General features: G+C 57.0%; 1 protein-coding gene across 13 annotated transcripts; it reads right to left on the reverse strand.

The window, feature by feature from the left end:
- Positions 1–1,747: 1,747 nt before the first annotated feature.
- NRXN2 (neurexin 2) lies at positions 1,748–105,584 on the reverse strand. 13 transcript variants are annotated; one of them, XM_059882985.1, is made up of 23 exons: positions 105,466–105,582; positions 101,878–102,845; positions 89,413–89,430; positions 84,465–84,494; positions 82,244–82,312; positions 77,654–77,955; positions 69,650–69,673; positions 62,051–62,212; positions 60,932–61,370; positions 55,811–56,197; positions 55,448–55,651; positions 49,548–49,574; positions 47,781–47,900; positions 47,064–47,445; positions 46,253–46,443; positions 44,203–44,376; positions 43,766–43,885; positions 30,928–31,109; positions 26,246–26,417; positions 22,112–22,201; positions 18,410–18,735; positions 15,966–16,044; positions 2,301–3,092 (listed from the first exon to the last, which is right to left on the reverse strand). In XM_059882985.1, exons 1-23 carry the CDS (start codon positions 105,573–105,575, stop codon positions 2,788–2,790), a joined length of 4,881 nt encoding a protein of 1,626 aa, XP_059738968.1. In that variant the 5' UTR covers positions 105,576–105,582; the 3' UTR covers positions 2,301–2,787. The 13 variants fall into 13 exon arrangements, with proteins under 13 accessions (NP_001179851.1, XP_059738968.1, XP_024843010.1 ...); XM_024987242.2 differs by having other exon boundaries at positions 82,244–82,315; XM_024987240.2 differs by having other exon boundaries at positions 2,301–3,674; positions 82,244–82,315; positions 105,466–105,580.
- Positions 105,585–114,514: the final 8,930 nt, after the last annotated feature.

Consider the following 114,514-nt stretch of genomic DNA (forward strand, 5'->3'; position numbering starts at 1 on the left):
CTCCTGTGTTTGTTTTCTTTGGCTAGTGGTGATGGGGGCAGGAGAACCCGAGATAAGTCTCTACTCCTTGGACAGGGAGAGCAGCAGCAGAAGACCCTGGGGTGAGGCCATCACCAGCACAGGGACAAGACATCCTGACAAGGCTGCCCCGCATCTGGCCTCGCACAGGCTCCCGCAGAGGGTGACAGCTGACCTCAGCGAGTCTGCCCTCCAAGACTGTGAGCAGTAGGAGACAAGCGAGGCCCAACCCTCCTTCCTGGTGACTGGTTCAGGAGAGAGGTCAAGTCCATGGAAATCCACCCCCTGGGGCGGCTGGGGGAGGACTCACTCTCCCACCCCTGTTAGGACTCGGGGTGGACGGAGGACTCTCAAGGGCCACTGGGACACACCCCATGAGGGGAAGGGTCCCATCACAAAAGCATCATCGCAGAATGGAGGGATGCGGGGGGAGATGAGGTGGATCTGGATGGGGTTCCGGTGGGCACTGAGCCCAAGGACGCTGGGAGGTGTCCAGGCCTAAACAAGGACCAGTCTTATGAAACTGTTGCAAGAATGCGCTGGCCGGGGGTGGAAGTTCAGGAAGCACAATAGGGCGATGAAGGAGGGCGATGAAGGAGGGCGATGAAGGCTGACGATGAGCCAAGAGCTCGAGAAAGCAGAGCCTGGAGCAGCGGGGTGGGGGGCAAGACCCACCAAGCAGAAGGCAGAGGAGACCTGAGTGATAGAATGTGGCTGAGTCCTGTCTCCAAAAGCCTGGTGCTCCAGCGTGGCCCCCTGGCAGATGCAGACTCACCCACACTCCCGAGGATGCAGGAGTACAACCGAGGATGCACGGGCCCTCATGTAACCTCCACCTTGAGAGTCTCGGCTTCTTTCGACCAAGTGGATGAACAAATACAGACCCATCTGCGCATGTCTGGGACCTTGGGGACCTTTCGTGTCCCCATGAAGAAGCAAACAGCTGGTCTGAGGTGTATGGACCCTTCTCCCACCTGCAGCCCCAGGGGCTACCCACCGTCAGCCAGTGGGGGCAAGGTCCAAACTCTAGAGATGTAAAAGGGGCAGAGACCCCACAGTTAGGTGGAACTGGGGGAAATTTGGACTCAGATACTGACCCACCTTGAGACCTTGGACTAGCAGCTGAAGCTCTTCCCACCCACGAATAACATTACCTCCCCCGAGGGCTGTGTCAAGGCTGTCCCCCCCCCTCCCCACGCACATGCAGCCCCCACCTTTCTAGCCACTAGAGGGCAAAAGGATGCTCCCACCTCGGGATTTGTCCACCCCCAGAGTCCGCCTGCCAACGTAGGAGACACAAGAGACTCGGGTTGGATCCCTGGCTAGGGAAGATACCCTGGAGTAGGAAATGGCAACCCACTCCAGTATTCTTGCCTGGAGAATCCGAAGGACAGAGGAGCCTGGTGGGCTACAGTCCATGGGGTCGTAGACTCAGACACGACTAAGCACACACACAGGCACTGAGAGAAACTAAGGTCCGTGGCCAGTGGGGCCAGAGACCAGTCATCGCTTTCAGGGCTGGGGGCTGTCCCCTGCCTCTGTCCCCAACCTGTTGGGACGTGAGGGTGAGACAAAGACAAGCCGCCTCAAGGAGCTCAAAGTCATGCTCAACTCAAACCTTTGGGCGCTACTTACCAGCTCTCATGGGCTCCAGTCTGGGCCCAGATCCCAGCCCAGAGCTGAGACCAGTGTCCCAACAGCACCCAACCCGAACAAACTGCACAGGACCGTTGGATTTGGAAAGTTTTGTTTTCTTTTCCCACACATTTCCGGGGTTGGGGTGTTTTCCAAGACTCAGACACATTTGTTAACAAAGAGAGAAAAAAAACTGGGGGAGCAGGGAGCCTGTGGGCAGAGAAGTGACCCCAGCAGTCCGCGGGCTATGCCTGGCTCCCCCTCTTCCCTGCTGCCCGCGCCCAACGGGTGCTGCTGCTCGCGATATCTAGATTATTTGTCTTCAATATATATCTGCATTTGCCTTTCCCCTCCCACCCGCCCCCCACCCTGCTCCTCCAGCAGCTTCCCCATCAATGCACGTCGCCCGGCGGCACACAACAGAGCAAGCCTTCCCAGGCCCGAGCCCCTTCCCGGGGCGGGGCACCAGGCAGGCCCCTCCTCCTGGTGGGCGGAGCCAGGGAATCTAGAGGCCACCCAGGCCCCGGCCCCGCCCCGCCCCTCTATGGGCCGCTCCGCCCACCCTCCCGCCCTTCTCCCACCGACTCTGGAAACCCAAAGGGAGGAAAGGAAGGGAGAAACCTGACACACACAAAGGAGAAGTGGGGAAGGAGGGTGGGGACTGAGAGACACAGCAAGCCTGGGGTGGGGACTGAAGGGCTCGGGGAGAGAAGGAAGGCAGGAGGAACAGAGGGAGCAAGAAGAAAAATGGAGGGAAATGAACAGGACGAGTAGCGGACACTGTACAAAACCCCCAGCCTTCCTTCCCGCCCAACCCCACCAAAATAAAACTACCCCCCTTAAAAAAATAAATCAACCCAGGGCTGTGAGCACGTGCCCTGCCCGGCGGGCGCAGAGCTGAGAGGGACAGACAGCCCCAGGACGGACGATAACTCCGCGCCGGACAGCCGGCAGGAGGAAGGGGACGAGCACGGGGTTTTCCTTTCCTTTTTCTTTTTTTGCGTTTCCTCTTCGTGAGAGAAGTCTGAGGCAGCCAGGGAGTGGGTCCCCAGGGCCCCGGCAGGGAGAGGGCCGCACCCTCCTCCCGGGCTCTCCCGGGAGGGGCAGCTGGCAGTGGGGCGCGGTGCCGGGGGCTCAGACGTAATACTCCTTGTCTTTGTTCTTCTTGGCCTTGCTGGGCGTCTTGGGGGCGGCCGGGGCCTTCTCTTTCACCACCGCCCCGTTGCTCTGGGCCGAGTTACTGATGTAGTTCCGGCTCTGGTCCACCTGGTAGGAGCCCTCGTCGCGGTTGCGGTACTTGTACATGGCATAGAGGAGGATGAGGATGCAGAGCGCCGCGGCCGCCACGATGCCCACCACCATGCCCGTGGTGCTGCTGGACTCCCGGATCACCTCCACCGCGCCCGGTGGGCCCCGCTCCCCAGGCCCGGTGGGGTTGGCTGTGGGCAGATGGGGGAAGCCGGGAGCGGAGGTCACGCCGGGGCGCAGGGGAGGGGGCCTCCGCGGCTCGAAGGACGTGGGGGCCCCGGGCCCCAGGGGTGGGTTTTCCAGCAGGGGCTGCAGCGGGTCTCGGTGGTTCATTTTGCCCGCTGGCAGGTTGGGAGCCGGGGCGGAGGGGGCGAGCAGCACCCCAGGAGCGCCCGTCGCCCCATCTGTCCTGAGGTTGGGCCGGGGAGCGGGCTTGCGCGGGGACAGGAGGGTAGTGCGGTCCGTGACCAGGGGAAAGGTGGTGTAAAAGTCCTCGTCGTCCGTGGGGGGGAGGCTGGAGTCAAAGACCTCCCCGGAGGCAAAGCCCGAGGCCTCGATAGGTTCCTCGCAGTCGCTGTCGTCCTGCTCGGCCTGGCAGGGGCCCCCGGCGGGCGGGCGGCGGGCCGCGGGCGGGGGCAGGGTGTCTTGGGTGGCACCCACGCCGGTGAGGAAGGGGTAGAAGGTGGGGGGTGGGGGCACGAAGGGGGATCGAGTGGCCACGGGAGGGGGGTCTAAGGAGTCCTCCGTGATTATGGGCAATATTAACTCTCCTCCTAGAACAAGAGAGAGAAGAGAAAAGACAGGGCGTCAGCGAGGGCCGGGGCGCAGGCGGCCGGCACAGAGAGAGAAATAACAGCCTCACACACCCAAATCGGTTCCAATTGGCTTTGGCGGAGACTAGAGCGGGCTGGGCCCGACCGCCAGCCGGCCGGAGCCCTGCGCTTTAAGCGGGCAGCGGCTCGGATGCTCTGGGCACCCCACGCACGGGCTCTGTGGCTCTCTGGGTTTTGGTTTTTTGTTTGTCTTAAGAAACCAAAAGGAACAGAAAGGAAAGGAAATAGAAAAGAAATGGAAAAAAACAAAACAAAAAAACTCTACTGGTTTAAGGTTTTAAAAACAGATACAAGAGCAGCATTTAAACAAACCTAACAACAATATCTTTTAGGGCTTTTTCTAGATTTTTCTCTTTTTTTGCTTTTTTTTTTTTTGCTTTTGTTTTTAAAAAAGAAGATAGCATACCACGGAATTCAGGCAACTTACATCAACAAATAGGCCGTGTGATTTTAGCATGAAGAAAAAAATTACAAACAGAGCTGTGTAAGCGGGTTCTCCCGGAAAAAATAAGAAAAAACAACTTTTCCGTACAACGTTTCCTGTCTATCTGTTTGGTATCTCCCTCCCTCACTCTTCTTTCCCTGAACAACTAGCTTCCTCCAGAGTACTCTCCTCCCTCACTTGTGCCCTCTCCCCCTCATTAAACACAAAACTGAAATGTGCACAGTGAAGGCTGGCATTGAGGAATGTTACCATAACTCGGTGTCCACGGTGTCGGAGGGAGGGAGGGAGCAGAGGGAAGGGGGCTTGGGAGGAGGTACAAGACAGGCAGAGGTGTAGGAATAGCCTCAGAGGTTAGAGGACTTGGGAGGGGATGGTCGTGGGAAGGGGCTTTGAGAGCTAATTGCAAGTTGGCCACGGGGAGAGGAGAAATTGAACGTGGGACGGGATGAGGAGTGGCAGGGAGTCACAGACACACCGGAGGAGGTCCTATCCACAGGACTTGGGAGTGGTAGTGAGAAGCCATGTGGAGTTAGGGAGGTGAGGAGAGACGGGAGTGAGTGAAGGAACTGGGCAGGAACACATGATTCTCGAGCTAACCTAAATCCCCAACTTTCTCTTTCTTCACCCTCCACCTCTGACCCCCACTGACTTCCCCCCTCCCCCTCCCCAGAACCCCCATGGGCCGCCAGGACCTGGCCAGGGCTTGACTGCCTCTGGCCTTCTTATTATTGTTAAAACAATAATAAAACAACGGAAAGAAGAAGAAAGCAAAAAAAGAAAAGAAAATACATACACAGCCATCTGGGAAGGAGGTACTCACTAATATAGGGCCCAGGAGAACTACGGGGGAGGGCCTCGGGGTTGGGAGCCTAGGTCTGATAGCTGGGGTCCCCTGGGTAGAAACTGCAATTCCCATCAGCCCTGAAGAGTGAGAACTACAAATCTCATTAGCCCTTACAGGGGTGTGGACCACAATTCCCATCAGCCCCTGGGTCAACAACTACAACACCCATCAGCCCCCTGGACAACCCCTCTCAAACCAAAACACTGCAACCCACTGGTCTGGGGCCCAAGGGAGCTGAGCCCCGTCTAGGGGGCTGGTGGAAGCACTCCCTCCTCTTGGAGAGGCAGCTCTGGGTCTGGTGGGGGTGGTAGGTTTCTCTTCTAGTACTCCTTCCAGCTCAGCTCAAGCCATGCCCCCTATCTGAGTGCTTATCTCTGATCTCTCTGCAGCATTTGATCTATACAGATCACACCACAAGCCTCCCACCCCGACTAAGGGAAGCTTCTCAGGACTCCATTGGCAGATCCCTCTGTCCCATGCTGCCAGGCCAGCCATGTGCCACCACCATGTCTTGGCACCTCTTCTCCTCCTCCCCCTACCCAAAGTGCTCTGGTCTCTACCCTGCTGTTCAAACACCTCTGTTGATCCTCTGGATCACAAGCTCCAGCAATCTGGCAGAGCCATCCTTGGTCGCAGTAGCCAGCTCAGCCAAGATCTTGCTATTGAACTCACAGCCTCGCCAAGCTCCTCAGACTGCTCTCCCCACCAGGATCTAACCTCCCCCTGGGCAGGAGCTCACCTGCACCCCAGATTGTAAAGCCTCTGAGCACCTGGCCTTCCACAGGCTCAGCCACCCTGGAAAACTGAGCCAAGAACAGAGAAGCATGTTCTGTGGGGCTGGGACTGTCCAATACCAGCTTGTCATGGAAGAGAATGCTGAGGCCTGGAGTGGGCAGGACTTCCAAGCGTCAGTGTCAGGCTACTTGAATGGACTCTTCCGTCTCTTCTGTGGCTCTTGGAGGCCAGGGAAGGGTCATGTCTCACAAGGAGCCCCAGAAGGCCTGACTCGTCCTCCCCATGCCTGCAGGAATCTGCTAGGCTGCTTACCTCTTGGCTTCGATTTTAACCTGGGAGGCCAAGACCTGTTCTATCATGAATTCCTATGTGACTGTGGGTAAGTTTCTTTCATTTTCTGGGCTTTATAACACTAGGGTACTGGGCTCCAGGCCCAGAGTGAGGCCAAGGCCTGGCTCCCAGCCTAGGGATGAACACAGTTGGTCCTCCATCCCTACCTGAACCCTACACCCACCAAGGATAGCCCAGCAACCTGGTCCCTGGGTCAGGGGCAAACTCAGCTGTTAGGTCTGAGGAGGAGGCTGGTAGCCCATCAAATGGTGACATCTGGGCCCAATTATGACAAGGCTCCCTTCCCTGCATGAACCCTGAACACATCTAGGGTACTCACTGCGGGCCCACACCACTTGCCCTCATCCTGACCTTTTGCCTTCTGTTCAGAGCACCTTCCCTGATATCTCACTCATACTTGAATCCAACCAAGCACCTCCTCTTCCAGGCAGACCTCCAGATGCTCCTCTCTGCCCTGGATGCCTCTGACACCATGTCCCTATTCTGTCCTGGAGGCACACGTCTGGACTCCCTGCCAGGAAGGCCCAAGGCCCATCTGTCTCTCCCAAGTATCCAGCACTGGGCCTGGCAGAGAGCAGGGGCTCGCTGTGTTTCGACCAGGGAAGGGAGGAAATTTCATCAGACGTTTCCTCTGAGCCAGGCCAAGCTAGGTATCTGAGCCAAAGGGCTGGGAGCCCCTCTCATGGGCCCGAGCAGCTGGCTTCTGAATATCTTTCCTCCCCAGCGCCCCCAGGCAGCAGGCACTTCTGAGAGTTCAGCCTGGCAGGAGCTGCTCCATGGGCCCAGCTCTCACCCACAGTCTCCTCTACCTTCTGTCTGAGACTGGGCCACCAGTTGTTCTTGAAGACTTTAAGATCAAGGCTCGTCCTAGACAGGCTTCTCCTTGACAAGCTACCTATAGCTGGGGCTCCAGCAGATTGCCAGGCCCACAACATGGGACCAGGAGACCCATGCTGGGGACACATCACAGCCCAGAGGGGGCTGATCAGGCCAAATAGGGCACAGATCTAGCTGTCTACCCTCTTGCTCACCCCCACCCCACTAGATGAGGGTATTCAGGGGCCTCAGGCCTTGGATCACAGACAAGTCCTGCCCATCCTGAGTCCCCCACCCCACAACCATTTGCTGTAATTCACTGGTTCTTTAAGTCCTCGGGGCACACAGGCTCCCAGGATCCCCCTGTGAAGCACCCCACTTCCCTGATCCCTGCCTCCAACCCCTCCCAGGCCTGGTCACATTGACCTCTTGCCCCTGCCCTTCAACCCCAGCCACTTCTTGCCTCCATCTCCGGGGTGTGGTCCTGCATCCTCAGCTCCTCTGGGGCTTTCCCCTGGGTCCAAGGCCTTGAGGGCATCTCCTGAGGGTGCCCTGCCCTCACCCACAGCCCCCGCACTGCCACACTTGCCCCTTGACGCCCCCTTCTCATGGCCCTGAACACAAGCCTCCATCCCCCACACCATGACCCCCCTGGGTCCCACAACCCCTACCCTCTCCATAAGACAACACAATATTGCAACCCCACACTGCCTTCCTTCTCCAGCACCCACTTAAGCCAGCCTGGGTTCTGTGGCGGTCAAGTCACACTCAAAATATGGTACCGCGTTTTTCTGAGGTCATTCATCAGTCCAGAAAGGGTCAGGCAAGCTTGCCCCAGTGAGGAGTTAGTGGGGCCTGGAGGAGGGGAGAAACCTTCAGAGACTCCTCACTGCAGAAGTCCAGCTGGGGGCTCCCCAGGTCGCCCTTCCCACTGGGCATCTGGGGTGCGGACTCAGGAAGACTCATGGTGCCTGGAATCCTGGGGACAGTTCTACTCCAAGGGTGCACACTGGGATGGGGTGCCCCTGGGGGTCTGATAAGGGCCCTAGACAGCCTTTTCCCCGTCCTCCATTTCAGGCAAATGCAGCATTGGGGGAATATTTACAGGAGCATTTATCATAGATACCACTCACCCTCTGCTCCTCAACTGAATTTCAGTGCATGGCAGTCCCCTTACTAAAGGGAATTCCATTCTGGCCAAGGAGATCACAAGCCACTCCCAAGCACCCTCCCCGCCCAGCAAACCCTGGCTCTGGGGGCTGCTGGCCTGGCAAGCCGGACCCTTTCTGCTTTTAGGGCACAGAAGGCCCTTGACTGGAAATCTAGCCAGGAACTCCATTCCCACCCAAGCAAGATCTGCCTACCCCCAAAGAAGCATCTAGAACTGAGGCTGAGAGAGACGAAACAATCGGTTGCCTGAGGCCTCATCCGCCAACCCTGGGTGCCCTGTCCAGGCTGTGACTTTAAGAAGGCCACTAGTCCAGCATTTAATGGGGATTAGAAAAACAGCAGCCCTTCAGTGTGGCCACAGCCCTGCAGGCGCATGGTTTGGCAGATTGTATCTTTGTGCAAAATTGGAAAAAGCCATCCTGTCTTGCTGGTGGACACAGCCCCGCTCCAGGGTTCAGGACACACGGCTTGGCAAGCAGAGCACTGGCGAGATTTCAGCCCTTACTCACCTGTTCCAGCAGAGAACAATCTGTGCAACTGTGTGCAGTGGCCTGAAGGGTGCCAGCCCTCCCCATCCGAAATCCCCGCACAGCAAGGGCAAACAAGGGCCAAGGTGGAGTCAAGGTCTGAGACGGTGAGGCGCATTCTGTGTGCACACACGTGCACCCACCCCTTTGAGGGGTCTGTTTCTGTGCACCTGGGCACGTGTCTCTAAGCATGTGTGTGCATGTGCGTGCAAACATGAACCTTGATGGATCTGGGCACATGAGCCCACATGGCAGCGAGTCTTAGCGGACATTCGAGCATGTGAGTGAGTCTGTGCTCTGTACGTGGTTTGTACGCGGTTTGTACGTGGTGGTCTGAGCTCATGTGTGCCCGTGTGAATGCATGAATCTGTTCCTGAGGAGATGCGAGCCTACCACCAAGGGTCTGAGCACATGCGGTGTGCCTCTGTGACCACCTCCTTTCCTCGGGCACTGAGACTACATTTCCCAGCATCCCTTGCAAGTAGGTGTGGCCATAGGAGGGAACAGTGGGCAGTACTAGTACTGGCCCATAAACACTCCAGGATGCGAGTCTTTGCACTCTTTCTCCTTCCAGTGACCTTGCCAACCTCGTGTTGAAATGGAGGAGCCACAGGTTGGAGGACCCTGGGTTCCCCGAGCACTCCTGCTAGTCACCCTGGTAGGGCTTCCCCTGAGTGAGAAACTTCCCTTAAAGGACCCACTCAGATTCAGGGATTATATGTTACAGAAACACACATTACCTTCACTAGTACAGACACAGCCCCAAGTGGGTGTCACATTAACAAAAACCTGTGGCCCTCAGGTAACAATCCAAGGAGATGGATTTGGAGGCTGGAAAGATGCAGGACCACATAACGCAGCCGCAGGACAGCTGGCATCTTGGATTAGGACACGCCTGTGCCTGCTGAGCCTGAGGCACTAAGGAAAAGTGCTCAGAAAGTCAGGATGGCAGGGCCGGCTTTCACCTCCTGCATTCAGTAACATGTTACAAAAAAGAGACATCGTTAGACAAGAACTGGTGGGTTCGCGACAGAGATGAAGGGACCAGAGAGAGCCCAGAATATGAGGCCTGCAAATGTCAGAAGAGCCGCTGCCCCCCAACCCCAAATCTTAAGAGAGAAGACTGGAGACGGCTTTCAGGAACAGTGGCCCAGTGACACTTCCGCTTGAATAACAGGGTTCAGCCTGGCTTCTAGGATCAGACTAAGGATGCGGTTCCCCACCAATTGTTCCCAATGCCCTCAAGATAGTCACCGCTAAATTAAGAGAGAAGACAGAGAAACAAGGAGATAAACAGGCTTGAGAATGATGCCTAGGAGAGAAGTCTGAGTGTGGGTCCATTGACTGAGCCTCAAAACCACCTTTGGGCCCCCAAATATGCACAGGAAGTGGACTGTCAAGGCTGTGGGGCCTCCAAGGAGGATGCTTTCGCAACACCCACCCAGAGATGGCCATGAAGGATAAAGGACTGGGAGGGACCTGCCAGAGGGCAGCACCGGGGCTCCAGACAAAGGAGAGGAAAGTTCCTCCAGACAGCAGAACATGGTATCAGGGGTAACATCCCCACCCCTGAGGGCAGAGCCTCGAGCTGCCTGCTGGCTGGATCTCCCAATACTAGGAGCTACAAGCTGCTGTGTGCCCTCCATCCTTTCCTTTGGATGCAGGGTTTTATGGTGGTGGTTGTCTCTGGTGTTATGGGTGTGTGGTCAATGAGATCAATTATCCTTTTAGTTAATGGGTATCCAGACCACATATGGGTACCCAGGAGCTAAGTCTGAACCCTATGGAGAGGGTCCATCTTGCAGACATACTCCCCTCTGAGAAGACTGTTCTAATCAAGTTGCAGGGAGGGGGGCTTTGGGTGTCCCCCTTGGGGGTGGGTGGGTGTGTTCAGTGGGCGGGAGAAAGTGGAATGCATCATTTGTGACCCAAAGCCCAGACTGTGGCAGATAAATGGCTAGCTGGTCACCAAATCTGTTTTTGCTTCCTCCTGTGAGCACAGCAGGGCCATGCCTCCCAGCCTTCCTGGAAGCTAGGCTGTGCCACGGGGACGGTGCTCTGGTGGGCAGCATCAGCAGGACCCACGCGCCCCTCTCCTTCCCAAGCCTGGCCCATAAACCCTCCCCTTGTGCCTCTCCCCATTCATCCCCTTCCACCACAACTAGGGAAGTCACGGTGCAACTTCAAGGTGGACCGAGACTGACTCTGAATCAGCGCTTGGAAAACAGCTGCTCACCCATCAGGAACAGTGTTTACGCGAAGGAGAAGTCAATTTCTGTGTGTTTAAACCCTGGTGTTGAGAGCTTGTTTGTTGTAACAACTAGCGTTATCTTAAGACAGGCTAGAATCTGAACACATCTGTGCCTCTGATTCTGAGCTAGATGTGTGGGTCTGAGCAAATGGGTCAATGCCTGTGGAACTGAGCATGTGTACGCCTCTGAGGCCTCGTGTGCACATGCACGGGAGCAGAGCCTTGGAAGGGATGCACATATGTGGGCTACGTGCATGAGGCGGCTTCTCTGGGTCTGAACGTGGGGGTTTATGTGAAGCCGAGTACACATGTATATGCGGGTCCCTGTGGTCTGTGTGCTCACACGGTGAACAGGAAGCCAGGCATTGTACTGCGTCTGAAGATGTGTGACTGGCCAGAGGGTCCACGGATATGTAGGTGTCCTTCTGTGTGTAGCTGCGTGTGTATCTCTGAGTGTATGAGTGAGTGTATGAGCAGCTGTGAGCGCCCACGTGGGTCAGTGTTGACCTGACTCTGTGTGTGCACGTGTGTGTACACCACTGTGGGACTGAGTACGCATACGCATGCCTTGAGGGCTCTGAGCACGTGTGTGTCCGAGCTCAAGGGCCCGCAGGTGAGAATGAGCTGAGATGGGCCTTGAGGAGCTCCTCTCCCGGGTGGTGGGGGAGGGGTGCAGGTCTGTGGGGCTGGAGAAACGTGTGTCTGTGCGTGAACCCCTGGGTCTGTGCACACACAGCTTGCCTGAGGATGTGCACACACACACGTTCAGGGGTCTCAAATGAGCACACACGCGGTACACGAGGACATGCCTTTGAGGATGTGTGCATCTTAGTGATCGTGAACAGATGTGCAAGTGACAGGCTGAGCCTGAGTGTTTGCATGTGTGGAGCTGTGACACTCATGCACCTCTGTGAGCCTGGGGCAGACATGGACATCCCTGAATTCACATGCCTGTGTGTGCACACGTGCACCTGCACCTCAGAAAGTTTGCTCACGTGGTGTGTGTGCCTACTCAGAACACGCACACACACATCTGTGAACATCTGCAAGTCAGAGCTCACACAGAGGATTCTGTGACCTGAGCACATGAGTGAACATGTCTGTGACACAGGTGGATTTGTATACGTGGGTGTGCCTCTACGAGCTGAGTGTGGATGTGGAATTCTGAGAGTCTCAGATTCGTATACGCATGGGCCTTAAGGGTCTGAGCACATGGGCATATGTCTCATGAATACCTAAAATATGCAAGCTTCTGAGCACGTGCATGTGATTCTGAACATCTGGTCTACCCCTCAATAGATATGCACATGCACACTTCAGTGGGGCTGTGAGTGCATGGATGTGCAGCTCTGAGCACCCACGGCTGCCTTTGTGGGTTAAAGACATGCTGCATGGCACCCTCGTGCAGTTGGGCTCATGTGTGAGTGTGAAAGCTGTGGGTCTGAGCAGGCAGACACCTATGAACCCGCATCTAGGTGTGGAGCCCTAAGCACACACATGCAGGACTGGGGCTCTGAACACATGTGTGTGCTTCTGTGAAACTGTGTACATCTGTGGGGGGTTGTCTGTGTGTGCCAGACTTCTGGCGCTCTGAATACAAGCACGTCCGTTTAGATCTAAGCACATGCATGCCTCTTTTAGCCTGGGCACAAATGGCATGTGCCCTTTAGGCTTGAACATATGTGGACCTGTGGAAGTGGACATGAATGAGCTTGCAAGTAGGTCTATAAATGTGTGTGCCAGGATGTGGGCATGCCTCTGGTCAGACACATGTGTGCATGTAGCTGGGTCCCTCTGTGGGTCTGAGCCTGTGCATGCGCTTCTGTGCGTCTCAGGGGCGAGATCCCTACAGGCCAGGCCCATAACACAGGGTGTGGGTCAGGCCGGCTAAGACAGCGGGGCGTGTTGGGTCACAGTGCCTGCTATGCAGGACATGGTTTCCTAAAGGCACTCCCCCTAGAAAGAATCTGAACACTGCGTCCATCAACACAACGCCCTTCTTTGGCTGGGCGGCACCCTCACTAAAGTGACTGTCAGATGATGGGTTCTCCAAGCTGGGGTGCCTGGGGAGGGAGAATGGGGTCTGGGCTCTGTGGAGGGGCCCAAGTCGATAGAAGGTGAGGAACATATCAGAGATGACCTGAGGCTTCACACCTGGAGCCCAGGGAGGAGGATCCGGCAGGTGAGAGAGGTGCAAAGAGCCTGGGGCCAGCCCCTGAGTAGCTGCTGTCTCTAGCCAGGCTGCTTCCATCTCTGACACTGACCTTGGAGACCAAGGAGGCCTGGTGTCTGCTGAAGAACAAAAGGGGTTCTGGCCCGAGCCCCTCCCCCTCCAGGTGGGAGGTGTCATGGTCTAGACATGCTGCTGGCTGGATCTCCCAATACTAGGAGCTACAAGCTGCTGTGTGCCCTCCATCCTTTCCTTTGGATGCAGGGTTTTATGGTGGTGGTTGTCTCTGGTGTTATGGGTGTGTGGTCAATGAGATCAATTATCCTTTTAGTTAATGGGTATCCAGACCACATATGGGTACCCAGGAGCTAAGTCTGAACCCTATGGAGAGGGTCCATCTTGCAGACATACTCCCCTCTGAGAAGACTGTTCTAATCAAGTTGCAGGGAGGGGGGCTTTGGGTGTCCCCCTTGGGGGTGGGTGGGTGTGTTCAGTGGGCGGGAGAAAGTGGAATGCATCATTTGTGACCCAAAGCCCAGACTGTGGCAGATAAATGGCTAGCTGGTCACCAAATCTGTTTTTGCTTCCTCCTGTGAGCACAGCAGGGCCATGCCTCCCAGCCTTCCTGGAAGCTAGGCTGTGCCACGTGGCCTCCTATCGAGATGAAAATCCAATTTAAACATTTCAGAGCAGCGTGAATGTGGAGGTGCAAACACATGCGATGCACATCTCAAGATGGGTTCCGTGGGTTTTCTCTGGATGCTCAGCATGCCCTCTGCCCACCGGCCCTCTTATTTTTAAAGGCTGGCCCACCAGACTCTCCTCATCCCCCAGCCTCCATTCCTCCTCCGCCCTCCATAGTCCCCTCACAGACTTGACCCTTTGATGCAGGGAAGGCAACTGACCTGCCCACTCAGCTCTGCCTCAATCCCTGGTCCCAACACAGCCTAAAAGCGCCCAGCCACCTGCACACACACTCAGCGTCACAGCCAGGCCCCTGACGAGATCCTGGGTGGGGTTGGGAGGCCCGAGCCTCAGTGGACAGTGCATGGCCCCGGGATGGCCCTGTCTGTTGCTGTAGGATGGCCATCTGCAGGGCCCAGGGAAACCAGAGACTTCTCCACTCGCCCCGGCAGTTCACATCCCCAAGTGTGCAAACGTGTGGTGGGGCCAAGCAGTGCCTTTTTCTTGTGACCACACAGCCTTTTCCCCAGAGTCCCATCCCAGGGCTCCCATGGGACCCTGCAGCACAGCCCCTCCTGCAGGCCTGAGTGGGAAGTTCTGTGTCCACCTACAGGAAACCCCTTCAGTGACTAGTCTGGGGAAAAGCGGGGTGCGAGGAGGGTGCTATGTCAAAGGTGCCAGAGTCCCAAAGCTTCCCAAAGCAACAGTGGGTGTGAGGGTGCATCCCTGAGCCAAGATCAGTAGAGAGACGGGGGAGCCCCCCAAAGCAGAGCTTCCCATAGTGGAGGGCATCTGTCCAGAAAGCACTGTTCTGGCTATGGGTGTGAAGGCCTTTCCAGCCCAGTAACCAGAGGCTTCCCGAAGTCCCTCAGGGCCCAAGACTGCCAGAACAAACCCCTCACTCTAGCCTACTGAGGGACACAGGGCGGTCAGGCATCAGCCTCTGGGCCTGGTGGGCTGCGCCCCAGAAATCCCTCACCCTTGGTCTCTGCCCCAAGGCTCCAGGGTCTTCTGGCTCTGCCCCCACTCCTTCCATTGAATGGCCACATTCAGTCTTCTTCCATGCCTGCTGCAGCCCACCCTCAGTTTGAGTGGCTCTCCTGTGGCTGGCAGACCCCCCAGGCTCTCCCCCAGGCCAGATTCACAGGCTCTGCCCAGGTCACACTACCCACCTCAGATGACCCCTTCACCCCCTCCCCCAACCCCAACCCTGCAGGCACCTGCCCCAACCTCCAGCTTCCAGTACCAACAGCCCAGCCATCAAGCATTGCAAAGTAATGGGGAGAAGTCTCTGCAAAACCCAAGCAAGAGATGAAGCCCCCGGGGGCTCAACCAGGCCACCACCAAGGCCCATGTGCTCCCAGGGGAAACGTGACCACATTCAGTCTCCTTCCATTCCCGCTGCCGGCCTCAGCTCCTCCCAGCTGCCACCCACCTGCACATGTGCACCCACTGTGCTGCTCCACACCCCACACTTCTCAGCTGGCACCCAAGCCCACCCCTGCTTTGCCAATCTGATCTCTCTCTGTGGGGCTGCACCCTTCTCTCCAGCTAGAAGCATAAAGCAGAGGCCTGGAATGCCTCCTCCAGGAAGCCTTCCCTCCCAGCTCTGCTCTCCTCCCAGAGCAGCTCCCCAGGCCCAATCTCCCTGGGGACCTAATGCCTGGCTGGGGCACCTCCCACCTAACTGCCCCAGCTTGGCCAGGGAGCCCCGGGATTGTCTGGCCACCTCCTTGAGACTGGGAGTGAGGAGGGTGCAGGAGCCAGCAGAGACCTCCTCTTTTAGTGACCAAGAGAACCCTAGACCTCAAGGACTGATGGGAATTGCAGTTCTGAACCCAAGAGCTGATGGGAATTTTAGTTCCTAGGCCTGCATTCCCCATCCCCATACTCCATCCCCCAACACCCCACAAGGACTCATGGGACCTGAAGTTACTCTTCTTTCTAGGGTAAATTCTCCCTCTTTCCCTCCTGGCATCCCTTGGCCTTCAATCTTAAGACCCCAAGCTAAGGACCTCACTACACTACCTCTGAGGGCTGGGGCACCAAAAGGCCAAAAACTGCCTCACCAGGGAGTACCCATGGGGCCTGGTGGCAGTGGCAGGGAGAGGAAGCTATCAGGAAAAGTTAAGGCCTGGCAAAGGCCTCTGAGGGGCTTGGGCTGGGGGCAGGACAGTCGCCCCCCTCCCCTCAGCGTCACAGTGGGCCCGGGGCAGGGGAGGGGGGAAAGGCACTCACCAGTACTGGGTTCACACTCCTCCAGGTCCTCGTCATCACTCGGGCACTCAGCCGAGGCCACCAGGAGGTCATCTGTGTTCTGGGGGGCAAGAGGAGGGTGGGGGGAAAGAGGAGGATTCCAGGGCAGGTCAGCAGGCCCCACAGCCACCTCCTGAGTTGTGGGACAGGATTGGGGGTGGGCCCTGGGCAGAGACACCTGGTCTACACCCCAGCTCTCTCATAGTTTGCTGGGTGACCCAGGGGCCTCCACCTCCCCATGCAAAGTGAGACTGAACAGCCCTGTCCTGCAGCAGCTCCCGTGCTCCTGGGGATCAATGAAACAGCACATGTTGTGCCTTTTATTTCTGGGAAGCTGGGGGGACTCAAGCCAGACCTGTGACTGCCAGACCAGAGCAAGGGGGTCCAGGGGCAGCAGGGAGGTGAGGCACGGGGGCCTCTGGAGGCTGGCACGGGCAGAGCAGGACCTGGGGGGTTTCTCAGTTCCAGCCTCACCACCCCACCATTCTCATCTCTCTTTCAACCCCCTTCCTGGAGCCCGGGAACCAGGCTGCACACAATAATTAGGGCTGTGGTTGCCATGACAACAGGAGTCGACTTTGTCAGCATTTTCTCTCCTCCTGATTGCAAAGAAAGAGAATCCCCAAGATGAGTGAGTGTAAGGGGAGGGGGGACACACAGGGGGTGACAGGGAAGAAACCCAAGGAGGGAAACCCAGACTCCAAGCAGGAAGGAAATTAAAGACTTCGGGTGGAGGCAGAAGGCCAGGCCGAAGGCCAAGGATGGGAGGAGTCTGGGCTGGGTAAGGGGTGAACTGGTCACATCCCGCTTCTTCCCCACCCCCTGATCTCAGGACTCTGCAGCCCTCACCAAAGGACAAGGTGGGGACTGGAAGACTACTTCTGCTTCTCCGCCGGCCTGCAGGCTCCACCACACAGCTGTGACCCCTAGAGCCCCACCCCTCTCTCCTGCCTAGACGGTCTGCCCATCACCTCACACTGAGACTGGATGCCCTTCTTGCCATCAGGCATTGAGCATGGCCAGTGCCCAAACTTGGCCAGAGCCACGCCTTTTTCCCAGGGCTCCCAGCTTCCTGGGGTAAGGCCCAGCATTCAGGTCCCCTCAATTTTCTTGGCTCTAAAGGCAGAAGGGAAAGGGGTTCAGGCTTGACTCTCTTCCCTGGACAAGGCTGTCAGCCAGATCCAGGCCCCTCCCGCACAGACTGACAGGGATGAGGGTATGGGAGCTCAGAGAGCCCAGCCCTCATTTACAGAAACGGAAGGCAGGCTGGTGGTGGAGGTAGGATCTGTCCCCGTGACTGACCCAGACCCTCCCTCACCCAGGATGACAGAGGTCCCGCCAGGCCCAGAGGCCCGCAGCCATGGGCGATGGGGAACAGGAGTGGCTTGGGCAGGGAGCAAGGTCCCTAAGCAAGATCCAGTGTGCCAGATGCGAGCCCCCACCCTCAGGCCACAGCAACAGCTAGAAAACTCAGCTGCACCTGGGCTGCCTTGGTGAGTCACATACGCTCAATCAGCTTTGGCCACCAGGAAAGTCAGGACTCTCCTGTCCCAGCAGAGCCTCATTCTCAGATACAGCCCCCTCGGGTGCTCCCCTGGGTGCAAGAGGAGATAAACTCAAACCTGACCCGGGGAGGGTATAGCAGGTGGGGCAGGCCGGGGGCAGGGAGGTAAAGCACCAGGGGACTGTCTGCACCTGCCTGGCTCTGACCCACAGGCACGGAGGACACTAAGGCCTGCTACACAGTGGCGTCTACTCAAGGTCACACGGAGAGGGCTTGTGACGGGAGCGGGCCGGCAGTCCCACCACAAGGACACTGGCTATCAGGAGAGGCTGCCCTGGCCTCCACCAGCTTCTGGAGAAGGGCTGCCACCACCAGGTGAGCCGCTGACACCTCCAGCGCTGTCGTCTCTGTGCCCTGCCCAGAGCGGTGCCATCCTGGCTCCCTCTGTCTTCCACTCAATGCCCACACAACACCGAGTATGGCCTTCAATACTAGGCAGGTAGCAGGGGTCATTCCATCCCGCAGGCCAATGTGGTCTGTCTTGGGCTTCACCCGTCTCTCCAGGTAGAAGCATCAAGCAGAGGCCTGGAATGCCTCCTCCAGGAAGCCTTCCTTCCCAGCTCTGCTCTCCCCCTATAGCAGCGCCTCTCTCATAGGTTGGGGGTGGTCTTCCCTGGTCTAGCTAGGGTACCCAACTTCCCCTCAACTCTGGGAATGGCCCCCCTAGAAAGAGTGGTCACCTCTACATCTACGACATCCCTGGTTCCCAGGGTGACAAGCGCTTCAAGAAAGGAGACCTTGCCGGGTCCATCTAAACCACCGTCCCCTCAGAGCTTCCCAGGCGCTGGGGTTGCTAGGCAGACATCAGCCCTACTCCCACCTGAACCCCCATCCCTCATCCACCCACTGAAGGGGCCCTCACCTGGGTGGTGCTGTCCCTCAGCGTGGGGGAGCGGCCCCGGCGCGTGGTGGTGGTGGCCATGGTGGTGGTGGTCTCCATGATGGTGGTGGCCATGTCGGCCAGCAGGGTGGTGGCCGTGGTCTCCGCGCTGAGCAGCACGGACGGCCCCTCCCCCACCAGGCGCAGGTGGCCCTCGGTCCGCACGTTGGGGTCGCTCTCGGCGGCCAGCGCCAGCACCTTGAGCCCATTGTAGTAGAGGCCGGACACCTGGCCCTGGAAGGGGCGGCCCTGATCCCGGCCCCCGATCTTGATGGCAGCCTGGCTGTTGAAGATGGTCAGCTGGCGGCCTGGGGGGTGGGGAGGGGCAGGGGTGACAGACAGAGAGGGGACAGGCAGTAGGGGGGACCAGAAAGGGAGGGGCGGTGCCCAAGGTGGGGAAAGGGGTGGAGGTGGAAACCAGCAAGTAGGGGTTGGGTGGGGATGGAGAAATGAGGAAGGGGCAGACACCAAAGGGAAAGTCCTCGTCAGCCACTAGCCCAGTCCAGGCAGCAGGGACCCTGGAGGGGAAGGAGCCCCAGGGCACACACGGGCCAGGAAAGGGGGCCCAGCTCCCCCCTCTCCCCGCCATGCTCATGCCTCTGGCCTTCCCATCCCCCCTCCTCTCTTCCTCTGGGGGCATCGCCCCCTTCTTTCCCTTCAGTTGGATCCCCATCTTCTCTCTCTGCTCCCCACCAACTTCCCACACCCGTGTCCAGCCCCAAGCCACGGAACCCTCGGAAGCAGCAGACAGAGGAGACAAAAAGGCAGAAACGGAGGAGGCGACTGCCAGGCCACGTGGTCAGTGCGTGTCAGGGCAGGGATGGAGGTGAGGCCTGGGTGGACAGTGCGTGGGAGGAGGGCCAGCATGCATGAGCCTAGGAGCAGCCACGTGGACCACACTCCGTCCTCCCAGCCACCACCAGGCCCTCAGACCTCTGACCAGGCCCCCCTCTCCCTCCTCCCCTGAGGCTCAGCCACAGCCTGGGGGTCACGCCCTGGAGAGCAGAGTCCTTCCTCCCCGCCAGGGTATGCAAGCACAGAGATGGAAAATGTTAAAGGGACCTTGCTTCGCTCGCTGACAGCCAAAAAAACCACTCCAGCTCCAACCTCGCTCCTCACTCAGCAGTTACACCTCAGAATTCCCACCTGGGTGGGCTTTGGTTGTTCTGTTTGGTTTTAGTGGATCTGGGGGTCAGTTTAACCCTCTGAGTTTGTTGCTTTGGTTTGGTTTTTAGAAAAGATATTTATTATGTTTAAGTTTAGATTTAACTTTGGTTTTGATGTTGCTTATTTTGTGGGGGAGGCGGGCAGAGGCAGTACTAGGTTGCCCCCTGCTCCCCTGGACCTTCAGCTGCTGGCGCTGGGGGTTTAAGGCCTGGCTTAGCCCTCGTTAGCCTCTGGTTAGTGCCTCGTTACAGATCTGGTTTAGAGTTAGGTGCCTATAAGCCCTGCCCTGAAACCTGGGCTGAGGACAGTCCAACTTGTGAAACCCACACTCTTGGAAACACAGGTTCCCCGGAACACCCAGACCTCTGGAGCCCCCAGCCATCTGTCTGGCCTCTGGCCAATGATTGGCCACAGATGTGTCTGCTCAGGCCCTCTGCTCAGCCTCTTCTCGTCCTCCAGCACTCCCTCTGCCCAGCACCTCCCTCAGCCTTGGAGCAGGGCCATCATCTTCCAGAGGGGGCAGCCAGAGCCCACAGAAGCTGAGAACTAGTGACTGGCAGCTAGACATGGGCCCTGGAGAGGCCTTGAGGATCAGTGTCCAGTTTACACCCGCATGTGAGAATTAGGAGAAAAACAAAGGGGAGAAGGTTCACAGTGGTCAAATGAGTTTGGAAAACAAACATTTCATAATTAAACAAGAGGTTTCTCTCTCGCAGGACTTCTCAGAGCCTTTATTAAAATGCATGTTCATACGCCTCTCCATGAGGAAGAAACGGGATTCCGATTTCTCAAGCTCATCTTACCACATCTCTCTCTCTCTTTCTTCTTTTTTTTTAACCACAAATCTCTTTATCGTGAAGCATCTCATGGGACTTATGCTTCACAGGATACATTTTGGAACTGGAAAAATGGATTCACTCAATAAATATTTATTGAGAACCTACCACATGCTAGGTGCTGACGGGTTCCCCGGTAAAGGAATCTCTCCAAGAATGCCCAGCTTTAGTTCTCCAATACTTTCCTGCTCCTCATTTCATCTCATCCTCGTGTGAGGCAGGCTGAGCAGGAATCACTGTCCCTGCTCCCCGAGGAGGGAGCTGATGCCTTGACCAAGGCCATGCCATGCTCTGGGAAATACTAGAGAACATGGCCAACCCTGCACTTTCTGGAAGAGGAACCAGAGGCCTAAAGAGAAGGTGCAACCCTGCAGGCGCAAAGCAGAACTGGGATTCCAAACCACCAGCAGGAGTTCTTCCTTCAGCTGGACCACAAGTCCCGCCCCCCAGGCCCTCTCCCTGGCCTGTCCAGCTCTCCCTACCCTTGGGGTCACAAGTTGTCCCAGCCTCAGCCCAAGCTGCTCCCTTGGCCTCTCTGATTCCGGGAGAGGGAGGTGGGTAATGGGGAGGAAGCCACATAGGTGAGCCAACTAGGCCCCTGGGGCCCCACCCACCATGAACTCCTCAAAGGGTTAAAGTTCACCCCGCTGGAGAGAGCAGCCCAGTGTGGCTGGGGGCTGTAGGTTTTAGCGATGTCTGTTACAGTCCCTTTAACTTTTTGTCCTGCTACGGATTTATCACATCTGGTTATCAGCATGTTTAGTCCCCGCTGGCCGTGTGGGGGCTGGAAGGGACATTGGGGGTTTTAGTTGGGGCCGGCCCCAGTGGACATTTAAAAGCACAGTTATCAGCTGGTTAGGTGGAGGTTTAACAGTGCTACTTCCCCCTAGAGTTTAGCCTTAGAGGTACAGAGCTCGCCCCCTCTCCAAAGGGAATGGGATGGCTTTGCCCTTGGCCCCAACTTCCCTTGGTGACAAGTGGCCTTCTCCCTCCTCCCTCACACCCAGCAGCACCTCTTAGCCAGCTGTTCTGTCTTCCTCATCAGCTCAGCGGGCACAGAAATCCTCCTGGGATGCCACCTCTCCCCCACCTCCTAGTCTCCCCCCAACCTCCACTGCGTCTGAGACCTTCTAGACCCAGGTGGGCCCCTTCCAGAGACAGTGGCCGCACAGACACTCTTCATCTTTCCAGTGGGATCTGAAGCACCCCAATCCTCCCTTTTCTCCTCAGATGAGCCCCGTGAGGTCTTCCTATCCCTCCTTGGGATCCTAGGACCACTGCCCTCTGCTTCCCAAAGCCATCTGCTGCCCAGCGTGCTGTGGTCCTCAGCTGGCCCTCGACTAAACCTCTGAGCCAACAGGGCAGCCCCCTCCCCACCTACACTTCACCCTGCCTTCCTGGAGGGGTTCGGCATCTCCTCGATGACCCTAGTCCCATCACAGGTTTAGGAAGAGACCAAGCTCTCCCACTTCTAGGAAAAGCCCCACCCCTGCCCCAACCACCCCTCTAGAAGCCACAGACCCTTGACCCCAGAGAGGAAGGGAGCACCCTGGCCAGACAATCGTCCTCTCACTAGGGGGTGGGTGATGGGGAAGGCTCGGATGGGGAAAGAGAGAGCTCTGCACCTTTAAGATAGTGTTTTTAAAGTTAATTAATTAATTAATTAATTCTGGTTAATTACCTTTGTCGAGCAGCCACTCATCAACTACTCGACCAAGCCGGTAGGGGATTCTCTGTCTAGCAATCGCCAGGCGCTCGTTATCAAAGTTTCCTTGGAAAAGTTTAGAAAGACAGTAGGTTTCTCAGGCGGCGAAGTCCAAAGGAGTTAGAAAAGTAATTATGCATTTCTCAGGATACTCAGAGTAAGCGGCCACATCCCACGGAGAGAGGGCAGGTCCACCCAAGGCGGGAGAAGAAACGCCGGTCCCTCGTCTGCCCTCCGGTCCCCCTCCCTAGGCTCCCAGGCAGAGCCAGCCCCATCCTGGGGGCAGGAGCCACCCGAAGAAAAGAGGGGACAAGGAAGAAAAGGAAAGGGGAATGGAAGAAGAGGCAGCTGGAAGGTCAAAGGTCAGAGGTTAAACAGGTTTATCTGTCTGCCCGCTTCCTTCCTCATCCCAGAGTGGGGTAGAGGGGCGGGGAGGGGCATTTAGCAGGTTTAAGTTAGGGGTGGAAGGCCTTAGCGACCCAGCTGGTTACTGCGTTTAGAGGGCGGTTTAGAAGTGGGAGGGACAGGTTAAGCGGGGGTTTATGCGGCATTTAGGGGGTGGTCCGGCACATACATTTAACAGTGAGATTTAAAAGTCTTCTCGAAGTCCCTTCGGTTCCCTTTACCTTCTGTGATCAACTCCCAGCTTCCCCTCACCTCCCATCCCACACCACACCCCACCACTGGTTTTCCAACGGCACTTCCCCTGCCAAGCCCCCACCGCGCTCACTGAAGACACTTCCAGGCTTCTCACCCTGGTCACAGTGGAGTGCGCCCGCTGGATATCCCCCAACTGCCCCGCCCAACCCTTGCATCTCGCCTCCTCTGTCACCCCGGCCCACCCCTGGGCTCCCTGAAGGTGCCCACGGCCCTCCTCCGCTTGGCGGCACCTGGCTCTCAACCCCTCTCTCTCATTCTCACTCCAAGACCCTCGGAGTCCTCTCTGCTCAGGTCCCCTCTCCGTTCCAGCCCTGGGGACCCATCCCAGCCCCAACCTAGCCTTCCTCCTCTCAATCCTGGCTGCCCATCCATACACAGCTGTTCTCTCTGCTCACAGGGAGGAAGGAGGATGTGTGTGTCTGTCTGTCTGTGTCTGTGTGTCCTGTGAGCTCTCCGCCAAGGCTGTAGGTGACCCCAAACTGTAGCTGTGGAAATGGAAGTTATTTCCTTTGGGTACCTGGCCACTCTACCCATTGAAACCCCTGACGCCATCTTCAGTAGCATGCACTCTGGGGGCGTTTTCCTCCTCATGTCTCACTGCACAACCATGCTACCTGCCCAGTGAGACCTGGGCCTGGGCCTGCCTGTGTTCACCTCCCATGAACCTCCCATGGTATGTTCACTCCGGCAGGGATGGGGCCTCCCTGGATGCTTACAAGGCAGTGAGACCTCGCCCTCCTGAAGATTCCACAGACTCTGAATCCACAGAGTCGGGTCACTTGTATTTTAGACAAAAATGGATCACCCACTCGTTGAGTCACTCAACAAACATCTCCTGAGTGTCTTCTCTATTCCTGGTACTGGAGGAATACTGGGTACTGGAGATGCAAAGACAAAGGTCCAGTCCTTGCCCAGGGGGAGCCCCCACCGAGCTGCAGCTGGCAAGTGACCAGCAGTGTCCTGTGTTCTGTCAGAGGCAGCACAGTGCTGGGGCTGGGGCTTGAAGGGGCCCAGAAGAGTCTGGAGGAGGAGAGTAGCAGCCAGATGGGAGACAAGCGGGGGAAGGGAGGGAGAGGGAGTGCTGGAGCAGAGGCAGGAGGGCAGGAGGCATCCAGGCACCTACTCCTACTGGAGAGTTGTGTCTGTGTGGTCATGTATTTGTCCGTATGTGTGTCCTGAGAGGGAGGGAAGAACGTACATCTGCCTCACTGGCGCACACAACAATTCTAACAAGACTTTAACAGCGCCTCTGCTATGCCATGCCATTCTAGCACTTAGGCCATCTCACAGAACTCTCCCAGTATGGCTATGATGCAGCTAGTATCCCCAACTTTCAGAGGTCAAAACTGAGATGCAGAGGCGCTTGATGACTTGTCCAAGGTCACCCAGCTTGTTAGTAGCAGATGCAGGATGGAAAGCCAGGTCCTGCTGACTCAGGGTCCCTGGGCTGCGTGTCTGTGTTTCCTGAGAGCCTGGGCCATGCACACTCTACTCTGCCCTGCTGGTGTCGCTCAGGGTGACACTCGCTTTCGTAGGTGATCTGCCCTCATAGGGCACCAGGCCCTCAGGTTACTCTGCTTGGCAGTCAAGGAGGCACCCCACAGTCTCTCCAACCCCAGCCAGGGATCCCAAGCAGAAGAGGGCAGGTGTGACTTTTCTAATCCTGCATCTGCCCTGCTGAGATCCAAAGGGAGGCGCTCTGGCTTGACATAAAGCTCCACGCTCCCTGAGTCCAGCCCCGTCCAGGGCGGGCTGGTGTCTTCACTGCTTCAAAGGTCACCCTGGTGTGTGTGTCTAAGAAAGAGCGAAGTCTGAGGCCCACAGCCGGGCCTGTGGGTGTCGGCGTGTCTGTGGCACTTGGAATGGGAACGTTTATGTGCCTGAGTTGCCCCACACATGCCCAGGCCTTGGTGTAAGCTGGCATCCCTCTGTTGGGCTTTTCCCCCTGTGTCTGTCTGACCACATGAATATTTGCCAGTGTCTGTGTGCCTGGGGCTGGCCTGCGTGTGTGTCAGTCTCTGTGTTTATTAGGGGGCTTTGGGATTCTGTCTTCAGGGGCTGCCTGAGAGTGTGTGGGTACAAGCCCACGTGTTGGTGAGCCATAAGCCCACACGAGCCTTTACATCCCAGAATAAGTGGGCCTGTGAGGGTTTGCACACTTGAACCTCTTGTGTCCTTCCGCCCCCTCGGCCAGCACAGGCAGCTTCTCTGGGCATCACTTTGGCCGAGGAGAGGGGCTGGGCCTGCAGGTGCTCTCTCTGTTCCTCAGTCGCCCCCTGCACGCGACTCTGCAATGTCACTCAGCCTGTGTCTCCACATCTCGCGTCTCGGTGTGTCTGCGGTTCTCCTGCAGGACCTCCACTTCCCCCCCTGTCGTCTCCCTCCCCAGGCTCTGGCCACCTCTTCTCTTGCTGGCTGCATCTGTGAGACAGCGGCTCCATATATCTCCCTGCATCACTCCGAGCGCTGACTCCGTTTCTGTTTCTGTCTCGGTGACTATTTCCATATCTCCCCACCGCTCCTCCCTTGTTTCCTCTCACTCTGAGGCTCTTTCTCTGCCTCCCTCAGATTCTCGCAGTCTCTGCCTCCTCACGTCTTTCAGGTCCTCATTCCTGTCCTTGCCCTGTGCTCCTCATATCTTGGTGGGTCCTCGGCCACCACAGCTGTCACACTGTTGAATCGGGTCTGTTTGCACCCCTGCGCTTCCCCGCCCCCATGACTGTGAGCTCCCTGCAAGCAGGAGCTGTGCCCTGCGTCCTCGGGGCTTAGCACAGGACCTAAAACCAGTAGTTGATGAAGCCTTGTTGAAGGCACTTGACCTATTTTTCGCTCTTGTTGTCACTTGTCGCTCTCTCCCTTTCACGATGTCCCTTACTCTTTGAGACGCTGGGGTTCCTTTTCTCCAGGTCTCCATGGTTACTTCTCTTTATCTAGTTCACCTAATATGAACCTTCGACTTGCTCTTTGTAAAGACCTTGGTTCTTGCCTTGGTTCTATCCTTGGGAACAGCCCTGCTTCCTTGCCAAGATCCGTTTTGCGTTACTTCTGAATCTTCTCTCTTTGGTTTCTGCATCTGCCGCCCCATTTCCACCTGTCCCTCTTTTCTCAGCTCATCCTTCCCTCAGTTACGTCAGACTCTCCTTACCTCTACGTTCCTTCGCTTCTCTCCTCCCCCACCCCAAACGGGACCCTGCTCTTGCATCCTTCCTTGCTCAGCTGTTCCAACCCCCTGCGAGCTGACCTCCCACAGTCCCACCCCTACCCTTCAAATCCCGGTTTTTCCTTTTAGCCCCGCCCCACCTTGGTCCCGCCCCTACAAGCCACACCTTTCCCGCTGCGGGAAGCCTCGCCACTTAGCCCCGCCCCTGGTGCAGGCAGCGCTCCTATTGGAGGCAGCCCTGGCTGCCCTGCCCCACCCCTCCCGCCACACCTCTGCGCCCCGCCACCTACCTGCCGGGTATCGCTCGTTGACCGGCCAGCTGTCCACCTGCAAGGTGGCGTTGCCGCCACTTCGAGTGAAGCGCACCACGTGGTATTTGCCGTCGCTCACGATGGCGTTGGGCTCGTCGATGGTAATGTCGTCCGTGCCCACGTTAAAGATCACCCCGACGGTGCCCTGGTCCTGGGGACAGGGAGGCAGAGATGAGGGGTTGGGAGGGAACGACCATTCACTCCCGCTAGAACTCCTCCTGTGACCACCACCGGTCCAGCTCTGCTGCGTTTAACAGCTTTACAACACACCTCTCCCAGCCCTGTACTGGGCCCTTTCACCTGCCCAAGGGGGTCGGCTTGCCCCCTCCCCCATATGCGAGTGAGGGAGCAACTGAGGTTCAGAGAGGTTGGAGAAGCCACTGTGGGGTGCAGAGCATGGACCTGGAGCACTTCAACTGACCACACTCGCTTCTTGCTTTTAGCTTCAGTCAAAATGTTCACAAATGTTTACGGGGCACCTACTCCATGCAAGGGCCACTGCGCCTGCAGGCCCCAGACAGGGATGATCAAGAGCAAGCCAGGGCCAGTGGGAACACCGAGGGTAGATTCCCTAAGGCACGACCAACAGGCGGGTCCACAGAAGCCAGCCTGGTGCCTCAGGAGGGTCTGGCCTCCCCTCACACACACACACCGCCAAGCTCCAGCCTCCCCTCCCCTGAATGCTCAGCACTGGGCAAGTCCCTGGGGGCTTGTCTCCAGGGCATCAGCAGGCATCAGCCCATGTGGGTCAGGCCTGAGTGTGGGGGCAGCCCCTCTACAGTCAAGGGGGCAGAGATAGGGGGTATGGACTGCGTGTTTTGGAGGGTGTTGGGTATAGAAAGAGATCCAGGAGAAAAACCATGTTGGGATCATTAAGGAAAAGTGAGATGGGGATATAAGGGTAGAGGATGCTGCAGGCAGGTGGAAAAAATGGACAGGAAGAGGAAAGACAGGGACTGAGCCTGGAGAAGGGGAGCAGAGAGTCAGTCTGAGCAACCCACCCAGCCCCAGGCCTCAGAGAGGGCCTCGTGGGAAACCCACACAGGCTGCCCAGGAGCCAGTCCAGGAAGAGTTCTGTTCATGGTGTCAGAGCCTCACTGAAGCCCTCAATGGTGCCAGGCCCTCTGTGGGTACAGTACACACGTGCTCTCTTCACCCCCACGGCAACCCTCAGGAATGTACAGCATCCATGTTCCACTGAGGAGGAAACTGAGATCCCGGGAGGGTAAACAATATCCCCCAATTCCATGGCTCATAAGAAAGGAACCCTAGGTTTGAACTCCAGTTGGCCTGACTCCAAAGCCAGTGCCCTCTCCTGCTTTGCACCCCCAGTCTGGGGAGACACCAACCCAGAGTGCTGGAGCTGGGGGTGATCTGAGAGGCTACTGAGACCAACCTTCCCTCAAGACCAAAGACCTCTAAAGAAGCCAGCACAAGGCCCTCTGGGCCCTAAACCTGAGCCCCTATTCCACTCCCCTGCGCTTCCTAGCAGTACCCCGAGTCCAGCCTCCTGAGTTCCCACACCCTCCTCCGCACGGGACAGACACAGTCAGGGGGACCCAGATCCTCCCAGAACACGCTACACTCCTGGAGTCTTCCTGACAGACTGTTCCAGTCCAGCCTGGGCATGAGGAGCCATTCAGTGGCCACCTCCTGCAACCAACAGGGTCAAGAGGCTTAAAGAGGGGCGAGGTGGCTCAGACGAGGCAGGCCTGGGGTGTGCAGGGGGAGGTGGGGAGCAGGGTGTCGCCTGTGGTCCACGTGGAGAAGGCCCTATCCCTTCCCCACTGTGGGTCCATCTCTCCCCCTCCTAGAACCTGGGAAAGCCACACAAACACACAGAGCCACACACTCAGGCAGCAGCTCTTCAAAGATGCAGCAAAGCAGGGAAATTGAGGTTGGGCTTGCCTAACAAAGAGCACGAGCAAGCTGCACCCACCCACCACCTGCAGACTGATGACATCCAGGGAGAAGGGGTGATGGTCTGCTCCTCATATGAGGGGAACGGACCTCAGTACTACTGTGAGTAATGCAACAGCGCCAGCCCCTTGGGTGCCTCTGAGGGTTTCTCCCCACGAGGCTCAGCCAGGTGGTGACGGCAGTCAAAAGCGGAAGTGGTCTGAGAGCCAGGCAGACAGAGGCCGTCCAGGGCGGCTGGAAGGCAGGACACCCCCGTTTCCTAGGAGGCAGCCAAGCTCAGAGCCGTGCACTCCGGGGGGGAGAGGCAGCTCCCAGTGCTGCTTCCGATGTGAAGTCAGTTGTCACTTCTGTTAAAGTCATTAATTCCTAATTCCCCAATTACCTCATTAGGCGGCGGCGGGAAGAACGAGGCCGCTCCTACAGCAAATAATTATGGGAGTCAAAATTAATTTGGCAAAGTGGAGCGACGCTTTATTAGAAACGTCAAATTGCTTTTCTCTTATTTTGCTGCCGCCTCCCCACTCTCTGAGAGCTGCTAATGACGCTGCGGTGGGAGCTGGTGTGTCACCAGGGAAGGAGGGGGTTTGGGGGCCGCCCCAGGGGGCTCGAGCCCGTCAAGTGCCCCACTCACCCCTCATGTGGCTCCCACACTTCCTCCAGGGCCCCCCACCCTTTCCAGGCTCCCCATCCCAGAGCCAGCCCCGCCCACCCCGCCCCACCCTCCTCGGTAACCCAGCAGAAGCCTGGTGTGTGCTTCACCACAGCACCCTGCGAAGGTGGGGGGTAACTGCTGAGAGGGGGAAAAGGAGACTCCTCCCGCTCCCTGTCCCCCTGCCCCTTCTCAGCACTGGGTGGACCCTGTCCCCTAAACCCACAGGCACAGAGACAGAAGTCGTCAATGAGGCAGACACAGACCACCTGTAGATCAACTCATCCGGGGGACACTCACGGGTGATGGGGCTATCACCAGACACGGTGCTTCCTAGGGGCTGGGCAATGTCCTAAGAGCTTTATGTGCATCATCTCGAACCTCCCCAGCAGCTCCCTGTCTTCTGCCCATGCCACTACGCAGAGGAGGACACTATAGAGGCACGGGAAATGAGGGGACCCATGAAGACAAGGCAAGGACGTGGTGGAGCGGAGACTCAAACCCAAACATCTGCTCTGAAAGGCACACAGCCTCTCACGACTATGTGATGAGAGAGCGACCGCCCTCACTCACAGCGAAGGACCCAGGAGCACAGTCACACCTGCCACGCAGGGTCAGGAGACTGAACCAGCAGCAAACACCACACGGTCAAGGATACAAATATAGAGCGCCACGCCCAATCAGAGGCCACGAGACTGTCCCCCACAGACCCCTCAAACACTCCTGGCATGATCGACACGCACCAGCCCCACGCTGTCACACTCAGTCATCGCACCATCGCACTGCCTCTCACGCGGGCGGAGACACCTGCTCACGGAGCTTCCAGCCTTCTCTGCCACACCTCCCTCTGCACCCCTTTCCTGCTCGCTTCGCTGCCTGGCCTCCCCCGCCCGGTGCCCATCAGCTGCCACTTCTCCTTCGGCTCCACTCTGCCCACAGGCCATCTCCCCTCAGGCCTCATTCCTTCACTCCTTCCAGTCAGTGTCGGGGGAGGGTATGCAGCCTGGGGAGCCTAGAAAGCTGTCCTGTAAGGAAGGGCCGGAGCCCAGAGAAGCCTCTCCCCTTGCCCTCTCGCTCCCCTGAAGCTCAGGGTCCCCCACGCAGATCCCTCCAGCACACAGAGCCTGGCCAGCCTGTTCAGCCCTCCCAGCTCAGGGTCCCGGCCAGGGTCAGTGCATGGGGTGCGGGCAGGGAAGGGAGGTGGCTGTAAGGGGCTGCACAGGTGGAAATGGAGGCAGGTCAGAGGCCCAGGGGTTAAGACAGGGGAGAGGCAGGGGAGAGGTTTAGAGCAGAAGTGGAGCAGAGCCACCTAGAGCTTGTAGGGAAGGGTGTGGGGCAGGACCAGAGATGGAGAGGAAACGGGCAGCTTCAAGACTAGAGTTAGGATGTAAACTGTGAGGAGAGGCGGCCTGGGGGAGGCAGTGGGAGGGAGCAGAGGGCAAGGAGGGGAGCTGCACAGAGAAAAGCAGAAAAGCCGGGCTGGGAGGTCAGGGCGGAGACGTGGGATTGGGCCAAGAGGTCAGGGAGGAATGTGCAGGGCTGTGGCCAGAGAGGCTGTAGCAATGGCCATGAGGCCGGGCAAGGTGGCTGCTGCAAGGGCAAAGGTTAAGGGAACGATATTCAAGGGCAGAGCAGAGGCGAGACAGGATCAAAAGGCCAGGTGAAGAAGCAAGGGTGGGCCGTCCCCCGGTGGGGAGGCCAGAGGAGCAGGACAAAGTACGGGACACGGTGGGTGGCTGAGTTGGTGTCGGAGTGAGTGGGCAGCAACCCAGGGCAGTCATGAGGTGAAGGCGTCCCCGAAGGCTGCGGGAGAATGGCCTGGAAACCTGGAGGGGGGCCCTGACTACATTCAGGAAGGTCAGAGACACAGACGGGCTCAGAGCTCGGAGCTGGGCAGCCTCAGTGCATAATTGGCGGGAGAGGGGGTCCCAGGAGCAGAACTGCCAGAAGGAAACCCCAGGGGTCAGGAAACAGAGATTCTGGGGGCTCCACAGAAGGGAAAGATTTAAGGTACTGGTTCCATGGCAGAAGGGACCGAGTGGACCTGGGGTAGGAAGGCCGGGAGGTCGGGGGTGGTGGCCCCTCTCCTTACGATGTGCAGCTGCAGGTAGTCCCCGAGGCCCGAGGCGCTGTCGACCCGCACCAGCACGGCGCTCCGCTGGTGTGTGCTGAAGCCCACGGCCAGGCGGTCCATCCTTGTGCTCGGCCGGTCATTGGGGGGCCACGTGTAGGTGATGAGCGCTCCCCCCTTCCCAAAGATGTACGTGGTTCCGGCTGCAGAGAGAAGGAAAAGGAGAGGGAGATAAGGCGTCAGGAGGGCACGGTCAGTAGGTCCTTGGGGCTGTGCCCAGCGCCCTGAGACAACCGGTTTAGGGTACAGGGCTTCAGGTGTGAGACCCACAGCTGCCACCAGGCCCTGCCGCCCTAGGGAACAGTTGGCGGGCGGGTGCCCAGCTGGGAGCCTGTGCATGCGCACAGACAGATGTAGCTGCCTCATCAAGAATTCCAGTTTTAATTACAGCAAAACAGAGAGGTAATAGAGAGACTGACACAGACAGAGAGGGCCTGGGGAGATGCTGCGAGGGGACAGAGATGATCACCAGGGGCAGGCAGGACCCAGAGGGCCCCGCTCAACCGCTCCCAGGCCCGGCCCAGGTGACAGGTGTGAGGTGTGTGCTTCTGCAGGCTGTGCTGAGCAGGCACCAAGGCAAAGGAGCCCCAGGCGATGGCGCGAGGAGAAGCAGGGGCTGTGTTCGGCTCTGACTCACAGCCCGCAGGCTGGCGCCCCTCCAGCACCTGCCCCCCACCCCCTCCCAAGCCCCTGCAAAGCCTGGTCCCAGTTTGCCTGGACTCCCTGTTTCCACTCCCAACTAGGGGGCTGCCTGGGTGCCAAAACAAGGGGTCCTGGAGCCCTGCCCAGAAAAGAAGAGACAGACAAGGGGGTGGGGGCAGGGAGAGATTGACAGCCAGAGGAGGAAGGAGGCAGAGACAGATGGACAGAGAGGGACAGAGAAGGGTGTAGGTGAGAGAAAGCAGGAGGGTGGGAGCCAGAGATGGTGAAGGGAACCCTCTCCCACCCCTCCCCCACCCCACCCTCTCTCCCCCTCTGTCTCCTCTTTGCCATCCGGCTGCCGGGGGCGGGGTGTGAGGTCCCTAACGATCTCAGCCCCAAAATAAACCCCATTAGTCCCCACGTTCCCTCCTGCGGCTGCCTGGGCTCCCTGGGGGTGGAGGGGTGGGGGCAGACTGATGGCCACGGTGGGGGGTGGGGGACCGGTCACCCAGCTGCTGGCAAGGGAGCTCTGTCTGGGAGGCCTAGAGGACCAGTGCTCTGGGGCCTTCAGAGAAGGGAAGACAACAATCTTGCATTCTTTAGAACATAAATGGAGCAGATGAGATTCATAAAATGCTTAATTAAATAATTAGCCACTAACGACTCCTCTCAAAGCACTTCTTGGGGGAGAGGGGTTCATGGGAAGACTTATCCAGAGAGAAAAGAGAGACAGATGGGCCTGAGGGGAAAAGCCTGGAGTAGACTGGGAGAAAAGTGTGGCTGTGGGGTGGGAGAGCTCTGGATGGGCTAGAAAGTCCCAGGTCAAGGAGGGTCTGGGGTATTTCCAGAGCAACCTGCTCTGCCAAAATGGCAGCCCAGTGAGTAACACTAAGGCCACCCCTCTCACACATCTTGGGGTCTCTCACCTCAGGGACTAGGAGCCCGGTTTGGGCAATATGGGATCAGAGGTCTTTATCCTAGGAAGCTCCTAGGCCTTCAAAAGGAGAGGGGACCCCTGAGTGCCTTGGAGGGAGGCACCTTCTCCAGGCCCAGGAGAAGCCAAGGAGACAAGGGAAGGCTGTGTGTGTTCTGGGTCCCAGAAAGGCAGTGAGGCCAGCGGTGTGGGGAGGGGGGAGGGGGGCAGAGGGGAGCATGGTCATCTGTGCAGGGCCAGAGGGGAAGATGACTCCCTCCCAGGGGGCAAGGCTGGGGGAAGAAACCACCAGGGTGTCAGTTAACTGAAGTCTGCCACACCACAGTTGCGGGAAATCACCCCCAGCAGACAGAGAAGCTGGGCCCTGCCCCTCCCGACTCAGGTATCCTTCCCCTCTGAGGGCCTCCCTGGTGAGATCTGAAATCTCAAGATGGGGCCCCAAGATCAGGGCGGAGAATCCGATCGGGGCATGAGCCACAGCCCCGGCCTCCGGCAGTCACTGCCTGGACAGGACAGGGCTGGGCCTGAGGGCTAGGAGCAGGGTAGGCCTCAGCCGGCAACCTTCTCTCCACTCCCAACACTGCAGCACTCTGGAAAATCGGCTGTTTCCATGGTAACCGAAATACCCAGGGTCCTCCCTTCCCCCTCTCCTCACTCACAAGCTGCACGTCCAAATTTGGGGGGTGAAGAGGGCCAGGGGAGCTGAGATGTTGACCCTCCTGCACACACCCCACTCCCTGCCTCCTGGCCTATGGGCCTCTTCACCCCCGGTTCCAGGGCCTCCCAGTCAAAAGCAGAAGGGGCTTACTGGGTCTCTTGGTCCCTCGACCAACAAAGGAAACTCCATCTACCTGGAGCCTCCCAAACCCACCAGGTCTCGGGAAAAGGAGACCCTTTCTCCTCACTTTCCCATCCCAGGAACCCAGACAGCACATCACCCTGAGCCCGGAGAGGAGGTGAGAAGCTAGCCGCCCCCCACCTCCATGCCCATAGAGCAGTGAGGCAGGAGGGATCAGAGGCCGGGCGGGTGCCCGCAGCCCCGGGCCCGGTGGCCGACGCGTCCCCAGTGACGCACCCACAGACCCCACACCCACACACAGGCCACACCGCAGCCAGCTGCACACAAAGACCCAGTGTGGGGAGGCAGACCCCGACAGGAGACAGCCGGGAAACATGGCGGTAAACGCACAAAGACTGGCAGGCGGCGAGGGCAGCGGCTGGCACCGCGAGGACCGGACGGGCGCACCCCTCCCCGCCCCCGAGGCCCACGGCGCACGGGCCGCCTGCCGCCCCCCCGCTAACCCCAGTCCCCAGCCCGCGCCCCCGCTCGGCTGGGCCTCCCCCGGGATTCACTACCCCGCGACTCTCCCACTGCCGCCAGTTTATTACGCGGGGCGGGACTGTAAAAGCCTAAAGGCGTTTATTACACGGTGGGGGATCGGATGGAGAGACACTTCTTGGGCCGAAGAGGTGAAGGATGAATGGTTTATTGGGCTGGGGCGGCAGTGATTACCCCAGGGAGGCATTTCTCTCCCCGGCTCCCCGGCTCCCGCCCTCCGGGCAGCGGGCTGGGGTTGGGGCGGACGCGGGTGGGGGGCGGGGCTCCGCCCGGTCCCTCCCCTTCCCTCCCGGCTGCGCTCCGGAGGCGCCTCCCGCCTCTCGCCCCGCCAGCCGTCCTAGGCCCCGGCCACCCGACACCCCGGGTCGCGGGGGAAGGCACACTGGAGCCCAGGACACCAAACCACAGCTAGAACCTCTGACGGGCTCCCGAAAGGGCTCCGGAGAAGAAGGGGGCGTAGGCCAAGGCCCATTATGTTGCCCTCGGGTGGTCCAGACCCACTGTTCTTGACCTCCCCAGGAAAATGCTACTGAGCTACATGACAGATAACACTGTGGGGTGGCAGGGTGGGGAACACCCCTGAAGCCCAAGGCAAGACTGCCTCTGACCAGACACAAAATGCACAGGCCTAAGTGGCCACCACCCAAAGGCCCAGGCCTGGAACCATCTGCCCACACCCAGCATGGTCCTCTCTATGCCTCCTGGACCCAGACATTCACTGGCCCAGTAAAACACTAAATGACCAAGAATCTTCTGTACAATTCCCACAAACCTGCATTCTAGAGGGGAAAAAAAACCAACCAACCATTAATAATGGTTAGCTAATCCAGACCCAAACAAAATAATCATCCCATGTGAAAAGCCACCCATGCAGTTCTACCCCTGTGGTTAAAACTACATGTGCAGACCCTCTGCAGCATCAGAAGCCATGGCAGAAACCTTCTGGTAGATCTAGAATCACGAGAGGATAAAACATCCTCCACAATCCAGCAAGGTTGCAGGCCTGAGTGCCCACAGCCCCCACACACTAGCTCTTTGTAGACAGACCCTCACTACCCCCCAGGGGGGGTTCCTCCCCAGATCCAGAGCCCTGGGCTCAGCTCTCTCTTGATCCCAGAACAATATCTCCTCAATTCTTAAGCCCATTCCTTGCCATAAAACATTCAGTCAGACATCCAAGTGAACACACCCATAACAAGAATCAAAATAAATGCCAGATCCCTTTATAAGCTGGAGTGATGAATACAGAACCCCTGGAGGCTCCTGACTCAGAAACGAACTGGGATTGACCCCTCTCTTCCTGGCCTCAGAGGGTATAGGAAATGAAGGTCAGGGGTGGTGAGGCACGTTAAGGGCTCTGAAAGCAGAATCAGGGTCAAGGATCAGAAGTGTCTCCCCCGCCCCGGGCCATTTTTAGGACCCAGGTGTTCTGGTCCTCCCCAGCCCAGACTGACTCCAGGTGCAGGCATGTCTGGCAGGTCGGTAAGGGCTATTATGTAAGAAGAGGGGTTGGGGGTGGGAAGTGAAATGGAGCAAAGAGTGAAGGGAAAGAGGGAAGGAAGCAAGGAGAAAGGCAAGAGCCCATGAGAAGGGAAGTGGAGATGCAGGTGCAGAAACAGCAGCTCCTCACCGTGGGGAAGCCCAGCAAGGAAAGGTGTCCTCTGGCCTGGATGGGTCTCCCAAGCTGGCTCTGCCTCTTGCCAAGCCTGGGTCCCAGCAGAAGCCGGCCCCTGGACCTCACCCCACAGTGGAGGTGTGCAGAGGTGGGGTTCGGCCATGGCCGCTGGCCTCTTCCTCCTCTTCTCTCTGTCCTTGGGCCCTCCTCCTTCCTCTCACTTGCCTGACCCTTCATGGCCTCCTCCACTCAGTCTTCCCATCCCCTCCCCTCACTGCCCTGCAGTGCCTTCCAGCTCCTCTGCTTCCAAGGGGCCCTCCAGTTCCTCTGCTTCCAGGGGGCCCTGGGCAGCCTGTGGCCCTCTTTGGGCTGTTTCTCTCCTCCGCACAAGGGGGTGGCTGCCTCTGAGGCCTCCCAATGCCAGCATTCCATAGGATCCCACCCCCAACACCCCCCAAGTTCTTTCCTCCATTGTCTCTCCCTTCCCTCCCCAGCTCTTTGCACCCTGACACCAGCTCCTTCACTGAACCTTCCTCTGGCACTTCAGTTCCAATCTGCCCAGCTCCCCTGGGCCAGCCCCCCTCCATCCCCTGCCTCTTTGACCTCCTCTCCTTGTCACCCCACAGAGATCTTCCCTGATGGCCTTTCTTCTCTCATCCTTTACTGCCTCTCCTCACTCAGAAAGACCATGTCCTATCTGGGTCTCTCTGGGGACTGAGCCTCGATGGACCTGGAGGGGACAATAAAGAGGATGGAGAAAGGAAAGGAGGGCCAGATTGCTCGTGGTGAGAACAGGGGAGTTAAAATCAGGAGCAGGGGTATGGGGGGCGGTGAGTGCAGGAGAAGAGCCTGGAGAGCATGGCATGGAGATGACCCCAGCTGGGACAGAGGTTAGCCAGGAACACTCTGCTGGGCAAGAAGAAGAAAGGAATGAGAAAGGATGTTGGATGAGGCTGCTCCTGGGAACTGGATGAAGAGAAAGCAGAGGCATGAAAAAGATAAAGATAATCTAAGAAAAAAAAGGAAGGGGGAGAGAAAAGAGGCGGAAAGCTTGAAAGTGGTATGGGGGAACAAAGACTGGGAAGCAAGAAAGGACAGGTGAAGAACAGTGATGAGGAGGCAGAGATGCGTGCAGAAATGGGGACCATGAGGGCACAGATGGGAAGTGAAGATACGGGCATGAAAGATGAGGAAGGGACAAAAAGGGAGTCAAGAAAATGAGAGGGGACGGATGGGCAGAAATGGAAGTGATACAGAAATTAGAGACAACAAGGTACAGAGTGCGAACTGGTGAAGGCACAAGGATGGAAGCATGGAGATGTCAGAGTGCCAGGATGGAAGGCAACAGAGGCACAGAGAGGGAAGTGACGGGAGGACAGGTATAGGAGGTGATGAGAGCACAGCAATGAGGGCTGAGATGGGGACCAAAGATGGAAGGTGATGAAGTATACAGATGGGAAGCAATGGAGGTATGGAGGTGGGAGGTGATGTACCATATGGGAGGTGAGAGAGGTATAGAAATGGAGGTGATGGTGGTACCCTGTGGGAACTGATGACAAGGTACAGAGATGGGAGGTAATGTGGAGAACAGAGAAAGAAGTGGACTAAAATGGGAGGTGATGGGATCTCTGGGACAGCAGGTAACAGGAGCTTTGAGATGAAATGTGAAAGAGAGACTGAGATGGGAAATATGGGACCTGACATGGAGATGAAATAAAATGTGAAGAGGGAGAGACCCAGGAGGCCTGGGATTGGAAGTCATGGGGACGCAGTAATGGGAAGTGTTGGGGGCACAGAGAATACGGAAGACAGAGATAGAAGGCAGCAGGTACAGAGATGGGAGGAGGGGCTTGCGGTGAATCTTAGGGGTCTAAGGCAAGAAGTGGTGAAGGGACTGGGCTGGGAGGTAAAAAAAAAAGGCAGAAACTAGAAGTGCTAGAGGTTAGAAACGAAAGGTGATGGGGTCTGAGAGGGAAGGCGAAGTCAACGCTGACAAGGAAGGTTACAGCAGGGGGGAGACACCGAGCTAAGCGGTGACAGTGTAAAGTGGGAGAGGACTGACCTGAGAGGCGATGGGCAGACTGGGGTGGGGGACAGAAATTCAAACAGTGGGGAGTGGGAGATGCGAGGGTCAGAGGTGCAGCTAGGCAGAAATGAAGAGATATGGAGAGGAAAAACCAGAGGTGAAGGGATGAGGCTGGGAAAGGATGGGACAGTGGAGCAAGCTGATTGCTTGGGAGGCGGTGGAAGGACAGGAATGGGGGAAAGACAGGACAGGGGCTGCAGGAACAGAGGTGAAATCGCCAGATACAAGGAGGTGAAAGAGGCGGTGATGGGACACATCTGAGGAGGGGTGATAGATGGGACAGAGGTGAGAGGTTGGTGGGGGACCGACAAGGAGATAACGGGCACGGAGAGGCTGGGCCAGGAAGGTGACAGTGGCCGAGGAGGAGGGAAGCCAGATGGAGGAATGATAAGGGGCAGGGATGGAGGTGGTGAAGACGAAGAGAAACGGGGAAGGGAGAGCAGGGCAGAGCGGATGAACGGCCAGATAGGGAGGGGGTGAGGGGGCCTACACAGAAGGGTGGTAACACCCCGGAGACAGGGATTCGGAGGTGAAGGGGAGGCAAGCAACGAAAGTGAATAGAGATGAGGGATAAATGGACGGGGTGAGGGGATGCTGCTGGAGAGGAGAGGGTGGGGCTGAGGTGCTGGTGGAGCCCAACATGGGAGGTGAGGGGGCGCGGGCCCGCAGAGCGGAGGGGCCGGGCCTCGGCGCGCACCGGCTGGGGTGCGGCCCGCGGGGGCCAGGGCCGCGCGCAAGGGAGGCCCCGGGGGCCGGCCGGCCGGCCGGTATCGGCACCGCCACTTACCGTGCCCGCCGCGGGTGAGGAAGGGCATGCGGTTGATGGCGATGGGCACGGTGCCGTGCTTGCTGTGGAAGTGGTGGACGTGGTGGGTGGTGCTGAGGCTGGAGGAGACCCGGGCCCCCTCGGCCGCCCCCAACAGCAGCAGCAGCAGCAGCAGCAGTAGCGGCAGCAGAGGTGGCGGCGGCGGCGGCGGCAGGGGCCCGGCCAGGGAGGGGGGGCGGCGCGGGCACCCCCCCAGCCCGCTCCCCCCGGGGGGCATTTCGGCCCGGGGGCGGCACCCTCACAGCCCCATGGCTGGGGGCGGGGACGCGGGACCGAGTAGCCCCGCGAAGCCCCCCTCCGGCTCCGAGCCCCGGGAGGGGGGTAGGGGGTTGAAATGAAGGAAAATCAGAGCCCAAGCCTCGGTCCGGAGCCAATGAAATCAAGTGGATACCGCCGGGGAATCCGGGGTCCGCGGAGCGGCAACGCCAAGGTCCAGGACGCCTGGGTCCATCGCGAGGAGCTAAGGGTCCCCCCGCATCCCGGCGGGGTTGGAGCGGCACAGAGGGCCGTCAGAAACCCGGGGGAGCGCCCGGGGGAGGGGGCATGGTGCCGGGTGGAGAGATAGGGGAGGAGCGGGGGCCAAGCAGGGAGGGGAGAGCGGGGAAATCCTGCGGAAAAACCGAGCCGGGGAGGGGGGACTGGAGGAGAGAAGCAGGAGACCGATGGAGACTAGGGCCCGCCGCGCCGCGGCTGCCGCTGCCGCTGCCGCCCGACGGAGGCCGGCGGGGAAGGAGGGAGCGGCCGTGGAGCGGGGGGGGGGGGGGGGGGGGGGCGGGAGAAGGGGGAAGGAAAGCAAATCCGGGTGAGGGGGGAATGAGGGGAGAGGAGGGGAGAGGAGAGGAGGGGAGCGGGGCTGAGCGGAGGGAAGGCGCGAGCCTGCGAGATTCCAGCGGAGAGATGGAGGCAGCGGAGTGTTGCTGCAGAGGCTGAGAGGGCTGGAACGGAGAGGGAGGGAGAGAGGAGGGGTGGAGAGGGGAGGGGAGGGGGAGCGCGGGCGGAGGAGGGGGCAGGGCGGAGGGACCCGAGCGGCTCCCGATCTGCGGGCGGCGCTGGGCAGCTCCGCCGCGCGGCACCTGGCTAGCCGGCTCAGCGCTCGCCTCTCCTCTGCGCGCGCCCCACCCCTCCCCCACGCCCGGGTGCGCGCACCCCTTCCGCCCCCTCCGGAGAAGGGGCCCTGCTGAATAATTGAACAGAACTGAGGCTAGCCGGAGAGGCCGCTCTCTTCCACCTCCTCCCACCACCCCCCACCCCGGGCCCGGACGAGCCCCAATAGTGCTCGAGGGCCCAGTGCGCAGAGATGTGGCTACCACCACCTCTGCACGCACCCCTCGGAACACACGTGCACGCTAGGATGTGGACGGGCTCGGGTATGGAGACACCCACGTGCCCATACAGGCACCAGTGCGCGCGCACGCACACAGGCTCAGACACAGACATTGCATACATGTGCTCCCAGACACCCGGCACACGAACTCACACCCAACCGAGTGTGTACACATGCTCACACACATACGTGTTTGGTCACAGGCAATGAATGAACAGCCAGCATACACACGGACACCCCCACCTCCAGGTCACCCTCCAAGAACAGGGTCACCCATATGCAAACAATGCACCCGGAGCCTCAGAGGTGCTCAGAGTTAAGACACCACACACACAGTCCCTCCACACCTCCTCAGACGGGTGCTTCCCCCACCCGCGGCAACCCTCCTGGACACCTCCAATCCTTCCAGTCCACTTCCTCTGCCCCTCCCCCCATATGCCAACCTCCCCGTCTTGGGTGGGGAGGGGGCGATTCCAGGATAACTATCCACTGAGTGTTCCACTTGGGACAAAACCCTTTCTGAGCCACTTATGTCCTGCTGAGGAAGCCATTCTCCTTCTAGGGGGCCTCTCCACTGAGACCTGCCCCTCAGACTTGGCGGCACTTCTGGGAAGTAAGAGCAAGGAGGCTTTCATCCCTTCATCTGGATGCCACCTCTGCACTGACATCAACCTGAGTTCTGCTTGGACGGGGTCTTGCTGGGGGTGGCGGTAGGGGTGTGGGGAGGCCGAATGTAGATGAGGAAGAGAGGGAGGGAGGGAATGATGAACCTGGAAGGAGACAGACAAGGAGAGGCGAAGAAAGGGCAAAAGGGGAGAGGGGCAGGGCAGGGGCTGGCTTCTGCTTATTATCCAGCATTCCGTTTTGGAGCAAAACCTGTCACCAGGAGCCCTGAAAGAGCTTCACCCAGCTCCTGGATGCATTCAGGACCCGAGACAGCTCCTCTGCCCCAGCTGCCACCTTCCCCAACTTATTAGATGCCAATGCCCCATTTGGTCCCCAGCCTTTCAGAGGGAAGAAAGGAGTCCTCAGAGGCACCCAGAAAGAAGTGTCCAGGTGGTGTGTGGCCCCATGAGGGAGGAGAGTTTGCAAGCTAGGGAGCACGGCTTCCTGCCCTCTCTTCCTGTGCCCGCTCTTGGCCCTGGCTCTGGGATAGAGACTGACAGAGCTCTGAGCAGGCAGAAAATGTATGGTCCCGGAGGGAGGGAGGGAGGAGCCGGTGGCGAGAGGAGAGGAAGGGAAACCGCCTAGAGGCCAATCAATACTAGTGAGTGGGAAGTGGAGAGAGCCGGAGGGGGTGACACTGGCGAGCGAGGTGGGGATAGAGAGGGTAAAAAAGAAGGGAGAGACAGAGGTGTGCGGGAGATCAATAGAGGCTGCGGAGACCAGCAGAGCGGCTAGGGAGATGAGAAACAGACAAGGGCAGAGATGGGGAAGAACCCATTGCCTGGGAGAGCCCGCGGACAGGCTTCGGGAGGTGGAGCTGGAGCTGCCCAGGGAAGCGCTGTCCAGACCTCAGCCCTGGGGCTTCAGGCCCTGCCAGGAAGCAGGCCTCCGTCCAGCTTCCTTCCTCTCTCATTTCATATTCTCTTTTTTATTTTCTCTCCGTTTTCCTTTCTCTCATCCTGACAATGACTTCTCTCCCTCTGATCTCCTACCTTCCCAGGGCAGACTCCTGAGCCTCACAATGGTGCCTTCACCCCCAGGAGGAATCCCCATGTCCCAGATGGAGAAACTGAGGCCACACGTAGGGAAAGACTGTCCTGAAGGTTGACTCCTCCTCATCCCAGTCTTTTCATCACCAGACAGCTCCACACCCCAGGCCCAACCCTCTGAGGATGCCTGGGCCATCCCCACCCCCTCCATCTCTTCAGGCACAAGGGCCCTCGATACCCAGGGTGCCTCCAGGGCTATCACACTTGGGGTGAAGTAGACAGGCATCTGGGCCAGGTTCCTACTTGACCTTGTGTATCAGTGGAGCCCCCAGAAGACCCGTCATAGAGACAGCACGAGCATCAAACAGCCAAGCCTGGAGAATCAGGAGGAGGCACAACTTCAAGAGAAAAGGGGTTGAGATCTCAAAGGCACCCCCAGGGCCAGTGTTCAGAGGCTCCCAGATTGCACCCACCTTGTCTTTACCTCCAAGGCTCTGCTCGGGCTCTGCCACCATTCACACAGACCAGTGCTCGGGGACAGTCACACTTCCCAAGAGGCCCCTGTTCCCCAGCCCCAACTCTCCCTGCCTCCCACCTGCCTGGAACCCAGGGAAGTCGTTCCACTCTCTCTTCCCACCCCTGCTGAAAGATGGCTTGACTCCCTAAACTCACATCCATCTCTCCACTCCCTCCCAAAAGGCTCCATCACGTGGGAGTGCAGTAGTGAAGATGGGCAGCGCTCTTCTCCATCCTGACCCCCTGCGGCCATGGCAAGAAATGCCCACCATCTGTGGCACCGCCTCCACCTCCACCACCCCGGGACTAAACCTTAAGAACACCCAGGTTCCAGCCGCACCCCGCCCCCAGCGCCCTGTGATTAAGGGCATGGATGTGCCTGTTACTGAGGCCTCAGTGTCCTTAGCAACTAAATCAGACAGCTGGTCTCCATCTTACGGTCTTCTCTGAGGACAAATTAAAAGGACTTTGTAAGCCGTGAAACACGAAACAGTCAGTAGGGATAGTTACTATTAAACAGCAAAGTTACCACCATCCCCAGATCGCCTGCGCAAAGCGGGAATGAGCTGGAGAGAAAGAGGCCCAGCCCCAGCCCGTCCTTATTCCCCGATAGGCAGGACTGGAGCGGCCCTGAGCTGGCCGGCGTCTGCGGGCTTTGGCAGGTACAGAGAGTGGTAGGACCGGACAGGATGTGGAGGTACCCAGGGACGGGCCCGCCTCAGAACAGCAGAACACTCATGGAGATGAAGGGAACGCTCATGGAGATGGAGGGGGCATTCTTACAAAGAAGGAAAAATCAAGAGCCCAATCCTAGAAACCAGTCGGTTATGCTTCCCTTAAGAAACTCAGGACTCTGCCCGATGACTAAGGCTCCACAGTGTGGCATGGAGGCAAAGGCACTGACCCCTGTTCTCAGCCCAGATCTGCTATTCACTCTGGAAATCCACCAACTCCTCCAGGCCTCAGGGTCCATGTTTGCAAAGTGAAGTGCGTGTGTCTTTTTTCAGGCAGCTGGCGTGTCGTGTCCCTGATCTCTCAGCCCAGCTACCCCCAAGGAAGACCATTCAGGTGACACCTAAAGAGGCCACAGGCTGCCCAGCCTCCCCTCAAGCAGGAGGTTGTCTCTCCCTCATGCCTGCCCCACTGCCCTCTCTCAGCCAAGTACTAACCAGCTGCCGGCCACCGACCATGTGGGACTGGAAACTGCTGCTGAAGCCCTCTCTGGGAAGGGGCCTCAAACAATATGCAAGTTGGCAGCAGATGCCCAGCCAGGGAGGAGAAGAACTAGGTGAGGACACGAGGGAGTGTCCTTGTGGATCCAAGGGACACCCTGCAGCTGGGTGGAACTACACCATGGCTGGCCTCCAGGGAAGCCAGCTGTCCGGAGACCTGGCCTCCTGGGAGTCTCCTGAGCCTGTCTTCTGGGGGTGTAGTCCTATTCTGGCCAGGAAATAATGGGTTTCCACTGCACACTTCAAAGACACCAGGGGCAAGGGGGTACAGGTCAGCAACCGCCCCACCAGTCCTGTGCGACAGAGGTACGACACTTGAGACCATGGCCAGCGTCAGGACAGTGACAGAGGCTGACACATCTTTGGGGAGGGGTGAGGGGAGCAGTGTCCCACCAGCTCAGAAGGAAGAGGAGAGGCTGTCTAGCAACCATCACCCCCGACACACAGGTGTCAGGAGTCCTGCAAAGGCCCGAGAAGGGATTCCAGGAGGCAACAGCAGCCAGTAGCTCCCCTCCATCTCGCTCATGACAAGAAGGGACGGGAAGGAAGCAAGCAGCATGGCTCTGAGAGACCCTCCCTCCTCCCGGGGCCTCCCCCCAACACCTCCAGCCCTCCCAGTCCTGCACTCACGGTCATTGCAGATGGGGCCTCCGTAGGAGGTCATGGTGCAGTCGCAGGTAAAGCCGTCCCACTGCTGCAAGCAGACGCCCTGGTTGGCACAAGACTCTTCGGTGCAGGTGGTGCTGGGGCCTGGAAGAGGCAGGAAGAGGGAACACCCCCCCGCTCAGCCAAGCCCCCTCCCGCCCCAGGAGTTACGGAAGCTTTGGGACCAGGCCAGAAGCCCTCCCTCAGTTCTGCCGAGCAGGAAGGGCCAAGAATTCATGGGGGTGGGAGTGGGGGAGTTCAATGACAGCTGGTCTTGGCGGGAGGCAGCAGGGAGGACAAGTGACCTGACTCTCCCCACACCCTGTCCCAGCGCAGTGGCAGCAGGCTCCATCGAGGCCACTCGGCCCCCCAGTCTGCCGGCGCCCCACAGGGTCACACCTAACTCCTGCACCCACACTCACCATCACAGCCCCTCTCCACCTGCCCGATGCGGTGCAGGGCGTCGGCGATGAGGTCAGGGAGGCGCCCATTGAGGTCCACCGAGGCCAGGCAGCCCTGAAAGCCATCCCGAGAGGCCACCAGCTTGGGCAGGTTGTTGAACATGTTCTTGCTCAGACCGCCAATGTACAGCTCCCCTGTAAAGGGAGTGGGGTCAGAGCTCGGATCCCGGTCCCCAGATCCCCAGGTCCCTCCCAGGACATCAGCCTCCAGTGTCGGGTCCCGCAGCCCCACATGGTCTCATCCGGACTCCAGCTTCCTCTCTGAGGGGCAGATGCCCACCCCCACCCTTCCTTCTTCCTTCTCCACTTCTCCATCTGTCTGCTCCCCTCCCAGAAACGCCCAGATGCCCGGGGAGGGGAGAGGGAAGCAGCTGGAGGAACCTGCTCCGTGCTCTCTCCCACACATCTGATGCCAGTTCCGGCCCGTAATCAGGGCCTTTCATAGCTGTGCATCCTGGTCCCTTCCACCCTCGCTCCCTCCCTTCCAAAGTCTCCCATCCCCAGGATTCCTCCAGGCCTCTGCCAGGCTCTCCCAACTCTGGGTTTTCTGCTGGGGGTTCTAAGCCCGGCACCTTCCAACAGCTAGGGCTTAGACTGGGGATTCTGGGTGACACTGGCAAGAAGTCCTCCTCAGGGACACTGGTCCTCCACATCACTGCCTGGCCACAAGGACCTCAACTCCCTGGAAGTCCTGGCCGGCCCATGGCAGAGCTCCAGCAAAACATGATGGGTCAACCCTGCTGCCCCTGCTGGGAACTCAGTGCAAACCAAGACCAGCCCAGACCACCCCTGGGTTTGCTGCCACTGCAAATTACTTGAGACACATCGCCCCCTTCTGGCAGCAGGGAGAACTGGCAGCACTATGCCATCGGTTCTAGGGGCTTCCTCCATGGCTCAGAAGTAAAGAATCTGCCTGCCACACAGGAGACCCACAAGATGCAGGTTCGATCCCTGGATGGGGAAGATCCCCTGGAGGAGGAAATGGCAACCCACTCCAGTATTCTTGTCTGAAAAACCCCATGGACAGAGGAGCCTGGAGGGCTACAGTCCAAAGGGTCGCCAAGAGTTGTACCCAACTGAATGTCTGAGCACCGGCGCAGGATCTGACCAAGCTTCTGGTTCCAACTCCATGGCCCACTCACTCTGTGACCTCAGGCAAATCACATAGCTTCTTGGAGCTTCCATTGCTGCCTCAAGAGGAGGGTGGATTCCAGAGTCTCTAGGAACCCTCCCCACGCTGGGACAGTCTGAGTCACAGTGACACCAGGGATCCCTAAGGGACTGGGGGCTGCTCTGGGCGTGAGAGTGGCTCACATTGCCCCAGTGGGCTCTGGAGAAGCCACAGGCCTCGTCCTCATTCCTGTTGTTTCAAGTCCCTGGATCTCTATGCTCATCCCCCTCTTCTCTCGTCTCTGATGCACCACTGTTCTAGGGGCAGGCAGTGATGGCCCCACTAACTGCTAAAGAAGCCCCGGGGAATGGGGGACCTTCGTATGATGCTGACCCCACCAGGGAGGCCTGGGTCCAAACCAGTGCCCAGACTAGTCCCGCCAGTGCCCAAGGAATACGACCAGGGCAGCACGTGGGGACCTGGAGACTGTTCCTCCTTCCTCCCCTCATCACAGCCCCCTCCCAGCCCAGCAGGGACACTGCTCTCTCTCCGGCCCCCAGCATGGCAGACTTCTCAACCCTGGAGGGCCAAGAGGTCTTCAGAAGGCCCGGCTGCCTTCTCCTAGCTCTAGGGTGAGGCCACCAAACTCCCTGTGAGACACATCCTGCAGGCAGGCTTTCAGTGTTGAGAGGGCAGCCTCGCAGGAGAGCTGAGCAGAACTTTGACAGGAAGATGTCAGGCTAGACACACTGGAAAATGGGAAAGAGCGAGGGAAACTGTGGGCAGGGGCAGGACAGAATCACGCAAGAGAAAGAGCATCCCAGGCCGGGGGTGATGTTGCTGGGGCCAAGGGGGTATCTGGGCTAGGGCCAGGCCTCCTCCAGAGGCCCCAGGCCCCACCTTTGAGATCGAGGTTTCGGGCGCCATTGGAGTGCTGCGTGACAGTGCGGGAGTCAATCTTGAGCGTGTGCACGTTGCCCGGGTCCCTGGACACCACCACGTTGTGCCACTGGTTGTCATTGACTGGTTTGTCTGAGTTCCCCTTCATCAAGGACGGGCCATTCCCCAGGTCAAACACGTAGTGGATGTACCTGCCCCACAGTAGGGAGGAGACACTGGGTCAAGGTGGGGGCTGGGAAGGCGGGGTAAGGAGGAGCTACAGCTGCGGGGTGGGGGTTGGGCTGGAAGCTGCAGGAAGAAGGGGCAGAGAGGGAGACCTCATAGTGGAAGGACCCAAACCAACAACACGGGGACTCAGTTGTGAGGTCCCATTGTGGGGGATGTGGGGAGAGAGGCCACAGAGGACCTGGATCCTGGGACAGGCTCCGAAGAGAAGCTCATGGAGGGATAGCTTTGTGGAGGCAGTAGGGTCCTCTGGGCAGGGACAAAGCTGCTCTAGGGTGGGGGCCTCTTAGGCCAGAGAGGTCACGGGAACCCAGCCCTGCCTTCTGTCTGTAGTAGGGCTGGATGGCCTGAGCCAGGACAGTGAATGGAGCACAGATATGACTGAGAAACCCGTGGCAAGGAAGTAATTGGGGGGTGACTAGGGTGGAAGAGAGGGTGCCGCTTCTCCGTCTTGGCTGGTAGCGGGGGGACCTGTGGTCTGTGGGGACTGGACATCTTAGCCAGTGGCTGAGGGAGCTGCCTCTTGGTCATGGCGGGGACAGGGGCGACCACGTCCTTGACAGCGGTGCAGAGCCCAGCACCTCACCCCTTGACCAGCTCGATGACAATGAAGTCGTTGCCATTGCCTGAGTTGAACAGGAGGAGCCCGTCGGGGGCTGTGGTCTTGAACTGGAAGAAGAGGTGCATGGAGGCATAAGCTTGGAGTGTGGCGAGCGCCAGGTAGCTGCTGCGACTCTTGAAGGTGACAGGATCGGCCACAATGGCACGCAGGCCAAAGCGAGCATTGAGCTCACAGTAGGTGATGTCCCCGTCCTTGCACTGGTCCATGTAGGGCTGGCCGTTAAACACCAGCCCACTCAGGTGCCCGATGAAGTTGGAGGGCACCACGGAGATGAAGCGCCGCTCCGTCATGATGCCCGTCTCAATGTTGTGGAACTCCAGCCGCGTGTGGGCCCCTGCCATCTGTCCTGCTCAGCACAGGAGACAGAGATGGGGACATGGCTTTGGGGCCCAGACTGTAGGATCATTTCTGGGGCTGGGTCTTGGGTCCCCAGGAGCCTCCCCTCCACTCAAGGGCCACATGGGAAGGATATCAGCAAAGCCCCTACAGGCGCTGGCAGCACACCCAGCTCCTGGGTCTGGGGGACCTGTGGGACTCTTTGGGCCAACAGGCTTGCAGGGCAATGCTGCCTTTGGGGAGCTGAAATGGCCCCTGGGGTCCAGGAGCCCATGACATGCCACCCCTAAGGGAGAAATGGCACCCAGGCAGGGGTCACCAAGAACAGGGCTGCAGACTACCTACCCTCCACGGTCACGTTGTCCACCGACAGCTGCAGGCTCTTGCCCCGTCGCACCACCCTCACTGTGTGCCACTCATTGTCATTGAGCTTGTGCCCCGCAAAGAGCGTCTCAGGGCCTTTACCTGCGGCACCAAGGGGGGAGTCAGCTCAGCACATCCTCCTGCCCTCATGTGGCTGCTTCAAGTGCCACCCCGGGCACACAGCCTCACCTCTGCACACACCCACGCACACAGGTACACCACACACACATGTGCACACACACAGAGCCTCCACACACACCCAGTCATAAACACAGACGCACTCGGTATCGTAACCCTAACTCCCCAGGGTGGCATTGGAAAAGAACACGGAGTGAGTGAATAGTGCGGTGCCTTCGGAGTTGTGCCCTAAGGCCCTGCACCTGGAGACTCACACCTACGACCAGCATACTCAGCCCACCTCTCCTCAGGACCTTCCGTGTCAGTGTGTGTAGCCCGCAGCTGAATTCCCAGCCTATACACATAGGCCTCAAACTTTCAAGAGCCCTACCACGCACCCAAATGTGAAGTGCACCTACCGCCTCACGGCTGTCCATGAGCACTCCACACACAAACACACACACAGCTCCCCCATCTAGAGCAGCGGTCCTCAACATTTGGGCACCAGGGACCAGCTTCTTGGAAGACAATTTCTCCCTGGACCAGGACGGGTGGAGGATGAGATGGGGATGATTCAAGTGCATTACATTAATTGGGCACTTTATTTCTAATCTAGTGCCACCATGGATCTGACAGGAGGCACCGGTCCGTGGCACAGAGGTTGGGGATCCCTGATCTAGAGGGACCCAGTGTGACTTTTCTGCACACGCCTAGTTAATTCCACACACCCGGACATACACATCACGTACACAGCACGGCCAGCATGGCCAGAAAGCGGAATGTCTTTTTTTGGAATTACGGCCATTTATTCAAGACCTGGATGAACCGCTCCCAAGACTAAAAACGTTTAGCTTTAGAACGGTGCTGCAGGCCATTTGCGGCACCCCTCAAGATTCGTCCTGGGCCCCCCACCCCAGTGCTCTCACCAGCAGGGCAGGGCTCACCACGCATGCGCACATCTGTCCAACTACACACAGAGCCGAGCTAAGTACACTCTTTCTGCCTGTGGCTGCCGCGTCCTTGGGCTCTTAAGTGACCTCAGGGCACACCAGGCAGAAACACACTCAGAGACGAGGGTTGAATCCAGCCACACTGGGAGCTCAGAAATGTCCCCACCCGCTCTCACCCCTTTTGAGAGCCTCCGAGAGCGCCCCCGTTTGGCAGAATCTCACCCCCAAACAGGGGCCGTGAAGGGCTGAACTTCCGGGCTCACCGCCCACTCACCGGCAGCCCTAATCTTCTCTCCCGCGTGCCTCGACCTCCCCCTTGTGGCCACCTCGAGATACAGCGGGATAGCCCAGCCCCTCTTCGTCTCCTTCCTGCCCTCCTGCTGTAGGCGCCATCCCAAGCCCCTACCCTCCAGAGCGTTTGAGACTTGAAGTTTCTGGCCCTTCCTATCCTAGTCTCAGTGAGCATGCTGACCCCAGACCTCCACCGACTCCCCCCTCTTCAGCTTCGTTTGGTTCGTTCTGCCCTCCACAAGCACACCCCTCCACACACACCCACTGCCCAAGCTCCGCACAAGCCTGCGATGACGCCGTCTCCTCCCCTGCCCCCGCACCCCTCCCCAACCCCAATGTCCAGAATCCCAGGCCCCCAGGGGCTCTGCAGAAGAAGAGGGAAGCCACTTACTGGGTGCGCAGCCGACGCGCAGGCAGTCTGGGGGGGCCATGGGGCGGGCAGAGGGGGAGGGGAGACAAAAAGGCAGAACAAGTTTTTTTTTTTTACATCCTTCACAGGGAGGGGTATCTGCAGGCAGGGGTTCCCCCCAGGGCCACTTTCCGGGGACCACGCGTGCTCAGGTGCCTTCTCCCCTTCTTCAGTCGGCCCCCTCCCCCTCTTTCCCCCAAACTGGGAGGCAGGGCAACCGGTGATGGGAAGAAGGCTGACATCTCCCTTCTTGGAGAAGCCCGGGCCTCTCACATCTGAGGGAGATGGGCACCTTGGGAATCCCAGTCGTACAGGGGATCACTGGGGGGCTGAGGGCTTGACCAACCCCACATCTCCCCATCTCTGAGAGGGAGACAGGCGAGGAGGGCCAGAGCCCCTGCTCCCCCAGCTCTGGGACAACTCCCCGCTCAGAGCCCAGGCTGTCACACATCATCCCCGTGTCCCCTGGGCTCTGAGCTAAATGGAGGGGTCTGCCCCAGGGCCCCCTTCCCGCGGCCATACACCTCCCAAAGCCCCAGGGGGCTAGCACCACCCCTACAGGAACCTTCTTGCTACCCTTCCTAATCTGGAGGGTACCAGGCTGTCCCTGGGAACCAGGGTGCTCTTCACCCTGAACAGGAACTAGCATTATTCCCTTTTCCTAGGCAAGGGCCAGAGGTTCACACATGAGGACACTGAGGCCCCATGTGACTTCGGAGGTCTTCAGGGACAAGCAGGCGCCCTCGGCGAAGCCTCCTGCCCCTCCCAAGCCCCAGCACTGTTGTCCTCCAAGTCCAGGCTCAGAGAGCCCTGGGTACTCAGAAAGCACACTTGTCTACGCGGACCTGCAGCTGGAGCCCTGGGGCCTCTGGCCACGCCTCTGGTGGGACACATTACCCACAAGACATGAGTCCACCAGCCTCACGAGAACACAGAGCACTAGAGTCCTGTGACGGGGTCTTTGGACGTCTGTCCTGCTCCATCAGACCCAGACAGTAGAGGGCAGGAGGCGGCAGAAATGCTGGGTCCTAATCCCGTCAAGTGACTGTGGACAATTCTCTTCTCTCCCAGCCCCAGCTTCCCTCCCTGTGAGCTGAGGGGCTTGAACAAACAACCCTGACCTGGAAACAAGAACCAAGTGTCCAATGGGCCAGCTCTACCTCTCAGGGAGGGGCACTTTCCAGGCCCCTCTTAGCAGCAGTGTATCCTGCCATCCTCTGTCTCCTCTTGGAATGGGCTCTGCCCACAACCCCAAGGCCCAGGAGGCAAAGTGGGGTGGGGTCATCTGGCATCCCCCTAAGCCCCTGAAGGTTCCTGCAGTGGAGGTAGATTCCCCTGTGGCTCTGGGGGCATGGGCTCCGCGGGCAGTACGGCTGAGCCCCACACGCGTCGTCAACCACAGCAGAAGAGTGGGGGGAGCAGCCGGGACCTGAAGCCACAGCCTGGCACCAAGGGAGGGGCAGAAGGAGGTCAAGGGGCAGATCTGGGGCAAGTCACAGGGAGAGGAAGGAGGTGGAGAGGGTACAGAGAGAAAAGAGGAAGAAAGGGGGAGCTGGACGGAGGGGGTTGGGGAGGATGTCGGGGTGAGGGCAGGGTGCCAGGCCTGGACTCAGGTCACGGGGGCTCTCTCAGGGCCAGCAGAGTCTTCACCAATGAAGGGTCCAAAAAAGAAAAAAGGGAGCTGGAAGGGCAGGCCGATCCCCTTTTGGAGAAAAGACCTAGGGAGGAGCATAGTTCTGCCCCTCCCAAGCATGGAGGCTCCAGGAAGGGGGTTCCGTCTGTCCAGAGAAGAGGTGTTAGCTCCAGGCCCACCCTTGAAGTGACCCCACCCCAAGGAGCACCCCTCCAGTGGGACTGGAGGGGAGCAAACTCCCCTTGAAGATGAGCACCCAGGAGGCAGCCAGCACTGTCCAGAGGAAAGCCAGCAACTACGGGTAAGTGGGAGAGACTGCCCTCTGGTGGCCGCACCTCCCAGAGCACAGCTCAGGGAGATTTAACTGCTACCCTGATAACTAGAAACCTGCGCCTCAAGTTCAGCAAACGGGCAGAAGTGATTGGTGTGCACAGACCCACCAAGGCCCTGGCTGGGCCTAGAGACCAGGATGATGGTATGAATGTGTGATAAGACAGGTGGAAAAAAGTCATCTGTATGGAAAGGAACTCCGGAAAAGAAGCCAGGCTCCGCTTTCTGCATCCCACCTGCTCCCCCATCCACACCCTGCAAATTGGAGGTGGGGGAGAGGGGACCGGAGCTCCTTGCAAAGAGCCTCAGGAGCCCATTGGCTGGAATCTTGGAGGCGACACTGCAGAGTGGCAGCGTGCACTGGGCACAGCCCTCGTTCAGAGTCGTCTGCCCAGCAGCTCAGCCTCAAAAGAGCTCAAGAGCCTCTTAAAAGAGCCCCGTGGAAACAAGGTACCACCCTGTGGGAACAAGGCACCGCCCCATGGTCTCAGAGATTAAAGGGCTTTGGAATGTAACGTGCATTAAGCCTGGCTTACAACATGAGCAAGAGTCAGACTTGCTGTGTACAGCTGGAGACAGCAGAACTAAGTTCACAAGTGGGGATTTCAGAAGAGGAGGCTGCTACCAGGGAAGAACGACCCAGTGATGAGAGTGGCCATCTCAGAGGTGGGGTGCTCTTGACACAGAAGTCATCTGAACAGAGGTGGAGAGCCTCCCGTCGGCAGGGCGAGGCATGGCAGATACACACATGCGGGCCGGCTGAAGGAGGTGACTTCTAAGGGCCCCTCCAGCTTGGAGATTCTTCAGTTACAATTCACCCTTCGTGTCAGCCTCACTGGCAACTGCGACAGCCGACAGGCACATAGCAGGGAAAGGCAACCCCAGGTGGGTGACAAGAGGCAGGCCATGCTGGGTGCTGGCCTCAGAGGCCATGCCCAAGGTAGAGGGAACCCAGGAACCCAGATCACACTGGAACAGGGTGACGAATCAGGGCCTCCGGGAACAGAGACCAACCACCCTGTTCAGGGCCCGTAGACAGCAGAGCTCCAGGAACTGGCTCAGGGTCGGCAGACACAGTGGAAGCCAGGGCAGGAGGCGTGATCCGCTCCTGGGGCTCCCTGCCTGGACAGGGGCAGCAGCCCCAGGCCCTCCTGGCCCTCTCCGGCCCAGCAAACACCCAGGCACCTGAGACTGGCTCTGAACGCCTCCTCCCACCACGTGGTCACCAGCTCCACTCTCTTCGGGACCAAGTCTGCGTTAATCCAGTGAGCACTGACGAGCTGCCTGCAGGAGCCTGGCTTCCCTGCCGAAGAGATGAGACCACGAGGCCGCAGACCAAGCCTGCCAGGCCCTCAGGGTAGCAAGCAGACCGGGGATCAGGATGGGGATCGTGAGGTGGGGCCAGACGGGGTCAAGGGATGTGGAGGCGAGTCCCAGGCCTGGCTTTAAGCTTCGGTCCCTGTCCCAGTATGACTTCCCTTCCCTTGGCTGAGTCAGTCTCTATGTGTGCCGTGCATCATATAATGTTGTCACTTCCACGCTTCTACTTAAGCCTCAAAACAACCACAGAAAGGAGGCAGAGTGAGGATTCTTATCCCCATTTTACAGACAAAGAAACAGAGGCTTAGAAAGGGGGATATGACTTACCCAGCAGTCTAGGAGACCAGGACTAGAACCCAGATCTTCTGGTCCCCAGCCCAGTATTCTTCCCATCATAGCTGGAGGCTTGGTGGCAGGGTGTGGACCACCTGTGTGTCTGTGTGGTTCACACAACAGCCACACACCTCCCTGTATGCACATCACTTGGTATTTGTGGACAGATGTGACTGTACCAAGCATTTGGTCACAGCTTGTCATGAGCCGCTAGAGACAGCATCTCTGTGGATGGAGGTGGATGCAGCAGGGAGTAAGAGGTGGGTGGGAGCATTGTCCTGCTGGCCACCTTGTCCCTTAACTTCTAAGAACATATGTGGCACAGAAAGAAAAGCATGTCCATGAGAAGGAGCGAGGGCCTGAGGGTGAAATGTCCCCAGGGCCCACCAGAGTCCATTTCCCTGGCCAAGGCTGCTGCCTCCTGTCTCATCTCAAGGGACCCATGGTTCTTCGCAGGGAAACTAAGACAGTCCAGGTGGAGGAAGAAGCATCTGCCTTCCCTGCAAATGGAAGCCCCAGATGTCCCCTGCAGTGTCCCCACCAAGTACAGAGCTGCGTGTTCACTACACAGGGAACACACATGTTCCAGGGCAAAGGGTACCTGACCCTGGGCACACAGACCTGGGTACACAGACCTGGGCAGTCTGAGAAGCACAGGGCCACTCACGGTGTCCTGGGCTGGTGTCTTCCTCCTATGACCCTCTCAGGGGTGCCAGGGGACTCTGTACAGACCCGTGGGACGCTGGCAAAGGGTGTCTCCCATCCTGCTTTGCCCTGCTACCCACACCCACTCTGTAGGCTGTGATCGTGGTTAGAAACAGAGCTTTAGGGAGCCCTAAAGTTCCCCACCTCCAAGGCCCCAGCCTCACTCTTTGTCCCAGGAGCACAAAGGCAAGGTGGCCCAAAGGGGAAAGGATACAGTGTAAATGTGTTAGCGAGGGAATGGGTCCCCAAAAGGCCACAGTCTGTCCCCCAAACGCCCTGGAGACCAATGTTAGGGTGAGACTCCTGGTGAATATTTTAAGCTCAGAGCTCTGTCTTCTCCCCAGCTGAGGATTCTAATCTGCTCAGAGGAGCCTAACTTCTCCTCCAGATCCAGGACACAACAAGCCACCCCAGAGACCTGAATCTTCCCATGTGACAGGCCCTTGGGTGCTCCACCTCCATATGTCCAAAGGGTAGTCTGAAAGGGACAAATGTGACCCAGCCTGGGCAGCTTAGGGCCTCTAGCTGCCAAGCTTGCCCTGACTGAGAGCTCCATGACCCTGGGACCTCGCCTTGGGGTCCTGGGGTCACTACTGTCACCCCAGGTTAGGAACACATTGGCACTAAGACGTGGCCCATAAGTGACAGCCGAACGAGTGGCCTTGCTGTTTTCCTTTGACTCTGCTGAAGCCACACAGAGTCTCCCAGGCCTGGTGGTACTGCCCACATGGATGCTCCAGGGAGTGCCAGGTGAAGTGGAGCCACGCCTGCTCTGGGCGGGGCAGAGGCATCAAGCCATCAGGTGACAAGGGTCTTGATACTCCTCACCCCCCAGCTCTGTCAGAAACCAAGAGGAAGCACTGAACCTCAGCAAATCAGCTGGGTTTGAGTCCAGGCTCCTCCCTGATCGTCACTAGCTTTGTGATGCTGGTACGTCAGTATGTGGCATTCCCAGTCTATAAAATCCGGGCAGCTATGGGGACTCACGTGAAAGCAGACACGGGGAAGATGACATGTCTCGATGGGACCCCTTGTGCACCTACATGCACACACGCTTGCACACGCACACACACAGACATGGCTCTTTAAATTCAGAGCAGACGACAGCGGCTGTGTGGGGGGCCGGGTCCTTCTGTCTCTGGATCTGCTGAGGCAGGGAGCCGGGCTGAACACCAGTAGGCGTCTGCAAGCCTTCGCGAATGAATGAACCAAGGTATGAGCAAGCGGATGAGTTGACAGCGAGGCATGAACTACCTCCTTACGTGTGTGCGCTGAACAGACGCCTCCAAGCCCCAGGAGTGCCCTGGGAGGGTGACTATCACACGCCAGACACAGTCGGGTCCCCTCCCCACGGTTCTGCCGAGCGTGAGGCATCTACCTACACTATGCGTCCTCTCTGAGAGGAAGTTCTTGCGTGGGGTGGGGCGGGGCTCAGACCTGGGCTGGCACCTCCCATCGCCCATCTCTCACTGGAGCAACCACCAAGCTTCTCCAGACAGAGGGGGTGGGGGGTGAGAGGCAGGGTCGGGGAAGGGGCCCGGGGCACGGGCAGAGCGGTTACCGAGGTTGACAGTGAGCTTCATCTGGCCCCCGTCCAGCTCCAGGCGCAGGGTGTCCGCGGACTCCCTGGAGGTGGTGGCCATCATAAGCCCGTAGGCCCGCTGGGACATGAAGCGCAGGGACACGTCCTCCGCCTCCGTGTGCATGGCGTTCGGCAGCATGATCTTCATGTACATAGAGCCGTCGTAGCTCAGGACCGTAGCCTCTGCCCCAGGAGTAGGGGGAGGGAGAAGGGGGGGACAGGCAGGGGCCAAAGAAGCGAGAGAGAAGACCAAGACAATCAATACAGGGCTGGCAGGCCCAGGGATGGTCCTCGATGGGGCACAGGGACGGGCAGGGGCACAGGCGTGCAGACCAGCCTCACCTCTCTCACAGACCCGCCCCAGGAAGCCGGTCCCGACGCAGTCACAGACGAAGCGGTTCCAGCCCTCCCGGCAGGCGCCCCCGTTGCGGCAGGGAGCGGAGGCACACTGCTTCAGAGTCTCCCGGGAGCAGAAGGGGGCCACGCCCACAGCCCCCTGCGCCTCGGCCAGGCCCCGGAGGTCTCGGCTCCGCCCGTCTATGAAGAGGTCCCGCACGCAGCCCACGTAGCCAGCCCGCAGCGCTGCGGTCCACACCTCCGGGGGCAGGGGCAGGTCCACCCGCCCACCTTCAGGGAGACCGCCTAGGTACAGCTCGCTCTCCAGGTCCAGGATCTCGCTCTCTCCCGTGGCCAAGAAAGGCGTGCTGCGGCTGTTCACCGAGATGGAGCCTGCGGATCGGATGGAGGGAGAGTGTAGGCCTCAGTGGAGAAGGCAGGACCAAGAGACGTCCCAGGAGAAAAAAGGATGCTCTGCCCTCGCACCCTGGCAGCCCTGGGCTGCAAACATTGCTTAAGGAAGCCCCCAAGTTCAGAAACCCGTGTGAGCCGCCAGAGCCCAGCTGCAGTGTGCGGTGGGCCTGTCTAGACGCCTTCTTCCCATTTGAGCAAGTCCTCAGAGGATGTACCAGAAGTGGACATGCCCCCAAAGGGCTGGATCATTGACATGTCCTTCCCCCAGCCAACCCCTCAGACCAGGAGTCAGAGGCAGAGACCCCCAAGGAGGCTGAAAGACTTGAATCCAAAGAGTTTCCCGCTAACATTTATTGGGCTTTCAGGTTTGATACCAGGATCAGGAAGATCTCCTGGAGGAAGGCATGGCAACCCGCTCCAGTATTCTTGCCTGGAGAATCCACATGGATAGAGGAGTCTGGGCTACAGGTCGCAAAGAGTCAGACACAACTGAAGCGACTTAGCATGCACAGCATACACTTGCACGCATGCGTGCTAAGTAGCTTCAGTCGTGTCCGACTCTTGAGACCCTATGGTAGCACTTCACGTATATTATATCACTTAAATCTCATGGTAACCCTAAGGAACTGATCCTTTACAATCCCACTTGGAAATGGCAAATGAGGATTAGAGAGACTAGGGAAGCTGCCTAAAGTGCCACCACAGTTAAGGACCAGAGCCAAAGTACCACCCAGGTGGCAGGATTCCAGAGCCTGCATCCCCCACCCCTGGACCTGGAGTCCCTGTGTGGCTGGTGGAGCAGACAGGCAGGCTGATCAGCTCCTGGAGCCTCTGAGACAGGAGGGCAGCCAGGAAAGGGAAGCCAGGCATGGAGCTTCTGGGCTGTAAGAGTTCTTTGGAAGAAGGGGCTGGTCATCTTAGGAAAAAAGATTTGGGATCAGGTAGGAGCTTCAATGGCACCCCACTCCAGTACTCTTGCCTGGAAAATCTCATGGATGGAAGAGCCTGGTGGGCTGCAGTCCACGGGGTCGCTAAGAGTCAGACATGACTGAGCGACTTCACTTTCACTTTTCACTTTCCTGCACTGGAGAAGGAAATGGCAACCCATTCCAGTGTTCTTGCCTGGAGAATCCCAGGGATGGGGGAGCCTGGCGGGCTGCCGTCTATGGGGTCACACAGAGTCGGACATGACTGAAGTGACTTAGCAGCAGCAGCAGGAGCTTCAAAGTCTTTCCTGAGCTCTTAAGAAGCCAAAATGTATAAATTAGAAGCATTATTCTGTTTGTAATTTTTATTCTAACGTTCTCCTTCCTCTCTCTTTTCTCCAGTTTTGAAGAATTCTTTAAAAAATAAAAAGGCCACCTATCTCAATAGGGTTAAAGAGAGGTAAGGATGGTTTGACCATGCAAGGCCCAAATAGGCAGACTGGGGGTGGGGGCACCAAGCATGGGTCTGCAAGAACAGGAGCAGGGCCTCCTCGACACACCTGGCTCCTCACCCGGAGCTCGTTGTCCTCGGTGCGAACCCTCCCCTGCACCACAGGCCCTCCCCTCGTGCCCCATTTTAACACTGGGGTCCCTGGCTTGTCCTCCCTGACAAGACATCAGATCTCCACTCTCCCAGCCCCTCAAACGTGGCCCCCAATCACCTACACTTCTATCTGCAGCAAGATCCCCAAATGCTTGCTCCACCCACCCACTATGGGGTCTCCTGGACAAGGACACCACCCAAGTGGACTCTCCACAAATGAAGAGAAGGTGAAGGAAGGAAGGCCATGGTGGGGAAAGAGTATATAGTGGCGAGTCAGCAGGAGGAAGCCACAGTGCGCCATATCATCACTATCCATTCCACCGCTGATGGACGTCTAGGTTGCTTCCATATCCTGTTATTGTTAATAAACAGTGCTGCAGTGAAGATTAGGGAACATGTATCTTTTGGAAAATATGGCTTCCTCCAGGTATATGCCCAGTAGTGGACACCAAGGGAGGGGAAGGGGAGGATGAATTGGGTGACCAGGGTTGACACATGCACACTCCTGTGCATAAAATAGGGAACCAATGAGAACATGCTGTACAGCACAGGGAACTCCACTCCGCGATCTGTGGTGACCTCACACGGCTGATTCCCAGTGCTGGGCACAAGAAGCGAACACAGCACTGTACAGCAACTATACTTCAACAAAAACGCTTAAAAAGAAAACCAAAGTGAATACTCATCTTGTTTCAAGGTCATTCTAAAACATTCTACAAAAGGGAACAACAATCCAAGTGTTCAATGGCAGATGGATGGACAAACAAAAGGTGGTCTACTCATACAATGGCATATTATTCAGTCATGAAAAATGAAGCCTGACACACGTAGCTAACACATACTACAATGTGGATGAAACTAGAAGACATTATGCTAAATGACATAAGCCAGACATAAAAAGACAAATATTGTGTGATCCAGGTATAGGAGGTCCCTGCTGCTGCTGCTGCTAAGTCGCTTCAGTCCTGTCTGACTCTGTGCGACCCCAGAGACGGCAGCCCACCAGGCTCCCCCATCCCTGGGATTCTCCAGGCAAGAACACTGGAGTGGGTTGCCATTTCCTTCTCCAATGATGAAAGTGAAAAGTGAAAGTGAAGTTGCTCAGTCGTGTCCGACTCCTAGCAACCCCATGGACTGCAGTGCACCAGGCTCCTCTGTCCATGGGATTTTCCAGGCAAGAGTACTGGAGTGGGGTGCCATTGCCTTCTCCCAGGAGGTCCCTAGAGTAGGCAATTCATAGGAAGTAGGATGGTGGTTTACAGGGGCTAGGAGTTAGTATTTATGGGGACAGGTTTTCAGTTTGGAAAGATGAAAATGTTCTCTATATTGATGGTGGTGCTGGCTGCACAACAGTGAATGCCCTTAACACCACTGAACTGTGCACTTAAGCATGATTAAAATGGTAAATTTTACGTTGTATATAAATTAACACAAGAAAATTTTAAAACATGGGAAATGTCAAAGAGAGCTTTGTTGGAATGACGGCCCCAAGTCTGTGCTGGGCCATGAGAAATGGCTGAAGTGACTCACAGGCCAGCCAGGCCTGGTGTACAGGGTCTGGCGATCGAGTAAGCCTAAGGAAACCACTGCCTGAAGACAGAGCAAAGCAGAGGGCCCTGGGGTTCTCTACAAGGCCTGAGCAGATTTCCAACCTAGAGAGTCATAGATCCCCTGCGTGGAAACCCTGGGAGGCAATTTGTGTTCTGTGAAGACTCCCTGGTACCATCATGACACAAAACCAGGGGATGAACCCATTTACTGCAAAGCCTGGGGAAGGCGACATTTCTCTGAGAAGCAGCAGCAGGCCCATGAGAGGCTGAAACCTCCAGGAGCCGTGGCAGCCCCCTTCCTCCCTGTGTGTGTGGGGACGGTCACTCCACCCTGAGATGAAGGCCCAGTGCAGTGACAGCCGGGGGAGCATGAAAATTTAGCTGACGTTGATAAGGGCTTAAATTGGATAACGTGTCAGTTCTCATTTGCATCAGTTCTTCCTCTCCTGTCCAACAAGATGGAGAAGAGTAAAGAAGAGAATTAGAAAGAAAACAAGAAGAGGATGGGAAAAGAAGGCTGAAAAGGAAGAGTGGAGGAGGGGTGGCTAGAAGCAGCAGAAGGTTCCAGAACAGCGCCTGCCTGGCCCCAGCACCCTCCACCCTGCTGCTTTATTGTGTAAGACCCCTCACCAGGCAGACAGTGGTGGTGTTTACTAGGCCTCCTCACGGGAACATGTGCTCCAGGTCAGCCAAGGCTCTCGCACACTGCTGCCTCGTTACAGCACCCTGGACAGCACCTGGCGTCCATAGGCGCTCACTACCTATTTGAGTGAGTTAATACAGAAAGGTGAAAGGCTAGATAGAAGGGAGGCAAGGTTGGGAAGGTTTTTGTTGTCGTTTAAGGAGAATGGGATAACCACTGTGTCAGGCACTGAGCGAATGCTTTTATAGATTTTTCCTTGATTTCCCCTCTTGATGAACCCAGGTTAATGATCCCTTTTATAAAAAGGAAACTGAAGCTGCAAGGCATTGAGTGCTGGCCTAACGTCACACATGCAGGAAGTGGGAGTGTGAGGTGTGCGCCACCCCACACCTGATCTGACTGGTCTGATGTGTCCCTGTGGCCCTTCTAATCCCAGCACCATACAGGGGACATGTCACCATCATTGGCCACATAGCTCTCACTACCTGTGTCCTGTGTATAAACCCAGTGCTTCGGGAGCACTTGATGGACAGAACCTCAGCTGTCAGACTGCTGGAATGGGACGACCCTGCTCCCGTGTGGGGCGAGGGCCCTCCCGGCCCCAAAGTTTCCCAGGAAGAGGCTCTTCCTCATTTCACCAAGGCACCATGGCAACAAGGACAAGGGAGGGGTTGGGAGGGCCAGGGGAAGGGGAGGGGAGGAAACAGCAGATTGGACTGTCAGCGTGGGTGGAGAGGGGTGAAGTGAAGTGAAGGGAAAGTTCACTCAGTCACGTCCGACTCTTGGCAACCCCATGGACTATATAGTCCATGGAAATCTCCAGGCCATAATACTGGAGTGGGTAGCCTATTCCTTCTCCAGCAGATCTTCCCGACCCAGGAATCAAACCAGAGTCTCCTGCATTGCAGGTAGATTCTTTACCAACTGAGCTATCAGGGAAGCCCAGAGAGGGGCGGCCATGGTAAAGGAGAAGATCCAGAGGCCTCTGACCTTTGCGCCCGTCCCTCTGGAAGTCCACGTGGCACCACTCGCCGTCGTTGACCTTGCGGCTGGATGCCCGCAGCTTGATGCCCCCTGAGCCCATGTCCAGCAGAAGGTAGAGGTAGCCATCCAAGAGCTCCATGGCAAAGTAGTCGGCCCGCTGGGCAGTGCTGGGGCTGCCGGGCCCCACCCCGGCCCGCCCGCCCTGGCTGAAGAGCAGCAGCCCACTGGGCTCTGTGGTGCGGAAGTCTAGGGAGATGGAGCCGGTGCGCTTGGCGCTCCAGCGGGGCAGTGCCACAAAGGCCTCGGGGCTCTCAAAGGTCACAGGGTCCAGGGCAGCCACATCCTCACAGCGGAATGACAGGTCCCCCTGCAGCTTCATCTTGGGGTCTCCTTCCTTTGCCAGGCGGGACAGTTCCAGCTTGAAATCGTTGTTCTTATAGACCACCTGCAGAGGGCCGTAGGGGGATGGGTGGGTCCCAGGATGAAGAACAGGAAGCAGTTTAGGACCTGACCACTCCTGCCTGACAGCTCGGGGCCTTGCCACCCAGGCCTGGGGCCCCTGCTCGGCACCCCAGACTGCTGTTCTAGAACTGCACGCTCAGAGGCTGTGGGCAGCATTTCCCTCGAGGCACTTATTTCTCTGTCCTGTCTCCCTGCCCAGCACGAGCACAGCAGCCCTCGGCACTGCTGAACTGCAGCTCATAATAACTGGAACCACCAGGAACACTTGGTTGACACTGACATTCTCATCTACCCCTCACAGCTGCCTCGAGAAGCAGGCACCAAATACCCGTTTTACAGATGAGAAAATTAAGAGTCAGACAGGTCAAGGGACACAGCCAAGGTCACAGAGCTGGTGAGTGGGCCTGAAACACTGGTGTTTAGTTTTCATGACCACCACTCTCTATTCTGTACACAGCTGCCTTGAGGGTCCTCTGAGAAGAAGGGAAACTCCAGGGCTCGAGGAACTGAGAGAGGAGAAGCCTCTTGCCAGGGTCAGTGGGCCTCAGGTTTTGAAGAGGGGTGGGCTCCCGCCACAGAGTGGAAGGTACAGAGGCCCCGGGCAGCTGGCTGGCCAGACCGGGGTTTCCGGGGGCGCCCCCCGCCTCTCCTGGCCCTACTCACGTCCTTGAGGCAGCCCATGAAGTTGTTGCTGACGGGCGAGCCCGGCAGGTCGGCCGTGTTGGGGCTGCCCCCAATGTAGAAGAAGTCGTCAGAGCCCAGCATAGTGTAGTCCTCCTGCGTGTAGCCTGTGGTGGTCAGGATCCCGTCCACCGAGATGGTCACCTGCCCAGCCCAGGGAGGGAGGGGGAGACAAGGAGACAACTGGCATCAACTCCCTGGGAAGAGCCATGGGTAGGGCAAGGGAGGGGCTGGGGGGCAGTGGGGAGAGGGACTCTCCATTTTTATGTCTGCTTGTCTCGGAGGAGGAACAGTGGGGGTGTGGAGACGGAGAAAGGAGGCAGCACAAGATTTGATGGTTTCAGGGCGGGCTGAGGCCGGCCCCATGGCCCCTTCGGCAGACAGAGGCCTGAAGGGCGCCCGAGGTGTTCACTGTGCACAGCAGCAGGAAGTGGCTCCCAGAAGTGGCCCTGGATGGACAGATGGATGGGAGTGGGGGCCCCTGAGATGCAAATGGCACTGTTGCTTCTCTCCTCTTGAAGGGTCTCTGGACGCACACGTGATTTCAGAGCATCTCTCATTAAAGAGGCAGAGAGCACCAGTTCTCCTGGGGTCCTGGTGGCTTCGACACCCCTGCAGCTCTCCCTCCAGGGCGGTGGAGTCCTTTCAGTCTTAGCCCACGGGGAGGTTGGACAATAGCAAGGGCGTGAGGAACAGGAACCCAGGGGCTGCTGGGGAGCCTGGGCACTTCTCAGGAGACACACAGTGCCTTTGAGGGCTGATTCCCATCACTGCCTCCTAACTGGTCCCAACCCCCTTGCTGGGTCTGTCTTGCTATCCGGGTCCCTCTGTTTTGGGGTCACTTTCTTGTCCCCCAAGGAGGGGGCAGCCGCTGGCCTATTCATCACCCTACCTGATTCATTCATCACCACAATTACTCTATGGAGTCAGGGCCAGGCTAGGGAACAGAGGGAGACAGGCTAACTTCCTGTTACCTTGTCCCTGGGCTGAAAACTCAGGAAACAAAACAAGACAGGTAGGGATGGGGGCATACCTGGTGTTCCAAGGAGGTGAAAAGGGCTCAGTAGTGGCCTGGGGAAGGCAAAAGTGACCTTAGTGTGGGGACAGTGACGAGTGCAGGGAACTCCATGAGTCCCTGCTCCCCAGGCAAATGTCCACCCGAGCTCTGAAAAGTCTAGCCAGAGGAGCACCCACACCCAACCAGGCTGTGGCACAGAGTGAAGGGCGGGGGGACCACAAGCCCCCACTCTCAGAAGGTGGTGGATTAGGACAGTCAGGCTCCCACAGGGGCGATCAGGAAGCCAGCTCACAGTGAACTCAACACCATGCTTCTCCAGGTTACAGCTCCTCCCGCTTCCCATCCCCCAAATGTGCCTCAGCACCCCCTTTCTGGGCAAAGTCTGGAGACTGGGGCCTTCCGATCACAGCCCACAGTGTCCTTCCCACACCAGTCCATACGCACATGCCACCAGCCATCTTCCAGTGACTGGTCTCCAGGGTTCCACTGTTTCGGGGATGGGGAGTGGGTATTAGGAACACCTGAGGGACATGAGCGGAACAGGGCCAGGGGACCATCCCTCACAGGATCCTCAAGTCCCCCTCATGCTGGGCTGGCCTGACAGTGTGTGGGGGTGGAGCTGAAGGGGCTCCCTCCTGGGAACCATCAAATCTTGTGCTGGGGGGACTGGGTTCAAGGACAGAGGTAAGGGCGTGTCTTTGTGGAAGTGGGCACTTTGAAGATTTTGAGTCCTGTTTTGAGGTGAGGGCTGGTCATTATTGTTTATAGCTTCTTCCCTCAATCCCACCCGAGGCTAGGAAATGGAGATCTGGGTGGAAAGGGAAAGGGTCAAAGTATTAGTCACAAAACATGCAGACGAGATTAGAACGGGCAGGAGGAGCTGGAGAAAGGGGAGGAGGGGGCTGGGATGCAGGGCTGGGAGTAAGACAGGGAGAGGTGGCAGGGGAAAGGGGCCTCCAGCCTACCCTCCTCTCCCAGGGCCGCACTGAGAGACCAGGAATCGGGCCACTAGTATAGTTCTGAGTCTACGTCTAGAAACCCAACTGAGAGTCAGCTCCTGAAGGCTGGGCCCCTGGCCTGACGTGTCCCTGTGACCCTACTAATCCCAGTACAGTCCAGGGGAAACATAGCCACCATTCAGGTGACCGTCAAGTGGCCTGATGATCAGGGCCACACAGCTCTTACTGCCTGTGTGCCACGTGTGAACCTGGTGCCTGGGGAGAGAACATGGACAGAATCACAGTCCTCTGAGGCTGCTGCCTTCACCCTAGAGTTAGAAAGACATGACTTGGGGCCCCTCCTTGACACCCCTCCCGACTGGGTGCAAATCTGACCTTGCCCACCTTGCTTTATACGAATCTCTGCCACGTGGTGCTCCCTATGGGAAAAGGGCTGCCTTAACCCCTTGTGTATCTGTCCTGGTGTTTTAGAGCCTCCCTGGCCCAGGGGTTGGGGAGAGAGCAGCAGGAGGCACGGTAACATAGGGAGGTGCATGGAGGAAGGGGGGGTGAGGGAAGAAGAGAGAGAAAGGGGGAGACGGGCACCACGAGAAAGGAAGCCGAGGATCGGAGGGGATGGAGGAAGGTCTCTGGGGAAGGCGAGGAGGTAGATGAGTGAGATTAGTAAAACCCGACTGTTTCCTCAGACAAATCAAAGTCCAGACACAAAAATGGCAGGTTCGTTAGTAAAAGCAGGAAACAGGGGGATAATTCCCCCAGTCCCCCTCCACCCCAGGGGTTCATGATGCCCCTGCCCCCCAACCCCCCCACACACAGCTTCTGGAAGGGGTGGGGCCGGCAGGGGAAGAGGGCAGAGGGGGGACATGCAACACAGAACAGCCATGGCAGCTTAGACACGTGCGGGTTAGAGGGCCTGGGTGGGGGTCCCGGCCCAGCAGGACAAGCGAGAGAAAGGCAGCCGGGGTGGGGGGAAGGTATGCAGGGCCAGGGTGCGTAGGGAAGAGCCCAAATGGAGGCAAAAGAGCTGCAGGGGTGCAGAAGGAGAAGCTTCCTTCCAACAGAGGAGGGGAGAGGAGCCGCCACTATGACAGAGACATGTACAGGTTGAGAAAGAAAGGGAAGGGATGTTAGACTCAGACCTTCCTCCCCAGAGGGCGACCCAGACACTCACTCCCACCACCCATTCGCCACTGATCACTGACCCCAGGCACACCTGCTCACACACCACATCTTACTGAAGGCGGTGGGAGAGAGTCCTGACAGCCTCATTTCCAAGCAGCATCCTTTTTGTCATCAGGACCACGGCTAGCACCCCAAGACACAGCAGAGACTGCACGCAACCCACATTAATCCACACAACACAGACAGACCAGGCCCTGAGTGGGGCTGAGTAGAACATGACGAACGAGCCACAGCTCTGCCCCAGAAGAGCCATGACCAGTCAAGGAAGAGGGGAAGGAGCCCATGCCCATCCTCTGCTCCATTCCCCAGGGACGGGGAAGGTGGCCGGAGGTGGCTGCAAGGGGCAGCCTATGACCTTGATGGGTTCTCAGCCCTTCCTGCTGGCCCCACCTCCCTTCTGCTCTGCTCTGCTGGTCTCCCCCCTTAGGCAAGCTGCTAGCATGAAACCAGGTCCTGGCCACAAATGTTCTGCCTCAGGCACTCCATGCCCATCATGGTCCCAAAGGAAAGGCTGGAAAGAGGGGAATGGCCCTCTGACATCACCCAGAGCCTTTCCCAGCTCCCTGCTATGATTATAGGGTCACCGACCTTCCTGGGAGGAGGATTATTAAAGGGAGAATAAGATCAAGGGCAGATTTTTTTTAACTTGTAAGCAGGTTAGAGGGGCTCTGGGGAGTCATGAAATCCCTTGACATTGTACGCAAACCACTTCAGTGGGTTTTCCTCCAGTGAGAGTCCACTGCTGTCAGCAAACTCTCAAAAGGCTCATGATCCAAAGATGAGTAAGGCCAGCTCGTTCAGGAAGGCAGGCCTGGCCCGCCCTTAGGACTACAGAGGGTGGGAACAGGACATGAGGAGAGGAGGACAGCCAAAGGGCGTGTGCAGCCGCACAGCGAATCCTGATGACTGGACTCAATGGTGCTGGAACATACACTTCAGGTCAGAAATCCTGAGTTCTTATTTGGTCTTTACCATCTTCCAGAACAATACTCATTTCACCTCCCTGACTCTCATCTGTAAAGGGGTTTAACAACTTCCATGACTTCTGCTTCTCCCAGGCTTACTGTGAGGATCAAATGAGATCAACGAAGTGAAAGCACTGAACTCTTCCACTACTTGTTACATTGCCCCAGGCCCTCTCAGGCCTCAATTTCTCCCATATGTTAACCGGGAATAATCTCTCCCTGCTGCATGCAATCTAGGCATTTGTCAATTTTAAATGATATTCAAAAAGTGAGAGCTACTTAGAAGAAGCAAAGTCTCCAGGTCAGGTGCGGCGAACACTCCCTCCAGCCTGACCACACCTAACCCAAACCTCTCCACCGGTTGGCCTTTTTGACCTAGATCCACTCTCTCCCCCAAGGAGAAATGCTCAAATAACAAAGAGAGTCCATACAAAGGAATTAGTAAAAATAAATGCAAAACCAACCAGAGCCCGGCTGAGGAATGCCTAGGAAATCAGAGCAGGTTGAACGCTGTCTCTTTGGGTGCTAGGTTCTCTGACTCCACTCCTGGCTCAAAGAGCTGATCCTTGGCACAGGTGTCTGAGGGTTTATGAGGTGACTCAGGCCACCAGGAGGCACCAGCTCTGGTTGTCAAGCAGGGACGCTCATACTAGGAGGCGTGGGCTTCAGAGACTTAGAATTTCACAGGGACTTTCCCTGCTAGGACTGAAATCAGACAAGGCTGTTTGCCTTTTGACCAATTTAACCAAGACATCCCATCTTTCCTCCTCCTCCTCAGGCCCAGTTCCTGGGGCATTCTGGGGTTTCATGTAGTTATTTTAGGACTGAATCCCAAGAAAGGATGGTAATAGGCTCTCCAGTGGGGCCAGAGATGCTATATTCCCCACAGTTTGCTATGGGAAGGGAATCGCTTCTGTACAAAATATCCCTGCCCTGGAAACATGGACATAATCAGTCAACATTTTATAAAGCTTAATAAAATTATAATTTCCTTTACAGAGTACAGACGCTTTCACTTCCGCTACCCTTGTTGACCCTCACACTGACTCCCTGAAAGGCAAGCGAGGAATGTCAGCCGTTTGGCAGATGAGAAACAGCTTTAGCCCCAGTTCACAGTCTTTAACTGAACTGAGACTGGAAGGAAGGGGAAGTCTGGGCCCTAACTCTCAGATAGCATACTCTGCTGCTAAGTGGCTTCAGTCATGTCCGACTCTGTGCGACCCCATAGACGGCAGCACACCAGGCTCCCCCGTCCCCGGGATTCTCCAGGCAAGAACACTGGAGTGGGTTGCCATTTCCTTCTCCAAGGGGTTTCCTGTATCTTGCCTCCCTTCTGTCCTCAAAGTCACAGGTTGGCTGTCCAGTGAAGCTCTGTAAAGAAAGAGTTCCAGGGACTTCCCCGGTGGTCTAGTGGTTAAGACTCCACGCTTCCACTACAGGGGACACAGGTTTGATCCACTACAGGGAACTAAGTAAGATCTTGAATGCTGCACATAGTGCAGCCAAAAAATAAATTAATAATAAAGAAAGAATTTCAAACGCCCCGTTCAGGTACTCAGTGGCCTGGTCTGAGAGGTAAGCAATGGCAAACTTCTAGAAGCAGCAGCTGAAGAAAAGGGCCTGTGGAAGAGCAGTCCTGGGACCACCACACAGCTCCATCTGAACACCAGGATGACAGAATGGCCAAACGAGGCCTCGGATTGGGGAGGGCTGGGATGGCCGTGGCCTGGGCACTGTCTCGGACACAGGACAAAGGACAGGACCACCACAGGTCTGTGGGTGCAAGGAAGCACAGAGCTGCCAGAGTAGCAGGACAGGCCAGATGTGTTCTCAGGGCTACATCCTCCTGGGAAGATGCAGAACCTCTCAGACAGGGAGCCCCAGCTCCCAAGCTGCCTCCTCTCCAGCCAGGCAGCTCCGTGGGCCTGGTAGGTTGGGCAGGCCAGGCAGCTGCCCCAAGCAGCATGGGCCCCATGGGAGCAGACACGTCCATTTGCAGGGTCCCTAGCCTGGCGCTCAATCACTCTGCATTATTAATAGACGATGACTAACCGCCTGCTGCCGCAGAGCCAGGACCAGGCGGGCAGGAGGGAATCCCAGGGGAGGGCACACAGCAGGGCCTGCAGGCACACACTCATGGGCGAGGCGAGGAGCAAAGGGCCAGCCTCAGCTCCTTCCCTGCTCCCACCAGTCCCAGCCCCACAACCCGCCTCCTAAGAGCCCTCACAGGCTCAAAAACACACAGTCACGCAGCCCCCAGCTCATACCAGCGTTTACACTTGTAGAATCACCAGCAGAGTCTCAAACACACAGTATGGTCTCCCACCAACACCCCCTAAATGTCACACCAACATTTACACACAGTCGCACCCACACACCAACACACACCAGCTGCGTTTACACAGACACCCACACCGACGCTCACAAGGCCTGGGCCCAACCCAAACAGAGGAGCTCAGCAACAAGTACCCCGACTTCACCCCACTAGGCCTCCTCCTCTCACCCCCTCAACAGGGAAGGGAACCAACCCCGGTCAGAGGCCATGCGGGACAGGCAACGGGGGGGGGGGGGGGGGGGGGGGGAGGGGCGGGGCAGAGAGGGGACAGGAGATGGAGGGGAAGAAAGACAGTGTGAGACACAGTGTTAGTCAGAGCAGCAGAGCGGTGGGGAAACTGGACACTGTCCCTGGTGGGGGGAAAAGACCATTCATGCCATGCGAGATGTGGGGGAGCCAGAACCAAGACCCCTCGAGGCTGGGAAGTGAGGCAGGAGATGCTGTCCCTTCTTGGGCAACCAGCCTGGGGCAGCCCCTAAATCGGGGTGAATGGTGATGTGAAGGAGCTCTGCATCCCCCAAGGCCCCCTCCCCACCTGTGACCTGCGGAGCCTATGGCCCCCAGAGGCCTCACCCCCAGCCCCCTCCCCCAGCTCGAGGGGCCTGTCCAGAGCTGACAGTGAGCAGAGCATAGCATGTCATGGGATGGTGTTTTCCATGGATTTTCAGGAGACCAAGAAACTAAACCAGAGAAAAGAAACAGGGGTGGGGCAGGGAGAAAAGGAACAAAAGAGAGCAAGAGAAATAAGCAGCCTGGCCCGGGGCTGCTCTAACCAGAGCCGGTGAGCGCGGGGTCGGCCCCAGGTCTCTCTGGCCAGGAATCAATTCAGAAATCAGGGGAGGAGGTTAGAGCAGGGACAGGCCAAATTCCTGGATTTCCATTTGTCTTTTGGATTTGCGTTTGGACCAAAAAAGGCAAGAAAAGAGAAAGAGGAAAACTCAAAGAGAGAGAAGCAAAATCTAGAGATTGTCCAGGACGCAGAAAACAACTGGAAGAGCAAAACAACCAAACCAAACGGGGAAAGGAAACAAAAGAGGGAAAATCGAACAGTTAAAAAACCCACAGCAAACCAAACGGTAAGACAATTAGAGTGATATCTACCAGATAATGCAGTTTGTTTACCATAGCGTGTCCAATGCCTGCGTGCTTCACCGGAGATATGGGGGAGGGGTGGGGGGGTCAAAAAAAACAAGAACAACAAAGACAACAACAAAAGAACAGAACAAAAGAAAAGAAAAAGAAAATGACCAACTGTGAAACTCAAGGAAGGAGGAAAAATATATATCCATATATATTTGGTTGTCTGTTCAGACCCTCCCACCTTAAGTTCAGCTGAAGTGTTTTGTTTAAAGAAAATTAAATTATAATGGGAGGGAGAAATAAAACACACACAGAAATTAAATCCCTTCTCCCGATCCCCGCCCACCCCACCCCTGGAGTCCTCTCCCCCCCATCCCTTCCCAGAAGAGCCGGCTGCAGAGAAGGGGAACAGTTAAAGACCTTGGTTAGTAGAGAAGGAAACAACAAAAGAACTAGACCAGGAAAGCAAAGACTTAAAGATGGCGACATTCCGCAGATGAGACAGAAAGGTTAGTTCGGTTTTTCACTCATACCTTGCCCCACCTGTCCCTGCCCATCCCTTGGTCCCCCCGGGGTTATAAGCGTGTTAGTAACACACACAGAGTTGGCAACGGGGTTTTCCAACAGAGGGTGAGAGAGGGAAGGCAGGGGGTTAAGAAGCAGACCCAATTATGCAGTATTAGTAAGTCCTATGGGCTGAAATGTTAAGGAGTTGAGGGGAAGGCAGGAAGGGGAATAGGGGTGTGAGAAAGGCACGGGCTATTGACTCAGGTAATGAACGCAGGGGTTTGTTGGCTAACTGGTCGACCAGATGGCTTTCCAGAGAACTGGCTAAAGAGCAAATTGGTGCTGGCCAACTGGCTGACCAGTGACCATGTTGAGTTAATGGGTTAACTGGTTGGTGATGGGCCAGTTGGCTGTCAGACTGGGAGAATGGTCAAGGCCCCCAGAGAATCCCAGGACTGGCTTGAATGAGAGGCAATTTCACTTGGAGCAAAAGGGAAGGGGTTCCCAAGGAGTATAGGAGGGAATATGGATGTCTGCTTTTCCTGGGGATGGAAGATAGCAAATAGACCCAGGGAGTCATGGACCAGGGAAGGGCAGCTCTTTATATTTTTTCCTGTTTCTCTTCCTTCAGAAAGGAAGAGAGAGCAAGTCACCACCAGAACAGGGAAGAGGAAACTCTGCCCTTCATGGGCTGGCAGAAGGCTCACTCTCACATCACACCTCATCCCAAACCCTCCTCCCCTCACCCACTCTCCCACCCAGAGCTCCTAAATTAATCCTAATTTGACTTTGCAGAGCCCACACTGCCCCCAAATTTCCCTTAGTTCTTCAATCATCCCACCCTATTTTCTTATGCCCCTTTGGGCAGCTGTTTCTCCCAGAATGAAGTACTCCCCGCCGCCTCCACCATCACTCGTGCAAGTCTGTGCAATCAGTCAGGCTTTCCCAGCAGCCCACCCTCCTTCCCCACACCCACAGACCCCCAAGCCTCCACTCCCCACAGCCAGCACCAGAAATCCACTCCCCCCACGTACCACAACACAAGAAGGAACACAAAGACCCACCTCCCTCTAAAATCCCTCACTCCTATCTAAACTAGAAGCCAATTTCTTTTACCCCAGACTCTAGAAGCCAGAAGCCCCACCCTCATGCAGCTCTATATTCATTTCCTCTCCTCATGGTCAAAGACGGCAGCAAGAACCACCTTCAAAATTTCCCTTTGAGGAGATGTCAGCGGGGCTGAGGCAGCTTCACCCTGTGTGACAGAGATGCTGGGACACTACTGCTTGATGTCCATCAAATACTAAACTGCAAGCCCAAGAGTGTGACTGTGAGAAGGAAAGGTCTTCTGGGGACAGACCCATTAGTTAGAGAGCTGTTATAACCAGTGGGCACAGGACTAATTCAGTAAGACAATTAATAAGGGCCTTGTATAATTAAAAATAACAGAATTCAATATTTAGCAGCTAGGAGTTCTGAATGACCAATATTAATTATTAGTGATGCAGAAGCAGTTTACCTAGCAGGAAGACAAGAGTCTAATTGCACGTACAGAGACTGGACCTCCCGTACAGAGACGGGATAACACATGGTACAAAGACTGGTCCTATCGGCCAGTAGGACTGTTGGGAAATGAACAGGCCAACTACTCAGGGCAAGGAAACACTAGCTGCATGACAGCTACACCCATGGCACCAAAACAGGTGCAAGTTTGCTGACACCACTGCACCAGTCAAACGAGACAGGGGAAAAGAGGCACTGCAGGTAAAAGTCCAACTTCCACTCTTTTGAAGTTAGAACTGGCTGTAGAAACTAAAATAAGGAAAAACCCATTTTCAACTTTCATGGACAACTTCATCTTTAACAAACAGAAGAGTGAATTAAGAAACAAGACTGAGAGGGAAGAGCTGTGCATTCAAAGCCTGGGCCTCCCACTGCTGTGTCAAGAGATCCTTGCTTTCTCTGACAAACAGCGACGTTGCGGTGGATGAGACAGGACTCCTCTAGATCTAGAGAGTGCAGATCCAGAATGCGGCAGTCATGCCCTAGCGGGCAACTGAGGCCACACACTAGAGTGGAGGCTCCACCGGCACCCAGCTTGCGCCCATGAGGCAGCAGCCCACACCTTCCCAGATGCTAGAATCTGGAGAGCTGGGGCTTCAGACTAACAGCTGGGCAAGGAAGGCTTTGCCCCAGCCACAGAAGCAGCTGGAGGGCCCCTGGAGGACAGGAACACATGGAGGACCATGTGTGATGAGGGAGGAGGACATCAATCACAGAGGGAAGAGGTCAGTGACTACAGCAAGTGTAACTTACCACGACCAAGGGCCTTTGGACAAAACCTTGCCCCATCTCTACCTTGAAGTCTCGACGTAGCTCCAGCCCCTCAAGAAAGTCAAGAAGGGGTTTATACACACAAATCACAATCTGGATGAAGGCAGTCTCTATGGAGCAAGAAAAACTCAGGACAAAAGAAAGAGGACTTGGATAAGATGGCCCCACTTTTTCAAGAGACAGCAGAACATTTAGATGGTTCAAGACATGGGGACATCCGAGAATGGCAGGACCATAAGGCAAATGACAGACCCTTTAGCACTGCACACCGAGGACGACAGCCAGGCCCTCCCAGGAGGCAGAGGAATGGAGTCAGACAGACTCTCACCCTCCAACTCCCACAGGATAGCCTTGGGCCAGCTCTTCAACTTGCTTTTCCCTCATTGGTGAATGGAAGTATCTCCCACTCCACAGGATTGTTAGAAAAGTTAGGTGAGATACAAAAGAGAAACGAGACCCTTGAACTTGGGGGCCCATGAACGAGAGATATGAGGGTGCGATCTGATCAGTGCTGTAAGAAAGGGACAGATCCTGATGAAACTCCAAAGAGAGGGCGGGAGCGTAAAGGAAGGACTTTTTCCCAGAAGACAACAGTAGTTCCGGGCTCATATGAAATAATTAGATCTGCTAATCTGTCCAAAACCTCACCAACTGGCTTCAAGGCAGAACCCAAAGGAACCAGCAAAACCACTAGAAAAACAAACAAAAACACTCAGTTTCTGGTATTAAGCCCTCAAAGGGAACTTCCCTGGTGGTCCAGTGGTTAAGAATCTGCCTTTCAGTACAGGGGACACAGGTTGCATCACTGGTCGGGAAACTGGGATTCTACATGCCCAGGAGCAACTAAGCCCACACGGCAACTACTGGGACCACACGCCACAACTAGAGAGTCCGTGCGCGGCAACTAAGACACAATGCAGACAAAGAGAAGCACTCAAGGAGCTCACCACCTAGAAACAGAGAAGAGAGGAACACAAATTAACACACAGGTAGAGTGTGGTGACAGGGCCAGAATACAGCAAAAAAGGAGACTGGCTGGGCAGGGGCGGGGATGGCGGTGGGGTGGCTCAAGAAAAGCCTTACAAAGGTGGTGAGACGGGCTGGAAAACCCCACAACTAACAGTAAAGGCGGCAGCGAGCCCACGATGCTCACGTGGTGCCAAGCCCGGGGCATCACCTCAGTCACTCCTCAAAGGCCCCTCTCACCTCACACTGGTTGCGTAACTTGCCTCAAGTCACTCAGTGACTTGAACCCAGTCAGTCTAATTCAAACCCCAGCTCTAGGGTTTCACCCGGTGGAAAGGAGGGTGAATGGTGGTGTCCTCAGGGAGCACTATGGAAATGAAGTGGGCAGCTCAGGAAGCCAGTGTAGACGGGGCATGCCCAGCAGCACAGTTAGGCCCTGAGGCAGGGTGTGTGACAGGCTGAGAGACCCGGAGGCCGAGCCATAAGGCGGGGGAGGGAGTCCCAAGTGCCTGCCGGACCCCATCCTTGGAGGACTCCCTCCTTGGGGTACAGGGTGTCTCCATACAAGGCGCAGCCTAATAGGAGCTGGGTGGGAGGAAGCTCCACATAATACGTCAAGGGCCAGCTTGTCTCCAGAGCTGGTGCTGGTTAGCTGGTCAGAGATGAAATGGATTGGCACTTGGCATGTATGGTGGGGAAGGCACACTGGTGTCTGAGGAGAATGTGCCCAAGATTAAAAATAGGCCTCAGGGACTTCCCTGGTGGTCCAGTGGATAACACGCCATGCTCCCAATGCAAGGGGACCAGGTTTGACCCTTGGTTGGGGAACTAGATCCCACATGCTGCAGCTAAGCCCGAGCACCACGTGCTCTAGAACTTGCTCTACACAGCTAGAGAAGCTGGCAAAGACCCAGCGTAACCAAAAAAAAAAAAAGAGAGGCCTCAGGGAATCCTCAGATGGAATCATTCTTGCCAAGATCACCCAGGAGACACCACTGGGCAGAGTCCTCAAGCCTGGATTCAGGGGGAAAGCAGAGCAAAAGCAGGTGTGGTCTCAGCCAGGCTCCCTCTGGCCCTGACTGCACTGTTCCAATAGGTTCTGGATGATTCCAGGGGTCACTATCTGGTTCAGGGGAGGTGGGGAGAAATTCTGCCTCCTTCCAGTCTTAGGAGCTGGCCTCCTGACCAACACCCAAAGCTGATGAACCAAGAGGAGGAAGGGAGACCCCCTCCATGTAAGTTCTGGGCCAGGCTGTCCCCAGGTGGCAGTCCCCCCATTGTTCTAATCACTTGGGGAAAACTACATGAACCCCAGTGCCCTCCCAGAGGCTGGGGCAGATGTCACTTCTCACATCACCCCTGTCCTTGCTCCTGGCCACTCCTGACCCTACGTTACCCCTCAAATCACAAAAGGATCTTTCCAGTCCCAGAACGCCACGAGGCCCTTGTCTGCACCATTTCTTCTCCTCGGCACTACCAACACTTGGGGCCAGATCGTTCTTTGCTGTGGGGCTGTCCTGTGCACTGGGAGATGTTTAGCAGTATCTTGGCCTCCACCCAGTAAATGCCAGTAGCACCCTCCCCAAGCTGTGACACTCAAAATGCTTCCAGACATTTCCAGAACCTCCTGGGGGCACCCCCTCCCTCAGTTGAGAACCAGGCACTTAAAAGGCCTGGGGAGGATGGACTTGGCAATGAATCCAGAGCACAGCCATCCCCCTGATGGTCACAATGACCCAAAAAGAGCTGCAGCTCACACTTAAGGATGTGAACTTGAGTCAAATACATCTCTCCAGAAACCCCTTCTAAAAAGACCTCTCAATCAAAGTCTTGAAGCAGATACCCCCTGAGCTCCGAAGGCTTGTGTTTGGGTCAGTATGACCTGACTCCGCTCTGAGCCATCTGGTAGAGCCAGCCAGGGGAAGTGGTCTGCATCCGTCACCAGCTCAGACCCAGAACTCTGTGAGCGCCGGAGGAGGCTACTGTGAGTCCCTGTCCATCCTGGTGCTGCGGAGGCCAGGCCTCACCACCTATAGGTGGCTTTCCCACCTTCCCTGGTCACAGCCTTGCCCACTTGTCTGTGTCTCTCGAGTTCCTAGAACATTTAAGATTCTTGCCACTTAGCTGGCGCTTGTGTGCACCATTGGCTCTGATCACTTTTAGCAGACTCATCCTGTCTCCTCAAGAGCCAAAGGGCTGGGAGGGTGGGACCATGTCTTTCCCCTCAGTACCCTGTATAGGACTTCCCAGGTGGTGCAGTGCTAAGAAACCCTCCTGCCAGTGCAGGAGACACAGGAGACTGGGGTTCAATCCCTGGGTCAGGAAGATCTCCTGGAGAAGGAAATGGCAACCCACTCCAGTATTCTTGCCTGGAAAATCCCATGGATAGAAGAGTCGGGCGGGCTGCAGTCCATGGGACCACAAAACAGTCAGACATGACTGCACGACTGAGCACACATCCTGTATAGATGGACAATGTATTGGCCAGAGGACACATGGGTAAGGACTCTGGGCTTGCAGTGTGTTGCCAAAGACAGCACCAGGTGACAACACCTGTCCTGGGGAGAGAACAGCAGCAAGAAGGCAACTCTGCCCAGCCCTGCAGTAAACAGGGTGACGCCACAGGACAGCCCTCCAGCCGGCTCAGGGGACGATGCAGCTCTTTGGAGCTTGGGGAGCACTGAGAACAGATGCCTGGGTGGGAGCCCGACTACTGCAGGGAGCAGCGGCTTGGAAAGAGCAGGTGGATTAGTCACGGTGTCCCGACAGCAAGAGGAAGTCACCACTGAGAGGGATGCCCCATTAGATCGTGACTCAGTGGGTTGAAGAGGAGCAGGTAAGAACAGTGTGAGGTCTGACAGCCCCTGCCCCCCAGGAGCCTTCAGTGGGAGGAAGGAGAGGAGAAGAAGGAAGTTGCCAGTGATGGTGAAGAGGAGAGACAACAGAAGTTCATTCACCAAGAAGTTCAGCCAGAACCAGGAAATAAGAGAAGGTACTGAGTGAGAGAAGAGCTCCAAACCAGCCCAGATGGTGCCTCCCAGGCCTCAGGGGTTCCACGGTCCTGGCTGCACTTAGCCTGCTGGAGTGGAGCTGGGAAAGCATCCCTGCCACCAGCCACGAGAGAAAGCGGTGGACCCAGAGAAAGGGACCAGCAGGAGCCTGGCACCCGGGTGCCTGGGGATCCCAGGCACCCAGCGAGCAGGGCAAGGAGTCCGGAGGCAGAGGCGGGAGCCATCAAGGATGCACAGCAGCCTTATCTGCTTTCAAAAAAGGCTCTGGTTTGGACCACGCTTGAGGCAGGAACTTCTCAGGGCTGGACACAAGCTATGGGGGCTGCTGTCGAGCAGGAGCCTGGCCAGAGAGACTGCTTCGCCTGCTGCAGCCTCCCTGCACCTTGTGAGAGGCAAGAGCTACTGAGGACAGAGTCAATGCCCAGAAGCATCGGCACTCCTCCAGGGTGGGGGGCGTCTGGAGACGCTGAGAAGAGCCCTGTCCTGACTGCAGGGGCCGCCCCAAGAGTCTCCTGAGCTCCTGCAAGGGCAGGCCTGGAAGCCACAGCAAGACAGTCAAGAACCCCTGGGAGAGCCTGCGCCCCTTTGGAGGAACAGGACGGGACAGGAGAGAATTGGGGTGCTGCCAGAGGAGAGGCAGGACCAAGCACCTCTCCAGCCGGTTCCCTGCTCACACCTGCTGCCCCGACCCTGCTGAGCCCAGCCCCAAAGGCCCTGCCTAGCCCAGCCCCAAAGGCCCTGCCTGAGCGCAGGCCACATCCCACCCCATGTGTCCTAGACTTTCTGCCCTAACTGGACACCTGCCCCTCCAGGGTCTGGCCAGCGTCTCCCCATCCCAGAGCACTCCCAGGGCCCATCATTCAGGTTCTGTCTCATCCCTCCATGTCCTGAATCGCCCTGCTGCCAGTTCACCTGATTTTTCAGCCCCAGCCCTTGAAACCTCAGCACCAAGTCACCAGCATCAATCCTAGCCCAGCCCTTCCTCTTCCCCCGGGCTCTGGCCCTGGACAGCTCCGCAGCCTCCTCCCTAGTGTGGATCCTGGTCCTTGCAGCCTGCCGACTGCGGCCACACTCCTGGCCCCTGCCAGCCCACCCAAAGCCTAAACATCCTTCAGAACCACACCCTGCCACCCAGCCTGAGCCTGGCCCCACATCCTGGTGGCCTCGCTCCCCACTCCCATTCTGCCCCAGACGCCGCTGGCCCCGGCCTTCTTCCTGCTCCCCCTACCTGGCGCAGGTTTCGAGTGACCCGGACATCGTGCCAGGCGTTGTCGTTGAACTTGCCGTTGACGGGTTCCACCAGGGCTTCAAAGGCTCCCGAGCCCAGGTTGATGACGAGCCAGACCGCCCCGGATTTGAGGGACAGGTTGACGTAGTCGGCCGACTTGCCCGTGTGCAGCATCAGCCCATTGCGCTGCAGGGTACGGAAGGCCAGCGTAATCTCATCCGTGCTGCTCTGGATCGGGTTGTGTGACAGGTCGTAGCAGAAGAACTCATTGCCCTTGAAGGTCGCCACAAACTCTTCCTTGCCTGGATGCCACCGTGGAGAAATGGAAGAGGGCTGAGTGGCGTGGGCACTCCAGACCTCCCTCTTCCCCTCCAGCCGGGGTACCCAGAGCCTCTCGATCCCAATTGCAAGCTATAGGCTCACTCTCCTCCCTCCACTGGCCCCCTCCTCTCTGGACCCCGCCATCTTTGCTGTCAGAAGCAGCTTCCTCCACGCCTATCTCCAAGGCAGGAGGCTGCTAAGTGGCTCTCACACTGACAGCTGACAATTAAGCTGCCACAGGGCCAGGCGAAGCAGACAGAAGCAGGCAGCCTCACCGTCTCCTCCCCCACCAGCCCTCCCCCAGCCACTCCCCTTAACAGAAAGATGCGGAAGAGAGACAAGAGGCTGCACCTGAAGTCTTCCTAGAGTGTCCCCCTATGGCGGGGCACCAAGGGTCTCCTGAGTGCAGCCCACTTCCCCCTCCTGCCTCTTGTCCGGTGATGGCCATTCTCACTGCCTGGGAACAGTCTCAAGCCTGACCACCTGGGATGGGACTAGCAGGCCTGCTTCATAGCACTGAGCAAATGGAGAGAATGGGGTGGGGGGGCAGGGGGAAGACACATGGGAGGGTGATGTGGGTGACAGATGTCCCAGGGAGCAGGGGGTGGGGCTTACACAGGAGGCCACCGTGATGGCTGTCACCATCCCCCCCAACTTCCTAGTCCAACCTGAGAGGACAGTGCTGACAGGTCCTAGATTGAGCGCCTCCAAGGGTGGCCAGAGGGCAGGTGTAGGACCCATGTGCCAGGAGATGACTGGAGGCAAGATACACGGGCAGGCCTGGCTCTCGAGTGTGTGTGTGTGTGTGTGTGTGTGTACACCCAGCACAGGGCTCCTTTCACTGGCACTCTTTAAACAGAAGTGAAAACAATTGGAAGGGCCTTAGGGGCATTTAGCTTTCTACAAATGGATGACAACGGCTTAGTGGTGGGAAGGTGGTGTCCTAACCCTACACCTTCACGAGCCAGAGCCCACATCCATTGAGGGAAGAAAACGGGCCGTGGAGTCAAGGGAGCACAGAGGACCTGGACTCTGACAGCGACTTGTTTCTCCTTCCAGCTGGGCCCACCCATCTCGCAGGTGAGGCTGGGAGTGAGCAAGACAGCTGGCGGAGGGCCTCCGTGGAGGGCGGGGTTCTTCAGCACAGGCCCCCAGGCCCAGGAAGAAGCGGGGCATTCGGCCCTCAGAAGGCACCTGCCCGCAGTATGCCAGGCCCCATCATCAGCACGGCATGTGGAAGCCGGGGCTCTCTGGGTGCGCCTCCTGCAGATGTCTCTCCCCTGCACAACAGCCCTGCTCTCCCTCCGGGCAGGCTGCCCGCAGACTCAGTCCTCACTGCCTCCGGATGCCAAGGCACCAGCTGCTGCCCCAGAGCCTGGCACGGCACTGCTGCAGCTGGCGAGGCCCGGTTTCCTGAGGCTGTGGGGCAGCAATGGCTGGTGGGGCACGGGCCACATCGGGACAGCTGGAAGCCCCACTCTGCCCACCTGAGGGCTCCAGCAGAGAGGGCCAGAAAACAAAGAGGAGGAGACAAGGAGAGACAAGGAGGGAAAAGTAGGGAAGAACGGTGATGCGGAGGCAGGCCACACGGAGAAGGAGAAAATGGACCACAGGGGACAGAAGGGGTCTGGAGACAGCGCAGAGCTGGGAGCGAGCAAGAGGTGATGGGGAAGCAATCTGGATAAAGACAAGCACTAACTGGGAAGGGACAGGTAAGGGTGATGGAAGAGGGCCAGCAAGGAAAGGGGGACAGAGACCTCTAGGGAAAGGACGCCAAGGCCTTGCTGTTTCCATAGCAACCAGGCCTGCTGCCCAGGCACTGGCAGAGCCGGGGGGCTCAAGGACCAGGAAAGGGAACATGTTTGACCTTGAGTTTGCTCCACGTCCTAGTCTCTCCTGAAAGCCCAGCCTCCCCTCCCACTCCCTCACCTTCACTGCAGTCAAAGAAAATATTAAAAGGAGAGTCAAACAGAAAGAAAGGAAAGAATAAGGCAACCACGTGGAAAAGTGATTGGAACAGAACAAAAGAGCCCGGTGAAAAGGAGAGAGGCGGGCCTAGAGCCGGACCCGGCTGCCAAGGCAAAGTGGAGAAACGAGGCCATTCCTCGACTCTTCCGGGCTCTGCTCAGGTCTCCTGGGAGAGGAGCCAGGGTAAACGTGTCCTCCATTGCCTGCCCCCGCCAGAGACCCAGCAGGCCAGGGACGGGAAGAGGCTTGGAGCAGCCAGAGGGAACCTGGAAGAACTGGAGGAGAGGGACGGAGAAGAGATGAGTAAATGTGAACCAGAAAACCCAAGAACGGTGGGAAGGACAGACAAAGACCGCCCTGGGGTGGGGAGGAAGCAGCAGGACCTCTTGGGATTGGTGGGGATGCGGGGAGGGGGACGGTCTGTCAGGTAAGCATGTGGGGGTCGCCAGGCCCGCTGAACTCCCAAGAGCATGAAGCCGCTCTGAAAGGAACAGGACCTGAAACAGCAGGGGGCGCTCGCTCCCATCCCGCCGTGTGGACGCCCCGGAACTACAACTCCCAGCATCCCTTGAATATTACCGCTCCTAACCGTCCCTGGCACAGGCAAGGGGTCACTGCTGACACTCGTTTGTCTCCCAGGGTCGGGGAAGTGGAGCCCCACCAGTGTCCCCAGTCAAGCTGGATGTAGCTGGAGACCAGTTGTTAGGGTCCTAGACCTCTAAAGGCCGTGAGGGGCAGAGCAGCCGCCTCCTTTTCAGGCCCTGCTCAAAGCCCTTCTCTGGGAAGGTCTCCAGCCCCCTCAGCCCCTCCCTGCTCTCAAGCACTACAGCTGTCTGTTCTGCTCATTTGGCACTTACTGCCTAGTAACATCTTGTACTGCTCCCTTGAGAGGAAGTATGATGTGAAAAAGAAGACCTGGGCACTAATGCTGGCTCTTGCACCAGCTTTGTGACCTTGGCCAAGAGGCAGCATCTGTAAGGCCCAGCTTCCTCCTCAGGACAAAGATCATCTGCCTACCTCCCAGGTTGCTGTGGGCATCTAGAAAAAGACTGGATGGGGTGAGGCTTCCTAAACTGTAAACCATTCCACAAATAAACGACTCGTGTTACCGGGATGTAACGTTCTGTGTGTGTGCGCGCTGCCTCTCCCTCTCCATCAATGAATAAACTAGCTCCTCTGCACACAGTCTGCACTCTGCCTGTACTTCGCACGTACCAACACTGTACTGTAGTTATTTGTTAGAACGTCAATGAGCCCCTTGAGAACAGAGCCCATTCGCCCATTTAAAATAAATCTGCTGAGCACACGCCTACATATGTGCCAGGAGCCGTGGAAAGCACCGGGGGTATACGAACGAAAATACCCAATCACTGTCCTCAGGGAGCTCGGTTGAGAGGGGGAGGCAACCAGGTAAAGTGACAGTTACGATGCCGTGTGGTGAGTGATATAATGAATGTGCAGACAAAGGGAACACCATGCAGAGTCTGGGGTTTGCCGAGGGAACTTGGGGGAGACTTCCAGTGCGGGTGGCCTAGCTACTTTTTCGAGAGTCAGCTGAAAGAGATACCAAACAGCTGGGGAAGAGGGCAGAGATGGCAGAAATCCAGGCCAACAGAACAGCACGTTCTAAAGAACAGGACTTGACAGCCCTAGGGCTTGGCACCCACTGGAGCTCCTTGAGGGGTTGCTTCTCTGCCCTGCAAACTTCTTAGGAAAAGATTCTCTTAAGAGATAGCCTTAGTGCAGGAAAAATAAGGAGCTTGAAACCTACAGCCCTGAGACAGGATAAAGGGCCCCAGGCTGGCCTCAGGGGCATTGGTGAGGTCAGTCTCATCTGTAAACCAAGGGCCACAAGCCCTTCCACTGGTGGGGCGTGAAGGCTCACTGAAGTGACGCCTGTGTTACATATCTATTAAAAATGCCAATGTCTTCACCAGAATCCCCCTGGGCTGACACCGAGCGTGCCGTCAGAATGTGACGGTTAAACAGGGTGTCGAACCTGCTGCCCAGCCACTCTCCCAGGGAAACAGGTACTCTCAAGGCATCCCTGTTCTTTGGCCTAAACAACTGCCACAAGAAGACCTCTGTGTTCTAGAAATAGGTCATCAGGACAACAGGGCTTTGGGAAAGAGACGGAGTTCTGTGGCCCTTCACACCAGGGCAGGTACTACGGGTGCGGGGTTGACCTCAGAGCCGGTAGAAGGCGCGAGGCCTCTGTTGACTCTGCTGCCCTCCAGGAAGTGAAGTTGGCCTGCGGGGGTGGTAAGGGCTGGGCTCTCTGAGGACTGTGGGGTCACTGACCTTTTGACGGCTGGTGCACATCGCCGGCTCCTCCTCTCCCGGCCCCCCCCTCGGAGAACAGTAAGGACCCTACTGGAGAAGCAGAATTGGGGAGTCAGGCACAGGGGGCTAGCCAGGCAGTCCCACCCCAGCCTTGAGGTGATAGAGGGCCCTTTCCAGGGCAGAGCGCCTGCCTGGAGGTACAGTGGGGGTAGGGGTGTGCTCTGGATACTCATTTGCTTCAGGGCCTCCGGGCAAGGAGCTGGTTGACAAACCAAGAACACCAGCCCCACAAACCCCATCACACTCACAGCCACGGATTCCACCCCTCGCCCAGGGCTGGGGAGATTGGGATGGAGGAGCAGAGGCCTCATTGCTGGTTGAGGAGCCCCTTCTGCCCGACAGCCTGCCAACGGGACAGCCCTCTGGTCCTGGGGGCCCTGAACGTCCACAGCCACTCTCAACCCCGACCTTCTGGGCCAGGTTCCTGCTCTTCCACTCGTGCAAGCTTGACACAGCACCCCCTCTTCCAAAACCACCTCCGTTCCCACACCAAACCCCTCTTCTGTTCTCTGCCCATATTCAAGGCAAGCCTGGTTCTCCCTCTACACCTGTTCGTTTATTAGTGTGTGCTAGTAAACGAAGGTTGCCCTCGTCCACTTCTTGGCCAGTTAGCCCGAGGGGCTTCCCAGGGACGGGGCTGCGCTCCATTTGCTCCTGGTCCTTGCATGGTGCCCTCAGCAGGGCTGTGCACACCAGCAGGTCCTGCCAGACCGAGCTCACCGTGGGAGCAGGAAGGCCTTTGTCAGGGAGGACATCTCGCTCCCCGCTGCCCAGTCCCCTGACCCTGGGCCTCGTCTCCAAAGTCCCCACAGTCACCACATCTGGGCCCCAGGCTGCCTTGAGCTCTCCACCCATCCCGACCAGGGTCTCCCAAGCACCACAGCTACCACCAGCCCCTAGGAGATGGTTCTTGAGGGGAGCTCAAAGATGGAGTTTAAAAGTCCCTGTCTGGGCCCTGATTCCAACCCCAGTCCCCAGAAATAAAGCTAGAATAATGCCTGAGCTGTGGCCTTTCGGGGGTGGGGTGGGAGTGGGGGCTTTAGGGATCCTTCAGGCCTTCATCTATAACAATGGTAAGCCATAGCCGGCATCTCCAGAACCAGGCACTGAGAGGCAAGAAGGATGTGAATCGACCAGCCAGACCCTGACTACCCACTCGGGACTTCCTCCTTTCACACATTTCTTGTCATAATTTCACATCCCTGCATGAATTCCAGGTCTCTACCCCCAGGCCTAAATCCATCACATTCCAGATCTCAGTCTCTCCCCACAGCCCAGCCTGCATCCTGTAGGCCCCTCCTGTCTACGGGCTAAGACCCTCACCCCATCTCTCTGGAAGGTGAGCCCCGACAGAGGACCACCTGGGTAGGGGAGCAGTGCCTGAGGGTCTGGGAGGGAGTCAGTGACAGGAAGGTCAGAGCTGGGGGATCGTGGTCAGGACTCCTGGGCTCTGTCTCCAGGTTTGCTGAACACCAGGGCTTTTAAAGATGGTAAGGACTTGGTCGAAGGGAGGCTAAAAATAGCTGAGCAGTCCCAAAGGTACCACCAATTAAAGGCTGTGTAATCACTAGCAAGTCATCTCTGGGCTTAAATGCCCTCATCTGTCAAACAGGGTCAGGAGACATCCTCAAGTCACCGGGGAGGGTGTATGGGCCTGGGTGGGGCGGTAGCGGGGAGCTGTGGAAAGGGGGCATCCCACAGCAGCAGGGTGAGGGGAATGAGGCTGCCTAAAATCCTCTTCCTCCAGCCCATGCTTTTCTCTTTGTATTTGGGTTCACAGAAGAGAAAGAATGATCAGAATGAGTGGAAGGAAATAAAACACCACCATGAGAAAGAAAAAAAAAAAAGCAAGATACACTATCAGGAAAACGCAAAAAAGGTGACTGGAGACAACGGCAGGAGTTCAAACATCTCTTGATGTCAGAAACCAAGGTGGGATGAGGGCGGATGGAGTGAGTCAGGGGTTAGGGGAGCGGAGAGCACACACGGGGAAAAGCCCCCACCCCCTGCCCCAGCACCCAGTAAAATAAAGATGTGGCAGAGGAAGGGGGTAGGAAGGCAGGAAGGAGGCGGGGCAGGTGGAGGAGGGGGAAGAGGGTGGGGAGGGGGCGGGGCCAGAAAATCCAGGCGCAGGTTGGGGGCCATCCAATCCAAACCAAACCAGAACTTCAAACCATACCTTCGCTGTTTAACGTCAGGTGAGCCGGACCTTGGAAAGGGGAAGGAGAGAAAGAAAGAAAGGAGAAAAAAAAAGGAAGAAAAAAAGAAAGAAAAAGGGAAAGAAACAAAGAAAACACGAGTCATCAAAATCAGCCAGAGAGAGGGGAGAAAAAAGCTTTTGCTGCCACAATTTAAAAACCCTTTTAACTTGTGACAGACATCGGGGGGAAAGCCCCCAGCCCAGAGCTGAGGGGAGGGGCCCCGATGCCGAAACAGAAGGTGGAGGGCACGAGAAGGGGAGAGAGAGAGAGAAAAGGGGGCGGCGGAAAGGGGGACGGGGTACAGGCAGAACCAGAGGGAGGAGGGGGCAGGGAGTTACTGCACGGGGGAGAGGAGAGTTTGGTTTCTTTTTTTTTCTTCTTGCCGGAAAAAAAAAAAGGAAAAGGAGGAGAAGCATGAGGCTGGGAGGGCTGCTTTTTCCTTTTTCTTTTTTTCTTTTTTTTTTTCTTCCGGGAGGCGGAGAGAAAAAAAAACAGTCAACGAGAAAAACGATTCAGATGAAGGAGAAAATAAAACACGACACAAAAATCAAAGCCACCTGGAGAGAGAGAGAGTGTCCTGTTAGCATGGGATTGAGCTGGCAAGCGGGATCTCCACCCTCCACCCATCCCACGAGCCTGGCAGAGCCGGAAGGACTGGGGCGTGAGGAGACTGGGCCTGGACGGCCTCTCCCACCAAAGGGGGCTGTGGAAAAGCCTCTATCCAGGCCCCATCGCCCAAGCTGCACTCCCCACAGCCTTGGAATGGGTAGCAGGCACCTTGCACACCCGGGTTCTGCGAGAAAACTGGGGCTCAGGAGGACAAAGAGCAGCAGCAGGTAGGAGGAAGCAGAATCTAGGGGCATGCTGGATCAAGAAGGGGGTCTTGGGACTTCTCTGGTGGTCCAGTGGCTAAAACGCCACACTTCTGCTGCAGGGGGCCCCTCAGAAGTCGAGAAACTAAAATCCCACATGCCCTGGGGCATGGCCAAAAAATTAAATAAATAAAGAATGGGGGTCTGGGACCTTCCATGCAGAGGCCCGGGAGGCTAGGCCAGCACCCTCGGATAGCAAAGACAAAAGAGGACAGCCAGGACCCCCAGGAGGGAGCTCCCTAAGAGGCCAACACACCTCACTCAAACTATTTTATGAAAAAAACAAAACCTATTCTACGGATCCTCTTTCTCTGGCCAGGTCTCCTCCGAGGTGCCCCAAGAGCTGAATTTTGGAAATGGGAAACACCAGCCCTACATCCAAGACTGAGAGTAAGATTGACTGGGATTTTTTTCAGAGTCGCCTTGGTCCCTTGAGAGTCGCCTTGGTCCCTTGAGAGAGCCTTGTCAGCTCTGATTTGGGGGCCCCCTCGGCCTCGGGGGGAGAGACTCTGGCCCACTCGACCAGTACCCCAGTCCCTGAAAGGCACCAGTCAAAGAAAACTCCCCTCCAGAGAGGCTAGCAGCACCAGGCCCCACAGCTGAGCTGAGACCCCGGGGCTCCCCCAGGCAACCAGTCAGCCCCACCAACCTCCGCCCTCACCTCCCCACCCCTGCACCTGTGGGGTCTGACCAAGAAAGTGGGGAAGGAACGGCCTTGCAGCACCGCACTGCCCTTGGAAACCACCCCAGGGGCTGTGATCATGAGATGTGGGCCTTGCAGGCAGAAAGGCAGGAGCAGGACAGAAGATAGGGGAAGCGCTCCAGCTGTCCCTGGGGCAAGGCTGAGGGTCAGGATGCCTGGATTCCAGAAAGAAAGACAGCAAAAAGGCCAGAAGGGCATGGTGGAGGGCCAAGGGCCTGGGCCCAGCGGAGATGGGCGAATGGTTCCTGCTGCCCCCTTCTAGTCTTAGGTGCCATGGGTCTCTCCCAATCTCTGGGTCCTAGGCCAGCTAGGGGAGGGGAGCACGGCCACTGAGGGCTGCCTCCGGACAGAAGAGCTCTTGGGGAGACACAGGTTTCATCCACAAAACTGGAGGGAACCCAAGTATTTGGACCGAGTCTCATTCCTTGCTCCGAATGCCCCCACCAACTGTTTCCCCCAAAACTACCATCTTCTTCCAAACCCCCTACTTGCAGGACCCAGACCCGGGGCCCTAGCCCCTCATCCAGGTCTTCCAGGCCCAAGAGCTGAGTGCCCTGTGAACCCCGCTTCTGTCCCCACAGGCCCGTACCACTGCTGGGGCAGCGGCTTCTCCACCTCGCAGACCCTTGCACCGCCCGGCTCCCCACCAGCCTCATTAGCATGCGGCACTTTCCTCTGTCACCACGGCAACCAGCTGCTCGGTTCCCTCAGGCGTGACAGCACCAGCCATCTTGGGGAAGGGGAAGCCCGTTCCCTGCCCCGTCGTCTACCCATCTCCCCACAGCTCAGGCCAGCCTGGCCCAAGGGTGTCCTCCCTAAAGCCTGCCTCCTTACCTGGCCTGAATTCACTGCTATCCCCAGGCCCTGGCCCTCTTCCTTACACCCCTCCCTGCTTCCACCTGTGGCATCAGCCCCTCCGCCTGCCCCTGAAGAAGAGCCGGCAGTGACGGATGGCGTTACTAAGGGTCCTTTCCTAGGGCGCTTTGTCTGGCTGCTTCTGGGTCTCCTCTCCCTGCTACAAAAGGCTAGAGGGAAAGGAGCCAGGGATACCAGGATCCCCAAAAGGAGATACTTGACAAGAGCCTGGGGAGCAGGATGGCTAGGTTCCTGGGAGAAAGCTAGGCCTGAGCCACAGTGTCCAAGGACCAGAAAAGGGGGCGAAGGCACGGAGGACTCAGAAATCTGAAGGGGGACCCGCAGAGTCCAGAGTGTAGCGCCACTGAGGAGTCCCCCAGTCCACCCCCATGAAGCCACCACCTGCCAGACCTACTGCCCCACTCTCAGCCGCACCCCCTCACTCTCCTACCAGAACCCCAGGGAGGACCAGCGTCGAAAGAAGAAAGAGGGCTACAGGGGGCAAGACTGGAAGACACACAAGCAGCCACGTCACAGAGACACACAGATGCATCACATCCCTGTGTGTGTATACACACACATACACACACACACAGCCACAGACACACACCCCTGCCCAACCACTGACATGCAAGGCCTCATCCAGACCAGCAGGCCACCATGGTGTCCCCAAGAGACGGCTCAGTGGGCTCAGTCCCCACTGTCCCCGCAACCCAGCTTCTCTCTTGGCCCTCTAGTCTACTTGTTTGGAGAACTGTTCCCTGTTTTCTCCCCTTCAGCTCCAGGCCACTGCTCCTCCCCTACCAGCCCTCCGGCTTCTTCTCTGGCCTGGCTGTTCCCTGGTGCTTCTCCCCTTTCTGCCCCTCCCTCCGCTGCCTCCTTCCTCTTCCTGCTTCTACTTGCCCCCCCTCCTTCCTCTGGTCTGTCTGCCCCCTCCCCGCAGGCTCTCTCCTCCACCCTTTCCCCCTCTTCCTCTTGCATCTCTCCCTTTGTTCCGGAGGAGACTCGACATCAAGAGCAAGTAAAAGTCACATCAGCACTAAATCTTATCTCCGGCCCTCAGAAGGCTGCGTCCACGCAGACGCGCACACTCTCTCTCTTACACACACCCAGAGGTAAACACTGACACACGGAGAGACAGGCCCAGACAGGACAGATGCAGACACAGATGCAGACGCTCTACAGAGGCTCCAGAGATATGGGCCACAGAAGACGGGACGCTGGAGGGGCACACAGCTCCGCACACACTCAGATGTGTACACAAGTGCACGTGTACAGACATGCACACAGATACAACAGAGCTGCATGAACACGTGTGCACACAGGTTCACATACCCACACGCATGCACACATGGGTGCCTGCCTACAGGGATCAGGGGACCTGAGGACACTCAAGGAGAAGGGACATCGGGGAGAAAGACGAGCCAAACGTGGACACCACGAGGGAAGGTGGATTCCAGCCCCACACTCAGCCAAGCCCTCCTTGCCTTTCTGCCCGAGACTCCTGCATCCAGGGCAGGGTGGGCTGCCCACATGCTTCCCAGTCCCGCTGCTCCAGGAAGAAAGTATGGGACAGATTTAGTGACCGGGATCCTCTTTCCCTCCCAGCCCCCTGCCTGCCCTCCCGTGGGGGCCGCGTGAGCTCCACTGCAGCCCTGCCTTCAAGCTTGGACCATCCAACCCAGTCTTTTCTCCCTGATCTGGTCCACCTCGAAGAAGGAAAAGAAACACGGAAAAGCACAGTGAGAGGAGAAGGTTCAGAGAATGACAGGAACCCAGAGGGACCCCGGGGCAGGACAGAAACAAATAAGTCCAGGAACAGAGCCCTGGAGAAAAAGAGAGGCAGAGACAAAAACCAGAGAGAGGCAAGGCAAATGAAGCAGAAGACCGGGCAAGAATGGACAGAGAGACCCTGAAGCGAGGCACGCTCGGCGCCCTTGCCTGGGCCTGGGCTGAAGGAAGAAGCAGACCACCCTACCTACTCATGCCAGCCCAGGGGACAGGGGACTGCAAGTGTGTCAAAGAGGAGAAACGGCCACCCAGCGCACACACTCTGACCCAGGGGCCTGACCCCCTACCCCTGGCCTGCACTCTTCAGACCCCGGAGTGAATTCTACCTGAGCACCACCCCCAGGCCGTGGCAGTATGGCCCTTCTACGCTTCCTCCCCTGGGCTGAGCAAAAACATATCTTATCAGTCATTTCTGGACACTTGTGAATCTTCAGCCCCACCCCTCCAGCTCCACTCCCAGTCTGGTCTCCTCTCAGGGAGGAAGACAGGCCGGTGGGCAGAAGCACTGAGGACAGGCAGTGGAAGGACTGGCCCTGCCAGGCAGTTCTCCCCAGCAGACCAGAAAGAGGGGACAGGTGAGGGGTGGGGCCAAGGCAGCCAAGAGGACACCGTTCCCTGGGCACCCCCAACATGGGCAGGGGAGGGGGCCGCCAGGACCCCCAGCAAGTGATCCACCACTCCCAGCGACCAAGAGGTGTCACTCACCTTCCATGGGGTGCTCCTCTATAGGCCAGCGAGGTTCAGGAAGGGGGAGGCAAAGAGAGAGAGAAAAAGAGGGCCGTTAACGTGGGTACTAAGGACAGGGCTCCACGCAGAGTGATGGGAGGTGGGTTTAAGGTCTTCTAGCCCGCCCAGGCCTGGACACAAGTCACCCAACCTGGAAGGCCCCTGGGGGATGAGACAGAGACCAAGCTGTTCCCTGAGTTGGCACCTCACAAATAGGGTCACACAGGCCAAGGGGACCTGAGCCTAAGTCACATTTCAGGAAACTGAGGCCCAGGACAGGGAGGCAACTGTTCAAGGTCACGTGGAGAATCGGAGGCCAGGCCAGGAGCAGCAGTCAGGTGCCCAGCCTCCCCCAGCACGCTCCTCCCTGCACGCCACCGCATCTCAGAGACAGATGGGGACACGCTCACGCAGGGCTCACCCTCACTGACACACTGACACACATAGGCACTTAGTGATGCAGAGACATGTATAATCTCTCACACAACACACACCTGAGGCCTTTGCACACTCAGACCCAACCGTGCTCCCCATCACCACCCTTGGGGTTTGGGGATTAGTACATAGCTTCTGTCGCAAAGTGCTGCACGACTCCCATCCCAGTCATTCAGCCTCTCTGAGCCCCCAGTGCCTCTCCAGGGTGGAGACGGGTGGACTAGGACCCCTCTGAGGCCCCTTCTGGCTCTGGTTCTGCAATTCTGGGTTAAATGACTTTTCAACAGCTGGCTAAGACAAAGTGCCCCCAGGCTGGATGGGCTACTTCAGTGGTAGAAGGGGGTCAAATTTCGGGGGGCCACACTGAACCCATCCCTCTGTCATGCCACAGCCTTTGGGCAGTCAGCCCTCACCGCTTAGAGGCCTGCCTGAGCCTGTCCCTCGGGCTCACCACGTAGGTCAAGAGGGAAGGAAGGAAGGGAGGGAGCCGAGAGGCGATTCCTTCAACTAAGCTCAAGAAGGCTGGGCTCACACACACACACACACACACACGCACGTGTGTGCACACACACGTGTGTAAGTGGACCCCAGGACACACATGTGCACAGGCAAACAGCTGTTCAGGACACACTCATGCCCGCATGCACACACTTTGTGTTATTGTCTCATCCGCTCTCAGGGGGTTAGGTAAACTCCAGAAGCACACTGTCATTTGTCACATCTTATACCCGCCCCCACAGTATACACATGGGCTCCATGCAGAATCAATACCCGCGCTGTGATCTAATACATAATATGAGCTGCACACCACCCCCACTCCCTCCAGGGGCTGGAGACCCACCCAATCCACCTCCACCCCCTCCATGAGGAACACAGCTCCCTTTTTTGTCTATGATCTATCATCTCCCATTTTCTAAACCCACACACACAAGCCTGTACGTATCTACATGTGTTACACACACACTTCTCTACAACCCAGGGCTTCTTTTACCTGGCAGCCGCATCCCCCAATAGCCATGTATACAACGACTTGCTTAAATAAACTGAATCACACGACATTTATGGCGGGGAGGGGTGCTGGCTAGGAAGGGGCCCCCAGGAAAACCCTTGGGCTCTCATGAGCAGCCCTGTGTCTGGGATCACTTCGGCCCCCATGTGCTGGGGCCCTGGCCGGTCAGCACACTCATCTCTGCAGCTCCTGCACAAACAAGCAGGCTCCGGGTTTCTGGATAATCCAACATGGCGGGGATTGCAAATCCTATTCCCACCTGCCACAAATGTGGGTCATGCTATACTCAGGAAGGTGAAACAACCACGTTTAGTTTGCTGCCTGCACGAGTCCCCTGTCTCCTGGCTTCCTAGAGAGGCACCTGGGGACTCATTGGCCTCTTCTTCCTGGCTGCACTTCGCTTTCTGCTGATTCACCTGTGCCCCTCACCTGCCATCATGGGCCCCTCCAGGCTCAGCCCGTGCCCTCCACACTCCTCTCTCTTCTCCCGCCCTGCTCCATGAGAGCTCACTTTCATGGCTGAGGGACCCCCAAACCTGTTATTTGTAGCCCTGGCTTTTTCCCTGCGGGCCAGTCCTGCACCCACGGCTGTGTGCTCAGCAATCACTCAATTCCTGACATCCAGCCCCCGCTCAAGCCACGCTCGACATCTCCACCCTCTGCAACAAAGTGCCCATTTCCCTGCCTGCAGCAAAGACACTGCTTTCAACAAATGCTTCTTTTTTTTAATTTTATTTTTCAGCTGCACTGAGTGGCATGTGAGATCCTAGTTCCCAGACCAGGGATTGAACCCATGTCCCCTGCACTGGAAGCACAGGGTCTTAACCACTGGACTGCCAGGGAAGTGCCTCAACCAATGCTTCTCATGGAGTATATGCCCCACACACTGCCACACTCCAGAGATGCCATGAGTCAGTCACACATTGTGTGCCATTACACGCCAGCTTCCGGGCAACCCTCACAAGCTTGGTATGTTATCTCCTTCCTCTGCACAGAAAAGGACACTTGCCCAGGAGCACAAAATCACCTCTGCCTTTGCCCACTGCACTCCTTGGTCATCAGAGCCCCCACACTCACCCCTGACCCGGGTTCCTGCCTTAGTCTCCTGCCGGTTGGTCCCCCCACCCTAACCCAGCCTGGCTCTCTTGGTACATGTACCAGATACACCTTACTAAGTACCATCGTGATCAATACACACGCGCACACACACACGCACATGGGCAGAACTTCTCAGTGGCTCAGGTACAGACCTCTTCTGTGCTTCTGACCTGCCTACAGAGAAGCGTGACCCGAGTGGCTCACACGCTGAGTGTCCTCCTGTCCACGATGGCCCTCTCCTCCTGCTAGCCTTCCCTGATCAGATCAGGCACTCTAAAAGTAGCCTTGATCTTTTTTTTTTTCGTATACCAATCACCAGGTCCTATCAATTCCAGCTTCTAAAACTCTAAAAGCTCAGCTTGACTCCTTGAAACCCTTTCTATCCCTCGATCACCATCAGGACAGCCCAAGTCCAGACCCTCCTCAGACCCTCTTCTCAGAACACTCTTAAAGGATCTCCCCCTACGGCAGTCTTTTTACCCTGTAATTCACAGTCCAAGCACCACCAAAGTGGTCCAAGCAAGTCATGACTCTGCTTAGAACTCTTCAAGGCTTCACAGGACCTACAAGATCAAGTCCAGTTTTTTTTTTTATTTTTATTTTTGGCTGCACTGGGTCTTCGTTGCTGCACCCAGGCTTTCTCTGGTCATGGCAGGGGCTACTCTTTATCACAGGAAGGGCTACTCTTTGTCGCAGTGAGCAGGCTTCTCACTGCAATGGTTTCTCTTGTTGTGGAGCACGGGCCCCAGGCGCTCAGGCTCAGTAGTCAGGGCAGATGGTCTTAGTTGCTCCACAGCATGTGGGATCTTCCCAGACCAGGGATTGAATCTGCATCCCCTACACTGCAAGACAGATTCTTAACCTCTGGACCACCAGGGAAGTCCAAGTCCAGTCTTTTTTTGTTTTTCTTTGTGTTGTTTTTAGGGGATTGTGCCGGGACTCAGCTGCAGCACACAAGAATTTTGTTGCGGTGTGCAGAATCTTTGTGGCAGCATGCAGGATCTTTAGTTGCGTCACACAAGCTCTTAGTTGTGGCATGCGGGATCTAGTTCCCTGACCAGGGATCAAACCCCAGCTACCTACATTGGGAGGGCCGAGTCTTAGCCACTGGACCACCATGGAAGTCCCAGTCCAATTTTCTTGAGAAAGTCCATTTGAGGTTTTACCACACCTCCCTCCAACCTCCCCTCCTTGCAACAATCCAGGCTCCAGCCACACCCAATTTCTCCACGTTTCCCTAATATGCCATGTGTCTATACATACTATTCCCTCGGCTGCCTGAGAAGTGGACTCCTGCTTTCAGACTAGGTCAGTCTATGTGGGTCTGTGTTCTGAGCTGATCTCCTGGCCATCCCTCTTTTGTGCCAGTTCTCAAGATGTACCTTGGCTTGTTATTTCACTTATCCGATCTCTATTGCGATTGTGTTTCCATGTCTGCTTCCTGGCTGGACTGTGAGATCTCCAAGAGCAAGGACAATGTCTCATTCATCTCTGTGTATCCAGCTGCTCACACAGTTCCTGGCTCAGAAAAAGGCAGGCCTGTGTTTGTTGAATGAATAAAAAGTTAAAAGTGAACACTCCTCACTTACCCAGCACTTTGAGTGAGCTTGACTCTTTCTGTGCACCATTTCCCTACTGTTAATACTTCATCAATAGATACCATTACTCCCTCAGAGAGATGGGGAGACCAAGGCTCGGAAAATGGAAGAAATTTGCCCAAGGCCACATTGCTGGGCAGAGGAGCAGAATCAAAATCTGAACCAAATCTGTCTGGCTTTAAAAGTTCTGATGAGCTGCATTCTGGGCCTGCAAGTCAAGATTTTTAGAAGCTGGTTTTAATCGCAGTTCCAATCTTATTTCCCATAAAGCACAACCAGGGACTTCCCTGGTGGCCCAGCCAGCAGCTAAGATGCTGCACTTCCAATCCCTGGGTTCCATCCCTAGTCAGAGAACTAGATCCCGCATGCTGCAATTAAGACCCAGCACAGCCAAATAAATAGGTAGTTAAAAAATAATAATAATAAAGCACAACCATCTCGGTCTGATACACTCAACTCACATCCTCTAGACTCTGCACTTGGGCCGTTTTCCTGGCGAGAAAGCCCTAGCCTTTCCTTTACCTCCACAAATCTCACTCAGCCATCCTTCAAGATCTAGCCAAGTTCTACCTCCTCCATGAAGCCTTCTCTGACCATGAGGGTTAATAATCATAGTAGCATTTATTGATCACTTAGAATAGTGCCTGGCACATCGTAAAGTGAAAGTGTTAATCGATCAGTCATGTTCAAGTCTTTGAGACTCCATGGACTGTAGCCCGCCAGGCTCCTCTGTCGATGGAATTTTCCAGGCAAGAATACCAGAGTGGGTAGCCACTCCTTTCTCCAGGGGATCTTCCAGAGTCAGGGACTGAACCCCAGTCTCCTGCATTACAGGCAAATTCTTTACCATCTGAGCCATGCGGGAAGACCTAAGGGTTTCCATTTGTTGTTGTTCAGACACTAAGTTGTGTATGACTCTTGTGTATGACTTGCAACCCCATGGACTGCAGCATGTCAGGCTTCCCTGTCCTTCACCATCTCCTGGAGTTTGCTCAAACTCATGTCCATTGAGTCAGCGACATCATATTTCCATGTATTCACTTATTTAGTCCTCACAACAACACGACCTCCATTTCACAGAGAAGAACACTGAAAAACAATGGGATTCAGCAACTTGTCCAGGTTCACACAGCCAGCAGTTAGCAAACCCGAGATTAAACCCAGCAGCCCGTGCTCTTAACCATTCCACCCTAGGAGGCTCTCCTTGGGAACACCTCCCTCATCTCTGGGCTCTTACAGCAGTCGCTCCCCACCCAGCTTTCTCAGCTGTCCATCGCTTTCTGCCTGGAGCTGTCTCCAACAGCAGAAGCTGTCAGCACCACAGGTATTAGATGCTAGAGCTGACAGAGTGATTCCACATATGTGACCTCATTTACTCAACTTGCATACACGCAGGTCTTGACCGCCTCCCCCAAAGGCATAAATGGTATTGTCTTGGCTAACATGAATTCAGGATTCCAGCAGATTCATTATCAAGGACAGTGATGAAGACCAGAACCAAAGAAAAGAAACAGTGCTGAGCAGCCACAACCGACATGATAACAGTTATACATTAAAAACTGTTATTTTCTCATAGGGGAGCCTCTCACACCCAACCCAGAATCCACTCTCTGTTAGTGACACACAATTCTAACATGCTGGGAATGCTGATTTCCAAGTTCACAAACAGAGAGGGGTGGGGGGTGGTTGCTCCCTGACAACTCCTCCAAAGGGCGGAGGTGGAAAAACTAGAAAAAGCCAACATAAGAACACCAAAGTACAGCAGTCTGGCATCACTTCAGGCAGGCACATACCTCAACAAAGGAAGCCCTGAGTGACAGTCCGGGGCAATACCTGAGGGGAACCACGACAGCCTGAATCTTCCGGAAAAGGCTAAATCACCTTCCAAATGTGCTTAGGCAGGCAGGGAGGTGTGCAACATATTTTTTAAAGATTTCCATCTGAAATGTTGTAAATGGTGGTGAGTTGCGTATTTTAATGGGATAATGCCCCTCCTTTTCAGGAGGAGTTCCTCCCTGAGGGCTCCAGAAGGCTGAGAGTTTACCCATCGATTTCCACTGCCCTCTCTCAGTGGCAGAACAGCCCGCCGATAAAGATGGGAACACCCTCATCACGCACTGGCTGAAAGAAGAAGCTGTAGCCCAAGGAATCCGGGGTCATTACTGGTTTCGGATGAAACACTGTCCCGAAGCACCTCCAATAAACCAAACACAGGTCATCCAATAAACCAAATGCAGGTCGTCCACGACACAGCTGACTGACCGCCTCTCCTTTTCAGAGGCAGCGTGGAGAAGGTGGGACCCCCCAGAGCCAGCTCAGGTTCAGATCCCAGCTCTTAATCTCAAAGGGCAGTCATGCCTTCAACATACCCAGCAGACGCCCACTAGCTGTGAGGCCCTGCTCTCTCCTCCCTTGACTGTGTGATCCGATATCCTTTCTGTTCTAACTGCTCCCTCCCAGTGTCTGCGGCCGCTGTTTTCCCTCCTCCTCCCAGATGAGCCCCCTGACGTCTCTTTACCTCCTCCTTGGCCACTTCATCTGACCCTAAAGTTTCCAATACACTCTCCACACATGCGGCTCCCAGGTCTCCACTTGCAGCCCCACCTTCAACTCAAAACTCTGGTCTCACATTTCCGACTGCCAGGACACCTCTCTCTAGGAACAGCAAGACAGGGCTGTGATCTGTAGCTCAAACCTGCTCCCTCTCCCAACTTTTCCCTCCCCTGTCACCCCCACCACCATCCTTCTAACCAAGCAAACCTGAAACCTCACCACCTCTGCCCGTCCATGTGGGAAAGGCAGAGTGCTACGCTTCAGTCTCTGCCACGGCTCTCAGCCACAATGCTGCCACCGCCACAGCTGCCACCACCCTTCCTCGCCACTCCCCAAGACAGCCAAGGTTCAGGGCATCAATGTGTCTTTCCTGAACTTTCTCCCACTGATTCCTCCACCACATGACTGCCCTCCATACTGCATCTTACCCTTCGCTCCCAGCTTCCAAAGCACCATTCTTATTCACACACCTGCTCAAAAGTATTTTGTGGCTCCATTTACCAATACTCTACACACAGCATCCAATACACATTAGTTGAATGATTTAAGTCAAAACCTGGGGAATTTCCTGGTGGTTCAGTGGTTAGGACTCAGTGCTTTCACTGCTTGGGCCTGGGTTTGACTCCTGGTCAGAGACCTAAGATCCTGCAAGCTGTGAGGTGGGGGAAAACAAACACAAAAAACAACCCCAAGACCTGGCCTCAAGCTGCTTCCCCTGCTTTAGATCTCACTGTCTTCCCTTCACTCTTTGGTGTCCCTGTATGGCCATGATGTGCGCTTCCCCCTTCTACACCATTGTTCTTACTAGCTCCTTTGCTTGGTGGGACCTCCCCAAACCAAGTTTACTGATCAGCATTCAAGACCAGTCTTAAATAGTATGCCTTTTATTACTGATCCCCCAACTTGGCTTCCCAGGTGTTGCAAATGGTAAAGAATCCGACTGCCAATGTAGAAGACCCAAGAGATGAGGGTTCTGTCTCTGGGTCAGGAAAATTCCCTGGAGAAGGAAATGAAAACCCACTCCAGTATTTCTTGCCTGGAAAATTCCATGGACAGAGGAGCCTGGTGAGCTATACCGCATGGGGTTGCAGAGTCAGACTGAGCATGTATGCACACACAACTTGTAAACTCTCCTCTTCTTCAAAATCCCAAGAGTACTCTGTTTATAATAATACTATAATTTATACCACTAGGCTTCCCTGGTGGCTCAGTTGGTAAAGAATCTGCCTGCAATGCAGGAGACCCAGGTTCAATCCCTGGGTTGAGAAGATCCCTGGAGAAGGAAATGGCAACCTACTCCAGTACTCTTGCCTGGAGAATCCCATGGACAGAGGGGCCGGGCAGGCTACAGTCCATGGAATCATAAAAAGTCGGACACAACTGTGTGACTTTCACTTCACTTTACACCACTAATTACATACCAGACACTTGTTTAATTCACACAACAAACTTGTGAGATAACCATGCTTGTTCCCATTCTGCAGGTCAGGAAAAACCAGTCTGAAGGTTAGGTATTCATGTGACTCACAGGGCTAGTGAGTAGAGAAGTCAGATTTAAACCCAGATCTGACCCTCAGGAGACAGAGCTTCACTGTCACTAAGCTGCACTGCCTCACTGCATCTTGCTGCACATGGTATGCTGTTTGCTTGCTGTTATTTCTCGACACCTTCTATGTGCCGGGCACTATTCTAAGCATTTTAAATGAATTAGCTTATTTAATTCCCATAACAACTCTGTAAGGTAGGCAGTATTGCTGTCCCATTTTACAGACAAGGAAACCGGGCAGAAAGAGCTTAAGCCCAAGGTCACTGCCCAGCCAGCCCAACTACAGAATCTGTGCTCTTAACTACACACTGCCTGCTTTTTATCTGCTTCCTCAGTTAAGCAGGCAACTCCCAGAGCAGAGTCTCCTCCACGTCTGACTCACCTACAGCCCCCAACACAAAGTTTGTCACAAAGGCGGCCTTGACAATAACCTGCTGAACTAAACTGCCAACAAACCTACCAAATACACGAGACCCATGCATCTATCTTCCTGTTAACACACGCATCACCGCTGGTTTCATTTCTCTCCCAAGTGAGGTACACACCACACCCCTGACACACCATCATATGCCTCTGTGTCCCCACTCCACTCGAGGTATTCCATGCATACTGGCACACTCTTCTTCCCTGATCACTTTTCAGCTCTTTCTCCCCACACATGAAGGACATGAGGAGGAATTCCCATGAAAATCAATGCAAAATCCCAGTCTACTTGATCCCCACTTTGGCAGACAGTCAGCAGGAATACAAACACTCAGTGACTCATACTTAGTTAGCCCTGTCTTCAATCACCTGTGGCCAGAACCCCAGAGAAAAGAAGCAGATTTCCTAGCATGGAAGTTCTCAGACAATGGGCAGGCCCAGACCCAGGAAGGCAGGAGGGGTGCGGGTGGGAGCTGTCCAAAGGATCCACCAACTAGCTGAAGGCAGATTGGTATGTCTTACATATAAAGCTAAAACTATTTTTTCTAATGTATATTTGATTAACCACAATGGCAATGTAACATCAAAGCCATGTAAAAGCTTTCCTGAATTCACAGTAGCTTTGAGTCATCTATTTTCACAATAAACAGATATAAAAATAACTACTATTTGGAAGGGGTACTGTGAATTACTGACTTTTAAAAATGTCTTCAATCTCGGAAAAAGTTGGGGATCACTCAAAGCAGATAAGAATGAAGTAACTGTAATTTCCAGAGAGGCTTGAAGATGCTGGCCCTGATCAGGAGCCAGACCTGTTCCCCTTAAAATCTTCCAACCCCAAACCCAATACCCAAGGGGAAGCAGCTCATTCCTTTCCTCCTTGGCTGGATAAGAATGTACTAGATGAAGTGTAATGAGCACAGGATATTACAAAACCTACCCAGGAAATAAGGAACAAATGTAAAGGGAGGGAATGAGGTCATGGGTAGGAGGAGAAGCAGTGGAGCTGTCACTGAGCCTGTCGTCGCTAGACGTAAGCAGAGTTTATCAGCGTTGACAACCACCATGCCCACAACACAGAGCTGAAAACAGACACATACATAGTTCCACATACACATACAGCCCTCCCCAAGCCTACCAAGTATTCTATCAAATACTTGTTAACATCTATTCAGTCACTGAAGAAATGTTTACCAAACACCTACTAAGTGCCAAATACCATACTAGGTGCAGGGAATTCACAGATGAACATCTCTACCTTTTTATCTCAAAGAACAACTCCCTCAATGGATATCTCACGAACACACACACACACCCACAGTGGGTTAGATACACAGCTGCCTCTCCCAGCTCCAACAGAGCTGACACAAACATTTAACTGATACACATCCAATATATATACACATGATACAACCACCGCATCACACACAGGTACCCAAACACATCTCAGACACACAAGCACACAACACACATTCCAAAGCACACATTTCGTACGGCTCACTGGGAGCCTCTGGCCGATGAATGCTTTCAGGGAATGAATACAAGGACTCTGGCTGCATTTTTCATACACCCAGGCCACTTCTGCCACAGTGAGATCATGGACCAGTGGCTGCTGTGTAGCTCAAATTTCCCTTCCATGTAGTCAGAAGGGTGTGGTTCAGGGACTTCCCTGGCAGTGCAGTGGCTACGACTCTGAGCGTCCACTGCAGCAGGCTCAGGTTCAATCCCTGGTTGGGGAATGAAGATCCCACACGCTGCTGCATGGTGCAGCCAAAAAAATCATCTCTAAAAAATAATTTTTTAAAAAATAGCATGTTTCATGCTATTTTCTTAAGAAGGCTTGGAGGGGAGAGATCATAGGGACCAGAGAATCAAGTTTCAGGTCATGAAAGATTCCTCATGAAGTCCAGTGTCTTACTGAGGTCTCCCATGGAAACACACGCACAGGGCTACCTACACATGCAGCCACGCCCTTACACTCACATACTACTTACTCTACTAGGCACAGGACTTTATTTGCCAACAGACCATTCGCACATGATACTCACACCGCCAGACTCCCGCACCTCTGCATGCAAGCAAACACACACAGACACACAATTTCACAGTTTAGGGAGCACCTGCACTCCTTGGAGAAAAGGCGAGAAGGTGCCAGATTGACTTAATACACACAGTTCCTGAAGATACATCCCACCACCAAGAGCCACTGAAAACCTCCCTTATGTACTCCTCTACCACAACTGCAGATATAGTCAGAATACTGGGCAAAGTACAGGCCTTCACCTGCAAACGTGGGCTACTCCTGTGGCTGTCCCCAGGTCCTGGGCAGGAGGACACTACCCGCAAAGCAGTCCCAGGGCCACACTAGTCTGTGGGCACACACACTCCTCAAAGACCCTACCTCTTGAGGGTAGACACACCCACAATGCTAAGCAGCCCACAGCTCCTAGGGGGACTGAAGGAAAGGACTGCACACCTCCGCTCCAAACGGCTGCCACACACCAGGGAGGAAGGAAGTGCCTATGCCCAGGCTCCAAACTGATGGGGAACCTCTCCCCTACTCCCCAGCCAGACCAAAGTGCCAACAGGGGCCTCAAAATCCCTCCCTCGCCCACTCCCTTAAACCTCACCTCACCCCAGGCCCGGCTCAGCCATCCTCGACCTTGTCCCCCCACCTTGCTCATCAAGGCCTCTTGCATCCCGGGTACTGGTAGAAACACCCCTTCCAGTCCTGATTTCATACCCAGTTCCAGAGTCCTCACCAGTCCTCTCCAGCCCCCCAATCTCCCTTCCACACCCCACGCTTGTAAGGGCTCCGACGTTCAAAACCAGCCTCCGCTTGCAGTCTCTCACCCGGAAGAGACGACCAGCCATTTTTTTCCCCCCTCATCAAAATCGTCGACTCTAGTCACCAACCCTGAGAGGCCTCAGCCACCCTCTCCCTCAAGCTTCATTCACTCTGAAAACACTCGCTTCCCGCCCTCCTGGCGCGTGCAGTCACCGCCTGACAATCACCACCCACCCTCTAACGCGCCGTGGGCTCTTCTCCCAGCGCCCAACGGTCTCCCGTCCGGGCCCTCAGGCGCGGGTCCAGTCGGGGCCTCTCAGGCAGGGCTTCCCACCCGCGCGCGGACCCTCAGATTGTGGCCCCGCCCACTCGTACCAACCACGCCCCCTTCTCCTAGGCCCCGCCCTCCCCGGCCCTCCCCGGCCCTCCCCACAGCGCTCGAAGGCCCCTCCCCCACTCACTCTCACAGGGCCGCCCCCCAACCTACCCACCGCCAAGAGTTAGGGTAGGGCCGCCCCCCAACCACCGTCCCTACTCACAAGGCCCCGCCCACACAGAGCTCTTCCACCGGCCCTCGCGGGCGCCTCACAGTCGGTCACCCATCTTCTCGCTAGTTGGCTCTCACTACACAGTCCTACGCACAGGTCGCCACGGAACCCTCCCTGGGGATACGGAGAGGCGCCCCGGATGGGCTCACGAGGCCGCGCCCACACAGGCCACGCCCACACAGGCCGCGCCCACACCGGGCCTGCCGTCAGGTCACGCCCACCCGGGGCACCCCGCCGCCTGTCCTGCTCCCTGGCTGACCACGTGCGCCCTCTCCTTGAGACAGGGGTCCTCACACGCCCCTCACAACTCGCGTGCTGGTACACACACCCGCCCTTGTGCCGGAGCCCGCGGACCGCAGGTGCCCCCCACAGGCCTGGATCCCGGGCAACCCTCCCATCCCTTACTCCCGCGTCCAGGCGCCCAGCGGCGGCTCCCCCGGGCTCACCTTCGCTGCAGAACTTGCCGCCGAAGCCCGTGTGGCTGCAGTCGCAGCCCACCTCGCCGGGGGCCAGCACGGTGCAGAGGCCGCCATTGGCACAGGGGTTGCGCGCGGGGGCGCAAAGGGGGTCGGCGGCGGCGCCGCGCAGGCCCTGGCTGCCCAGCAGCGCGGGGGGCCGCTCGCCCAGCTTCAGGTTGGCCAGGAGGCCGCGGAAGGGCGGCTCGTACTTGACGGTGCTGAGCGTGAGCGCCGAGAGTCGCACGTCGGGGGGGATGCCTCCCACGAACAGGTCGCTGGCCACCTGCATCTCGCGCCGCTTCGAGCGCACCTCGGCGGCGCGGGCCTCGCCGTCCACCGCCAGGGCGGTGCGGCGCGCGTCGCGGGTCAGCAGCACCATGTGCCAGCGGTCGTCGGCCACCGGCGTGTCCAGCTGCAGCGTGGCGGGCTCGGCGCACGAGAGCGTGAAGCGCAACCGCAGGCGCCCGTCCACCAGCAATAGCTCCAGGAAGTCGCAGTCGCCGCCGTCGTCCAGGTAGAGCAGCAGCGCGCGCGTGGCGTTGGTGCGCAGGCTGAAGCTGAGCTCGCCGCTGCTCGCCGCGCCGGCCCAGCGCGCGTAGCGCGCCCACTGCCCGGGGCCGCCGCCGAACTCCAGGCCGCCCGCACCCGCCGCGAGCGTCAGCAGCAGCAGCAGCGGCAGCGACGGCGGCCGCCACCGGTTCCCGAGCGCCATGCCTCCGGCGGCCCCGGCCCCGCCCGGCCCCCGGCCCCGCTCAGGCTTCAGAGCCGCGGGTGCATGGGGCAGGGAGGGGGCCGGGCGCCCCCCGCGCCGAGCGGGGCTCCCTCGCCGGCTCACAGTGCCATGGACCCGGCCGCAGGACGAGGTGCGCAGAGGCCCAGATGCCGGCTTCCCCCGGGCGGGAGCAGAGGCGCCCCTCCCCCGTTGCGGGCTCCGACAGAAGATGGGGGAGGGAGGCCTGCGGGGAAACGGAGAGGAAAGGGTTACTGAGGAGCTCGGAGGAGGGGAGGCGTCGTCGGTGTCTGGCTCCCCCTTCACACTAGCAAGAGATGAACTGTTTCCCTTTAGAACTGGAGGAGCCACCTTGACCTGGAGAGGGTCTCGCCACGAGGATGGGAATACTCGGGACCCAGCACTTGGGGGTGGGGTGGAGAGAGAAGGAGCGGAGATAACACCCTCTAGGGGCATCATCTAGGGTTTAAGATGCAAACAGGTAGGGAGGTGACACCTTAGAGTCCAGGAGGAGCCCAGTCCAGATGCCCTCACCCTCGCCTCCTATCAGGACCAGGGGCAGCTCCTGTGGGTGAGGCCTAGAGACTCCTCCAGCTGCTGACCACAGCTCCTTCCTCTTTGAGCTACCCAAGCTCTGTGCATGGTCCCACCACCTGCCATGGGCTCTCTCTCATCAGTTCCTGATGCTGGATAATGAAGTTGCTAAATAATTCATTGGGATTAATTAAATGCCAATTCGTCGATGGTATCCCTGAGTAACCTGGCTAGGAAGGAGGCAAGGGAGAGAAGCCAGCCAGGACCCAGACTTCCAGACCCCAAGCCCTCTCCTTCCATGCGAGGACTCAGGCACCTGATTCTGTGTCTACAATTCCCCCAAAACCACAATCACCCCCTTTCTGGGCCCCAACACCCTGCTCACCAGCCTGGGTCCTTCCTGAACCTAAATGTCTGTCACCCTCAAGCTCCAGCTCCCAGGCTTCAGCCTGGGACCTAGGCTGATACTTGGGCCTTCACTTCACCCCTGGGTTCCAGCCTCCTACCCATCCAGGGCTGGGGGAGCCACCAGGAGGCAGACAGCCTCATTTGCATAAAATTGCCTTTCTGAAATGATTACCCTTGTAACTGGCTGTCAGAGAGCAATTTATACCCCACGACAGGGAGGGGAATTTGCATCTCGTTAAACTCCGAGTCGTAATTATTTATATCCAACAACCCTCCTGAATATTGCATTGATTTTATTTTGGGGAGGGAGGAAGGGAAAGAGGTGGGGTGAAGCCTGAGAAAGAAACAGAGACGGGCCAGAGTTTAGGAAGAGACAGGGAAAGATTGAAGGGCAGGGGGGAGAGGAAGAAGAGAAATCGCATGAAAGAGAAGAATAATGGATGAGAGAGAAGGCCTGATGGGGAGAAAAAAGAGCGAGAAGATAGAGAAAATTAAATTCCAAATTCTGACAGCATTTATCAATGCCCTGGATGCTGAGCAGTTTTACAAATGTCATTTTACTTAATCAGTCTGAGAGGTCCCATTATTCCCATTAACGACTGGGGAATCCCACATATTAAAGTCTAGGGACTTGCCCAAGGTAGCACAGCAAGTCAGTGGGGAACTGGGACTTAGATCCATGTGCCTCTGACTCCAGCATGACAAAGGGCAGGGCAGCCACAGGTGTAGTTCAGAGAGGTGTAAGCCAAGAGAAGAGAAGACGGATCCTCGGAGAGAGAGAGAAGGTTGGATGGATGTGTTTCCTCCCTCCATGGGAGGAAGCTAGGGGTATGAAGGGAGAGAGAAAGCTAAAGCCCCCCCCCAACCCCCACAAAAAGCCAGGTGAAGGATGAGCAAAGAGTTGGGGGACAGGATGGTTGGAGTGATATGTATGCAGAAAGAAGATGAGTCAGAGACAGCCTCAGGTGGCTGGCAGTAGAGTTTGAGGAGCCACCTCTAAGAGACCCTCAAATCCAGCTCTCAGGTCCTTCCATCTGGCTCCTGACTCCCTCCTCCCCAACCCTACAGGCTCCAAGAGGGTCTTAAGAGTCCTGCCCCAGCCCGCCTCCAAGGACTGCCCCTTCCCAGACAAGAAGGGAGGCGGTCCAGGCAGGCAACCCCCTCTCTCTCCAAACACTGTCGCTGGTTATATATAGCTTTGCCACTGCCTCTCCTCATTGGGTAATAGAGATAATTAACATGCGCGGGCTAATTAGCCAATCAAATTAAATGCAGCACCTGCTCCCAGCCTGATTGACGCCCTTACCTCCCCCCACCCCGCCCCCCCCGCGCCAACACACACACACACACACACACACACACACACACACGCACCCTCACCCCAGCCCAGAGCAGGGGAAAAGGACCCTCAGGCTTGGGGAAGGGAAAGACCAAACCCCCTCTTCTTCAGAAGGAGCAGCCAGAGACCCCCCGCAGAGGCGCAGCTCCAGACGCCAGAGAATGGCATCCTCCCGCCCTCCCCAACCACCCCCCCAGGGTCTCAGTCTGGCCTGGCCTCTCTTCCAGCCCCCACCCCCACTTCCGGACACTATTTTGGGGAGGGAATTAATTAGCTATCGATTTCTGCTGGCAGAAGGAATAGGATTTCGTGCTGCTGTCCAGTCTGCCTCGGCCTCAGGGATAAGGAAGGGGATTCGTTCCCCGGCCCCGCCCCCCAACCCAGTGCCTCTGCTCACATCCCCCACCCTCTCCAGAGCGGCAGAGGGGTCCCTGCTGACAGAGCCTAGGGGCAGGGTCTCCCTAGTTCAGGAAGTTGGCGGAGGACAGGAAGTGAAGGATGGCGGAGAAGGCCTCCAGAGACTGGAAGGCAGCCGCCTGGGTCCTAAAAATCAGAGGAATGTTACCTGTTTGGGGGATGGAAGTGGCGGCCGCCAGAGAAGGCAATGGCAACCCACTCCAGTACTCTTGCTGGGAAAATCCCATGGGCAGAGGAGCCTGGTAGGCTGCAGTCCATGGGGTCGCTAAGAGTCGGACACGACTGAGAGACTTCACTTTCACTTTTCATTTTGACTTTTCACTTTCTTGCATTGGAGAAGGAAATGGCAGCCCACTCCAGTGTTCTTGCTTGGAGAATCCCAGGGACGGGGGAGCCTGGTGGGCTGCCGTCTGTGGGGTTGCACAGAGTCGGACACGACTGAAGCGACTTAGCAGCAGCAGCAGCAGCAGTGGAAGTGACAAAGTGGGGAAGAGTCCAGGGGATGACTCTACAGGTCTTTGTGTGCCCAGATGTGGAGGGAGAGTGGCAAGGGAGCGGGTGCTGTGGGCAGGCAGGTGCCTGGCAGCGGCTGTGGGGGCAGAACCCGGGCTTCTGCGGTGCCCCCGGGAGGGGCCGGGGCAGGGGCTGGGCCTGCGGCCCCTCAAGGCTCATTACTCATTCTTCCCACAGCCCGCAGCTCTGCAGCACAGGCCAGCCTGGCTCAGCGCCGGGGCACAGGGGCTGCAGGGCTGGCCGGGAGGAAGCCCCCGCCTTCCCTGTGTTCTCTCTCCAGAGACCACTGGGGCAGCTTCAGGCTTGCAAGGCAAAGATAACCCCAAGAGAAGCGTGAGCTAAGCAGACACCTGAGTCCTTCCATCCCACTCCGCCCTAGAGTACCTGCTGCTCTTCACCACCCCTGTGCCCTCCCTTCAGCCTCCTCCAGTCCAGAACCAAGCTTCTGCCTCCAACCCACCCTTCCTCCCCGGACACAGGGGCTTCCTGCTAACCTAAGATGCTCCATCCTTCTTCAACTCCTGGCATGCAGCTCTCCTCCCCGTGGGCCAGGGCCAGGGCCAGGGCCAGGGCCTTGCACAGCTACATCAAGTAAACAGTCCCTGGAGTTGAGCACGGCCCTTCCCCCACACTCATGCCTTGCAGTGGAAGCCCCCCGGCACTGCAGTGTCCATGCTCTGCTCCCCAAGATCAATGCTTCTCCAGTGCCCACTGCCAGACTAGAGACACTGACCGGAGCAGCCTTGGGATATCCTGCCTGCCGAGTGACATCAGTGTAGCATACACCGCCAGCCACTGCTGGCCCAGGGCCACGGCTCCTCCAGGGAACAGACCTCTCCCCTGCCATCTGGGATTTGCCCCCCAGTCAGCTCCCTAGCACCCCCTACCCACGGATGGACTCTGCAGCCTTGAGTCAGTGGTGATGGGAACTAGATGGGTTGGGGGTGGGGTGACTCAGCGGCTCTCAGGACCTCAGCCTACTCTCAGCCCCACAGAATCCTGTCCCACAGATTCTTTCTGGGCCCTGACAGCCTCCTCCTCATCTTCTCACGACCAGACCAGTGGCAGCGTGGCATCTGGGCTGTGACTCTGGAGCTTTCCACTGCGCATCATGTGCCAGGCTGGACCACCACAGCATTGTCTATGCTAGGAGGTGGTTTATTTACCCCAGGCTTACAAACAGGGACCCTGAGCTTCAAACGATGGATTCATTTCCCCAAGCCCAAGAGCAGGTGAGGGGTCAGCTGGCTCCAACACCTGTGGCCTTTCTTCTACCCTGCACCGGCCACAGGCCACAGGGCGGTGTCACGCTCAGAGAGCTCACCCTTCTCTGACCTGACCTTCGCTGGGGCCCTGCCCTCTCCAGACAACCCAGACTCTGAGTCTGCCCCAGGGGGGCCAAAAGACACAGACCGCAGAGCTCGTAGAGTTCACCTTTCAAGTCCCAGAGAGGAGCAACCACACCCTAGGCCCATGGGGAAGAGCAAGACTAAAATCAAGGTCACTGGACTTCCAGTCCAGACGCTTCCCATGTACCCACTATTCCACTCCTGGGCCTTCCAGTCTGACCAAAATCCTCCACCCCCACACCACCAGCACAAACTGAATGAACGGATGTGAATTTCAGGGTTAGATTGTCTGTACCCGCTCCAGCAGAGCCTCTGTCTAGAGGTGTTCTCCCGGCATCCACTCAGCCCCTTCTCTGATGTCTACACCACACACACCCACACACACACACACACCTCCAGCCATGGGAATGCCAGCCTTTCTCTGGCTCTCCTCTCCTCAAGCCAGCTCTCTCGAGCGCCAGCTGGGAGTGTGACAGCAGGGGCCTCCCCCAGGCATCAGGGAGGAAGAGCTGGGTTTGCACACATTCTGGTGGCCCCAGAAGGCAGCCTGTGGACAGGTGGGAGAATGTGTGTTATGGGGAGGGAATTTTTGGCTCAAGCAAAAGAGAAACTTGCCGGCAATCTAGAGCAGCCAACAGTGGAGTAGGTTGCCTCCGGTCGGGGGGAGGGGTGAGTTCCCCGTCTGTGGGGGTGTGTGAGCTGAGGAAGGGTGACTAAGGCTCAGAGATGTTCAGCAGGGGGCTCCTGAATCACAGGGGAGGGGGCATCAGACAGCTCGAGCTCTGAGGGCCCTTTCAATGGCAGAAGGTGTATTTTGAAGGGTCCTCTCTCCTCCCTAAAACCTCAGGCAGGATCAGTAAGCAAAGAATAAGTCCCACCCCCTCTCCCTGCTCCCTCCTTCCAGCTCTGATGACCTAGAAGTGACAAGGGAAGACCTCCGGCAAGTCCACGGTCAGACACATCTCGGCAGGGGGCAAAAGCGAAACCGAGAAAGTGCAGGGATTAGGGGCGCTGACTCAGGAGCCTGGGTTCATGCCAGCTCTACTCCTTTCTAGCTGTGTGACCTTGGACAAGTTGCTTAGCTTCTCTGGGCCTCAGTTGCCTTATGTGTAAAGTAGAGATTTTAGTAGTGTTTTCAAAAGTGAATTGATATATGTAACGCACTTGAAACAGTGCCTAGTAGAGACTAACATGGAGAAGTAGGTGTTGTATTAATAATCACTTTAAAAACTCCTCGTCTCAGCGTTTTACAGTGTGCAAAACTCCATGTGTTTCTCGTTTCCTTTGATTCTCACCATGGCAGGATGAGAGAAGCCAGGCAGACCTTAGAACTGTCCCCCTTTTGCAAATGGGGAAACCGACACTCAGAGAAGAGGAGGGGCCACTGAGCGGCCATCTCTATGGGACAGGATTCTGCGGGCGAAGGGAGGGTGGAGATCCTGAGAGCAGTTGAGTCACCCCTACCCCCACCTCCCAGCTTCCATCCCCACTGGCTCAAGGCTGCAGTCCCCCTGTGGCTAGTGGGTGCTAGGGCGCTGACCGAAGGCAGACTCCACAAGGTCACACAGCTTGTCAGGGCAGAGCTGGGACTAGGATTGTGCCCCCTGGACCCTTCCCCACACTTCCGGGCACTTCTTCCTACCTAGGAAGGTGGGAAAGAGAAGAATGGGTCTGGAGACCAGCAGAGGTCCCAGAGCAGCACGGCTGGGAGTGGGTGTGTGTGTGCGAGGGTCCCCCTGAGCAGGTGTTCATGTACATGGAGAGAAGCCTAAAAGGGTCTGGGCACCAGAGTGGCAGCTCACGATGTGCATGACGAGGCAGTTGCCAGGTGTGTGGGTCTGAGGAGGTGGGTGGACTGGGGACTGAGGTGCAAATGAATGACTCGACGCACTGGGGGCAGAGCGAGGTGTTTGAGGTAGGCAGTGAAAGGCGTGAGCTCACCCCCATGCCCACCCCGTGCTGTGCACAGCTGAGGGATGATGCCCGGGGGGAGGTACATCCCAGCAATTCGGAGGGGACAGATGGCTTCCAGGGGTGGCCTTGTGAGTAAGCAGGAGGTGCCTGGGAACGTTCCTAACAGTGCCCATGACAGGCGTATGTGTGCACGCGGAACGTCGTGATGAACGTGGAAATAGCCACCATTTACTGGGGGCAGGACAAACACATCAGACAAAGTTCACAGAGTGCTCAACACAGAGCCGGGCTCATTGCAGGGACAGTGTGCCTACTCCAAAGCCTTGGCGATACCACGGGTTCGATTCCAGGCCACCACAATAAAGCGAATATTTCGATAAAGGAAGTCACACGAATTTTTTGTTTCCCAGTCACACTGTACGGTAGCCTATGATCCTATAGTCCCATGTGTGACAGCATCGTGTCTAAAAAAGCAATGTACATACCTTTATTTTAAAATACTTTATTGCTAAAATACACTAACCGTCATCTGACAATGAAGGGTTGCCACAAACCTTCACTTTGCAAAAAACATAATTATCTGTGAAGCGCAATAAAACAAAGAATGCCTGTGAATACAGTCATTGTTATTATTATTGTCATCATGATCATCTGGCCTACTCCTCAAAAGAACCCCATGAGGTAGGTGGGGACCCCCCCCATTTTACAGATGAGGAAACTGAGGCTCACGGAGGGGCAGAGCTGAGTCCAGGCGGCCTCTCTCTGACCCCACCCCACCGTGGCGGCAGCAGAGAGGGCTCTGGAAGGAGCGAGGATGGGCAAGGTGCTATGCACGTGCCAGATTGATTGCTGATTGAGTCTCTGAGGGCTGCAGCCCTGTGGGCGTGGACGGGCCCAGGCCAGGGGCCGCCTGGGCAGATGAGCGGCCAGGCAGGTGGAGCGGGCTCACTGTCGGGTGCGGTGTCCCCGTGGGGGCCGAGAATGAATGGATAGTTTGGCACCAGGTGGAGGTAGGGCCCCACACGTGAGGATTAGTGCTGGGAGCAGGGGGCCCAGAAATGGGAAGGTTCTGAGGAAGACAGGTGTGGCTGAGCACGGGGTCAGACCTGAAGGGGCTGTGGTCACGCGCCTGAAAGCCTGGGGCAAAGTGCTTAGGACACAGAAGAGAATGTGGTGCTTAATGATGGGGGGGGCGGTGCTCTGTGAGGAGAGGGTGTGTCTCAGGGAGTGAAGGTCTGTTGGAAGAGTACAGGTGCACCTGAGACGGCTGTACGAATCTGAGGTGGTGCCTGGCTGGACGGAGCGGGGGGTGCATGCATCTGAGGGAGAGAGCTGACAGCATGGCACTGAGGCTCTGGGGGCACGTGGGGGCCCCGAGGGTGTCACAGCAGAGCAGGGCACCCGGGGGAGGTCTCTGAGGCAGGCAGCGAGGTGGCTGTTTCTCTGGGCGGGGAGTGTAGGCCGTGTGCTGCTAGGAGGTGTATTGTGTATGCAGGTGTAAGTGCCTGTGTAGGTGTGTGTCTGGGTGGATGTCACCGAGCATACGTATCCGTGTCAAGCTGTCTGTGTCACTGGCAAGGGCGGGCAGGAGAGGGTAGCTGGATAGAGACTGGAGGCCTGGAGGGGAAAGAGATCCCCACCATCCCCTCTCGAACCCAGCCCCCTCCTCTCAGGAACTCAGAGTGTGGACTCAACCCAGGTTGAGAAGCCAGCAGAGGCCTGGGCTCCTGGAGAGAAATCCCCAGCCACGCTGTGACCGCCCGCCTGGCCTCTGCCTGCCGGTCAGTCCTGCCCGCCGGTCAGTCCTGCCCACCCCTGTGGATCTGAGGCCACAATGGATCTGAGAATACCTCCTCTAGCAGGAATTAAGGAACCTCCCCAGCCAGACCCTTCTCCCCTGGCCCCTAGAAAGATCCAGCCCAGCCTCGGATTCCAGCATTCCTGGAGGCAGGAGGAGCTAGGTACCTGAGTGGCCAAAGCCCCACAAAACAGACGGCCTTACGGTGAACAGATCACAGATCAGCCGACCTCCCTCCTCTCTTTCCTCCTCTCTCCTCCTTCTCTCTTTCTACTTCTCTAGCAGAAGATAGAGAATGCAAGGCCCAGGAGTCTACCCTGCCCCAAAAGGAATACCTAGACACTGGCAACGTGGACAAGAGGGAGGGGCAGAAATGAATGACCCCACCCCCCAGCACAGAAAAAGCCAGAAGTGTTTGGAAGCCTTGAGGCAGTCAAGAGGACTGGAGACCCGAGACCCACACCCTAAGACGGATTTCATCACTCGCCGGGTCTGGACAGCTCCCCCCTTCACCTCCAGGCACCAAGAAGGAGTCCCCTCCCAGCCCTTGCTGGTTCAACGAGGCACTGAATTCCTTCACCTAGGACTCAGGTGGGGCTGGAGAGTAGAGATGACAACAGCCCCCCAAAGCCAGTTTTGCCTCCAAGGGCCCATCAAGGCTTCAAGGGCTCACACCCCAGCCCAAAGAACCCAGAGCAGAGAGATGGCTCCTTGACTGGGGAGGAGGCTGGGACGTGAGGAATGGTCCCTTCCTCTTTGGGGGTGGGGAGCAAGCCCAGGGCCCTGCAGCTTCCTCTCCCTGCAGCACTGTCTGCCCATAACCCTGTCGCCGCCCCCAGCGCGTTCCCACCCCAGCACAGCCCCCTCCTACTGATTTCCCAGTCTCCCTCTCTCATCATCCCCAACCTTCCCCCGCAAGCTTCCGCTCCTATCCCTCAGGCCCCCCATCTTGCCCGGCTCTCCACCAGCACATACCCATCTCTGCCTGGAGCACCTTGGCCCCTTCCCCTCTGGTCCCTCCCAATAACCTCCTCTCCCCTTGGCTCCCATCCCTCAGGAAAGCCTGGTCCTCCGTGGTGCCCCCCAGTATGGAGCTCTTGGCCTGGCCCTGTGCTCCCTGCCTTTCCACTTCACTCCTTTCCCCTCCCCAGCCCCCTCTCCCCCCACCACCAAGCCCAGTTCCTCGCTGATCTCTCCCCTACAGACCCTTCAGAGCACAACAGCTCCCCATTCCCTCTGGACGAGCACTGCTTCCAGCCCTTGGGGCTAGCAGAGGCTGGGGACCCCCGCTTCAGAGCCTCCCTCACAAGCCCTCCGGATGCACCTTCTTCTCGCCCCATTCCTTCTTCAGTGACCATCCCTCCCACTCCCCTCCATTCACCCCAGCTCGGGGCCAGTGCCCCTTCCACAGGGAGCCTCCTATCCCCAACCCCCCCAGCCGCTTAGCCGCCTCGCTGTCACCCAGCCAGCCCTCTCAGCGCGGCAGCGCCCCCGCCCCCCAATCCATCCTTCCTGCCTCCCCCGCCCCTCCAATCGTTCCCCTCCCCCGATCGGCTCCCGCCCCCCGCCCGTCTCCGCCGCAGCCCCCCCTCACCCCGTACCTGGTTCTGGGGGCGCCAGGAGGAGGGTGGGGATCAGAACCCCGGGGCCGCCCCGTCTCCGGCGGTTGGCAGAACCAGGGCCAGCAGCGTCGGCCGCCTCGCGCCTCTCTCGCTCCCTGCCACGTCCCCGCCCGCCTGCCGGTCCACCCGCCCCGCCGCGGTGCCGCTCAGAGGAGGATGCTCCGCGAGTCAGGGCGGCTGCTCCCGCCGCCGCATCCCTGCAACACCGACTGACGGCAGCATCAGCACCAGTGCCCGCCCCCCGGGAGCGCGCATTGGATCACGCCGCGCTAACGGACGAGCGGCGCAGCCAATGCGAAGGCGCAGAGGCCGCCGGTGCCAGCCGCTGCTCCACAGGCCCACCTCCTTCCCCGGCGAGGAACCCAGGCGTTCCAGTCTCAGGGCATCCCAGTTCTTTCCCGCTTCTCGAGGTCCTTAGCCCTGGCGCCTGAGCCCCGAAGCCGAGCAGACATCCGAAACCAGCCCCAATGACTTTTCTGGAAACCCAGTCGCCCTAGCCTCTTGCCCTGGGGTCCCGCACCCCCCGGCCGGCCGGACCGCGTGGCAGCGCCCGGGGCTGGGGCGAGTCGAGGGGGAAGCCGTGGGCCCAGACTTCGGGCACCGAGGGAGCAGGACCTGCGCGGGGCCCGGGCCGCAGCGCCCTCTGCTGGCCACGCCTAGTGTCGGGCCTGGATTGCCCGGAGCCTAGGAAAGCGGGACCCCGCCCGCGCCTGTAAGGTGCCTTTCCCAGCCCTTGCCTGGCTTCTGCCTCTTACTGCCCAAGGGCTCCCTGGCTGCCCCTACAAGTGAGGAGGGAAGGGTTTTCCTGGGAAAGGGACAGAGGCGCGGTGGGGGAGGGAAAGGCAGAGATGGGGGCGGGGTAGATCTAGGGGCTTGGAGTGTCACAGCCCTGCCTCATGGGAATCCCAGAGTTTGAAGCCTGATTCCCAGTCCTGCCTGGCGCTCTGGACTAGTAGCAGATTGAGGGGCAGGGCCGTGGATGCACACAGCCTGGAACACTGAAGGGAAGCTAGCAGCAGCTGCCTTCAACCAGAACTCTGAAACTAGAAGTTTCAGAGTCAATGTGGTGCTGGAGTGAAGGTTTTCCCCGGGAGGGCATCAGCATCACTGCATGGATATGAATGTGAAAGAAAGGGGACCCCTCATTTACTCAACCAGCCCAAGGTGGACCCTGTCACCCAGCATGTGTATCACAAAGTCGGACACTGGGTTTCTGAATGAGGCAGAGCGTGTGTGTGTGTGTGTGCGTGTGTGTGTATGAATGACCATTCTGCCAGCTCACTCCATGACTCTGATTTCTGTTGCAGGGTCTGTGATCTGCACAGCCAGTGGTAGGTGGCACTTCCTTAGCCAGAGGCTACACGCAAGAACACTCACATTCGACCACTGTTGCAAGCATGGGCACTCAGAGGCATACTCGTGGCCATGCACACCTATCCATGTGTGTATAGGCATTCCCAAAGGGACACACAGGGACACCTACAGAAATGCCCCCCCCATGGTACAACACCCACAAGAAACACATGCTTGCTCAAGAATATACACAAACTTGTGCACACACGGGCCTGGGGCAAGTGCATGCCTAGGGGAACAGGTGTACACAGAGGACCTTCCCGCGAGGTCATCCTGGCCCCTGAGGCACTTTGCCCAGAGTGGTCAATTACTGAGTAGATGTATGGGGACCCACACCCCCCCAAGAGAGCTCTCTCCCCAGCCTATGAGGGGATGAGAGGGGGGACCCAGGCCATAGGACCCTAGGGCTTGGAAAGAGAGATCCCTGAGCCAGGTTCCAGACTTGGAGGGCCTCCGCTGACCTTGGACAGACCCTCAGGATGGCCTTCACCAAGCACACTAGCTGAGCCAGAGAATGGGAACTGCTGAGTCAGGGCCAGTGGATGTGAAATTGCCTCTCTGACCCCAGAACCCACTGCCCCACCCATCCCCTCATTGCTGCTTTCCCTGTAACCTACACACACACACACACACACACCACATATAACA

Source organism: Bos taurus, chromosome 29, assembly GCF_002263795.3.
Source record: "Bos taurus isolate L1 Dominette 01449 registration number 42190680 breed Hereford chromosome 29, ARS-UCD2.0, whole genome shotgun sequence".
NCBI classification, from domain to species: domain Eukaryota; kingdom Metazoa; phylum Chordata; class Mammalia; order Artiodactyla; family Bovidae; genus Bos; species Bos taurus.

Coding starts and splice junctions, on each gene's coding strand:
- NRXN2 (XM_024987240.2), bottom strand. CDS start 105,575: ATGGACTGCAGCCTACCAGGCTCCTCTGCCCATGGGATTTTCCCAGCA. Junction 56,198..60,931: donor CCAGAGGGACGGGCGCAAAG/GTCAGAGGCCTC, acceptor TCCGATCCGCAG/GCTCCATCTCGGTGAACAGC. Junction 44,377..46,252: donor CCGAAACCTCGATCTCAAAG/GTGGGGCCTGGG, acceptor CTCCCTTTACAG/GGGAGCTGTACATTGGCGGT.